Source organism: Stegodyphus dumicola, chromosome 1, assembly GCF_044657685.1.
Source record: "Stegodyphus dumicola isolate Sdum_Otavi_A_Nest chromosome 1, ASM4465768v1".
Lineage (NCBI taxonomy): Eukaryota > Metazoa > Arthropoda > Arachnida > Araneae > Eresidae > Stegodyphus > Stegodyphus dumicola.
The window spans coordinates 79,137,673-79,277,277 of NC_140768.1; the positions used below are offsets into that span (position 1 = coordinate 79,137,673).

The 139,605-nt window shown below is 33.9% G+C and overlaps 2 protein-coding genes across 5 annotated transcripts; both read right to left on the reverse strand.

Annotated features, from left to right (window-relative positions):
- Window positions 1-1,423: 1,423 nt before the first annotated feature.
- Window positions 1,424-54,620, reverse strand: LOC118182029 (myeloid differentiation primary response protein MyD88-like). The gene is made up of 7 exons (XM_035351335.2): window positions 54,468-54,620; window positions 41,199-41,538; window positions 37,100-37,174; window positions 32,160-32,222; window positions 23,840-24,014; window positions 9,150-9,241; window positions 1,424-2,304 (listed from the first exon to the last, which is right to left on the reverse strand). Exons 2-7 carry the CDS (start codon window positions 41,509-41,511, stop codon window positions 2,099-2,101), a joined length of 924 nt encoding a protein of 307 aa, XP_035207226.1. The 5' UTR covers window positions 41,512-41,538; window positions 54,468-54,620; the 3' UTR covers window positions 1,424-2,098.
- A 197-nt stretch (window positions 54,621-54,817) lies between these two features.
- Window positions 54,818-104,044, reverse strand: LOC118181825 (transmembrane protein 231). Of its 4 annotated transcripts, XR_004756973.2 has the most exons (8): window positions 103,798-104,044; window positions 100,893-101,065; window positions 97,866-97,991; window positions 97,591-97,734; window positions 94,403-94,484; window positions 93,717-93,840; window positions 91,352-91,457; window positions 77,812-77,843 (listed from the first exon to the last, which is right to left on the reverse strand). XR_004756973.2 is itself a non-coding variant. In XM_035351154.2 (7 exons), exons 1-6 carry the CDS (start codon window positions 103,934-103,936, stop codon window positions 93,755-93,757), a joined length of 750 nt encoding a protein of 249 aa, XP_035207045.1. In that variant the 5' UTR covers window positions 103,937-104,044; the 3' UTR covers window positions 54,818-55,069; window positions 93,717-93,754. The 4 variants fall into 4 exon arrangements, 3 of the variants coding, with proteins under 3 accessions (XP_035207045.1, XP_035206953.1, XP_035207111.1); XM_035351154.2 differs by lacking the exons at window positions 77,812-77,843; window positions 91,352-91,457 and adding an exon at window positions 54,818-55,069; XM_035351062.2 differs by lacking the exon at window positions 93,717-93,840 and having other exon boundaries at window positions 76,045-77,843.
- Between the last annotated feature and the right edge of the window lie 35,561 nt (window positions 104,045-139,605).

Consider the following 139,605-nt stretch of genomic DNA (forward strand, 5'->3'; position numbering starts at 1 on the left):
TTAGCGATATGCCGTAGACGGAGCGAGAACATTCTAAAAAAAAATCTTACGGTCTTAAAATCTTTTCTCGAGAATGTACTCGAAGGTAGGTCAAAAGCTATATATATCCTGCCTGTACGCCGAGTAGCTTGAGTTCAGTAGTAGTGTTGTAAGTTCAAAGATTAGCTTCACAGCGAGAGCTGTACATTAGTGCTTTGCCGTGAAGCTGTCTTCACCGTTATAGCCTGATAGCCCGAAAGCTGTGTTGCTGATTGTTTCATCGTATTTGTCGTAGTTTTTCGACGACTGTAACGCGTCTTTGGAACTCTCCTATGTAATACTGACAAATAAATTGTGTTTTGATTCTTCCTGTATTCTTTTGAAGTGTTGTTATCAATCACTCCAAATCCACGAACCCGCAGAATGTGAAGAATAAAGATAGCAAACTTTGCTTACCTTTTATTCGTCTGTCCAGCAGCACTGATTAAATCTCCGAAATAAAGCTTGTTCTGAGGGGTGTTTTATCGTGTGCCCATCAATATTAGAAAAGCATATATATTCAGTTTTAACTAAAATAATAAAAAGCGACGGATACTTTAAAGATGCATACAAGCACACAAGAGAGAGTAATAATAAAAAGTAAAGAATAGAACAAACGGATTATGGGATATCATTTTTGGCAATGGTTGGCGCGCGCCTTGCCATCGCTAGGTTTAATAGAAGAAGTAAGTATTTTTCAAATGCTTGATGTATTTACAACAGAACGCAACAGTATGATTGATGAAGGACATTTCCAAAAGTTTCATAAAAAAATTGAGAAGAAATTTATTGATGAAAACAGAAAATGTTACCGAAATTCACGTAAAAATATCCTCGTTGTAGTAAATTATATTTTTTGCCTCGTATAGCGACATCTGTAATATTTTCTGTGACCACGGCAACATTAACACAGTAATTTTTGTTACTGTAAGACACTGTAAAATGAAGCCGATAAGTAATACTTCTATCATAGAAACTTAACAGTGCCAGCTGCTACGCAAATAATAATTCAAGCCTGTCAACTCTCATTTGATCAATGAAAGCATCGTTAAAAATTATTTACGGCATTCAACTTTGACATCGAGACAAAGAAATAAGCCGACATTAATTCAAAAAATAAAGCTTTAGTATTTAGAAATAATGAAATAGCTAATAAAGGAGGAATATGCGGCTAACAATGCAGGAAAAATAACGGAAGAAGATATTTTAATCTTAATTACAGTCTATTTCAACAGGCTATAATTATGCTCAGAATTTCTTGGACAAAATTTCTAACAAAGAAAAAAGGCTGAGGTTATGAACTTGTAATGTTCCTCAGTACTTTGTCTGTGTTAAAATGTCGAAGAACTTAGCGAACTAAGTAGCGGATAGGGTAGAGTTCAAGTAGTTACGACTGAGTCTCGAGGAGAGTTAAAAATACTTTTTATTTACTCAAATAATAATAGACGGCCAGTTCTTGGGCTTACAGGAAAGCCTCTACTTGAGCCCTTAAATAAAATTAAGAAAATAAGCAACTAATCTAATGCTAAATTAAATAGACTTAGCCGAAGTTAGACACAAATATCTAACGTAGTTAGCCCTTAATTTAATCTAGCCGGCGACTGTCAGCGGGCACATCCAATACTGCCAAGTGTAGTAGGTTCAAGAAAGAAGTAGCCAGAAGGTAAACACGCACCACTAAGGACTCCTAAGCGCTTTCTCTCGAAGCAAATTGAACTCTCCTTAAATACTCCATCTAATTCATTTGCATAAAACGTGATACTAAAAACTCATTCTGGTACGGAATTGTAGATTGGAGACGAGAATAGACAGTAAAATATGTTTAAATTCAAAATAATTGTTAGAAACTTAAAGTAACTTCTACAAACTCATCGATATTTCAATGAATAAAAAAAACTTTACTAAACATGATTAGTTAATTTCTTCGAGTTTAGGAGGTAGAAGTAAATTTAAAACACTTAACGTAATATTGAAGGTAGTTTATCAAAAAGTTAAAATGTAATTCAAGACATTTTTAAGCGCGTATGATTATCAGTTATGAGTTCAGGCGGTGTAAGTACAAAATCTTGATTGTTAGTTTTCAGATGGATATTTTAATGCTGCTGGTCGTTGGTTGCTGAGCCTCGGCCGTCGTTTCAGGAACCACTTTCAGGGATGCCACTAACCTGAGATATTCCCAGTCTTGAAATTCTGCTTTCGTATAGTCAATAACGTTGATGCCCTGAAGAATTAAAGGTGTAGCACAAGGCCTTAAACAAAGAGGTATTAATTTACGTTGCACATGTTCTGAAAGAAAAAAGTTGTCTAATTAGTTCAAATAAGCAATGATCTACAGTGTGTCCCGTAAATGTTGCGACAAGCTTCTGGGGGAGGTAGGGCACATCATAAGGATTAAGAATTGCAAAGGAACCTATGCCCAGACATGTCAGGTGTAAGTGGTAGAAGAGATAGAAGATTGGAAAGGAAACAAGAGAGTGATTAATTTGCAACATTTATAGGCCATGAATACAAATGGTGTGCAACAGCTTGAATGATACAACAGATGCTTGACGTTTGCACCATCAGACGCCAAACATGCTTGACACCGATGGACCATTGATTGCCGGATGTGTTCAGACAAACCGGGAGTTTCTTTGATTGTTGCAGCTGCGCAGCCGAGTCTTGCCACGAGATCCATTTCAGACACAGGATCGTGATACACGACACTTTTGATGGCACCCAACAAAAATGAATAAAAGCTCAATAAATCCGCTGAGCCTAAAGGCCAAGGAACCGGTTCACGACGCCCATTCCTTTGATGCGGGAATGATCTGTTCAAATGGCTACGAACATCCAGTCCAAAATGAGTAGGTGCTCCATCATCTTGGAATCACATGTTCACAAGCTCTCCGTTCGTATAGCGTTCCATGCTCTTCGTACGGTGCCTACCGCTCGAATGAGGCAATCCTCACTTTCCACTAGCACTCTTCTGTACAACAGCCCCTAGCGGCGTACAATGATTTTTCTGGGCAAGGGTTCCTATGCAATTCTTAATCCGTATGATGTGCCCTACCTCCCCGAGAAGTTTGTCACAACATTTACGAGACACTATGTATTACTAAAATTCAAAGTACATTTTACAAAGTTTTATTATTTAAACTCAGATCGGATTAAAAGCGACACCTTTCGTTTGTATTCTTAAGTTCATCAAATAATTTGCTAAAAGCGCGTTACATCTGAATCATTCTTTGGATTTATGGATTTAAAATCCTTGCTTTCGGCAGTGGGCCTTAGATTTTAGAAAGGCGTTAGATTTTGCGGCGAGATAGCTTTCCCACAAAGCAGTTTTAGGATTGCTATAAAATGGTAAAAGAAGGCAGGGTTGCCACATTTGACAAGAAATCGCCCATTTGGCGACAAAATTGGCGATATACCATGGACGGATGGAGAACCTTCTGGAACGAATTCTTACCGGTTTAGCCCAGAATGTTCTCGAACATAAGCCGAAAGCTATATAAATCCTATTGGTCTGCACTCAGAGTGTGTGCTTCGTCTAGCGAGCTAATAGTCAGTCATTGAGCGAGTGTCTCGAAGTCTAGCGCCGAGTTGGTCGTCGAGTGCATCGAGAGAGTCTTTTAGTGTATCGCGAATTAGTGCTATACTCTTGTCGAGAGCTATACTCTTGTGTATCGTCGAGTGCATCGCGAGTTGTAGCATGGAGAGTCTGGAGGGTACGTGGAGTTCCGAGAATGACCAAACAGAGTCGGAAGCTTTACTCAGTGCTTTGCAGTGAAGCTGTCTCCACTGTTATTGAATATCAGTGTGAAGGCCGTGTCGCTGAACGTGTCAGCGTGTTTATAACAGTTCGACGACTGTAATAGTGATTTTGGAGTTGTCCTGATTAGTACTGGCTAAATAAAAGTGTGTTTCGATACTTATCAAGTGTCGTCGTTATTCACTCCAAATCTACGAACCCCGTACGAACATGAAGGAAGAAAATAATGTAACAATATCTTCTAGTGGCGCACCCTGGGCAACATTTTTATAAGGACGGAGTTGCCTGTCAATATTTCAGGTTTCGGATATCAGGAAAGACATCCCTCATTTACGAGTGCTACAGTGGAATGTAGGTGGACTAACTTAGAGTAAGAAGACTGCACTTATTAAACTGTTTGATAGTATGAAAGGTTTTTTTTGGGGGGGATGCATGCGAGAGCACATTTTTTTAGACTAAAAAAGATGTGAATTTGCCGAAATTCATGTTACCTATTTTTGACGTTAATATTTTAGAACAATGCAGAAAGTGACAAATGGTATTTCTCTAATATGAAGTCAGAAATACTCTATTATGAAATTTTAAAATAATTAAATAAATCGTTGCTTCCACAGATAAGAGCCACATTGTGAAGGCTAATATCTGGGAAAATAAGACTCTATAAACAATGTATGACCCGTGGGTCACCGAGTGACCCATTTGGTAATTTAAAGTGACCTACTTTAGTTCCGAAAATAAAGATATACAAACATTTTTTTTCTTTTTCCCAAAAATTTTTTGTCGCAAAGTTATGAACGTACCAAATTTGAATCCAGTATAACATACAAAAATATCAGTTAAAGCCCCACCCCCACCTGACTGGATATGGAATCGGCCGATAGTATGCGGAATGCAGCGACATTGTCTGAACAAATTGTACCATTCCTAGAAGAGTGCGTCGTTATCTCAGTTGTATGTCAGTTGTAGTTATAGCACGTGTAGTACAGTAGCACAATAATATTGACCTAGTAACCTAGTGAAATAAATATTATTATTTAAAAAAATTACCATGAACAAACAAAAAGCAAAAAAGAGATTATTTCAAGATGTGTGGACAGAAAAGTATGGGTGTATCGAAAATGCTGACAAATTGATATGTACTTTATGTACAGATATAATTACTTATAATATTGAGCGACACTTTTCTTCAAAACATAAAGATGTGAGTGAAATGGCAAATGAAGATAAATCTGAATACATTGCTAAACGTGTATTAAATTTTGGAAAACAAAATTAATTCTTAAAGAGTTTTGTTACCAGTAACAATCACGCTACGTCTGCCAGCTTTGTTGCAACTCTTAGCATTGGTACCAACGGAAAACCATTTACAGACAGCGAGTTTTTGAAAAACGCATTTGTAAATTGTTCCGAACACATATTTAATGAATAGTATTGGTAGGCTTGCAATAATTATTAGATTTGCATCAATAAATAGCTCGAATGTCAATGAAGAACTATACGTTCTTGCTTCAATGAATGACACCACCAAAGGCACTGATATTTTTCGTCAAGTACAACAGTTTACAAATTTCAAAAATGGGCAAGTATTCGATTTAGAAAGTAAATTGTTTTCCATAACAACTGACAGTGCTCCAAGTATGAGAGGAAAAACTGTTGGATTTGTAAAACTAATGGAAAATGAACTTGGCCGTTCACTTTTATCGTTTCATTGTATGATACATGAAGAAAATTTATTTGCAAAAGCATCTACACAATAACTTAAGGATGTAATGGAAAAGTTGTTAAGATCGTAAACATGATAATAGCGCGATCAGCATTAATACACAGGCGCTTTAAAGCTTTTGTGGAGGAAATTGAATCGAAATATGGAGATTTGTTATTACATTCTGAAATATGATGGTTAAGTCGGGGCAAAGTTCTTAATAAATTTGTAGAGTGTTTTGATGATATACAAATATTTCTTCACGAAATCGGTGAAAATGATCTCGAACTCAATGATAAACAATGGTTTTTAAGACTTTTGTTCTTAACAGACATAATGAACCATTATAATGATTTCAACGTACGATTCCAAGGAAATAACCACACAATTTTGAAAATGGAAACGTTTTACTTCAAAATTGATATTATTTGAAACTGACATAAAAACTAAAAAATTTCATTTCTTTCCCTTGTTAAAAAGGGAACATGAAAAAGAAAATATCGATGAACGCAATCTAAATATGTTCGAAACTTGGATTTCGGTCATTAAAAGTGAATATGAAAGTCGGTTTCAAAGTCTTAAGAAACATGGAGAAATGTTTACATTTATAATAAAGCCCGATGAAATAGAAGAAAATATTATAAATTTGCAGTATTTTGAATATCTAAGAATTGACAATTTTAGTTTAGAAATGATTGATTTTAAAAGTTCAACATTATGTACGGATAAATTCAAGAAATTGCGGAACGATTTGGAAAATACAGAAGCTAATAATTTTCTCATGATATCAACATGTTGGACATCACTTCCTACGAGGTTTTCATCATTAAAAAAATTGCCTTTGCCATTTTGTCCACATTCGGGTCCACTTATAAATGTGAGCAAGTATTTTCACAAATGAAATTCATTTTAAGCAAAAACAGGAGCAGGTTAACTATTGAAAATTCAGATGCTTGTGTTCGACTTAAAACGACTAACTAGTATAAACTAGACTTGACTAAATTGAAGTCACAAGTTCAACATCAGGGGAGCCATTGATATCGTAGAGAAAGTTTATAAATAAAGTTTATTCAACTATGTTTGTAATTATTTTCTTAATAAAATATATCTTATTATTTACTAAAATGCTATTTTAATACGAAAATATCTCTGACACAAACGTCTCTTTAATACTCGCATTTTGGTTGATTTTGACCCGAGGCCAAAAAAGGTTGCCGACTCCCTGCTCTACCTCTTACTGAAATGTTGATATCTTTGAGGATTTCAGTGCTCATTCAAAAAACCGTGGCGCTACTCAGCATTAGATGACTAAACGAGAACTAGTCAAGGCATTCATAGATACATTCAGTGTAGATCTTATTTTCAGCTCACGCGATCTTTTCTCATTTTGCGTTGGCAATGCCCAAAACTCTGATTTGCTTATTTTCCGGCAATCTTATTTTTCCAGCAGAGCTTCTCCTCTTCCGACTTTGCATGTTACATTATATAAAAGATACCGAAATTTCACTAAAATTATTTAAATATATATAAAACTCATAACAACTGTAGATCCCGAGCAGTACAATCTCTAGACAGCAAGCCGTACTTACAACTAAAAGGAATATAAATGCAGTACTAAAATATTCAATAAAAAAACATACAAAATATCAAATACTAAATAAATAAATGAATGAATTTACAAATTTATATAAAAATATGACCATGGTTTTAATATACTATTTATATTATGTACACAAGGGGGACCACGGCTAGACTGTCATAATGAACGATTTTAGGCTTAGAATTTGATGATTTACAGATCCTTACCACGACGTCATTCAGACTGTTTAGGACTCTGTAAGGATCATTCTAGGTAAACTGTAACATGCAAAATTATCCAAAATCATAAAAGGAGAAAGACCTTCCACACCTTGTCACCTTGAATCGGATTCGATACCTGGTCACCTTCTCTAAGTCGACGCGGATTTGCTAAATCCAAATTGCCACCTTATCTGAATCGACGTCCTGCAGCTCTTGTGTCGCACCGGGTCTTCATCTTCTCCGTCGCAAAACTTATTCGCTGTCGTGCGAAACTACGCATCACTTCAAACTATGCCTAGAGATCTTGAATGTACTGCTCAAGCGATGAAGGTGCATCCGGAGGGCCACCAAACAAGACATTAAAAGGCAGACGAAGGATCTGACGAACAGCATCTGGAATGGGAAGTAGCTGCTAGTCTCATAGACAGCATTGCGATAGGTCAGCAAGAATAGAGGTAACTTCTGGCCACAGGCCTGTTGGTTTCTGGAAACAATCAGCGAGTGGTTGTTAAGAATAGTTCGATTAAAACTCTCTACCACTTCGGATGTAAAGGCGCTTGGGTTGTGTCTATGCCGAATAGTTTACAAAGCCGAGATGAAGTTCCCTTTTTGATCGGAATATAGCAAAGAAGCACTCCAAACCTGGAAATCCAATGCTTTTTCATTACCTCTGTTACCGTACCTAGAGATCTTGAATGTACTGCTCAAGCGATGAAGGTGCATACGGAGGCGACCAAACAAATTAGGGATAGGATATATTTGAGGCTACTTTGTAATGTAATCAATGACAATGAGGTTGCATTTGTTGCCATTAGCAGATCGTTGCAGAGCTCCTGTGGTATCCAAGGTGATAAGGTGATACATTCAAAAGGCGCTCCTACAATTAAACGTTGCAGCTTCCCTCAGCTTCGTTTCTTCTGTCCTTTCCGACCCGCAAAAAGATCACAATATTGGCACCATTTTTGAACATCACATATACATTATTTCACTAGAAGCGCTCTCGAACTCTATGCAAGTCATCATTAATCCGAAGTGGCCTCCTGTTGGACTGCTATATAGTTCTTTAAGGACGCCCGGAACGCAGGATCTTAGAAGTAATAGCCTGCTATCGAAATGCTTTTCTAACACCGTTTCCCACTTCCGATACAAGACGCCGTCTCGAATATGCAGTGAGTCTCAGATAGCCCAATATTGTTTTATCGTAAGACTATAGATCAAGCAATGTGACAAGCAGTATGAAAATATACCATACCATATTGTGCAAATGATTTCGTTGGGTTTAAAACTCATTTTGCTGAATTCAGTGATAGAATAGTGGAAACTGGTTAGATTATTTGAATACGGAAAAACACGCGGCGGCTATCTGCATAAGGAAAAAGATGCCCTCGTGGAGGACTTTCTAAAGAAAACCGGCCCTTCACACATGCGAAAAAAAGAGGGAAACCATACATGTATCCAGCTCATTTGCCTATGTTTGAACTCAAGTTGAACTATCAGTATTCATGAGTTTAAAAGTCTCGGCTACTGTTGGGGACACAGCGGAAACTGTGTAGCAGCTTGGTATCTTTAAGATGATTCCACCAACGTAATTGAATGCATCAGATCGAATACGAATTAACTAGATAATGAAAGAGGTTTTAATATAGTCAACAACGGACATAACTGAGACAATGATGACTGTGTTGAAGAACCATCGTGAGAAATAATAGATGAATAATTGTAAAAAATTGTGGAATGCTTCGAATCCTGTCATAGATCCCAATTTTGAACGTAACCTTACAGTTCCCTAAAAGACAAACAGTGCGATTACAGTGCGAAACATTGCGGATATATATTTAATTATAAAAAAATGTGACTGTTTTTATTTATACATACCTATACCTAAATAGTGTGCCCATTTTGTGCAGAATGCACAAACAGAACTTTCCAGGAATTCAGGAGTTAAAACAGCTATCGCTCTTCTACACCTGCAGAAAAAGTTACGTTCTTATTGTCGCTTTTAATGAAAATATTAGTCTACATTCTTTTCAAGTAAATTTTCGTCTTTATTTAAATTTTTAATTTTAAGAAAACAGAAATTCTTGAATAGCATTTTAAATCCAGGAAATAACAATAAAGGAAATGAAATAGCCAAATACAAAAAATTCAGATAAAACACAAGGAAACAATAAGGAATAATTATATTAGTTGCAAATATTAAGGACGGGAACAGGTACACATATGCAACCAGCAATGTTTCATATCAGTACAGAGCATGCCATAGACGAATGTAAAACCGAAGAATTTGGTTAAACCATGAGAAAGGTGAGCTGCACTGGCCAAGAAAGAAATCCAACAGATGCAATGGGTCTTTATTCAAAAGCTTGTGTGGTTTATATTTATTTCAACTAACATTTATTTTAAGTTTAAACTATCTTTCCTGTCAAGCCTTACTTTCCCCTGGAATTGCCAATGCCAGAGTATGTAAATTTTAGTAGAACGCGCAAAGTATTCAAAATAGTCAGCGGAAGTATTCTGAGTCAAATAGAAGGGAAACGAGTTCGAAAGTAAAATAGCCAAATACAAAAAATTCAGATAAAACACAAGGAAACAATAAGGAATAATTATATTAGTTGCAAATATTAAGGACGGGAACAGGTACACATATGCAACCAGCAATGTTTCATATCAGTACAGAGCATGCCATAGACGAATGTAAAACCGAAGAATTTGGTTAAACCATGAGAAAGGTGAGCTGCACTGGCCAAGAAAGAAATCCAACAGATGCAATGGGTCTTTATTCAAAAGCTTGTATGGTTTATATTTATTTCAACTAACATTTATTTTAAGTTTAAACTATCTTTCCTGTCAAGCCTTACTTTCCCCTGGAATTGCCAATGCCAGAGTATGTAAATTTTAGTAGAACGCGCAAAGTATTCAAAATAGTCAGCGGAAGTATTCTGAGTTAAATAGTTCTGAGTTAATTCTGAGTTAATAGAAGGGAAACGAGTTCGAAAGTGTGCTCTCTTGCTTCACGAGCGTGGAGGTGGCTAGGTAGAATTTGAAGAACCACGCGTTTCGGCCTGTGTGCTTGCCTCGGCAGATAGTTAAATCTTTCAACTTAATATTCAGAAGTTTGCTGAATTATCAGCGGTATCTTATAACGCGGTTAGGTTAGTTACGTTTAGAGAGCCTCGTAGGTAGTCATTTGTTATTATTTAATTTTTAGTTTCTTATTTTTATTTTACCGCCGGGTCGGCGTAGTTTGTGAGCGTCAAGAGCACGCATCTGTAATTTCTAAAGTTGAATAAAAAGGGATTTAAACCCTTCTCAAGACTTTGTATACTTTCCAGTTCATAGCAGTCACCACTATTGTTGCGTGCAGGTTGGGGCCGCGCAACATTACATTGGCGCCCGAACACTTGTCGAACTGAAATGGCCGAAAACTGGATGGAAGCTGCTGGACAACAACAAGAAATGGCAAGCAAATTGGAAGGATTTGGATACCTGATCCAGACGATGAGAGCGTCAATCAAGCCAAACGTCAATTTCGACGGAAAACATTCGGTGACGATATTTCTAGAAGGCCTCGAAAATCACTTCCAGCTCTACCCTGTGCCTGAAAGACAAAAAGTTGCCATCGCCACATCCGCACTAAGAGGACAGGCCGCGCTATGGTGGAAGAATATAGGTAAATTTTTATTAGGGGAATTTGGAAGCCAGACATATACATTTGAAAATTTCAAAAAATCGTTAGTAAAGGCCTTCCCCATAGTGAAAGATCGAGCAAAGCTAGAAGCCGAACTATATAGTTTTTATCAACGGAATATAGAAGAGTTGACGGACTTTATTCTGCGAAAAATTAAACTGACGGATATGCTGTATGGAAAGAAACCCGACGCGGAGATTATTGAAATAATCTTACCAAGATTGCTACCTGCTGTTCAAGATTACTTCGAAATTAGAAACCCAAGCGCATTGCAGGAACTCTTCGAATTGGCGGTCAAGTTCCAAAATCGCAGAATAGCGGAGAAAGCTAGAGGGCATCGTATTCTCAAAGTATCTGAAGGCAATCTTCAAATGAGCAAACCAGAAACGCAAATCGCTCTTATGGGGAAAAGAGCTATCAAGCTAACTCATCGAAGCTCGAAGGTCAAGGCCCAAAAAGGAAATTTGAAAACAACCGTCCGCGTACCCAGAAAGCAGAAGTTGAAAGGAAAGCTTTAAACGAGTAGAGGGGCCTGTAAAAGCGAGGGTCCAGACCCCGGAAGTTTCGAAAAAACCCTCAAGAAGATACTTAAATACGGTCGTCGTAAAAAACTCACAATTGCCGATTATACAAGTCCTGGTTGGCGATGTACCAGTAGAAGCCCTCATCGATACAGGAGCAGAACATAATTTTATGAGTGATATTTTTTTTAAGAAGAATTTTAATAGGTTACGATTATTTAAAAATAAAAACACAGAAATCATAGCAGCGCAAGGACAAACTTGTCAATGTATTTGAAAATTATCTTTAAAAATACAGGTTCAAAACGAAGCCTTAAAGTATTAATTTTTGTAGTAAAAAACTTGCAAAGTCCACTTATTTTAGGTATGGAGTTTTTAAAAGCCGCGAAGGCCAAACTGAATTTTCAGGAAAGTTCTATTGTGCTGGAGATGGATCGGAGGGTGGTGGAACCAGTGGAACAACCGCAAGTCGACATTAGCCATTTGAATGACCATGAAAGCCAAGCCATCCAGCAAGCGGTGAGTACTTTTTAAAACTTGTTTTCAGAACGGCCTGGTAGTTTGCAAATTATTACGCATGATATTCAGTTAATTGCCGACAAACACTGTAGGACTAAACCTTACCGCTATGATAAACAGAAAGAACAAAGCATTGAAGAACATATTCAGGAAATGTTAAAGAACCAGATAATAACGCCCATAAATAATGAGTACGCGAGTCCAGTCGTACTATGTAGGAAAAAGAACGAGTTTCCTCCTTCGGATAAAAGGGCTTGGAGGTTTGCTATCGATTACAGGAAACTTAATAGTGTTACTAAATTCCCAAATTACCCTTTGCCGGTTATACAGGAAATTATTAGAAAGATTAAGTCTACGAGATACATGACTACGTTGGACTAAACGTCTGGCTACTATCAAATATCTATGAGACCCGAAGACATACATAAAACTGCGTTTATAACAAAATCGGGCACTTATGCATTTTTACGCATGCCCTTTGGGTTGTGTGGGGATCGTCAACATTCCAGAGAGCTATGGACATTGTTCTAAAGCCTGTCATAGGAAAATCGACTTTAATCTATCTAGATGATATAATTATAACGAGTAGTACGTTGGAACAACATATTAAAGACCTAGAAGAAGTTTTTAAATTATTAAAAGAGGCCGGTCTTACAATTAACGCCTCAAAATGCAAGTTCGCAACTAAAGAACTTAAATATCTGAGTTATAAAATTTCGCAAAAGGGTATAGAAACTCAAGATTCAAAAATAAAAGCTATCAAGAATTTCCCACCTCCCAACACCGCCAAGAAACTTTCTTCTTTCTTTGGGTTATGTTCTTATTATCGGTCATTCATAAAAGATTTTGCTAATATTGTTGAACTCTTGTTAGTAATTAAAAGAAAGAAAAGTAAATTCACGTGGACAGCAGAAGCAAATACCGCATTTGAAAGGTTAAAAGAAGCGCTCATCAATGCCCCTGTTTTGAAATTCCCGGAGGGGGACGAAAACCTGGAAATTGCAGCAGATGCGTCGGACTATGCTGTAGGTGCTGTTCTCATGCAAAATGGCCATCCTTTGGCATTTTTCAGTAAAACGTTGAACCCTACACAAAGGAATTATACAGCTACAGAGAGAGAAACATTAGCCGTATTAATGGCTGTACACAAATTTCGAGTTTATTTCGGCAAAGCGCCAGTAACAGTGTTTTCGGATCATGCTGCTGTTGGTAGACTTTACTCGGGAAAAAACCTAACGCCCAGGTTAATAAGATGGGCTTTAAAACTTTGATAGTTTAAGAAGATACTTAAATACGGTCGTCGTAAAAAACTCACAATTGCCGATTATACAATTATGAGATTATATTCATTAGAATATAATCTCATAATTAAATATAAACCGGGTAAGAAAACAATGTAGCTGACGCACTTTCTCGTATAAAACTGGAAGATGAAGGAAATGAACTCAAATGCGCTGTGTTGACTTCAAAAATTTTAGATTCTAGAGAAACAATTATTGCTGAATTGCAAGCTGATCCTGAATTTGGAAGTATCTATGCATATTTGAAAGACCCCGAAAGCTTTGAGCACACAGATATCGATGCCATAAGAAATAGAGCAGAAAACTATGAAATAATAGTAATTTATTATTTTATACGAAAACAACAAACGAAAATCTCGAGTACAAACCAGTCATCCCAGCCTCGCTTCGATTAAGCATTTTGAAGGAATTACACGACGCGAAACCAGCGGGTCATTTAGGGGTCAGAAAGACTTTAAAAAGGGTACGCGAGGCGGTATATTTCCCGCAATTATACAAAATAGTAACTGCGTATGTCAGGTCCTGCAATCAATGTCAGTAAATAAATGATTTTAATTACAGCCCGGCTGGGTACTTAAATAGCATTCGCGCTACATTTCCGAATGAAATTTTAGGCATACATTTTCTTGGTCCTTTCCCCCAGAGCGAGTTAAATAAAAATCGTTTTCTTTTAGTAATTGCAGATCATTTTTCAAAATGGACAGAAATTGTTCCACTTAAACGCGCGTCGGCCAAAACAGTCGCAGATGCATTCTTACACAGATACATTTTAAAATACGGTTCACCGATAAAAGTCATTAGCGATAACGGTAAACAATTCGTTAGCCAAACATTTGAAAACATTTGCACTGGACTTGGCATACGCCATATCAAAATGGTTCCGTATAGACCACAGGCAAACATAGCAGAAAGAGTTAATAAAAATATTGTAAAAATAATTCGAAATTATGTTAGCACACATCACAAGCGCTGGGATGGCTACATAAATGAGTTAGCTTATGCTTTAAGAACGGCAAATCACGATACTACGGGAAAAACTCCAGCAGAATTATTTTTAGGACGGAAGTTTATTACGCCATTTGATAAATTATTCTTTGTGCAACAAAGAGAGCAAGAATTTAAACAAAAAGATGTGTAAAAACTCATTGACCAGGCGGTTAAAAGCTCGGATACGGCAAGAAATAGACAAAAATTATACTATGATAGAAAACGCCGTGAAGCGGATTTTAAAGTTGGGGATAAAGTGTTTAAGCGGAAATTTTCTTTATCAAGTGCCCCAGACAATTTTACTGGAAAGTTAGCTCCAAAATTTGAAGGCCCCTATGTAATTCAGGAAATCAAGGGAGTCGTATTGTACCTTAAGAACGAGAGAGGGGAAATCTGTAAAGCAAGTCCCGATCAGGTGAAAAAATATTATAATCAAAATGATTTTGAAATCCTTAAAAGTTTCTTGCAGGACTCAAGCGTAAAAGAAGTGGAAGGTCAAGAAGTAACGTCACCCGCTCCACCACCCAAGAAGCAGAGAACTGAAGAGAAACCTAGCCCTTCTACAAGTCATGCGACGGTACCGAAAAGAAGAAATGAAAACGTTCAGACTCCAGCATTTAAGAAATACACGAAAGCAACGCCGCCGCGTAAAGAAGCTTTGGTAAAGACGAAAAGACCAGTTACAACGTATCGCAGTAGAAATTTTGCATCGAGGAAAACTTTTCCAGGGCCAGAGAGAGGTGCAAACAAGGCCGCCGTTCCCGAGAACGAAAAGATAGTAGGAGGAACGAAAAGACCACCACCAACAGAAGAAATTCAGGCACGATTCCAGACCGGAAGACGGCAAGACCAGGAGCAAAACGGAAAAGACAGCAACCCGACGACTACCACTCCAAGAGGCCAGCATACAGAGGGCGAAAAGAAAAAACAACATGGACGAAACTCGAAGGACACAAAGGAGACGACTGACGTCGATGAATTCCATATCGTGGGAGCAGTTCTGCCAGAAGAGGATGTCGGAGTTCCAATCATCGAAAACTCAAAGATAAATTAAAATCTTCTATAAAATTTTTTCCTTTTGTTCCGAAATGTTATGCGTAAATACGAAGTTCTATGTTTTGACGGAAGTCAATTTGTCTCGGTTGAGACTTGGTTTTGTTTTACTTTATTTAGCTAAGGCAAAAGTATTATTTTCTTTAAGTATAAAATCTAAGAACAAGCAGTTTCTGTTGGTCGAAAGACTAATTCTGTTATGTTAAAGCCAAAATTTGGCCGAAGATAAAAATAACTTCGTATTCTTGTATTAATAAGAAATTTAGTTTCAGTGCCGCCAGCTTGGCGAAGAATGCGTGAAGTAAAAATTTATATTTCTCTTATTCATTTTATGGTAAATTGTAAAAATCGTATGTATTAGAATTTTGTAAATATACGTAAATACTTGAAAGTTATGTAAAAGTAGAATTTAGTTTAGAAGCATAAAATTTTAGATGCTAAAAGTGAATACTCGAAAGAAATGAATTAAAGTTTAAGTATTAAACAGCAGATAAAATCATGCTTTAGAGCCAAAGCCTGCATGTCTAAAGATGAATGAGGGGGAATTTAGAATGAATGTGTTTTGTAGGGTTCTCCACCTACACTTCAATTTTAAGAATGTTAAAATAGCTCATCGAGTTTTAGAATGTCGAGTAAGGTGTGTCTATTTGGTCGCTGAATTCTAACAAATCATTGTGGTTAGGGGAAGTGCTGCAATACTAAAACACAAATATTCCCGTTTGACGCCACACATGGTGGAGAGCCAGGGTAAAGTTAAATTCATGTTTGAATACTTGAATGAATGTGAATTAAACAGTAACTAAGGAAAATAAATCGATCAAAAACAAAAACTTATTCAGTGTCAAGAAAGTGTAAATTATAATGGATTTTGGATTTGGATTATTCAGTTATGGCAAAGCACACGAGGGCTATCTGCCTAAGGGGAGGGATGCCTATCGTGGAGGACTTTCTAAGGAAAACTGGCTCGTATACACGTTAAACATGGGGAAAACCACGAAAACGCCCATGCAGCCAGCCCGTTTGCGGGATTCGAACCTCAGACCGAACTACCAGTGTTCAGCGTCTTTACCGCTCGGCCGCTGGTGGGCCGTAAATTATAATGTATTTAGAAAGATACTGATACTTATTCCTTCCAGATGCTGGAAGGAAGAGAACAGATCGATTGCTGAAGTCCAGGAAAGGTTGCTGTAAGAAGAGAGGGTAAAATAATTGTCTACAGAAATTTATTCTAACTTTTGTGAGAAAACAGTTTTTTTTTATGTAAACGAGGCTCTTAAATTTTAGTTCAGAATTGTGGAAACTTTTCAACAGGTCGTTTCTAGGACCTGCTTCCAAGTTTACCAAATTCTGGCAGCCGCAAATGTAGGGTTTATATTTATTTTAACTAACATTTATTTTAAGTTTAAACTATCTTTCCTGTCAAGCCTTACTTTCCCTGGAATTGCCAATGCCAGAGTATATAAATTTTAGTAGAACGCGCAAAGTATTCAAAATAGTCAGCGGAAGTATTCTGAGTTAAATAGTTCTGAGTTAATAGAAGGGAAAGGAGTTCGAAAGTGTGCTCTCTTGCTTCACGAGCGTGGAGGTGGCTAGGTAGAATTTGAAGAACCACGCGTTTCGGCCTGTGTGCTTGCCTCGGCAGATAGTTAAATCTTTCAACTTAATATTCAGAAGTTTGCTGAATTATCAGCGGTATCTTAGAACGCGGTTGGTTAGTTACGTTTAGAGAGCCTCGTAGGTAGTCACTTGTTATTATTCATTTTTAGTTTCTTATTTTTATTTTACCGCCGGGTCGGCGTAGTTTGTGAGCGTCAAGAGCACGCATCTGTAATTTCTAAAGTTGAATAAAAAGGGATTTAAACCCTTCTCAAGACTTTGTGTACTTTCCAGTTCATAGCAGTCACCACTATTGTTGCGTGCAGGTTGGAGCCGCGCAACATTAGAAGCTGATTTCCAGCATAGCAAAACAGAAGACAGAATTATCTTTGCATGACTGCATATCTCCTACTGATGAATACATTTTTTTTTTTTTTTTCATTTTTCTTGCCCGATCGGAGTCAAGGGAAAAATTGCAGTCATCAAAATGAGATATGATTACTTCTGATTGGGATGCAATTTGTGCATGGTTTTCTTCATATTCAGTGCAAGTCCCTGATCTGTGCAGACATAATAATCCACCTCTCTGCTAGTGCAGCTGGCGACATACTACGAGGCTTCTCCCAAGTACATCCAACACATTTTCAACTGGATTTTCACCTCGAGATCATGCAGGCAAATCAAGCAGTCAGCGTTTCCCTTTCCAGTAGCTCAGATATACAAATTCAACCTCTCCAATAACGAATGATAAACGACGAAATATAGCGTTATCGTTCGTGGAAAAGAATTCAAGGTTCCCAGCATCCCATAAATATTTCTGTGAGAAAGGAGAAAGTCGTCGGTATAGTTGCGGTAGTTAGTGACAGAACCTCCACGAACACCAAACATCATGTTTTCATCTATCGCTACAGTCAGTGGAGAGAGAAAACGGACTAAATTTGAATGTTTTGTGGATTTTAGGTAAAGCTTCAAGTCATCCTATAGGTTTCTGTGATTTAAATAAAAGTGCAAATAATTTTTATTCCTGCAAATATGACGTCGTTAATCCAACAAATGGATCTGGGTTTCATTGCAGCAATTGAAGTCTATTATTTGCGCCTCACATTTTCTCAAACCATAAAAGACACACATAATAAAATGTACCTTCTCTAATGGAGTTTTAGAAGAGACACAACATCAGAAACGTTATAGAAAACATAAGCGAAGCATGGCATGAATGAAAGCCAAGCAATGTGACAAGCAGTATGAAAATATACCATACCATATTGTGCAAATGATTTCGTTGGGTTTAAAACTCATTTTGCTGAATTCAGTGATAGCATAGTGGAAACTGGTTAGATTAGATTATTTGAATATGACAAAACACGCGGCGGCTATCTGCATAAGGAAAAAAGATGCCCTCGTGGAGGACTTTCTAAAGAAAACCGGCCCTTCACACATGCGAAAAAAAGAGGAAAACCAAACATGTATCCAGCTCGTTTGCCTATGTTTGAACTCAAGTTGAACTGTCAGTATTCATGAGTTTAAAACTCTCGGCTACTGTTGGGGACACAGCGGAAACTGTGTAGCAGCTTGGTATCTTTAAGATGATTCCACCAACGTAATTGAATGCATCAGATCGAATACGAATTAACTAGATAATGAAAGAGTTATTAATATAGTCAACAACGGACATAACAGGAGGATAACTGAGACAATGATGACTGTGTTGAAGAACCATCGTGAGAAATAATAGATGAATAATTGTAAAAAAATTGTGGAATGCTTCGAACCTTGTCATATATCCCAATTTTGAACGCAACCTTACAATTCCCTGAAAGACAAACAGTGCGATTCGTTGCTACAACGAAATCTATGAAGAGAAAAGGCCAAAGAAGAAAAATATGTACACAGTCGATATTAGAATTTTTGAAGAATAATGAATTACAAAAAACGCACACTTTTTCTAACTTTTCCCAATCTGAGTTTATTAATAACGTTTTATTTATTAAGAAGCAGAGAAAACGTTTTGGAGCGTTTTTTTCCTCTTTATTTATTTATTTAATTTTTGTATGTACGTAATTCCTCGATTACCCCGCTTTTAAACAGCCTGAAATATTTGTGAAACCGATTGTCCAGCCTATGCAAATTATTAGTGTATTAGTGTATTAAATACTTTATAAAAAATTAATGCAGAAGTATTCGTAAAGTTAATTATAGAGAAATGAAGTATTAACTATGGCCATTTCCTTTTCTTTACCAAATGTCTCGGGAAATCTTACTGAAACTGAAGATAAAAATGTATTTAAATTTATTACCGAAAAAATTAAAAAATATATTAAAGCATTACTCAATTAATAATCCAAACGAACAGAGTGTCTAAATAAAATTATACCCAGACTTAATTTCAGTACAACATTGCTTTTATTGGTGTATCTGTAATATTGTCTTACATGTAATATACTCCATTGTGGCATGTGTAATGAAGACTTAGTACAGGAGGTTATTGAAACTGATTTCTTGCTACCAGTAGACAAAATTCAGTTCTTTTTGTGATAGAATCATGTTACTTTTTAACAAATTTGTATATATTAGCCTTGGTTGGGGTAGTAATACGAAATTTAGCTTGAAATTCTTCTTGACTCATTTTAATAGAGACATTCTTCATATTACTCGACAACAAAAATTCTTTGCTCCATTGGTATCACCGTTTTAATGTACTGATCTTCTTCAATGACCCGAAGTTGCATAAATAAAGTCTTTAACTACTGTGATACTACTTTATAATTGACAAAATAAAATTTCAACCAAACATAAAGCAAAATGGTGTGCCTAACAGTATCAATACAAACCGAATCACCATCCTTTTCCATTCGTCTCATTCATGCTTTTATTTGGGACACTCTGTATATGCATGGCCAAAGTTCAGATATACAACAATTTATCTTTACTTCGAATTTTAGTCCACCACTTCCAGATTTGGCCAAGGGAAACTGAGTAAAGTTAGAAATTGTCTTTATTCCGATTTTAAAGACTTTTCACAATATTCATGTTCTTGTTTAATCGTTAACACATAATTAAATATCTATGTGATAATTTATCTGCGCAGCGATAAAATAATATAAAATAAATGTAATAATAAATGTAAAGAATAACAAAAAGATAAGAGTGCGTGTTTATCGAAGTATAAAATTACTTAAAGCAGCTGCATACAAAACCTTCAGTCAATTTATTGCATTGTTCCACACAGCTGATTTATATAATACACAAAAGTCAAACGTGATCAATAAGTATGTCATAGGGTTTGACGTTATTGGCATCCTTCTGTTGTATTTCGTATTAAAAGCTTATGGAAATTGATTGCGCTGCCCTACCGATGAACTATTAATTGACTGTAAACTTGGAAATGACCCTAAATTTCGAAGAAACCAGATGACGGTGACCAACGAGGCACCAGTGCTTAGGTTAATTTAAATTAAAATCTATTTAGATTTACTGCTTTGCCTAAGACTACCAGCGACCTAGAGGTAAAATTGCTAAACACTGATGGTTCGACCTGCGGTTGAATCCCGGTGAGTGGGCTGGCTGCAAGTTTGGTTTTCGTGTTTTTCCTTCTTTCTCGCTATAGGCAGATAGCCCTCGAGGTGCTTTGTTTTAAGCAATTAACTTAACCAAGCCTACTGCTTTGACTAACCGCGGACCAAAAATTTTGACAAGCAATTGTGTCTTTAAATTTAATTTTAATCTAAAAATCTATCTAAATCTATTGTATCGTCTTACACACAATGATCTGTAGGTTGAAAGACAGTAATTGTAAACAATTCAGTTGCTAGTCGCTGTAACTATAGGCTGATTGTTACTATGGCGTGGCAGTGTGGTGAATTTAAATAGCTAGTAAAATTAAAATTAAACTAGAGTACTTTGGTGTCTATCAAGGTTAATCTTCACCAGTGATATACTTGTTGATTAGTACTAGAAGTCGACCGATATTTCCTTGGTGTAGAAAGGTACAATAAATTTAGATGGGTTTTTAGAAGAAAATTAAACCGAAGAGGACCAGTGTCCGTCAAAGTCACCGGTTACAGACGGGATTGATCACCGGTAACTTATGGGTACTGACGGTTGATCATTGGGTTGTAGAGACATTAGGATTTTTTGGAAGCCAGAGAGATGAAAAATTAGCAACCTCCTTTGCCGGGAATCGAACCACGGACCTCTGGAATACCGGCCCAGCGTGCAGAACCACTACACCACGAAGGTCGCTAGGAAAGTGGGAGAAATACCTTATATACTCCCCTTTTTAAAGGGCGACTAGTGTTTTAGGGGACCTAGTCGCCAAATCGTGGGTGTGGAGAATCATCATCCACAGCCCTTTTAGTTCGGGCGCCACTGTAGAGACATTAGGATTTTTTTGGAAGCCAGAGAGATGAAAAATTAGCAACCTCCTTTGCCGGGAATCGAACCACGGACCTCTGGAATACCGGCCCAGCGTGCAGAACCACTACACCACGAAGGTCGCTAGGAAAGTGGGAGAAATACCTTATAGGGTCACCCGCGTGCAGCATTGCAGCAAATTCAAAAAGATTTTAGGAATTATATTAAACCATAGTACACGAGTATTGGAGAGGTTGAACCGGTGACTGCTAACGGTGTCTGTCAGTTCACACTGTTAAACACTGACCGGTGGTCTTTAACGGCGTAAATTGATAGACACCATTGTGAAGCTTGTTGCAGAGTCAACTTCCGTTCAAATATGCGGAAAATAAGTACTGCAGGATTCCCATTAGTTCATTAACCAGTTATTTTAATTTTGGTATCTTTTCTGAATTGTCTTATTTCCCTGTTGCATTTCCTCGCGAGGATGCAAATTAAGTAGGTGAAGAGAGTGTTTAAACGGGTGAAACGAAAAAGTTACATAGAGCGTGATTTAGCTAGAGAAGCGCACTTTTGTTATTTTGTTCTCCAGCTGTTAATCTTAGTAGCGGTTACGCATTCTGGCCGTTTATTTTTAGTCTAAATACTACCGCCGGTGTAGGTTGCTGAGTTAGCTTGTTAGATTAAATTAAATTGTGTCATCTAATACTACGTCTTACCTTTTGAATTTATTGTTAGATTATTTTTAAGTTCTCACCGCAAGTAGTCGGTGCTTTTGTAAACATAAAGTTCGTGCCTTTCTCTTAAAGAGTTGGTGGTAAATAATAAGAGCTTTTTACACCCTTTCACCGTTGCATTCATCTTCACGCCTGTACGAGAATTCGCCGGGTTGAAATTTGAGATCTAGACCAGTGCTCCGCAACCGGTGTGCCGCGGCACACTGGTTTGCCATGAGTAGGATATAGGTGTGCCGCAATCAAATACATGTATTTGACATTTTGCAATTTTTTATCATGTATTTAATACACAATGACAATTTTTTTCCTTAATAATGTCTATTTTAAATGTTTTTATATATTTCACTGTTGTGTGGTTGTGTGTGTGATTGTAAGTGTGTCAGCATTTGAATATTTTCGGCACTTCCTTGATAACTCGGAACTCTTTGGTGTGCCACGAAATTCCAGAAAGATTTTTTGTGCTTCGCAGGTGAGAAAAAGTTGCGGAGCACTGATCTAGACATATTGCATGATAACCTAAGTAAGACAAATGCCATAGTACGTGGTAAGTAAAAGTAACGTAGAATAATGGAGTGCTCCAAAAATTTCAGGAAGTTACCACGTAGTAAAACAAAGGTTCCAATCGGCAATCAATTCAATAAAATAGAAGTTTTTATTTGGCTTTTGATCTGACTAGACCCTTGCACAGTAACTGAAGATATTTTGGACATTAAAATCTTTACTGGCACAATGTAATGAAGAACAACTTTTTGATGATATACCACACATCTTATCTACGCTAAAAACATTGACAAAAATTAAAACAGTTTTACTTATCAGCGCCATCTTTTGGCTAGTGTTTGCATCAGTTAAGACCACTTAATATTTATTTATTTGCTTTAAGGGAAGAAATTTTTACACTTTTGAGAAACACATTCCTCTTCATTTATTTCCTTAATAATTAAGTTTTAATTTATTTCACTGCTTTTCTCTTCTTTCTTTCTTTTTTTTTTTTTTTTTTTTCTTGGGTGTAGTAACCAAAAACAACATAAATTTTTATATACTAAAGATGATACTAGCGATAAGGATACAGCTTATAAAAGTTGAACATTTAAATAGTAATCACAACTTTTATCCGATCAGATAATGATTTTCTATGCCGCTTGATCGATATAGTGGTTAGAATTCTTGTATACTGTATCGGTCGTTGGGTTCAGGTTCAAATCCTGGAGAAGGTTTTGGATGTTTGTAAATATATAGTGTCTGTGTGGCATGGGGCACTCAAAATACACGGCGCGCCGACAGTCTTCTCGAGTGGCTTGGAGGTAGAAAAAGAAGGATCGGAGACCCTCAGACCTGTACTCCTGAGGCGTACATTAAATTTAAGGCGGAGATGGGCAATGTTGTACTGTCACCTATAAGGTTGTCAAAGCCCATTTTAACGACAGACGCAATTTGCGCTTCTTGCCACGATAAAATTCGTGCACTTGGTCTCATTAGGTAAGAGAAGTGAGATAAGTTACAACAATATCAGTTTCTGGATAAACAAAATTATGAACAACCGACCGAAGACCAAAGTAACTGTTAAATTGTTGTATATTTAGGTTTTGGACAGATCGTCTGAACTTTCGGCTTTGACCGGAATACATATGTAAAAAAGAAAGAGAAGCAAGTAACGGAATGTGTACATAATTTAAAAATGCGCGAGTATGAAATAAAATAATATTTGAGTAAAAGTTCGTATTTATCTATATTTAGTAACTGTAATCACCTTTGTATAATTTTATATTAATTTGTCTCCATTTAAAAATTTCTCATATTACTAAAGTACCTTTCTCTGAGCAGACGGGCGTTTGTTTCGTATTCATCAACGCCTCCGAGTGAATTCCTTTTTCGTAAAAAGATCTTCATACCTTCACTTTCTAATTTTCTAGTGAGCTCGATGGCAAAAGTGACATCTTCTGGTGCATCAGAATGTAGCATAAATGCATGATACAAGGTAGGCTCTAAAAGTAAATGAAATTCAAAATTAGTGAAACAAATTATGTTTTATTAAAAATTCTGTGAAAGTGAAAATAAATTTTGCGATTATGTATTTTAATATTTTTTACATACATTCAGTGGCAAAAATAAGCCCTCTCGCCTAAAAAAAGTAATGGATCGTAATGAAACTGGTCAAGGACATGGGAAAATAGATATAGGTAGAAGTGAGAGATCAAACCAGGTGGTCAACAGCTGAAGTCTGTTGTTCACTCATTAACCATCCCCAAGTATTTGTTTAGAACCTGGATGGCCAACCCACGGCACGCGTGCCACAGTATGGCATGGTTTAGTTTTAATAATAGCAGACGAAAACTTATTGAAATATTAAAAAATGTGAAAAAATAATAATGTCTTCAGAAACTTTGTCAAAATCCATAAAAAGTCTACCTATACCCTACTGAAAATAACAATGCTGGAAATCTGCACTGCTTGACACCAGTACAACGATACGGTAAGACAGGGAGGTCATGGGACGAGCCCAATGGTTTCAGTTGTCTTGACATCGTTGCATCTTGACACGGTTGTCCGTTCTCGAGCAAGAGCGACTATTACACTCTAGCTGTCTGGCTCCGTTGATTTTAAACTAAGGTTACGTTCAGACGGCGACGTAAATGTCACAGAGGCATAGTCACAAGGAATAAAATTCCAGAATTCCGTTCACACCTGCGACACAGGGTCTAAGCCTCACCCACTTAGAGAAGCTAATTTTGCGCATGCATGGATGCATCTACAGTTTTCTCGCTCTCGTTTCCCATTCAGGTGTCGCGCGTTCGCTCTCATTGGTCGACGCTTGGCATAAAGTTGAAAACTACAAACTTTATGCCAAGAGCCATAAACCAGATTTTGTGACGTATCACAGACCGGTTGCCTGGCAACGAAGCTCGGCTTAAACCACTTATGCCCTCTATACTGTCGTCTGAATGCAGCTTAAAGAGCAAGACGTTAAGCCTTTTTTCTGAACTGTTTTTAGACGTTAGCCTGGTTATTTAAAAATCGTTATTTTAAAAATGCTTATTTAATTATCTTTATTTTAAAAAATTTGTTTCACTATGTTTATGAGTAAACTTCGACATCGAAAAGAAGATATTGCAATATTCAAAATTAAATCTGGACAGACATTTCCAACAACTGTATAATGATTTCAACAGAAAATATCCGTTCAAATAACACTTGTGAAAGATTTATCAATAAAAATAAAAGAAATCGTTAGCCCGCTAACAATCCTTGTTCCTGAAGAGAAATGGGCCCACCAGCGGCCGAGCGGTAAAGTCGCTGAACAGTGGTAGTTCGGTCCGAGGTTCGAATCCCGCGAACGGGCTGGCTGCATGGGTGTTTTCGTGGTTTTTCCCATGTGTAACGTGTATGCGAGCCAGTTTCTCTTAAAAAATCCTCCACGAAGGCATCCCTCCCCTTAGGCAGATAGCTTTAGTGAGCTTTGCCATAACTAAATACGCAAATACACACCTGGAGAGAAATGACAAAATGGAAACTATGGTGAAGGCTTCTTACGAATTTTCTTTGTTATGCGTGCAAAAGAAAGAACCCTATTCTGCCATAGAGGAGCTAATGTAAAATAGCGTTTTAATATTTGCCCAAAACTTCGGTGATATAAACGTCAAAAATATGGCTGATTTAAAATAGTTTTGTCTAGAAATACCGTTACGCACTGTATAGATGACATGGGTCAGAATGTTGGCATACAGATTCTTCCTGCACTACAATATTGCAAATATTTTTCATTAACGCTGGATGAAAGCTGTGATATCACAGCCAATGCTCACTAAGCATATTTGTGCATTACACGAACAATAATTTTGATATTTTGGAAGAACGTCTTTATTTGGGCCAACTAGTTTTAACTACAGGGGAGGACATTTTCAAAGAAATTAAAAATGTAATTGAAGTTAACAAAGTAGATTGGACAAAATTAGATATTGTTCGCACAGATGAATTTGCATGGTTGGCAGAATAAAAGGTTTTGTTACACGCTTTTGAAAATTATTTGGGAACGAAAGTTCTCATGCGTCATTGCATTCTCCATCAAGTTCTTTGTGCCAAGAACGTAGCCTGCCTTCTGTTGTTAACCCCACAGCGCGCTGTATCAACAAAATACGAAATCGAGCTTTGAAACGATGATGATTTCTTCAGTTTTTTTCCCGGAAGAAAAAGAAAAAGATAGCGGCTTACTCCTTTACTGTAGTGTACGTTAGATTTCCAAAGGAAGTCCACTCTCGGGATTTTGGAATTTGAGGGAATGCGTTTTAAAATATCTGGAAGAAAACAATGAACTGCTCAGTGAATGCTTGCTACTCAAGAATGAAGACTGACTATCGGATTTAGCTTTTTTTTATCGATATTAAATTTCAGTTAACTAATTTAAATTCATGATTTTACAAGGAAGATATTGTATTTTTTCTATCCTGGTTGGTGATATATCTTCTTCTGTAAACAAACGTTTGCTTGTTTTGTCTCGATTTTGGAGAAAAAAGATTAACACATTTCACATTAGGCAAAAGCTAACTATTAAAGTCAATAATGCTCCAAACTATGACAGATTTAAAAATTTAATATCCGTTTTGCAGGATTCATTCAGTGCTAGATTTGATGATTTTCAAGTTGATGAAAAATTGCTGATCTTTTAACTAATCCTTTTTCAGTTTCTCTGCAAAACGTTAATTGTTATCCACCTGAAATATAAACAGGAATTATTGTCCTACAACACCCTACAACACTGAAACTCAAATACGCTTAACTTATTTCAACTGCAAGTGTCCAAATTTTATTGAATTTTGAAAATTTGTACTAAGAAGCAATTTTCCGAATTTATACGATTTGACTGTCGGATATTGTTGTAGGTTTGGATCAACGTATGAACAAATGTGTTGTGGGCAACTGCTTTCTATTATGGATATAATAAAATAAAAATAGAGTTCAAGGTTAACGGACGCACCTAAAGTACCTATTTTTGTTAGAATCTTCAGGTATTAATCCTAATATAGATAACTTGTTAAAAAAAAAAACTAAAAATTCAAAAGCCACATTAATTAAGTACTGACGGTTTAATAATAATTCAATATTTAATGTTTCAAGTTGTTCATTTTTATTTTATACGTAACCTAACTGACTGAACGTTTAAAAATGTTTATCAACAATAAAACCTAAGTTTGTACAATTTTTATTCATTATATTACTTTTTAAATTTCCACTATTAAGACTTACATGACAAAAGTGTGCTATTTGCATAAAAATCCCATAATCAGCCTATAAATAACATTTTTTCACCTTTTTATATTTTTAGTATGTTGGAAAAGTTGAAAGTGACAAGCTTAATTTTTTTTCAGATTGTGGCAATTATCCCAAAAAGGTTGGCTACCCCTGGTTTAGAAGAAGGATCACATTTTGTTTTAAACTCGGTCTAGTGTCTCCTAGTCTTTGGTAACATAAACTAACAATATCTATAAGACTGAGTGAGAAATTATCTTCGGGTTTTAAGTACGGCAGAGTCCAAAGAAGGGTGTAAAGAACCCTTTATTAACTCAATATAAGAACGCAGACGGCCTCACTAGAACGTACATAAAAGCCAAAACTTCTGGCTCAACTCAAACAGGTAATGATGAACTTAAAGTTAAATATAGTAAGTTTAGCCTAACGACTCACAAGACAATTTAACCCGCAGGAAGGCTCTCACTCGTAAAAGTCGGCTTAAGCAAGCTTAATGGCTATAGAAGCACTGAACATCGGAGAAATCTCATTACTAGTAATTCAAGGTAGCAACATGTCCTTCAAGCAGGCATAACATGCACTAAAATCAACTTCAAATCCTTCCCTTAAATACTACTAATTTCTGCCTCATTTGAATACACGCGGGCTAGCTTATTAACATTCTGACAAAGAGAGCGTGGTTTGGAAACTAGAATCAAAGGAACGTTGCTTTAAAACAAAAATTAACTGTTAGATATATTAAATGAATCCTCACAAGATATATAAATCACGTGTACAAAACCTATGACGTTGTTATGAACGATTTTGGAGAGATATGCAGTTAATAAAATAAAATAATAATAATAAAAAAGATTAACTTTTAAAAGTCATATGGAACTATTCGAAACAATTTGTTATCCTAAAGAGATTTAAAGTTTGCTTTATAAACCTAGTTCTAAGTTAAAATTTGCTATTTATATATTTATTAGTCACGGACTAACAAAGTGTTCAGCTATCTTTCTTTTGATAAAAACGGGAAAATGTATTGGAACAGGTATGGTATTACAAGAACGAGAAATTAAATTTCAGATATTCAAAATACTTTTGAAAATAAAGTCATTAAACAGTCATCAGTCATTGATTTAAAGAATTATCTGATACATAGTCATTAAATTGCTAATAATAACACTATAAAATTTCTTGAATAGGTGACTGTTTATGCCACTTCGCAAAGTCCTCTGCCGAGAATTTTTAATTTTTGTGCAATCTTACTTATTCTTTAACAAGTGCGGGAGCTTTATATAATTTCTTAGTGTTAATTTCGTTATTCGGATTATTTTTTAGATAGAATTCACTTATTAGTGGACATACTGATCACTGCCCTGTGAGTCTTTTTCTTATTTTTGACAATACATTGTGGGATTTTTCTTTCGGTACTTGCAATGTCTTATTCTTCTCTCCTGTTTCACAGAAATTTCTTTTAGCTAAGATTTAAAGAAAGAGCGCGACTAAGGGATTTCCAGATGCTTCCTACTTTGATGAGGATAGTATCTTTAGCTAATTTCGTGTATACGAGCCAGTTTCCCTTAGAAAGTCCTCCCCGAAGCCATGCCTCCCTTAAGGCAGATAGCCCTTGAGTGCTTTGCCGTAATCTAATAAAACCAAACCAAACCAAACTTTAGCTAATTTGTTGGCATTTCCATGTTTGCTGATTTTGTTCAATTGTTGTACAGGGAGTGACTTGGATTTTATAAGTGAGAAAGAAGACCATTTCCTCTATTGCTAGTTTAACATGAGGGAGATAGGACAGGAAGAAACAAAAATTTTGTCAATGTCGTCATAGAATTTTGTACAAGTGATTTATATATCTTGTAAGGATTCATTTAATATATCTAAATCTCCAAACTGCTATTTCAATATTAAATGTATGCCGCGAACAGACACCTTTTATGTGATATATTAGAACAACTGCTGTAAGTTTGTTTGCAGTTAAATAGTTCCGATATCAAATATCAAGAATACATCTATACCTGAGAATCTTTTGGATTAAATCTTATATTTTAAGAGAATAATTATCTGGCAGAGGCATATCTATCACCAATATCTGTGTCTGCGGCAATGAAGGGTTGCCCGATCATTATCTTGTGGAATGCCCTTTAACACAGAAATGGCACATTAGTTTCGGTGCTTCTGAGGTCCTTTCTAATAAAGCAACCAACATTTACAATGAAAATAAAATGTATAATGGATAAACTCGAAGCGGTTGGACAAGAGTTGTGTCAAGCAGAATAATGTCTAAGAAGCTCCAAGTAGTGAGCTAAGTTATGTGTAGCTAAATATTCGCTTAGTCAGTCTATATTTACATGCCTGGTAACGCTCCATATATACTGCTTGACGTCCTGTTTTTTGTCTTTTTGTGCTAATTCACAAAATGTCATGTTTTTGTATGCAATGTTGTGTAGGCCATGTAAAGTTGTTAATACTGTACATCAGTACGTTATGATTTGAAATGAATTCGTAGTGTACGTCATGCAGAGAATGCCATATGGCAAAGTGTTTAATAATAATATGCAAATTTGTGTAGGTTATGTAACGCTGTATATTTTTGCTGTTGTAAATACGTTATGTCATGATGTTAAGTTGCCAAGCTATGTCCATGTGCTATGCTATGTCATGTGGCTATGCTATGCAAAGTTATGCATATACTGTGCTATGTTATATCGCTATGCTATGACTATATGCTATGCTATGTTCAATCGCTTTTGTCTACGCTATGCTATGCTTACCTGCTGTTCAAGTTATGTTATGCTGTTTATTTATTTATTTTTTCTTGTTTGTTATAAAAATGTTTTGTCAATATATATGCCTTCATGCTATGTTCATATGCATGAATATTTTGCTGTATATAATATGATATATATAATATGACGCTATGCTATGCTTACCTGCTGTTCAAGTTATGTTATGCTGTTTATTTATTTATTTTTTCTTGTTTGTTATAAAAATGTTTTGTCAATATATATGCCTTCATGCTATGTTCATATGCAAGGCTATGTTCTGTATGGCATGTAGGTTATATGACGCTATGTATTTTATGTTGTAAATCTGTGATGTCAATATGTTATGTCGCAATACTATGTATATTATGTCTATTAGATGCTATGGTATGTCGCTACGCTATGTCCACCTTTCATGTAGTTAAGTTACGTAGCATATTTAATGTTGCAAATATGTAATCCTTATGCTATGCTATGTCATATCATGTTGCAAATTATGTGTCATGTTATGTCTACGCTACGCTATGATATGTCACCATGCAATGTCCACCTGTCGTATAGGTCATGACACACTGCGAATTGTATGTTGTAAATATGTAACCTCAATATGTTATGTCGCTCTGCTATGTCCATATGCCATGCTATGCTATGTTGCAATACTATGCTATGTCTTATCTATGCATAACTATGTTATGTCGCTATACTATGGCCACCTGTCGTGTAAGTTACATTACGTTGTGTATTTAATGTTGTAAATATGTTGTGTCGCTATGCAATGACTATAATCTATACTATGTCACGTATCGAAATGCAATGCCATGTCATGTCTATGCTGAGTTATGTTATGTCGCCATGCAATGTCTACCTGTCGTGTAGGTAACGCAACGCTAGGTATTTTATGTTGTCAACATTTTATGCTCTAGATGGAGCGGGTCCCGGACTATATCCGATTAGTCTTTAAAAGCCGTCAGGGTATCCGGCCCTGCTGTCACCTGTCGTTGGCAAGGTGAAATATAGGTGAAAGTACGAATAGGTGAAATAGGTGAAAGTACGAATTTGCCCAATTCGATTATAGTTTTGAGAGAGAGAACCTCGGTTGCCTTCCAAGGGTCTCCCACCTTCTTCACCTACCAGCAAACCACACGAGAGGACTCTCTAACTCGCCATAAAGTGTGCATCCATGCCTCGAAGACGCTATACATTTATAACGTACACGCTTTCTCCGGAATTCGAACCTGTCCCTTCGTTACGTTATAGTAAAAGAACAGGCATGACAGACTCTCAGATAATTTCTCTTATGTTCTCCATCAAAATTGGAATGGAGCTTTAAGGCGGTTGGGACTATACCTATAAAACCATTGGCAAAATTTTTGTTTCTTCCTGTCCTATCTCCCTCATGTTGAACTAGCAATAGAAGAAATGGTCTTCTTTCTCACTTATAAAATTTAAGTCACTCCCTGTACAACAGTTGAAAAAAATCAGCAAACGTGGAAATGCCAACAAATTAGCTAAAGTTTGGTTTGGTTTGGTTTTATTAGATTACGGCAAAGCACTCGAGGGCTATCTGCCTTAAAGGAGAGATGCCTTCGTGGAGGACTTTCTAAGGGAAACTGGCTCGTATACACGAAATTAGCAAAAGATACTATCCTCATCAATGTAGGAAGCATCTGGAAATCCCTTAGTCGCGCTCTTTCTTTAAATCTTAGCTAAAAAAATTTCTGTGAAACAGGAGAGTAGAATAAGACATTGCAAGTACCGAAAGAAAAATCCCACAATGTATTGTCAAAAATAAGAAAAAGACTCACAGGGCAGTGATCAGTATGTCCACTAATAAGTGAATTCTATCTAAAAAATAATCTGAATAACGAAATTAACACTAAGAAAATATATAAAGCTCCCGCACTTGTTAAAAAATAAGTAAGATTGAACAAAAATTAAGCATTCTCGGCAGAGGACTTTGTGAAGTGGCATAAACAGTCACCTATTCAAGAAATTTTATAGTGTTATTACTAGCAATTTTCGCATTCTTGCCAGCCATATTTACAGTCTCACATACATATGTAAACACATTAAATTCTGGTAATTATAATATACTAACTATAAAAGGGAAAAACAAAAAATAAATCTTACCTCCTGATAAGAAATCATCTACTGTCAGATAAGGAGAGCTGTTCAATGAGTCTCCAGATGTGACTAAAAAATATAAATAGAAATTGTGTCGGAAGTTTCATATTATTTAAAGTATTCAAATAACCTCTCATACCGAACAAATGGTTGTATGCTGCTAAAACTTGGCTTTACTCTGAACACATACCAAAATGAATGGATTTAGTTAGCATTATAAATATCACATTCTTCCGTATAGTTCATGAATAAGTATAAATACTATATAACATTATGCGTTACTTATCTTTCAAAATAAAAGTGATTTTTTTAAACGTTCCTAAAAATTTAAAATAATGTAATGAATCCTCTCAACATGTTTTTTTGAAAGAAAGTTGAAAGAAAAGAAAACATGAAAGAAAGTTTCTGTTCTAAACTAAACTACCAAATTGTGCTGATTCGAAGCAAATCGTAGTTCTGTACTATTGTTCAAAATTAACAGAATTTTCACACTTTAATCGATTATCTTCAAAACTAATAGACATATTAGAAATGAAATTTGGTTCGGATAGTAAGTATATTCGTGCAATACAAAACAATGTACCATACAACAGTTGTGGTACGCATGCATGATCATGCGTAAGGCTGATCAGCGCAAGAAGATCAAAAAAAAAAAATCGAGAGGCAGTTTATGAATATCTATAACAGTCGATCTCACTTCTGAAGCAACGTGTTTTTCAGATTAAGGAATTTTCAGCAGCAGGTCTTCCTGCACAAAGACGTGTCCCTTTCTGGAAGAAATAACCTGTGAAACTCAGCTTCTTGGGCCTACATAAAGGTCAGGAGCAAACTAAATGCTTTGACACTCCTCTTTCGCCTTGCTGAAATAGATAAATATTGTTCTTCATCTGTGGCTGGCCTTTGCTCAGGCTTTCTCTATATCGATTTAGCATCCGTAAACTGCCTTCATAAGTTACCCAGGCCAGGATGTTGGGGATTATATTCAAGTTGTAAGGAATTTTTTCCCTCCCCACCGCTTGCCTTCGTGGCATACTTGGAAGTGCTTTCAGCTAGCCTGGAAGGTCTGAAGTCTGAATTTCGATAAGGGCTGGGCATTTCATCCTGCTTCCTGCTCCAGAAAAATTCCATTAATCTTTATATTTGCGCCCAACTAAAATATGATGGAGGATAATTCGTCACCCCGAGATTTGGGGGACAGGTCCCCTCCTCTGCAGTCGCTTTTTGAATGAAAGAAAACGTAGAGACTTTTCTCGCTCCTCACTGTGCTTATATGTGCTATAATTGGAAGCAAATCCAACTTCAGAAGGTTCGGATCTCGAGTCCCAGCGAGTGCATTGTTGATGTTTCATGTTTCTTGCTCAGATAAAAGCCTAATGGTGCCTAGAAATTTGCAGTTTAGACTACACTGCTTCCTATGTCCCTATGATTCTTTACCTCATTCCATAATTTAAATGTTGCTGGTTATTCATTTGAGCTGCCTGCTTTTGAATTTCATCAAATAGTGAACCCCTTCCCCTAAAAGTAGCCGAGAAGTGAGAGCGAATGAAGCCCAAAAGTTTGCTTTTAATAACTGTTTTCCAAAACATTTCACCCACGCGCATGTGTATTCCAATCTAAAGATTTGCCTTTTTTATTTAGAAGCATAATTTTTACCCTTCGTAATCGCCAAAATATGCATATTCTGTTAGGTTTTGACACCAGTGTAATTATGCAAAATACAGTTGTAGTGGAAGTAATCTGTTGATGCAGTTTCAAACCGGAGTGGATGAATATTAAAGTACTTTATCCTTTAATTTTATTATCACAGAGACAGTTCTTGGTGTTTGGAACTCGTATTCGTCTCGGACATCAAGTATGGTATTACATTTCTCATAACAGGAATATTTTTTACTTAAAATTAGGTATCGTGTCCATAAAAAAGCTTAAATAAAAAATTTAATTATTCAACAGACTTTTAGCATTAAAAAGTAACATTGATGTAAGATACAATATAAAATCATGGGCTCGAATAGAAAATGTTTGATAATTAGAAAATGTGCATTTCAATCAACGCCTACTGACACTTTAAGTAATTTCTAATTCATCATTATATTAATATGAATATGAATTAAGATTATTATTATTATGCTTATGACTGCTACCATATTGTTATTTCAATGCACAATATTTACATAGCCAACTCAGAACAGCAAACTTTCGTTTTCGTGATAGCCACACAAATCTATTATATGCTGTCGTTGCAGTCCAACGTCCATGATCTTGCGTTTTAATCGTAAGGCATGGATGTTTGTAACAGTTTTATATGTGATACTGATACTTAAAATCTATATTCTAAAACTTCTATCATGAGATTTATGGGAAAAGGCGAAAGGCAGATACTGAACAGTGTTTTCTTTGAACCTCTGGTCAGATACTGACATTGTATTCAGTACCTTCAGATGCTGATCAGTGTAATGATCTATTTTCATTTGCACTTTCCCTATGACCTATTTTCATTTGTACTCTTCACTTTTGATATTTATTTCCAACAGCCCTTTATAATCAGTAAAAAGTTATGTTGAAGAACTCAATGGTCCTAAACCTTACATTATCAGGACTTGTGTTCCTCTTTACTTGCTTTGGAAACATGAACTGTCCTGACTCGGAACAGGGAGCTTACTAAAGCTATATTCAATAAATTGTGAAGTAGACAATACACACAGGAAGGGTATACGAAACCCTTTATTTTTCTATCTTTACAGCGATTTCCGGAACTTCAGAATACAGAGACCAACCATTTGTGGTCTGAACGTAAGAATATAAAAATACTAACTAAAAACTCTAACTAAAACTAACTTTGGATTAATATACAAGTGCCTAACTTCAAGATTGGCCGTTATTTAACAAAAATCTGTATGTAGTACAGAGAGCTGCTAAAACTACGATACGTTTAAAATTATCAAGAGGATTAAACCTCTGGCCTTGAAGGCAACCAGCAAACGAGTAAAACTACTATGGCCAGCGGCCTGCTTCTAATAACTCCTTCCTCTCTTTTGCTTGGCAAAAAGCCACAACTTAAGTACTTGGCGTTAGCAAGACAAATTTGCATAAATAAGTTAAAGCTTTTAATTCTGGCCGGAAGTAGAAAATAAGAAGTGATAGTAAAGATTTAAAATAAAATAAACGTTAGTAAAACTTAGGATCCTTACAACATGATAAGCGGAATATAAAGCCTTAATGTCGAAGGCATAATTTAAGGAAATATTTATTAAATAATGCACGATCTTGTACACAAGGATTTCACCTAAAATCTGCATAATTATAGAATAATTATAGCATACTTTAGAAGGAATATGGGAAGTGTCAATGCGCACATCTCGGAAGCAAACAGGGAAAACGAAGATAAACTTCTGGATAGCATACATAATATTTAATTGCATCCGTTTGTAACAATCCCCGATAGTGTGACTGATAATGCACAGTGATGCAGATAAGAAGATTTCAGCTCAAATATAATTTAGAGTAGCGCCGCGTTTTATCTGTATTACGGACTTTTTTTTTTCGGGGGGGGGGGACATGGTTAAAACAGGTGAGTCTAAGATTGCGCTTTTCCTTTATGAGTGTGACGAGGTTTCTATTCGCAATAGTCTTTATAGACATTCCCATCATTCAGTTACAACAGCTAGTACAAACTTCTTAAAAATTCATACATTTCGCAAAGAGTCTCGAGAATCACAATTTAGATATAAACTGAATTGTTAGAGTCTTTGTATCACAGAATTAACATCGTTTTCTTCCCCCCCCCCCGTTTTCGAATTATGTTGTTTCGGAGCAATAATAATTAATCTTAAGTAATTAATCTTAAGAGTTCCAAGAATTTGACTCTATATCACAAATGGAACAATTTATTACAAATATGAGGATATAAACTTGATAAAAGTTTGGTATCTCAAGTTTATATCCTCATATTTTTAATAATAACTGAATTTTCGTTAAATATATCGAAGTTTCATAAGCTAGCAACTATTATTGACTATTTTTATACAGCAAAATCAACCTTTGAGCCATCTGGCTTTGTAGTTAGTTCTAATTCAGTGACTAAAGTTACCTAAGCGCAACCCCTTTTGATAAAAAAATTTGTTCGCGAACTTCCATTTTCTCCAACTTATCATCTCTACATATAAAAAAAGAAAGATGACTCAAGCGAACGCCTGGGAAGTACTGGTTAGGATCTGTACTTAGGCAGTCTCAACCACGGGGGCATAAAAACAGACTTCACACAAGACCTGAGGGCTCTCAGGACAGAGTAAAGCTCGGCAGGGACGTACTGGTGCTGTCTTGTCTGCCCTTGCTCTGTGGGGTCGCCACATTGCAGATTGCGTGAGGCAGATTGAATTTTGTGTGAGTTTAGCATCTCAAATTTATTATTACGTACAACATTATGGATGATTAAAACTATAGATTTTACTGTTTTCTGCGTCTTCAAAAATTCATGAAGATCTTCCTTAGTAGAAAGGGGCAATCCTAAACTAAAATCTTTTTATGTGTGGTTAACATGTGGTGTATCTAGAAGCCGCATTTTTTTACAACTAGACATAATCTCATACACCTGAAAGATATGATAAATTGATGCCTTTTCGGTTTAAAATGTATGAGCTTATTACAAATCTATCATTATTTGGAAAATATTTAAATCTTTCCATTCGAAAAGAAGGAAAGAAACTGGCAGTTGCTATTTTACTTGAACTTTTTCAATGAGAATGTCTGATCCAGATTTCCTAATGCATAAATTGCAACAATTGTGAGATGAAGTGTACGAAATTCTCAACACTGAGTTTGTTAAATGGGTTTAAAGCGAAGTAAACAAACAATTCGTCAGAAATTAAGTTCGTAATTTCTGTATTATTCATTATTTTATGATAAAGATATACATATAACAGCAAACATTAAAAATAAACCCTTTTTACCTTCTGGATCTTGAATAAGATGCTGCCCATTCCTCTGCATAAGTATCCGTCTCTGATATGCTGCGGCATCTTCTTCTGTAAATAAAGAATTTTATTTGATTTATATACTTAAAATTATACCTTCCTTTTGAGAAATGCATTGGAAAGAAAGTACTCAAGAAAGTCAGTTGATCTCATCTCCTTTCTAATATACCATTTAATTTCGCTTTTGATTCAGTCATACCATTAGAAGTTAAAGCTCTCAAAAGTAGAACAAAAAAGAATTGATAAGCCTTTTGGACTTTAATGTTTATTTATATAGTGCTCTATAAGTTTGTGTAGATAAAATATTTAATATTCACTTTACAGCAACTGCATATACAACACTACACGCTCGATAACGGGATAAGAGAGTGGATTGAGTCAAACAAATGTCATCGAACTGCAGAATATTACCAGTAGACGATCAACAAAACTTTCTAATGCAAATTATTTTCGCAATAATGTAATATAACGAAGATAAACTTTAGCGTTTAAAATTTATACTAAGAATCTGAAATTTTGTGCCCTACTTTTGATTACAAGCTTTATTTTTAAGTAAGAGAGCAGCGTTTCTTAATGTTTTTGATAAGTGGAACTGTAATGTCGAATTTTATGGCTGAACCTTAGTTTTTTTCGGTAGCTTGGTTTTAATGCAGCATTCCGTAAATGGATGCAACATTCAAAAAAATAACAATTATTTCAAATAACATTTATTTAATTTTAAAAGTAATTTCAAAATTAACTCAAAAGTTCTTAATATAACTTAACGTCCTCAAACAGGAAATTTAAATTTTAATCAGATAAGGTGTTCTGCTTTATATTATTTCAGATGTACTTAACATTATGTTTCATGAATGAAAGTACATTTTCATGTCAGGTTCGGCATCAAGTCTGTTGCTGTATTTAGGTTTTCTCGACACATAAGAAAAGAACTCTGTTTCGCACATACACGTAGTTGTCAATGTTAAAATCGCCTACATGGCCTTTTATGACATTTGAGGATATTTAGCTTTTAAACTGCATCAGAAATCGTCTAACGGCATTAATTTAAATTTTTCGTATTCTGTTACTAATATGGTATAAGGTTGTGAATTGGCAACAAATGGATTTTAATCCACAGATCATTCTAATATTTAACCCGCTATTCATTTGGAAAATACTGATTAAAAGCGTCATTCTGTCTCTCAGATGCTTAATAATTTCTTCAATAAATGTTTCCTGTAATTCAATGTTTGCACGTAAGGAAAAACAGAAATGCTCTTCTTAAACATTGAAAGGAGATCATTCATGATAGGCGAACTCCATTAATCCTTAAGGACGCTGCGAGTGTACAGAAAGTATATAAGCGATACAAAACCGATCGAATAACTCAGTCTTCAGGCAATAACCAATTTGATTGCAAACTTCACAGCCAAGCACCAGTATAGCTTAGACAGAATATATATGCAGCATGCTAAAAGGAAATCATCTTCTTTTGGAAACAGTATTTTTACATAACTTATTAAGAAAAGTCAGCAAGCGTGCATGTTACTCATATAACCCATATCACGCTTATAATATTTCTCATCACATTCTTTTGAATATTTTCTTGAGCATGTGTATCAATGTCACTTCTATTTTTCATTTATTCTATCAGCATTACTGAGGAATTATTATGCATTGCAATTCTCCTAATAAAGATAAGAATGTCTTTTCGCTAACAGTTATTAAACTTTTAAGATTTTAACCAATGTTCTGGGGCGTATGATTGTTGAACTTTCTTAAAATGTAAGAATATGTAGTTAGCTTTGTTAAATTAAAAAAAAAAATTGGGGGGAGGGGCAAAATTGTAAAGTATTTTCTTCCTTCTTGCAGAGTGCCTTCGTGGTGTAATTGGAAGAGCATCCGGCTGGCAGTCGGGAACTCCACAGTTGGAATCCGGGTTTGCTGATTTTTAATGTTTCCTGCTCCGAAACAAACTTATAGCTGTGTGAAATTAAACTGTTTTTCGGATGTTCTGATGCTTTGTAAAAATACAGTAGGAAATTTATATACAGTGTAGGGATTTATATTTGTTTTAACTACTAATTTAAAGTTTTATTTTAAACTTTCCTAAAAGCCTTCATTTCCCTAATTGTCAGTGCCAGAATAGGTAAATGTTGTAGCGCCCGTGAACGATTGCAAATTTTCTACTTGGAAGGAAGTAGTTAAGAGCCGAGTTTCGGTAGGAGAGAGAGTTAGGCTCTAGCCGCCGTCTCTGCCGTAGGTAGGATTGCTTATTGTTGGTTCAAGTAGCTCAATTGCATTTATCTGCTACCACTAGCTTCGAAGGGGGTTTAAGTTATGGGACTTCGCTGAGACCTGTGATAATGCACAGTGATGCAGATAAGAAGATTTCAGCTGAAATATAATTTAGAGTAGCGCCGCGTTTTATCTGTATTACCGACTTTTTTTGGGGGGGGGGGGAACATCGATCTATCGTTTGTTAATAGGTCTATCGTTTATTATAGGTCTGTCGTTTGTTAATATCTTCAAATTTTAGTTTAATTACGTGATTTTCAGTTACCGCCAAGCAGAGGCGAAGTTTGTTAGCGTTGAGTTGACGCATTGTAAATTTTAAAAAGATTTAATAAAGGGTATTTTAACCCTTTTCTTGTGTAGTTTCCTGATACTCCAGTTTCAAATGGAAGTTCACCCACCTGTACTCTACAACAGAATTAGGAAAAACTGAGCACAGTTTTTTAAAATGCCAATTAACAATTTCATAGTAACATGAGCTATAATGATATCAAAATAGAATTTACCAGTTTTGTACATAACAGTTTAAAATCTTCGTGCAAATATCTCTAGCATATCAGGGAACATTTGCTATGATGCTTAGAGTCTCTGAAATTTTACTCAAAGATTGTTTGGTACTATTCGATTTTGAGGGCCGTAAAAAATCGCCAAACTATTGTTGATGCCAGTGCTGCCAAAATAATCGCGGCAACCCTAACGCAAGAAAGGAAGTATAATAGTAAATAACTATTTAAGATTGATATTTTAATTTAGATGAAAGGTTAATATCATATAATACTTTTTATTATTATAATTTATATAAAAAGGCTAAACATGACTGAATGGAAGCATAAGAGTAAATAACTATTTTAGATCATTATTATAATTTATATAAAAATTCCTATTCGTAACTGAATGGATGCCTGCATCGCTATTTCTGTACTGAGTTATCGCTAAAGCATAGTTTCATCTCGTTGGTTGTTCAAACATACTTTTCTATAATGAATGATGCCTTTTCTTTGAAAAAATTCCCGGTAAAATGCAGAATCGCCCACTTATTTGCTTGCCGCTTTTTACAAGAGTAAAAACAATTGGATTTTTGTCAATTTTTTTTTTATTTTTTTTTTTTTAACTTTTTAAGTGAAAATAGGTCGATAAAAAAGAATTTAAGATCAAAAAAGGATTTAAAAATTAAACTAATATTTCAATGGCGTCTTAAGAAATATAGAACTATATAAAATTACGCAATTTGAAATCAGCGCGTACGCTAAATTTGGCGCTTTTGCGGATACATTTTCCCTGCAATTTTTTTACGGTCTTCAAAACGGAATAGTACCGAAGCTAAATACCCGGAAGTGATTAAAACTACATTATTTTTTCAAATCTAAAATTACTTTTACACGATATGTACTGGAAATATTAATAGTTCGTTTATAAATTGAGAATCTAGTTTAATTTAAGTCTTTAATTTATGCAGGAAATGACAAAAATTAAATAATCGGCTGACCGATAAATTTCAGACTAATATATAGTTTGATTATATTTAGAGTTATTAGGAATATCATCTTAGAGTTGTCAACAAGAATTAGAATTCTAAGTTAGATAAGACGTCAGCAATGTTTTATTAATATCCTAGATTTTGTATTTTGTGTGCCGTATGTGCATTTGATGTTCGTTCTGGTCCATTAAAATGTCCACATGGACACTAAATTAGTTGAGTTTTAAGACGTAGAAACATATATATATATTTAGGTTTATCTTATAATTCTAATGCGTTTCCAAATTCTAGTGGAACATTTTGCAAAATAAATATTTTACTCACCCAATAAAGGTACAACTTCTGCTAAGAGATCATATCTTTGTAGCTCTTGAAGTAGTTCCATTAGTTTACCAAATGTGGTTCCTTGTCGTTTTCCCCAAGTTTCCAATAATTTCATTGTCGGTTCTTCGTATATACCGAAATTTTGAATTTCAATGTATGGAAACTGCATGAGCTCAGCAAGCCCTCTGTAATCTCCTGGTACCTTTTCATGGCTTAAAAGTTCTCTTTGGTGATTCAAAAAAAGAGCTATTTTCATTCGAGTGCTGAGACTAAGCGCTGTGGCAGGGGTTCGATTAAAAGCACCCTCTTCCATTTTTCACAATTATGTCTCAAATTTTCTCTGTTGGAGATAAACATTTTAGAATTATTCTAAAAAGAAAGTAAATAGCCTTTCGTGTAAATTAGAGAGACCTTTCATACCATAAAAATAGCAATCGAATCTTAATGCTATATATTTTAAAATTACTCTAAAATGAAAGTATATTTACTTTCATTTTAGAGCATTTCATTAGCATTTAATGTAAGTAATACAGACCTTTAATGCCAAAAATAGGAATCAAATTTTAATGCACCATTGGGTTTATAGCGTAATTTACTTCTTCAGAAGAAATGTTGGAAGAAATGATATGTTACAGCATTTAGGAAAGATACGTTTAAAGATGTTAAAATAAGTTTCAGATAGAACATCATAATAATACATTGGGAGCGATGCTCTGTTAGTTTGTTCGTTTCTATAAAAAAAGCTGATTACTGATCTGTAGGAAAAACAAAAATTGTAAAATAGATTAAGTTTTAAGCTAAATTAAAATTAATTTTTTTTTTTTTTTTTTAATCTGAAGGCTTTCAGATTATATATTACGCCCAAAAGGGGTGTTTTTTAAGGTTTTGTGTGCTACCTTATAAGGTATTTCTCCCGCTATTTGATCATGCCTTCGTCGTGTATTGGTCAAGAGGTCCGAGTGGTTCGAGTCTCGGCGAGGGCATTGCCCATTTTTCATCTATCCTTCTTTAAAAATAATAATAATAATAATAATATCTCTACAGTGACGCCCGAACTAAAAAGGTGGTTAAACATGATTCTTCACCAGCAGGAATTCTCGATTGGGTCTCCTAAAACCTCAGTCGCCCTTTAAAAGGGGAAGTATATAAGGTATTTCTCCCACCTTCTGAGCATGCCTTCCTGGTGTAGTGGTCAGCACGCTCGACGCGAATTCGAGAGGTCCGTGGTTCGAGTCCCGGCTAGGGCATTGCTCATTTTTCACCTCTCCTGCTTCGAAACAACCTAATATCTCTACAACCTTTATTTATTAAATATCGTGTTCTTCGAACTTAAACTATAAAATTCAATTCTGCAGCAATATCACAAAATATATAAAAGAGCATGTCTTCATAATTTCCGATACACAGTCTCACGTGCTGGAGATAAAAAAAAAAAAATTCTTTTCCGTACAGTATTGCCACTGTTCGCTTTGAAATCGTTGAGTTTGTTGATCAAAAACTCATAAATGCCTTATATAATACCAAATAGATAATAAAACAAATTCCAAGTTTGGGCTTCCAGATGCCTATATTCGGGTGGAGACGTACGTTATTCAAAATTTGATGGCTCTAGGTACCTTTGTTTTATCACAATGCGAGAGCATACATACATTTATGCAGATTTTTCGTTATTTAATTTCTTTAAATATAATACAGGGCTCTAATATTTGGTGGCAAAAGTTTAAAAAGTGATTCGCCGTTTATAGTGAATTAACATAAAATGTCAAAACGAAATTAATAGCCCTTCTGAGCAAATTGCCTCTTTGGGTTAAAAAAAGTTCTACGAAACCTATCATTTCTTACCGCAGATAGTTGGGTTTTCCTTGTATGCATTTCCTCAGCCACCAACATTATTTTTAAAAAATCGCTATTATGATGCAGGAGTATGCAGTGTGTAACTGTATCACATTCGTACAGAACTCTGTATATGCTTTCCACCATGATTATAAAAGCCATGATATAAACAGATGCATCTGTATATGAAACCTTTTAGTGATGCATATAATCAAAGTTTCACTCTGATGAACGGACAATTTTCATCATCATAAGGTTAAATTTTGACAGTAGGAGAATACCTGGAATTCAAGGAATAACGTATCTCGATCCTGTAGCATGGTTGCTAGGAGTAAATTTGTCGACTATAGATGAGATGCTCTTGGCCGCCAGTTTGCCACTTTAATCATGGACCATTGTTCACAATATGTTTTCAAGAATAGAAATCCTTATCCCAGTTATCAGTATGTGCAATCCCTGTACTGATGTATAGATTATAGAAGCAATTCGTGAAATTTTAAACGTTTCTTTTATTAAGATCAATAACATTCATTACTAAGACGCTGACTTTTCGAGAGAAAGAAAGCCCACATTGACAAACAAAAAGGTGGTTAAAAATGAACAATTCAGTGGAGATATGGTGGATATAAAACGTCATATATAACATGCAGTAACAAAACATTTTTATAACTTGCATTCCATTTTAAAAAAATTAAAAATTTATAAATAAGTACGAAATAAAATTTTACACTACCTCTCATTTAATGGTGATAATGATATGAGTTAAATTTAATTATATTTCGAAATTTCAATAAAAGTATTAAGGTTATTTTGTTTAGAAAAAAGCATATATTAGATTGGCGTGATTGGAATTCTGACAGGCATATATTATCTTCAAGTCTAATTAGATGAAATCAACAGTTATTTGGTTTATCAGCCTTAGTGCTAATAGAATTTTGCTATCGCTCTGCTGACGATCTGCTGCCGCTCTGTCAAAGAATATGCTCTGTCGAAGAAAAGAAGTTTTCTGTAGCGATTAGCGATTTTTATTTTCGCTGTCTTCTATCGGAAGCAGAACTGTAGCAGGTGATTGAATATTAGATTAGAATCTTCCAGAAAAACTTTACGTTCGTGATTTCATTTTAAGTAATTGAATATTTAATTCTTCTGATATTATGGGTTCCTTATTTGAAAAAATAAATGATATTAATATAACTGGAGAAAACTTGTAGAGTTGCGCGCCTCCAACTTGCACGCAACCAAGAGGTGACTGTTGAAACTGGAAAAATGACAGAGTCTTGCTAAGGGTTTAAGTCCCTTTTTATTCAACTTAAGAAGTTACAATTGCGTGCTCTTGACGATCACAAACTACGCCGACCCGGCGGTAAAATAAAAATAAGAACCTGAAAAGAAAATAATAACAAAACTATAACTACGAGGCTCTCTAAAAGTAACTACTCTCACCGTGGTTTACAATACCGCTGCGAATTCAGCAAACTTTGAATATCACGTTGAACAATTAACAATTCTCCTAGGCAAGCACACAGGCCGAAACGCGGGGTTCTTCAATTTCTGGCTAACTACCTCCGCGCTCGTGAAGTAAGAACAGCACACCTCGAACTCGTTTCCTTTCTATTTAACTCAGAATACATCCGCTGATAATTTGAATCCTTGCGCGTTCTACTAAAATTTACATACTCTGGCATTGGCAGTTCCAGGGAAAAGTAAGGCTTGACAGGAAAGATAGTTTAAACTTAAAATAAATATAAACCCTACATTTGCCGCTGCCAGAATTTGGAAAACTTGGAAGCAGGTCCTACAAACAACCTGTTGTAAGTTTCTATAATTCTGAACTAACTCTCAAGAGCCTGGTTTACACAAAAAAAAATCTTATGTAACAAATTGTGTACTAAATTTCTGTCGATACTTATAAATCTCTCTTCTTACAGCAACTTTTCCTGGACTTCATCAATCAATCTTGTTCTTTTCCTTCCAGCATCTGGAAGGAATAAGTATCAGTATCTTTCTAAATACATTATAATTTACACTTTCTTGACACTGAATAAATTTTTGTTTTTAAACGATTCGTTTTCCTTAGTTATTGCTTAATTCACATTCATTCAAATTTTCAAACATTTATTTAACTTTACCCTGGCTCTCCACCATGTGTGGTGTCAAACGGGAATATTCGTGTTTTAGTCTTACAACACTTCCCCTAACCACCATGATTTGTTAGAATTCAACGACCAAATAGACACACCTTACTCGACATTCTAAAACTCGATGAGCTATTTTAACATTCTTAAAATTGAAGTGTAGGTGGAGAACCCTACAAAACACATTCATTCTAAATTCCCCCTCATTCATCTTTAGACATGCAGGCTTTGGCTCTAAAGCATGATTTTATCTGCTGTTTAATACTTAAACTTTAATTCATTTCTTTCGAGTATTCACTTTTAGCATCTAAAATTTTATGCTTCTAAACTAAATTCTACTTTTACATAACTTTCAAGTATTTACGTATATTTACAAAATTCTAATACATACGATTTTTACAATTTACCATAAAATGAATAAGAGAAATATAAATTTTTACTTCACGCATTCTTCGCCAAGCTGGCGGCACTGAAACTAAATTTCTTATTAATACAAGAATACGAAGTTATTTTTATCTTCGGCCAAATTTTGGCTTTAACATAACAGAATTAGTCTTTCGACCAACAGAAACTGCTTGTTCTTAGATTTTATACTTAAAGAAAATAATACTTTTGCCTTAGCTAAATAAAGTAAAACAAAACCAAGTCTCAACCGAGACATATTGACTTTCGTCAAAACATAGAACTTCGTACTTATGCATAACATTTCGGAAGAAAAGAAAAAAAAATTTTATAGAAGATTTTAACTTATCTTTGAGTTTTCGATGATTGAAACTCCGTCATTCTTTTCTGGCAAAATTGTTCCCATGTTATAGGTTTCATGGACGTCAATCTTCTCCTTACTGACCTCCGAGTGTCGTCCCCATTAGTTTTTCTTTTGCGTCCTCTGCATGCTGGCCTCTTGGCGGAGTAATCGTCGGGTTGTTGTCGTTTTTGTTTTTCCATTGGACGGCTGGTCTTGACGTCCTCCGGTCTGGAGTCCTTCTTGAATTTCTTCTGTTGTTCCTGGTATTTTCGTTCCTCCTGCTGCCGTTTCAGTTTCCGGAACGGCGGCCTTGCTTGCACCTGACTCTCTGGCCCTGGGAGCGTTCTCCTTGATGTATAATTTCTACTGCGATACGTTGTAGGTGGTGTTTTCCTCTTTACCAAGGTTTCTTTACGCGGTGGATCTGCATTCTTGTTTTTCTTAAATGCTGGAGTTTGAAAGTTTTCATTTTTTCTTTTTGGTACCGTCGTCTGGGTTGTAGAAGGGCTAGGTCTCTCTTTAGTTCTCTGCTTCTTGGGTGGTGGAACAGTTGTTATTTCTGGACCTTCTACTTCTTTTAGACTTGAGTCCTGCAAGAAACTTTTAAGGATTTCAAAATCATTTGGATTATAGTATTTTTTCACCTGGTCGGGACTTGCTTTACAGATCTTCCCTCTCTCGTTCTTAAGGTACAATACGACTCCTTTGATTTCCTGAATTACATACGGGCCTTCAAATTTTGGAGCTAGCTTTGCAGTAAAATTGTCTGGGGCACTTGATAAAGAAAAATTCCGCTTCAATACTTTATCCCCAACTTTAAAATCTGCTTCACGGCGTTTTCTATCGTAATACACTTTTTGCTTATTTCTTGCCGTATCCGAGCTTTTAAGCGCCTGATCAATAAGTTTTTGCACACCTTTCTGTTTAAACTCTTGCTCTCTTTGTTGCACAAAGAATAATTTATCTAAAGGCGTAATTAACTTTCTGCCTAAAAATAATTCTGCTGGGGTTTTTCCCGTAGTATCGTGATTTGTCGTTCTTAAAGCATAAGCTAATTCATTTATGTAACCATTCCAGCGCTTGTGATGTGTGCTAACGTAACTGCGAATTATTTTTACAATGTTTTTATTCACTCTTTCTGCTATGTTTGCCTGTGGTCTATACGGAACCATTTTGATATGGCGTATGCCAAGACCAGTGCATATGTTTTCAAATATTTGACTAATTGTTTAACGTTATTGCTAATGACTTTTATCGGTGCACCGTATTTTAAAATGTATCTGTGTAAGAATGCATCTGCGACTGTTTTGGCTGACGCGCGTTTAAGTGGAACAATTTCCATCCATTTTGAAAAATGATCTACTATTACTAAAAGAAAACGATTTTTATTTAACTCGCTCTGGGGGAAGGGACCAAGAAGATCTATGCCTAAAATTTCATTCGGAAATGTAGCGCGAATGCTATTTAAGTACCCGACCGGGCTGTAATTAATATCATTTATTAACTGACATTGATTGCAGGACCTGACATACGCAGTTACTATTTTGTATAATTGCGGGAAATATACCGCCTCGCGTACCCTTTTTAAAGTCTTTCTGACCCCTAAATGACAAGCTGTTTTCGCGTCGTGTAATTCCTTCAAAATGCTTAATCGAAGCGAGGCTGGGATGACTGGTTTGTACTCGAGATTTTCGTTTGTTGTTTTCATATAAAATAATAAATTATCTATTATTTCATAGTTTTCTGCTCTATTTCTTATCGCATCGATATCTGTGTGCTCAAAGCTTTCGGGGTCTTTCAAATATGCATAGATATTTCCAAATTCAGGATCAGGTTTCAGTTCAGTGATAACCGTATCTCTAGAATCTAAAATTTTTGAAGTCAACACAGCGCATTTAAGTTCATTTCCTTCATCGTCCAGTTTTATACGAGAAAGTGCGTCAGCTACATTGTTTTCCTTACCCGGTTTATATTTTATTCTGAGATTATATTCTTGGAGTTTTAAAGCCCATCTTATTAACCTGTGCGTTAGGTTTTTCCCCGAGTAAAGTCTACCACAGCCGCATGATCCAAAAAGACTGTTACTGGCGCTTTGCCGAAATAAACTCGAAATTTGTGTACAGCCATTAATACGGCTAATGTTTCTCTCTCTGTAGCTGTATAATTCCTTTGTGTAGGGTTCAACGTTTTACTGAAAAATGCCAAAGGATGGCCATTTTGCATGAGAACAGCACCTACAGCATAGTCCGACGTATCTGCTGCAATTTCCAGGTTTTCGTCCCCCTCCGGGAATTTTAAAACAGGGGCATTGATGAGCGCTTCTTTTAATCTTTCAAATGCTGTATTTGCTTCTGCTGTCCACGTAAATTTACTTCTCTTTCTTTTGATTACTAAGAGTGGTTCAACAATAGCGAAATCTTTTATGAAAGACCGATAGTAAGAACATAACCCAAGGAAAGAAGAAAGTTTCTTGGCGGTGTTGGGCGGTGGAAAATTCTTGATTGCTTTTATTTTTGAATCTTGCGTTTCTATACCCTTTTGCGAAATTTTATAACCGAGATATTTAAGTTCTTTAGTTGCGAACTTGCATTTTGAGGCGTTAATTGTAAGACCGGCCTCTTTTAATAATTTAAAAACTTCTTCTAGATCTTTAATGTGTTGTTCCAACGTACTACTCGTTATAATTATATCATCTAGATAGATTAAAGTTGATTTTCCTAGGACAGGCTTTAGAACAATGTCCATAGCTATCTGGAATGTTGATGGGGCCCCACACAACCCAAAGAGAAGCGTAAAAATGCATAAGTACCCGATTTTGTTATAAACGCGGTTTTATGTATGTCTTCGGGTCTCATAGCTATTTGATAGTAGCCAGACGTTAAGTCCAAAGTAGACATGTATCTTGTCGATTTGATCTGTCTAATAATTTCCTCTATAACCAGGAAAGGGTAAACTGGGAATTTAGTAAAACTATTTAGTTTTCTGTAATCGATAGCAAACCTCCAAGCCCTTTTATCCGAAGGAGGAAACTCGTTCTTTTTCCTACATAGTACGACTGGACTCGCGTACTCACTATTTATGGGCGTTATTATTTTATTCTTTAACATCTCCTGAATATGTTCTTCGATGATTACGTCTTTTTGTTTGTCATAACGATAAGGTTTAGTCCTACAAGGTTTTTCGTCATTTAATTGTATCTGATGCGTAACTATTTGGCAACTACAAGGCTTTTCTGAAAACAAGTTAGAAAATTACTCACCACTTGCTGGATGGCTTGACTTTCATGGTCATTCAGATGGCTAAGGTCAACTTGCGGTTTCTCCACAGGTTCCACCACCCTCTGGTCCATCTCCAGCACCACGGAACTGTCTTGAAAATTCAATTTGGCCCTCGCGGCCCTTAAAAACTTCATACCTAAAATAAGAGGATTTTGCAGATTCTTCACTACAAAAATTAATACTTTGAGGCTTTCCTCTTTTACCTGTATGTTTAATGATAATTTCCCGATGCAGTGACAGGTTTTTCCTTGCGCCGCTATAACTTCCGTATTTTTGGTTTTAAATAATCGCACCCTATAAAAATTCTTTTTGAAGAATGTTTCGCTCATAAAATTTCCTTCCGCTCCTGTATCGACGAGGGCTTCTACTGGTACATCGCCAACCAGGACTTGTATAATTGGTAGATGTGAATTTTTTACGATGACCGTATTTAAATGCCTTTTTGAGGGTTTTTTTAAAACTTCCGGGGTCTGGACCCTCGCTTTCACAGGTCCCTCTACTCGTTTAAAGCTTTCCTTTCAATTTGTGCCTTCTGAGTACGCGGATGTTTATTTTCGAATTTTTTTTTTTTTTTTGGCCTTGACCTTCGATGTTCGATGAGTTAGCTTGATAGCTCTTTCCCCCATAAGAGCGATTTGCATTTCTGGTTTGCTCATTTGAAGATTTCCTTCGGGTACTTTGAGAATACAATGCCCCTCTAGCTTTTTCCGCTATTCTGCGATTTTGAAACTTCACGGCCAATTCGAAGAGCTCCTGCAATGTGCTTGGATTTCTAATTTCGAAGTAGTCTTGAACAGCAGGTAACAATCTTGGTAAGGTTATTTCACTAATCTCCGCATCGGGTTTCTTCCCATACAGCATATCCGTCAGCTTAATTTTTCGCAAAATAAAGTCCGTCAACTCTTCTATATCCCGTTGATAGAAACTATATAGTTCGGCTTCTAGCTTTGCTCGATCTTTCACTATGGGGAAGGCCTTTACTAACGATTTTTTGAAATTTTCAAATGTATATGTCTGGCTTCCAAATTCCCCTAATAAAAATTTACCTATATTCTTCCACCATAGCGCGGCCTGTCCTCTTAGTGCGGATGTGGCGATGGCAACTTTTTGTCTTTCAGGCACAGGGTAGAGCTGAAAGTGATTTTCTAGGCCTTCTAGAAATATCGCCACCGAATTTTTTCCGTCGAAATTGACGTTTGGCTTGATTGACGCTCTCAAAGTCTGGACCAGGTATCCAAATCCTTCCAATTGGCTTGCCATTCCTTGGTGTTGTCCCGCGGCTTCCATCCGATTTTCGGCCATTTCAGTTCGATAAGTGTTCGGGCGCCAATGTAGAGTTGCGCACCTCCAACTTGCACGCAACCAAGAGGTGACTGTTGAAACTGGAAAAATGACAGAGTCTTGCTAAGGGTTTAAGTCCCTTTTTATTCAACTTAAGAAGTTACAATTGCGTGCTCTTGACGCTCACAAACTACGCCGACCCGGCGGTAAAATAAAAATAAGAACCTGAAAAGAAAATAATAATAAGACTCTAACTACGAGGCTCTCTAAAAGTAACTACCTTAACCGCGTTTTACAATACCGCTGCTAATTCAGGAAACTTTGAATATCACGTTGAACAATTAACAATTCTCCTAGGCAAGCACACAGGCCGAAACGCGGGGTTCTTCAATTTCTGGCTAACTACCTCCGCGCTCGTGAAGTAAGAACAGCACACCTCGAACTCGTTTCCTTTCTATTTAACTCAGAATACTTCCGCTGATAATTTGAATCCTTGCGCGTTCTACTAAAATTTACATACTCTGGCATTGGCAGTTCCAGGGGAAAGTAAGGCTTGACAGGAAAGATAGTTTAAACTTAAATAAATGTTAGTTAAAATAAATATAAACCCTACAAACTTAAGAAGAATAAAGCTATAAAATATCTTATATTTCGAGACTTTTACTAGTTTTTTTTTCGCATAAAGGAAAAGATATGATTATTTTAGCATTACCGAAAAGTATATTTACAATAGCGATGAAGTGCTTATCGCTAGACACTAGAATTGACAATCGCTGGAATCAAACACAAAATTTACTATAATTGCCTTTAACGAGTTGATGCACATTCATTGAAATTTTCAATGCTTGTAGTTTGATATATCATCAATTTCGGCTTCATTTTCTCATTAAAATACAGAAAATTCTAAATACAAATTCGCATTTATTTTATTATGAATATTTTAAAATAGTATTCAAAACAACTTGGGCGAAGACTCGCGGATTTCATAATATGTATCTCTAAAAATAAAATAAAGCAATTGAATGTATAGTAGGTTTTCTTATCATCAATTTTTAATCGAAAATATACGTTGAAAGTCATTTTTAATGAAACGCCTTGGTATGTTTTATGGCCGCTTTTAGATAGCTTAGTCATCAGAGTTAAACAAAAGGAGTTGGAAATGTTAGCAGCGGTAGATTTAGACATAATGGTACTTATCATTCTACATTTAATGGACTTGAAAAAAGTCCTATACTATCAGAAAAATTGAGTCAATAAATAATTATAAGTTTTTCAACTTATTAACAAAAAAAATTATGTTGTTTGCTACATTTTTTTTTAAATTTTGTTGTTGTTGTAGTAATGCATTTAAAAATAAACAAATATTTTGAGTTTTACAATTTAATAAGCAATAGCATTTAAAAAATATTAATTGTTATAATTTTTTAGTTGTGAAATGCAAACACTTTTAAAAGCAACGATACCGACAGATTATTTTTAACTTTTCGTACAAAGTACAAAATTTATTTTGTAGTAAATTAGACACTTCCTGGCAGAAATTATGACAGTGATAAAAAATCAGAAAATGCTTCGTATTATTAAAATAAAGCTTAGGGTAATCGTTAAAAATGAAATATGAACCAGGTGTTCAATAGTTGAGCCAGCAGAAAAAAATGTGACGGAAATTATTGTGTCCATGTAATGTCTGTCTACGTTTTCATATTCTAATTATATTTTCGCAAAAGTCAAATTTTAGTAATGCTGAACAGAAATGGTAAAAGTAGAAAACTGCGATGCTACATTTTCACATGAATTTTTTGGAAATCCTTCCATACGAATTTGAATTTATATATGTTTAAATACAAATAGTTCAGAGAAATTTGACAATTTAATGAATCTCTTTTAAAAACAATATTGGAAGTTGCAGGACTATACCATTCATCATTACATTTCGGGGGCAAATGGTTAAAATTGATAATAGGAAGCATGTAAGTAATTATTCTGTATCAATATGTATAATATTATCAGAAAAAGATCGTTTACTAATTATAACTTATATTTAATTATTTATAAAAATAATAATTTCCATACATCGTTAATTACATGAAACTGGTGTATTATGAATTACATCGATCAAGAATATTAAGAATTTAAAAAAATAACGCAGCGAAAAATGCATATAGTATTACTTTTCAGTTTACTGAATGTGTTTGTGTACCTTTCATTAAGTGTTCAAATTGTTAGATCTTACACCATGTCGAATATGAAGCTAAGTAACTTGCCAGGCTATGCAGATGCTGAAAATGTTATGCTATGCTGAATGGCAGCATTTGCCAACAACTTGACTTGGAGTTTTTATGATTGAATTAATTTTGCTGGGAGCTAATTATTCCTTGCCTGTCCCAAAATTTAGGCATCAATCTTAATTATTAAACAATACGATGTTTATATGCAATGAAACTCTTATTTTTCGAGAACCAACAAAATAACTTTCTAAAGTTGGTAGTTTAAGTTTCGTTAGGCAATAAACAAGGAAAGGGGAACTATTGACACTACATATGTATGATTATATTGCATAATTGTATGATATGTAAGATTTTTATTGCTAATATAAATACACTGATTTATATCGTATATTTCTTTTACTGTTTCAATCACTTTTAACAAGGGAAAACAATATCTAGTAATCTGAAAATTTTATTGTTAAAAAGCATTGCGTGCAAAACATCCTCTTTTAAGAAAACAGTAAGTTACTAATTATTACAACCTAAAATTCTTATTTTAGATGTACTACAGTGAAGCCTTTATAAGACTTCACCAGATGGATGTACCAGAACCAGATGGATCATCAGGCCAGATGAATGTGCTACAGTGAAGCCTTTATAAGACGATAACCCACAGTTTCAGAGGATTTTGGTATTTGAAAAGGTCATTGTTTAAGAGACGTAATGTTTCATACTAAGGGTAACTTATTACTTTCAGAGATGCTTGCTTATCTTAGGAACGCGGTAGGCATGAGAAGTTTCACCATATTTTCAAATTAACTATCATTAATCACAATAAAATTTAGTGTACTATTTTTGAACAGGGTATTGTGGACTTCTTCAGTTTCCTGACTTCGAAAAATTCTAAAAGATTCTAGAAGTTGTCCCTGAACTAAAATGTGGTGAATGATAATTCATCATCACCAAAATCTGGCGATTGGGTCCGTTAATCCCCAATCACCTTTTAAAAGGGGGAGTATATAAGGCATTTTCTTCCTCCTTTCCGCATGCCTTCGTGTTGTAACTGGAAGCATGCACGATACATATTCGAGAGAACCAGGGTTCGAATCCCACGAAGGGCACTGCACATTTTTTACGTCTCCTTCTTCTAAATAAAAAAGTCCTTATGTTTCTTCAGTAGAATACGAAATAACATATAATTTTAAAATCGAAAGCGTCAAGGTTAGTAAGTCTTTGTTTCAGAAGATTATGAATTCTAGTTAAATTATTTTAGCTCATATTTTAATCAAACCTTAAATTTAGAACCTTTCTGTAAGGCTAATTTTAGCGTATTCATCAAATATATATATATATATATATATATATATATATTATGTTCATATTTCTGTACAATAATCCGAAAATATATTTTGAAGTTTTAGCAAAAATACTTAATTTTCAAATCAGAATGGCCTGTTAAACGCTGATAGGCATACATATAAATATTTTGTTCACAAAGTACATTCATGTCACCTAAAAAATGGCGAAAACATGTATATTAAAATATTAACTTTCATTTTCATAACTAGTTTCTTTTGTGTGTGTGTGTGTGTGTAAAAGCGTTTTCAAAACGTTTCGAGTGATTTTTATAAATACAAGGAATTTGCCCTGTAGATTGACAATGCTTGTTATCTGATACATAAAGAACTCTTAATTGTAATATGTTTAGTCTGCTAGTTATTACATATTATTAAAATAAATGATGAAATAACAATAATTTTGGTAACAAAAATTTACATTTAAAATTTACTTACTTAGAAGAATTATACATAAAATCCAAGCGTCTGCTTCAAGAGATAAATATCGAATCAAATATGGCGAACTTCAGATAGCAGGGAATTGGAAACTAATGCCAGCTATCTCCGATGGACTTAGATTATGTATAGAAGGATTGTATTTTGAAACTCCAAAGCAGATAAAAAATTCGTTACATATTTTTTTGTACTTTGTTAGGAGAATAACTGAATGAAATTCACTTTTATTCCTTTTTATTAGAAGATAAAGATTTTCTAAAACTCTGGAAGGGGAGAAATCATGGAAATATCTAATTTAGAAATATTCTTCTAATATTATTTATGAAGACAAATGAGGGGTAATGGATGGATTTGTTCTTAGTAAAAAGCAACTTTTATTTCTCTTTGATTTCACATGAAAAAGATGTACTTCGGTAGCTTAGGTTTCTCATTTTCGAACAAAATATTTGTAGGCATCTGTCTTATATAATTGTCAGCGCAACTAACTTCCAAGTGATTTACTCAGTTTCAAGGTGCTTTATTCAGTTTTCTAGTGCTCAGTTACTTCAAGGCAATTTGCTAAATGTCTTGCTCCTGAAGAAAAAGATCGCATCTCTTGTTATCTGAAATACATAAAATACTGTTATTTGAAATTAACGCTAGATAAAGAAAAGCTAAATTCTAATATTAAATTTTGCATTCATTTATCATAAACTATCACAGGAACTTCATACTAAATGTTTTCTTCAATGAAACAAAATTCGGTACGCAAACTCGAAATTAATTGGCTTCTAAAAACCGAACACTATGCCGGATAAACGAATAGTTGATTAATAAAAAAAGGCATATAAGACAGCACTCCCCGACTGTAAGTTAGATTAGGAAAGTATACCTATAATAGAACAAATTTTTAATTCAGTGCATATTCTTTTAGGAAGGGCAAGAAAATAATAGTCCGGCAGAGAAAAAATCAAAATAAAGTATACAAAATAAAAACACCGTAGAGCATTGTAGAATGAAAAAGAGAAGTAAAATCTATTTGGGTCACTGAATTTATTGCAAAGTTTTGAGCGTTATTTAGTTCCAGATTTAATATGAACTTATTTACATATTTTAGGTTTCATCATAAATAAACACTGTCCTCCAAAAGTTAAGAAATAGACAATTTCTCCTCTACCTCTACAATATTAAAAAATAAGAGTAAGAAGAACATTAATTATAATAAATAATAAGGCAGTACATTCGAGCCTCTGTTTAACGGACATCCATTTTACGAACATTTCCCATTCATTAATCGACAAATCCTAAATTCTCGGACTATTGGAATAGGGTATCAGAGTGTATCAACTCCCGATAACGGACATTCCACATAGAAGGCAAATGAAAATAAAAAAATTTTCTTAGATCAGCCATTTAGATGTTTCTCAAATGTCCTCTATTGATTAATACTGTTCATTAATTACCGTGACCCGACACTGGATTACTAAAACAAAACTGGGTCCCAGATAAACTTAAATTAATAACCTCATATATGAAACTATATTATGGTTTGTCTATTCATGACGTCGAGATTTAGCAATTTAATATCTTCATAGATGGCACATGATACTGAAACTTATAGCTTATTACATAATATTGAAACTTATCCCTTGTAATTTGTTTCTTAGTTTAGTTCCTATTTTTATATTATCTGTGATGCCACCACAACTTGATGAGGCTTAAATGGAGTACGGTAAAAGACACAACCAACGTTTTATATGAACGTTTTTATATGAGAACATTTATGTATAAAGACGACACCGAATCTAACCTAGAGCTTTTGCGATATTCCAATCAACTTTTGGGAGCAACACAGTTTTATTCACACTCTCGGTGATTATTTGTTAGCTATAAGTTCAGATACTGCGTACTTTTTTTTCTACTAACTTGCTATTAATTATAACAGCATAATCAATTCTAATTTTCAGTGGATAAATTGCTAATAAAACAGAAACAATAAAAATGCTAGTTCCGATCGATAAATGCTCAAATGATATCCAGGCAGGAAGAGTTTATTTGATGACACTAACAATAAACAGTTAGGTGATGTTCAGTTAAGCACGTGTTCCAAGAATGGCACTAACAAACGGCCACATGAGATGCTGGAGAAAAGAAGAAAACATCTTGGATTCGACAGCATCTGACGATTATATAAATTTTGATTTCACGAAAGGTGTCCACGAAGAAAACATTGTGTGCTATTTTTTTATACGATCATACCAAATGAAATCCATGAGACCTTCATAGTTGAAGCGGCACTTAACACATCCGAAATACAATAACAAACTGGTAGATTTATTAATAAACAAGAACAAAAAACGAATAGGTAGCAAACAGACTATATCTTCGAATTTTTCTCAGGTGCTTTGTGTGAAAATCTAGTTATGATTTCTTATGAAATATGCCAATTAATTGCTGAAACTGAATATCCTCATACTGTTGCTTAACAGTTTCTGCAGTGAAAATGCTGACATCTCGTATATGTGGTAAAAATAAAGAAACCAGATTAATATGTTGTCTCTCTCTCTCTTTCCAGTAACACAATGAATGAATGAAATGAAACAGCAATCATGAAATAATGCAAATAGCAAATAATATCGAAGAAACTGTTGTCTCTTAAAACAGGCCTTTTTCTCCTCTTTAAGTCGATGAAAGTACAAACATATCGAATAATGGCAATTTAATGTGTTTTCTGAAATATGATTTTGAAGATATATGCAACGAAAATTCTGTTTTGAAAACCATTGAATACAAGAACAAAATCAGAATTTTTTACTTGATTGATGCTTACATCAGTCGAAATGATATTAATTTGAAAAACTGCGTAAGACTGAGTAGCGATAGTTCTCGCACAATGTCAGGCGTTCGAGTAGGATGTTTTTGAGAAATAAAGACCACAGCACCAGAATGTGTATGGTTGCACTACAACATACACAGTGAAGCCTTGGCTATAAAAACTGTCATTGCTTTTGCAAAGTGCTGTATAAAAACGTATAAAATTTTATAAAACATCGTCCTACGAATTAAAAGTTACTCTGTGCGTTATGTATAAAAAAATACTGGAAGAGATGAACAACGAACATGATCATCTTCATATGCCTTGCGATGTATTGTTGCTATCCAGAGGGAATTTTTTGAAGAGACATTTGGAAATGAGAGTAGAATTTTTAATGTCTGTAAAAAATATCCCCGGAAACTAAAAATGTAAAATTAGAATTTAAACATAATTTTAGCGATGTTAATTGGTAGAAGAAATTATCTTACTTTTGAGACATTTTTGATTTTTGAAATAAATTACATCTTTCGTTATAGGCAACACTGTATGTATATTTTAAGGTGCAAGGAAAAACTGAAACTGTAGAACTGCGATGATAAAGCTCAGTTTGTGGACCTTTCGTATGGAAGCTGAAAATTACAAACCTTTTTTGAAGCTAACTGGTGTGCAAGAAGAATGCAGTATTAGCTCCCTGCCTGATTAAATTTCATTTGCTATCAAGGAACATCTGATAGAATTGTAGACAATTGTGAAAAAAATATTTTCCTCTAATTCATAGCAACAAAACATGGATAAGAACCCTTTTACAATTAATATAGAATCAGAAACGGAATTATTGGATTCAAATACTGTATATAGACCTGTCTTGTGATAGAGCATTGAAAGAAAGCTTCAACAAAATATTATTAGTAGAATTTTGGTTCTTTTGGCGTCAAAAGTGTCCATTTCTGAAACAAAAGGCAATTAAGTTTCTAATTCATTTTGTAAAAACTTACAAATGTGAAACAGCCATCTCGACACTTGTTTTCCTAAAAGAAGAAAAATAGATAAATAAATTAAAACCAGATTTAAAAATAATTTGGTTTTAGTTTATTTATTTATTTTATGTCGATATAGATGATATGATGTCGAACCATATATGATATAGACATCGAACCAAATTTAAAAATAAAGCTGTTTTCTTTTTTGTAGACCTAAAGTTCTAGATAATGACACACAGCATCATACCTCACATTAAAATGTTATATGAATTTGCATTCTTGTATTGTAACGAAATTTGTAAATAATTTTAGTGAAATTATGTGTAAAAGTGTAGTATCTCTTGCGCAATGCAACATGAAGTGCCCCGAAAAGGCGAAGCTCTGCGAGACTGAAAAATAAGGGCTACAGGGACAAATCTATTTGAGGTAAATGGCTATCTCGCTAAATTGGCGACATTTCACCGAATTGGATATAGTTTTGGCAATTAATTTTTGTAGTCAAATTTGGTGAGAAATTGACATAAGTCGCCACACTTATCGCAGTTTCTGTCTAGTTTCTGTATAACTGCAATTCGTAGTGTTATTAAAACCTATACGTAACTGTAACCATGTTCCACCCTTATATGTAACTTTAACCTTAGAGTAATTTCGAGACAGAAGTCCTGCTGCTGTGGCCAAGGAAGTTTACAGCTTGAAAAAATCCACAATGACAACAGCTCACAATTCTAATGTTTTTAAATTCGTACCTATACCGTCTCGACCCTTTCTAAAGCTATTCACATATGATCGAAAGACCTCCTGCCAAGTATATAGGACTCAATTATCTTTGGTGGCAAAAGCAAATGGACAGGATTCCGAAGCCTGTTATCTTGATGCTTTCTGAGAGCAGACGCCTTTTCTGAGTGTTGATTTTTCCCGTTAAATTCTATGTGATATATCTGACTTCAAACCTAAAATTTCTGAAGAACACAAAACCTTGACTAAAACTTTAAGGTTTATTCAACTAGAACTTCAAAAATGATGAAAAACTTAACATCATAAACGAAAACTTAACATCTTAGGTGAAAACATTCAGCATTTCCAGGCAATGCTTTAAACTGTCAGCTATTCCTGCACGGTGAAGAACACTTTCTTTAATAGGACAAAATCCATCTGGCCCTTTCGGCATATATCTCCATTTTAGTTTTGTTAGTTTCGCTGGATTCAGACTTCAGCTCCTACGTGTTTTGGACTTAAACGGCCGTACTGGAACTGGAACAGGACTGGAACCGGAACAAGAAGGGAACCGGAAACTATCATCCCCTGGCTTCTCCTCCGGGCAGGTCTACTCTGGCTCGAACTGAAAATGAACTGCGTCGCTACCAAGGAAAGCACCTCCTTTCATTGACGGCGGTTGCCGTTACTACAGGCGATTATGCAAAATATTTAACACTGTGGATATCCTTCAAACTCTTTCCAAAAACTAGAGACTAGACTTTGAAGCTTTCTCTGGTGCTTGAGCTGCGCTTTGGCGAGAAGTGTTTAAAAGACTATAGCAGCCTCCAGTTACAATATAGTTAACAAAAGACCATGGAAACACTCTAGGAACTCCTCCCAAATGTTGAAAGGCTGTCTCTTCTTTCCTCCTTGGACTGTTCAACAGAAACAAGGAAAATCCAGTTCCTACAGTACTTCATCGATGACATCCGGGATTCTAAGGTACAGAAAGCGCCGCAAATGGCAGATGTTAGGGATTTAAAAATCTTTCCACCTAAGGGAAAAAAAAAGTGAACTTTCGCAACAAAGTAAAACAATGCTAGAGAGCCTTAATATGCCATTCTGTCTGGCGGAGTTACAGTTCTACCAGATCGTGTTACAGGTCTTACAGATTTATCATCTACGCTGAGTTTAAGTTCAGACAACGAATCTTGTTTTACATTCTGCAGCTTCACGGGTACATCATTTTGCGTTACCTCCAAAGGATACAAAGTTCAAACTGCTCTAAGCAAAATTCCATTTCCGGTCTTAACTCGTACAAGCCGATTTATTCCATTAGGTCCTGGAAGTAGTTCTATGACACGACCAAGTTGCCAAAACATTTTTTGTCACTACTACCGATTAAAACAATATCATCCAATTTAATAGTAACTTTTCTTTCAGCTCTTTTTTGCGAAACCTTGAGAATTCCCAAATATTCTTTACGAAACCTATTTTTAAATGTTTCTCGTTCAGTTTGAATACAGTCAAAAGTCTTTAATCCGGACTCATCGGGACTTCGGCGATTCCGGATTATCGATTCTTCCGGATTATAGATCATCAGTTTAAATCTGGTAAGATGGCATGCAGAAATTATAAAATTAAAAAATATGAAACCGTAATTTATGAAATAATGAGCAATTATGATCTAAAGGGTATCAAAATTTACAGAAAAAGAAGCTTAATATTTATTTGTTTACTTTATTAAACATTTCTTTCAACGCGCGCATGCGTAAAGCATACATTACGCATAGCCGAAATTAGAAAATTGCAACCAGAAAACTATTTTATTTGTATTCGTGATATTTATAATGACGAGGAATTTGATTTAAATCATATCAAAGACGGAGTACATCGAGATGAAATACTACATTTAGTAAGGAATTATAAGCCGAATAAAATAAAAACATCTGCCCTGAATTTAAGGATAGTGCTGACAGATCAACTTCCAGTTCATTGCGCGCCGCGACGTTCCCCCCCTCCCCCTCGCAGAGCAGCGTGAAATTGATAAACAGATTTCGGAACGGTTAGATAAACAAAGGATATGCCTTTATCCATTTTTTGTAGTAATTCCACTTTTTGTTTGATGGACATCGAAACATACTTTCGTTTTGTAGATCCTTTGGGAGCTCCAGCATAGGAAATTCTATTTGACATAATCGAAAGTTCAAGCTTACTTTTATAAAATTGCTCTTACAGTCTGCAAAAAATAATAAGCCGGATCCAATTCGAAAATTAAGGAACAACGCAATCATCAACATTAACTGAAATAGATAATTAGACAATTTTAGCTTATACCGTCCGTTATACATTAAACGCGCACGCGAAAGCGTATTCTGCGCTTGCTCAGACGCATATGCGCAGTCGTAAAAGTCTTGCGCACACGCGTAAACGCCTATGCGCATGCATAAACGCGGCGCATGCGCAGAAAGATTTTAGCTTTGAGGTCCGAATTAACGACTTTTGACTGTATACTGAAATATTTTTTGTAAATTACTTGATTTAATACCATATTTTATATCCCTCAAACTGCTAGTTCTAATTTCTTTTAAAAAGTCGGCAGGAGTTAAAGCTTTAAATTCAGGATCGGAAGGAATTACTGTCAACGGTCGGTCATTAAGAATCGCTTCACAGTCACACAATATCGTGTACATTTCTTCATAATTTAAACAAGCATGTTTAAGAACTTTTTTTAAGGACTTGCTTCATCATTCCGATAAGACGTTCCCACCAACCACCCCACCATGGAGCACCAGGGGGAATAAACTTCCATGTTATTCGCTCGTTGGCTGCCTGCCGATTAATTTGTTCAAAATCTATTAATTTGAATGCATTTGAAGCTCCTACAAAATTAGTTCCATTATCTCTGTACGCAGTTGTGGGTTTACCTCTTCGCGACACGAACCGATGAAAAGCCTGAAGAAACACTTCTATAGATAAAGAAGTCAGCAACTCCAAATGGACCGCTCTATAAACGGCGCATGTAAAAACACAAATCCATGCCTTTTCTTTGTTTCTCAACAATAAAGGACCACAAAGGTCTATACCCGTGACTTGAAATACTGCTGAATCATTTCCTCGCTTCTAGTGGCGGTGGGGCTAATATGTGGTCATCAGGTACAGCAGAATATCTCTTGCAAGTAATGCATTTACCCAAAACAGAACGCACAGTTCTTCTGCCACATAACAACCAAAACCTTTCCCTTAAGGTATTCAGTATATATTGTACACCTGCATGTCCTTTCTTTTTATGTTCTTCCATAATTAAATTTCTAACTAGCGGATTTTCTCCTGGTAATATTATAGGTGTTCTAAACTCTAGTTCATCTCTTCATTCTAAACTCGTGTCATCTCTTCGAAACGCACCAGTTTTAATTTAGAATTCCCGCATCATAAAATGGACTAAGGGTTCGTAAGCGTGCGTCTTCTATATCCTGAAACGATTCCGATTGAATCAAGCGAATAACAACCTTTTCTGCAAAATCAATTTCATCAACAGTGAGTTCACCTTTCCTTTTTTTCTTATTTCCGCAATTAAAGAAAAATCGTTGAATCCAACCAACAACTCTAACTGTTTTTCGATAGCTAGAAAATCGCTCACTCAAACTAAACCTTTCAGTAGACACTAGAGATGAAACCACTGCCTTTTTTTTCTCGCTGGCTATTTCCGCTTCATCAGTTATGAATTCGGCACTCGGTCTATTTACTTGGGATTTTAAAAGGCAGCTCGGACCCTCCCACCATTTTGGCCGGGAGAGTTGGCGAACTGAAAACCCTCTACTTGGAAGATCTGCAGGGTTAAGGTGACCAGGTATATGCCTCCAATCCTTCACACGTGTCAAAAGCCTTATTTCCTGTACTCTATTTTGTACAAATGCCCCCCATGGTTCTTCCCTTTTTATCCATGCAAGGACAGTAGTTGAATCTGTCCAGAAAAATGTACTTCTGGCTTCAAAGTCTTTTAGAACGTCTGCAGCAAGACGAGATGCAATAGTTGCTGCTAACAATTCTAATCTTACAATAGTCGTTTCCTTTTTACCACATGGGAAAACTTTAGACCTAGCCTGAAGCAACTGGACTTTAACTGATTGAGGTTCTTCTACAAGAATGAAAACTACTGCCGCATACGCTGCTTGACTGGCGTTACAGAAAACATGTATTGAACACTGTTTTGGCTGATATCGTATCCACCTTGGAATTTTAATGTTTTTCAAAAGAAAAATGTCTTTTACCCATTTCAAAAATTTACTTTTAATTTCAGTGTTAACTTCTTCGTCCCAATTTACTTTTGTTTCCCATGTATGCTGTAATAACATCTTGGGTAATATAAGGACTGGACATGTTATACCGATGGGGTCAAATACTTTATGGGCTATTGCCAAAATACTTCTTTTCGTGACTTTCTCGAAACAAAGATTTTGCAAATTAGCAATATTTATTTGAAGAGTATCGCCTTGTCTTTCCCATAACAAACCTAATACATTCGCAACAGTTTCTGTTTCTAAACTACAGTCGGTATATTCCCAACCCCGTAATTCAAATTTTCGTTCTGCCATAACATCTGAAGATACTTTCATGAAGCGCTGTAATTCATCTTCACTTCCGACACTTGTTACACAGTTATCAACATAGACACTATTCATTAATTTAACAATAATGTCGGAAGGATATTTTACATCTGCATCATTTTTCTCTAAAATTGAATTTAAATGATATTGAATAACAGCTCCAAGTAAAAATGGACTATTGGTTATGACTCGACAATGACGAAAATGCTTCAAGCCATCTTCGCCCTTTATTCAATGAAATCGGAGGAAGTTTCTGTCACTAGAATTCAGGTCAATTTGTAGAAAGGCCTTACGAATATCAGAAATCACCCCTATTTTTTCTTGGCGAAATCTATTCAAGATTGTAGGAATAAATGCAATAAGGTTTAATCCTTTTTCAAGACAATCGTTGAGACTCGGAGAACCCTTTGCTTTAGATGAAGCGTCAAATATTGGCCGTAACTTCGTTGTACTATGTTCCTTAACAACATGTCTATGAGGCAAATAATGATGGGGTAAATCTAATTCATTTACGGGTACTTCCTCTATTATGCTCTCTTTGAGCCATTCTTGGAATATATTTTCATACTCTTGGCGAAGATTATCCAGTTCAAGTTGCCTAATCGTACCGTGCAACCTCTTAAGCGATAACTCAAAATTATCCGACAGGGAAGGGTGCTCTTCCAAACAAGGCAAAGACACTACAAAGCGGTTATCTTCTATTTTTACAGTATCAAGAAAATGTTGCCTGGTAGCCTCATACAATTCGGATGGGTCCGTAATAACTTTTGTTCGGATGGGTCCGTAATACCAAGTGAGTCGAGGGCCCATAAATCAGAAATACAAGTCTCTTTATTCAACATTGAAGTAACTAAGAATGTTGAACCTTCACTATTCAACTCCTCGGTTTTTCCCATAACCGTCCATCCTAACTTTGTCTCAATAGCTACAAGACCGTTTAAAATTTGTTTACGATTTCCCGTTAATAATCGTCCTGCAACATCGGCTCCTATTAAAATTTCTATAGGTCCTTCTAAACGATCTGTTAAACTTATTCCACAGTCAGCAAGCTCTTTAAGCCATATTCCTTGTCCAATAGAAGGTATATTATTACAAATAACAGGCTGACTTAACGTATCAAAACAGCTGTACGATCCAGAAATATTAGATAAATGAATTTTGTAAACTCTATGTTCACACAACTGCTCATTGTATTGCCAAATAATGCGTGGCTAAGGTATTCCTTTACCGTATACCTATAACCCATATCTTGAGCTGTGCTTTGCAGAATATACGACCTTTGAGAACCAGTATCAATTATAGCTCGAGCCGAACGAGGATTTTTATCTCCTTTAATTATTACTCTTATTGTTTGCAGCAAAACTTTAGGAGACCTTGAAGAAATGTTGGCGAGTGTTTCAGCCTGATTTGGAGGTTGTTCCGTTGCTCTTATCTCACTCATTTGTGAACGGCCTTTACATAGAAAAATATGATGCCTTTTACCACATGTAAAATAAACTGTTTTTAATCTACACCTTCTGACAGAATGTCCAGATTTCAGACACAGGTAACAAGAGCGTGTCCTTTGGACCAAAACTACTCTTTCCGACAACGATAAGTTACGCGCCTGAAAACATTCCGCAGAACCATGATTTATACTGGAACAAAATATGCAGCCTTTTCTAGCTTCATGAGAAGAAGTAAACAGTTCAGCTGCCGTAGGTTTTAAGTGACGTTCTCTTATCTTTAAACCTGAATTTCCTTTCTTATTACCGTGAGCCAATCGATCGAAAACATTGAAAGATTTAGCTGCTAAAGAAATTCTTTCCTCACTTTCAACTTCACCGCGCAAGAAACATAAAAAGCGCTCAAGATCAGATTCCCTTTTCCTTAACTCGGCGTTTTCGCCGGTTAAACTTTCTGATCCTTTACGAGAAAATTTAAGTCTCTCCCACGTTTTTAAGACTTCATTCGGCAATGCTGATTCTACCAATGGGTACAATATCGCGTAATATTTGCCTCTATTTATTCCCAATATCTCCAAGGCTCTTAGATTAGATTCAAGTTCATCATATAGTTTCCGTAAAGAGTGTGTACTTTGTTTTTGAATAACAAGGTTAATAAATCACGAATATAAATCTCAGTTAGTAATTCTTTGTTACCAAAACGCGTTTGCAATGCTTCAATTGCGCTCTTGTAACTATCGCCAGTTGGCGAAAAGCTTTTAACTATTTCCTCTGCGGGAGAATTCTTCTCCATAGCCTGTGCTAAAAAAGCAAATTTATCATTATTATCTAATGCAGGATCTTTATCAATCTTTTGGAATTGCCCCCAAAATCCTAGCCATTTCTTCACGTTACCATCAAAGATAGGCAATTTAATCGTCGGATAATGTAACATTTTATTCTGAACAAAAGACGGATCAATTAAAGTTACATTCGGGGTACCAAAAGGGAGATCCTTTAGTTTACTTTCCATAATTCTCCACCTATCAAAATATTATTCAGATTCATCTATTTCCTTAATAAGTAAAGTCTCATCTGTAATTTCTTTAAACATTAGTTCTCGCATTTTCATTTCAGTATCAAGCAAAACTTTAGCTTTCTCGGCAATAACTTTTATTTTAACTAATTTTTCTTCCTGATTAAATTTAGTTTCTTCATTGTCAAATTCATTACACGCTTTACTAAATAATCTTCTATATTGAGTTCGTGCTAACTTTAAGGCTTCCATGATTCAAAAATAAAAACGTCGCTTATTTTGCAGACAATATCCTGTCGTGGATGCCAAATGTTGATTTTTCCCGTTGAATTCTATGTGATATATCTGACTTCGAACCTAAAATTTCTGAAGAACACAAAACCTTATCTAAAACTTAAAGGTTTATTCAACTAGAACTTCAAAAATGATGAAAAACTTAACATCATAAATGAAAACTTAACATCTTAGGTGGAAACATTCAACATTTCCAGGCAATGCTTTAAGCTGTCAACTATTCCGGCACGGTGAAGAACACTTTCTTTAAAAGGACAAAATCCATCTGGCCCTTTCGGCATATATCTCCATTTTAGTTTTGCTGGATTCAGACTTCAGCTCCTACGTGTTTTGGACTTAAACGGCCAGACTGGAACTGGAACAGGACCGGAACAAGACGGGAACCGGAACAGGACGGGGACTGGAAACTATCATCCCCTGGCTTTTCCCCGGGCAGGTCTACTCTGGCTCGAACTGAAAATGAACTGCGCCGCTACCAAGGAAAGCACCTCCTTTTATTGACGGCGGTTGCCATTACTACAGGCGATTATGCAAAATATTTAACACTGTGGATATCCTTCAAACTCTTTCCAAAAACTAGAGACTAGACTTTGAAGCTTTCTCTGGTGCTTGAGCTGCGCTTTGGCGAGAAGTGTTTAAAAGACTATAGCAGCCTCCAGTTAAAATATAGTTAACAAAAGACCATGGAAACACTCTAGGAACTCCTCCCAAATGTTGAAAGGCTGTCTCTTCTTTCCTCCTTGGACTGTTCAACAGAAACAAGGAAAATCCAGTTCCTACAGTACTTCATCGATGACATCCGGGATTCTAAGGTACAGAAAGCGCCGCAAATGGCAGATGTTAGGGATTTAAAAATCATTTTAGCGTACGCCATGAAATTCGAGGCAGCCCACCAAGACACTCGTAGAGACTATGACCCAATCAGGGCCACTTATCTCCAGGAGCTACTGGATCAACTGACTGCTCTTCTAGATGATTTACCAGAAATGTCAAGGCTTTGACGCTGAGTAGGTTTGACAACAAACCGACCCTGATGTGCTGGAACTGAGATGGTGAATGCTTTTTATGACTGAACTGCAGAAGACCCTGAAGGAAAGTTAAGGAAGCTGAAACCACTCCCCAGCAAGGAAGCAGGAAATATATTAGTGGCAATCTCACGGAGAGGACATTGGCAGATATTGAAAAGCCTCGTTTTAAATCATTTCAGATTTCTGAAATGAATGGCAGCAGTAATGGACTGTTCATCATAGGACATATAAATGGAGTTCCTTGCAATGTGACATTCGATACCGGAGCAAATGTTACCATCATCCCGAAAGATTTGAATATATACCAACAACTGGAAGGTAATCTCATCTGGACGCCGCCATGCGTTACCCTCCAGACTGTGTGAATTGAATCATCCTATTTCTCGTCGATAGCTATATATCACAATAAAATAACACCACACACATTACAGAAATAGCACACTCTAACTTTTCAATACATTCATTTTCCATAGTGGCACTCTGGCGATAGGTTTCTTTCTTATAGCGTAACATATGAATCGCAACTTCGAATGTAAAACAAAAATTAATTTTCTCACAGACTATAATTCAGCGCCGATTCTGGTGGCGCATGCGCTATTAGACAAGATTCTCCTCTGTCGCCAAGTATTTCTCAGCTAATACAAAACACTATGTCCGGTGATAAAATCGACCCCGATGGAAAATTAAACCTTAACATTACGTTTGGTTGAGCCGCCTACCATCACACCAAATATGTGGCAGATATTACAGACCCTTGCATACTCGTATTAGACTTTCTAAGAAAACACAATTTTTCCTTGAAATAATGAATTCTATTTTGCCTCTGAAGATATAACGCTATTTAAATTATAGCTGAAGGAATTAAATCTGTCCACTAAATAATAGCTTAAGATGATATCACTGTACCAGCAAAAACAGAAATTTTACTACCTTAACCCATAGCTGAAAACAGAAATTTCCTTAGTTTGCTCATCGTATATCCACAGTAGAATATACTAAGAAATGTAACACCTCGCGTGGAGTACTAGAAACCATGGCACACTCATCTACTTATCAAGGACCGTCATCGAGATAAGAGTTGCCAACATCGGTGATAAAGCGAAGGTCATTAGGAAAGGCGAATTGTCTACAGCATGTACTCCAGTGATCTGCTTTAAACGAACCGGTAATCATTCAGACTCTGTGCCTTCGGAGAGCCTAACATCGGAGTTATTGCCGAATGCGCAAATAAGCGAGTGCTGCCGAACGTGTCATTCAAGAATTTCAAGATGCTTTCTCCAGCGCTTCTTCTGATGTAAGTCGAATCAGTTTGGCACAGCACAGAATTTATACAGGGGATCATCCACAAATCAGAGAATATACAAGGTGTCTACCGATTGCTCAGGAAGAGGTAGGAAAACTTCTAAAGGACATGCAAGAAAGCGAAGTTATTGAGTCTTCAGAAGGTCCCTGGACCTCTCCCATCGTTCTGGTCTAGAAAGAAAAATGTTTGAGCTAGATTCTGCGTTGACTAGTTGACTATCAGCGTTTGAGCAAGGTCACGAAGAGAGACAGCTACCATTTTCCTAGACCTGACGACATTCAGGACACTCTTTCATTTACAACCGGACAAGAAATTTGGCAGTTCAAGGTAATACCGTTTTATGTAATGCGCCGGCAACATTCTAACACGCCCATGGAGACCGTGCTGTCTTCCCTCCTAGAGGGACAAGTCTATTTAAGATTGAAGTGCGTGACTATGTCGCTCCGTACGCATATAACAGTGCGTATTTTTTACTTCCTTGTACGAAGTAAAAAGGAAGTATTGTAATCGCGAAAAGTTTCAGGCAGCATATTTCAACGAAAATATCCATTTTGACCGCTATCGAATGCAATTTAACGATGTTTTTGCGTGATATCTGTAAGGACAGAATAAAATACTCTTTTCCTTCAAAAAAATTATAAAACTGCTTTAAAATTAATTCTGAAGAGCATTTTTCGTGGCGTCTGTACGAACGTATGTACGTGCGTGCGTACGTACGTATCTCGCATAACTCAAAAACGAGTAGCCTCAGAACGTTAAAATTTTGTATATATGACTTTTATAACATGTAGATGTGCACCTCGTATTTTGGTTGCAATCGGCCGCACCAAACGTATATAAATATATTTATATATATATATCCACTCGGCTCGGTAATACCCGGCTCAGTAATCTCAGTTTCTTTACTCTTATATGTTGGTAAATTGTACAATTTTTGCTTTAAAAATGATTGAATTATGTTGTTTTTATCTTCCGGTTAAGGATTTTATGCCTTTAGTAAATCTGTGTGCAATATTTTTAGAATTATCAGCTATTTTAAAGTTGTTTAACTGCCGCTAAGCCTTTTTTAATGGCGGCCATTGATGTTTACATTTGAAACAGGAGACTAGTGGATTTGTTGCCAATCTAGAGAAACTTAGCTTCGCAACAACAAAGATAACGCCTTCATTTATTATTTAAATCATGTTTAATTCTTTCTGGAATTTTTTCGAGGAAATAAGTGTTTAAGATTTACTTCGTAATTTTTAATATAGATAATTTGAGTTTTTATGTATTTTTGCCTTCTCGCGAAGTGAGAACTGAATTAATTAAAAGAGAAATACTCAATCGTCTGTGAAAAACTGTTCTTTTTTGTTTTGTTTGCTTAATTTCTTTTATACATCATTCTAGCTTTATTATAGCATTTGAATAGAACATGTGGCAACGATTAGATAATTATATTCTTTAAATGATATAAATTTGGTGCATTATGAGTTATAATATGAACGAAATATATAAGTTAACTGTTATATAATTATTGGATTATATAACAGTTAACTTAGTTTCCGTTATAAAATTATTATATAAGTTAACTGTTATATAATTATTAATACCGTTAAGTGAATCTAGCGCCAGAGTGTCGCTATGGTAAACAAATACTAGAGTGAATTTTAAAGAATGCATTTATTCTATTGTGGTTTATGCGCTGTCGGCGAAGTAGATTTAATTCAATCCAATAAGTTTAAATGAAATGCAAGAAAAATGCGTATAATTTAATATTCCAATACAAGGAAGTCATGTGGTGTAAACATCAGATTTTTTAATTCACAATATAGAAAAAGAATCTGAACATTAAAATTTATTTAACTTTGCAAGAAAAATATTTTTACAGAGTCTAGAAGGAAATATATTAGAACAGGATCATGAAAACAAAAGTTTGGTAAACTTTTATTTAGGCCAAAGGTAAAAAATAATCAATAATTAAAAGAAATGTCTCCTTCTATAAAGCATGTGTTTTGAAGGTAAAGCGTAGAATTCAAAAGCTAGAAGTTTTAAGAAACATGAAGCGTTTAGAGTAGAATTTCTCAGCCTGACATAGTTCGAAGTATCCTTGAGAATTTGAATCTAAAATTAAAGTGAAATAGGTTATCAAAAGCAAGTTAAATTTCTATTCAAGTAAAACCTATTCCAGTGCTAATTTCGTTCGCGCTTCAAAGATAATATGAGTAGCAAATATCATAGAATACAATTTACTAGAACGGAAATCACTGAAGGGTTTTGTTCGAATAACGTGAGACTTGTGGTTTCACTCTTGGTGAACATAGATGTTTGTTCGATGAGTGGAATAATAATAGAGATCAATAAATTCATCTCGTTCACAAATTATCAGATTTATTTCCTCTTTATATCATAATCTAGTTAATATTCTTGGTGAGAAGAGTTGGAAAATGCATATACTAAAGTGTGCAAATTAATTGCGACAAAGCGATATTTTTCATAATTTATGTACATACATTCATATATGGTGATAATAATAAAATTAACAGGAAATACGTCCTCCTTTAGCAGTAATGACTTCTAAAATGCGCTTAGGCATTGGCTTTCCTACTCTTGTGCATATAGTATATATATATATATATATACATATATATTTACTTCTTTATCGTGGAACTACACTTTTATAGCATTCTTAATGATGCGCTCTTTTGCCGTGCAATCCATTTTGTTAAGATGTGCTTTAAGAAGGTGACACAAGTTTGCGATTAAATTTAAGTCTGGTGAATTTCTAGGCCAATCTAGCTCAATAATTTTATATTTCAACGTGAACCTCTGGCAGATTTTGAATTGTGGTATGGAGCAAAATGATGCTGAAATGTCCTTGCAAAGATTTTCAAGAATGGCACAACCTTATATTTTAAAATATCTATATAGTTCGATGAAATATTTATTTCATCAATGATAACTAAACTTTCAGTGCCATCTACAGTGAAAACATTTGCTTTCGAGAAGATACTGACCACTATTTGCCTCCCCATAACGTATTCAAAGACAGGTCCACAACAAAGGTCCGTCCTGTGTTTGATTCATCCTCCAAACAAACAAAAGGACCTATCTTTGAATGACGGTTTATTAGAGAGGTCTTAATAGTTAGAACAAATTCCTTCAATAAAATTTCGTCAAGAAGAATTTGGATAAAGAAGACCTTTCTCCAAATTTCTGTAGCCAAACAAGATCGTAAATGTTTGAAATTCCTCTGGTGGTTTGAAGATGGGTAGATAAAAGTGTTACAACGCTGTAGAGTTGTTTTCGGTTCAAACTGCATTCCATTTTTGTTTATCGCAGTTTTACAATTCCATTTAGAAAAGGCACGTTCCTTCCTTAAATGGGCATATTTCGCAAGTACAGTTGTTGAAAAGCTCAATACTTCCTTTTATATGGACAACTGCATCATCTCAATTAAAACAAAGGAAGAATTAATACAATTTATAGATATTTCATTGAAGATTATGGCAGAAGCCAAATCTGATTTAAGACGATAGGAGCATATCGATATCAAAAGAATTCTCTGATGATTCATATGTTGATTCCAAGATATCTTCTATAGCGTGGCTTAGCGTGGAGTAGGTCAAAAGATGCGCTTAGTTGTTGCATACCTACCATAGATAAAAATGGAGACACTAACAAGACGCAGCATACTATCTCTCACGGAAAACATTTTTCTTTCAATTGGATATTGTGGCCTAGACACGTTATTACCAAACTTATGCTTCAGGCATGCTTGAAAATCTAAACTGAGCTACGACTCAGGTACCTGAAGACACTAGAAGAAAATTTCTAAAATAGATAGAGAATCTATATGTGCGGCTCTTTGTGGAAAACTCCAGACATGCCTTTCTTTCTGAGCGCTCAGAAGTGAGTCTACACACCTTTCCGAATGCCCGAGGGATTTGTTATGCTGCTGTTGTTTACTTAAGGTGTCATTCCCAAAGGGTTTCTGCACAATTATTGATGTCAAAATCGAGAGTTGCGCTTTTGCAAGAAATATCTATTTTTCTCTTGCTGTTTCGGCTCAGGCTTGGATGAATTTGTGAAAACGAGCCTCAGGCTTTAAAACACCATCGAGTATTTCTGGATAGATTCAACCACAGTTTGACGCTGGGTAATGGAAGATGATACCTGGGGAGTATTTTTACGAAGTATGGTTGATGAAAATCGTAGATCAACAAGAGTGCAAAGCTGAAAATACACTCCCGAACATGTAATTCGGCACATTTAACTTCAAGAGGATGTTCAGAAGTAAAGCTCCTTTTCAGATGGTGGGAGGAACCCCATTTGGTTACGACTTGATGAAAGGAATTGGCCGAAAAAAGAGACGACTCTTGATGAAAGTGAAATCATAAAAGAAAAGAAGATGAAATGTATTACTTTCGTGGCAAATGAATCTAATGTAAATATCAACTTTTTATCTTACTATAGCTATAGATACAATTATTCTGTTTCTGAACAAGACAGCCTCATGGGTCCAACGGCCTTCTCATTCTCTAGTTAGTGGCCCGTGTATTTCGGTAGAGTTTGATAATGGTACACTCTTCTGTCTATCACAATTAGATTTCTCTCACACCTTTTTTGTACAAGATAAAATGTTCCGAGATCTTCTGTATATGGTACATATGACCATTGTTGCGGAATTAAGTTACTAAGCAGCAACAGTAGCTTGAGAGTATCTAATTCCTTAAATTTATTTGTTCCGTCTTTTCGGTAGATAGGTGGCGCTCTTGATGGGCGCCGATGAAATATATTCCACTTGACGCTTGAACTTGAAGAATGACGCATGTCATACTTTTTGATGCTTGATTATGTTTTCATGGCCGCTATAGGCGGAAGTAATATACTATATCATTAAGTTTATCGTTAATAAATGTTATTTCTATGTTCTGTGAAATCTTGAAGTTTTGATTTGAAATTCTAATGCCCTCCCAACCTGTTTCCTGAAAACGAAATCAACTTGAAAAATTATGACTCATGAAGAAACACCATACAACATTATTATTTGTTTTCATGCCCATTGGCTATATAAGTCAGTTGTAGTTCTTCTTAAATTAAGTTTCAGAGAGAAAAATTAAGAGCTCGGCCACACTTGACTCTTTCTGATCTTCCTTATGTGTAACGTAAAATACAAGCCACGTTCTCTAAGGTAGATATCACTCGCGTGCTTTTACGTAATCAGTAAACCAAATTAAACTGTTCATGAGCAGCTTGTATACGGATATTTATAAAATTATACTTATTATTAAATTATGCTAAACAGCGTCTGGGGGTTTGGCATACACTATGTGCGTTAAGTATTATAAAACAGCTATAATTTTGTAGTGCAAGTCTAAATATTCTGTTTGCAGCGTCCTGGAGAAGTACGCTAGCCTTTTAAAGGTGATGCTTATGCACCTAGAACAGAATGGAAAAAATTCCCTATGGGTAATGTAGGTCCCATTAATGATGCTGGAATATGCGTGTGTTCTCTGAAGGTATAAGAGAATTGTTTTTGAAGACCTTAATTCTAATGGTTTGTAATGGCTTCTCAAAGAAAAATGAAATATTTCAAGTAGAAAATCTGTGTTTTAAACGTCTTTTTTTTTAAATAAAATGTACATACCTATTTCGCATCTCATTTTTATTCTATTAAGGCCCTTGTAGATCAATGTCTACAAAGATATCTTACAATAACTCCACATTTCTGATAGGCAATTTATTGCCCTGTTCTCTCCTCAAACGATCAGACTAATAGATATTTGCCGATATATGACTGAATCTATCATATATCATACATTAACATATATCTCGACGCTGAGAGCGTTTCTCAAACTTCTACTGAACCCTCAAGGGAGGAAAGCACCGAACTAAAATTAAACTAACCGTCGTTTTCCTTTAAGTGTGAGATTTATAGCACTTGTATTCCCTTTGAATCGATACTGCTTAAGGAACAGAATAAACGTTTTTCTTCAAATTCATAGAAAATAAGGCTTGAAAACTACACATAAATACCGTGCAAAACAGGCAATGCAGAACTATCGGTTTTTAAATTTTCAAAACTTTAGCAAACTAAAAAAAACTTTAGCACTTCCTTTTGATATTTTTAACTTAGAGACCTGATAACATGTGCAGGCAAAATAAAAATAATGAGGTATTTGTGTAATATTATTAGATTACAATAAATATGTTTCCATTGTATAAATACTTAAGTTCTATTATAAACACGTTAAATGTTCCAAAATTCAAGCAACGCTTTTAGCAATTTGTCAGGAAGGGTGGGACTTCCATATACAAAATTTTTGCCAGATTTAAGTCCTTTATTGGTCTCATTAATAGATCAAGTTTTTGCTTTTGTAAACTAAGGACGTTGAATTTTAAAGACCAAACTATACAAAAAAAAAAGTAACAAAATTTTTTGTCTTAGAAAGAATTGAAAAAAACTCTGCGTATTCCTCTAACATAAGTATACATTTCAGAGCGTGTAGTTGAAAATGCATTCACTGTCATTCAGATACCAATAATATATCCGATTTCAAAATCATCTTTCACTCACTACTAAGAGAAAAGCTAAATGTAGCAAAGATCACATGATTAAATCAGAACGAAAAGGACTCTTTTAACTCACTATAAAACTAAAACTTCCTGCTTACAAACATATACTGGATATTGAAAATTTTATTATTCTCAAATCACTGATTTTCCTTGCTTCATAATTCCTTTTAAAATAAATAAACCAGTTGAAATTTGCATTTATTTTCAGATTCTCAAACAAAAACACTATTTTAAATTGTTGCTGTTCATTATCAGTTAGAATTTGCTATATACATATTTCACTAAAATTATGCATTTCTCTCTGCTCTCTGAATGTCAAACATCCTCTTGTATAAGTTGCACTACATTGAACAAGTTGAATAAATTATGCTGAATTGCATGAGTTGTGCTGAATTAATAAGTTACGCTGATTTTTCATTGTCATTTTGGATTCACGCATCCATATACTTCACTTAAAGTTATCTAGTGTCCGCTGCGCTCTGAATTAAAACATGATTTTGCTTAAGATATACTGAATTGAGGGATATCAGAGCATTAAATATTTGTCCGCGAATAAATGCAGCTCATTTAAATGAAATTTTGGAAAAGTACTTATCCAATAGCTCACAATGTAAGGATTAACATCAAATTTTATTCTTCACAACTTGAGGTTGTATACTTAAATAATACAAAAAACAAGTTATTTAATTTCTTGCTGACAGCTACTCGCTGGAAATCTAGAAGATATTTGCTGGGTTCAAGGCCCATTAAGATGCCAGTAGGTCGTTAGAAAAGCGGAACAAAAATTAATAAATAAAATCCTAATAAAATAGAAATAAGACCGGGGAGACACAGAAATAAGGTTTCACAAAATACAATTCTTACATTATAAAATTAATTTTTATTATAAACATAAAATTAATGATACAAAAATGGCATATAGGCTGGCAGGATAATATGTTTTATATTAATAATAATTATAATTAAAATTCAGTAAAATGTAAAAGTATACACAAAAATTTAACAAATTAAATTATTAATAAGCAGTTAAGTAATAAAATACTGAATCTCAAAATAAAATAAAATACTGGATCCATCTTATTTGGGGCTCCAGCTGGAATTAAAATTTCACTCAAAAACTAAGAAATAGTGAAGTCGGGTCCGGGCTGAATTTAATCGTTGACTATGCAGCATAATATACTATTTCAAAGAATGATAGAAACAAAGACCATCCCTGATACACAGTAATATAAAAAAGGAAAAATGGTTAAAGTGGCACTAACGAAAATACACAGAATATACTCTAGAAACATTGAGTATGCAAGGAATTTTAAAGGAGACGTGTTGGTACGAAGACAAAGAGAGAAGAGTGCAACACTTTCTGACCAACGATTTCCCACCGACATAAGTAGAGCTGTCAAGCAGAAAGGGAAAGAAATTTTCTTCGAATCTGAAGATTGATCTGCAAAAAGAGAACAAGCTTAAGATCCTGTACAAATGACAATTTTCATCCCCGTATTTGGTTATATCGCGCAAAAAAGTCCGCAGATGCTCTTTTTCATCGAAAATCACTGACGTTGGACTGTGCACGACTAGGGTGATCATTTCTAGAACTTCCAGGAACGAAAAGTTTACCCGCTCTTAGAAATTCATTCCACTACCTGGAAATACGTATTTGATATAAGGCTGGTGATTTTTTCCCTTAAAAGCCTCAACCTCCGTTCAAAGGTTTGTTTTCCTGGGAAAGACAGGCATGGATAAAAAAAATTAGAAATGTCTTTTAAGGCTTACTTATTACTAAAATAAAATTTTTGAGATCAAAAACATTTTCTGCTGAAATTGTGGTTCAGTTACATAAAGGGAGTGCACTCCGGTTACAATTACAATTTATCTCGAAAATAAATAAACTACCGGAGTCTGTAAGGTTATGTTACAGTATAAGCTGTGGCTGGGATGCTACGCAAAACTACAACACTAAATGGGGTTGGAAAGAAAAGCACGACTTCACCGTTGCACTTTAAACATTTACCAAACACGACAATGCCAGGCACGCACTTCTACTTGGATGAACTGCTATCTAGGCAAAGAGTAGCACCGGTGGCCAAACTTACAAAAGAAGAACCATATCAGTTATAATTTTCTTCGAACTTAAGCTGCCTGCTATAAAATTTGAATAGACATCTGGACTTATCGAGTACACAACTTAAATCAAATGCCAAAAATGTAATACTGAATGACTTTATTCAAACAATTTCCTAAAAGTTTATAATAAAAATGTAGCAGTCTACGCTGCATTTTTATTGAACGCATATTATTTAGAAGTAAGGTATGTCTGGGCATAATATATAACTTTTATACCATAAATTATATTTTTATTTCAAACATATGCATAAATACAGATACAGAAATAAGGCTCGGAAAAATACATTTTTACATTATAAAATTAATTTTTATTACAAATATAAAACTAAAGATATAAAAATTGCATTACAGGCTGACAGGATGTTATATTTTATATCACAAGTCTCGTTTCAGTGGATGTATGATAATAGATGGTAACAAGTGTTTCTGAAATACATAGCCTTTTAATCGATGAAATACATATGCAAATATTGCAAAGATAGCCACATACTGCACAAAAGCCCATTTGAAAAGCTCCCAGAATCCAACCTTATATCTAAGATAAGTTAAGAGCAAGATAAGTTGAAGGCATATGTATTTAAATTCAGATTGGAAAAGAGAAATAAATTGACAAATGACTCTGATAAAATGGTATATAAATATAATTATTTTCTTTTACTCTCAATTAGATATAAAGAAGTCAAATACATAATTTTTGATTCTTTTATGTACATTATTACATTACATTAGACAAACTTTGAGAAAATAATCGTTTTAAAAATGAAATCTGTTGCATATAATGCATAACGTATATAAACATTGTATTTACTCAAGAGGACAAGAATTACATAAGATCATTCAAAATGATTTATCCAACATCGAATGGGTGCATCTTTGAAGATTTAAAAGTATGTTAAGCCCCTCCCTTAAAAAATCCCAAATTTCGCCTATCCTTGCATAATTACTACATGTGAAATTACATGATACTGTTTGAATTCATTGAATAAGCATTATAGATTATCATTTTAAGCGTTCTAAGATATTATAGATTATCCTTTTTTAAGCGTCCATTCAATGATATACTGTTTCTAGTTTTCGCAGAGCCATCGAAAACCGGTCATACTTGAGTTGTTTTATATGAAAATTGTTCGACAAATAATGTTGACACGACTTTTCTGTATCAGTTTCATCTCGTTTAGAATCAGTACGTTCTATAATAACTTTTCCCATTCATAAAATACATTTTAAAATTTTTCAATTTATTCATAGCGTTAAGGGACTTCACAATGTTTTAATTCTTCAGTAGGCTAAATCTCTTGATACTAAATAAAGATAGATGCCCTTCCATAGCCTTCTTCAAAAAGCCAGCAAATAAACTTTTACTTTAGCCTTTGTATCAGGACTGAACCTGATAGAGTGGGAGAACGTTTCCTTCCAAGCGTCTCGAATTAATTTACACTTTTTCATTGCCGTGCGTTGGCAACACGCTTTGGATTTGTCGTCGGTAGAATTCGGTCGATAGAATGTAGCTGACCTAAAACAGTTCTAACACTTATTTTAAAACTTAACTGTGTTATTGGATTATTACTAGATATTCACTTATGGATATTTCCTTATTATGTGTTTACAGTTTGATTTGAATAAACTGAGAGTAGTTGAATTTACTAATGTTCTTTCGAGGCGAAACTACTCTTTCGATTTCGCGCCATTCGAATAAACAGTCATCATTGTCATATATACAACTGCAGGTGTCTACATAAAGTTTCTGGGCAAGTCTTTTAAAGTTCATTGAAAATATTGATTTGTCAGTATTATTAATACCTTTTTCTCGAGTCGTCTTCCTTATAGAGGGGTGGCGGCGCTGACTTGGATGATTAATTGAACATCCCTCACAGACAAATACCTAATGGAGACTGGTTAAATACTCCTCGTAAATAACGTTGTTAATTTTCTGCATACGTTGCTCGCTAGTTAATTGTTTCATCTACTGGCATTTTGATCGCCGTTTTCTTATTCCTTCCGGTTACACATTTTGAAATAGAGCAATTTGGCTAGTCTGCGTTATTTCAATACATAAACCTAAAAGTTTATCGGTCTGATATGTTCTCAAATGATCAATTCAATGATTCAATTCAAAATGATCTGACACGAGGTGGAAACCATCACAGAGGCTTTAAAATGTTTGTTGAAAAACACATTGTGGGTTTGCGCAAAATACTGCCAATAGATGTTGGCTAGGAAGTTGATTGTTGGCTTCCGAATACTAAGTTTGGTAATTTGCTCATGAAAACATATCACATCGCAGGTGTCAAAGTCACACCCTCAAGAGAAAAAATGCAGTTGAAATTATTCTTTTCTGTAAAGTTCTGTATATTAATTCAAACGTTATTATTTTGACTCACAACGACAGAAAGACGACACGTCCGTTCCAATTACCAACAATTGATCACTTCACCATGATTTCGTGATGACTGATAATACCGAGTCAGCCAATCGTCCTGGGGTATCTCGAGTATCTTCTAAACATGTTTTCTTGTGCAGTCCTTTTATTCATTCATCGTTTTGGAGTTATAGAATTAATGATGTCGTCGTTAATAACCGAAGTCAATTCATCAGACGAACAATTCACTTGCGGTGGTATAATTTTTCTAAGCGTCAAACTTATTCGAATAGTCTTCACTTCGGGCTGGAAAGGGATACGTGTTCCCGGAATACATGTGTAGAGAGTTCGATCACTAGAAGCCATCCGTGTTCCAGACTCAGAATGTGAGTCAAATAATTTTCTCTCGTAAAAATCCATCAACCACGTGGCACCGTAACTCAGTGTGGGAATGCAGCATGAAAGGTCCAGGGAGCTTTCGTCGTCTCTGTGCGCGGAGATCTTGACATCTCCGTCAGAGTATTTGTTGAGCAGAACGTAATTATATTTTTTGGGGTGAGTGTTTCCACTTCACTTTTAATTTGCTGCAGCATAGAAGTCCAGAGCTAGGCGGCGACCTGTATCTCCGTAAAACTGTAGGTGAGTCCATCTTCATCCCCTTAGGCGCAGCAAAATAGAATAGAATGTACTTGTATATTGACTCCCGTACAGTTTCAGTTTCAAGGGCTGGAAAGGATAAGTGCATATTTCCGTAAAGATGGTATCTGCCTTTTCTTTGTCATGAAAATCTTTAAAATACGACAACATTAACTGATCATCAAATATTTCAGGCTTGGTGAGTATTGTAGACAGAGCCAGATTTTGACTTGATAAGGCCCTAAGCTATTTGAGATATGGGGTCCTTTATAAGTCTGTTATAGTATATTTCAATAGTATTTATACTTTATTTTAATTTTGGGGGCCCCCAAGAAAGTGAGGGCCCTAAGCTATAGCTTATGTACCTTATACGCATATCTGGCCCTGATTGTAACTGTTAAGTATAGCTGCTTCGAAGTACAATCCTCTAATATATACAACGAAATGAGAAATCTGCTGAGGTCGGATGTTTTTAAGTATCTTATTTATATACTCATTTACTGATAAATAAGGAACATTCGTATCGTTACGATTTCATTCTTTTAATCGGTATCGCCTTATCTATACCGATAACATCATGTTTCACATGACTATGACAATATAATAATTATTATTAGATACGTGCGTCACCTACCAATGGTATTACACTGATTGGACCCTTCTGTACACCCCCATATCATGCAGGGGAAGGATCGCAGTCAAAATTTCCCACAGGAGCGCAGTTCACCTTGCTACCACCCCGGGGCCCCAATCCGAAGTGGCAGACTTTAAAAGTTTCCTCATGAACCACGGTTACGCCTGGGCGCGCGGGTCACCACTCCCGGCTCTCAGGTTTGGCCGTGGCCGAGCAAATATCGACTTGAAGATTAGACTTAGTCGTTTAAATGCTCTCGCCAGTACTACGCGGGCAGCGCACCACATCAGCACATTACCTAGCAAACTCGGTGCCGTCCATCACCAAGCTATAGAACCATCAGTTCTACGACTTACGCCAATCCTCCGAGGTCAGACCGTATAAACGACCCACCCAATGTGGTTCTGAAACTGCCAGGTTCGTGATTTTATACCCCCGTGGCCGAGATTGCCTAGGTGCAGATCCTACCCAGTAGCTTCGCAGAGTTCTCTACGTCGACCCCTGGGGTGGGAGACTATGGCAATATATCGAACCTTACCAGAATGAATCATTTAAGGTTTATAAGATATTTTTCCCGCCTTCTTAGCATGCCTTTGAGGTGTAGTGGTCAGCACGCTCGACGCGAATTCGAGAGGACCGTGATTCGACTCCCGGCGAGGGCATTGCTCAGTTTTTACATCTGCTGCTTCCAAAAATAACCTAATGACTCTACAGGTTAAACAGATGGGGTAGTTGTAATAGCTTAAATTGCTAAAGAAGCGATTATGGAAATAAAGTCTTGTTTACTATAAACATTACATACATATAACGTACATAAAAATTAATCATTATATACATAGTAAAATAACTGGAATAGGAAGAAAAATACAAAGGCTTAAAAACTGATTAACAAAAGTAATTACTTCCAGAAAATCAATAAAAGATAATTTCCTATCAAATTGTGACGTTATCTTATCAACTAAATTAAGGAATTATAAAACACTCTTCCTTATCTGTTATCTGAGCCTCCGCGTGCAGGCTCATCTGCAATCCGCTTGCCGACTTGCACCGCACTTCGCCTTCTGTTGTTGAACCCCCCGTTTGCATATAAGCAAAATGTACACTGCTAGAACAACGGCTTAAGTTTGGCCAATGACAAACCAGATAAGGATCACCATTAACTCCGCCCACATGAGTGTGTCACATTTCTGACGTTTGTTTACATTCTGTTATTCGGCGTTAGGAAGTGCGTTGATTGAATGAAAAACATTTTTACTTTGCAACGTAAATCTGTTCTAGTGACACTATTTTTTAAATTTTCCTTTAAAGTATTATTTCCTTACTGTTCCAGAAGGAATATAAATTTATGTCTCAAACATTACAAAATTTCTCACTATATGCGTGAGTGTGTATACACTCGCATGCTCACATACATATATTTTCAATATATAATTAATCATATGTGAATTATATCTATCAATATGTGTGTGTTTTATGCATAGAAATATGAGTGTGTGTGTATTCAGTTTTCAGAATGTCAGATTTCTAGCAAATAATCTACAAAGCTTTTTTCTCTTAATTTTTCCCATCTTCACATTCAGTTTTTTAAATAATTAAGATGAATATATTCATACTTAATATTTCTGCACAACTTGATTTATCACTTAAAAATGCATTTATTTAATTTTGGATAACGTGGGATGTTAATTCCAGTAGTATATGGTTTTTAATAGTAGAATAATTTCTCTAAAGAAGCTTTTGTTTGTTTTTATTTTTTAATTCCTTTATAAGAAAATTACGTAATAATATTAGAAATAATTAATCTGTTACTCCTTACACATGTCTGAAATATGTTAACAGAAAATTTTCATTCAATAGCTTTATAAATTTATTTTAAGCAGTATTTTAATTTAATAAAGAACTAGTGTTGATAAGTGAATTTCCATTGCTTTCTTTATACATTTAGTATAGAATTCAGTTTTCAGTGCATGTAATTATTCTCCTTCATGGCCCTCCAGCGGCCGAGCGGTAAAGTCGCTTAAAATTGGTAGTTCGGTTCGAGGTTCGAAGCCCGTGAATGGGCTGGCTGCATGAGTGTTTTCGTGGTTTTCTCCATGTGTAACATGTATACGAGCCAGTTTCCCTTAGAAAGTCCTCCACGAAGGCATCCCTCCCCTTAGGCAGATAGCCCTCGAGGCTTTGCCGTAATTAAATAACCTAACCTAGCCTTCATGGCCCTCCCCACACAGCCCAACAGCGGCTGAGTGGTAAAGTGACTGGAACGCTGATAGTTCGCTCTGAGTTTGATTTCAGTTGGACAGGCTGGCTGCATGAGCACTTACCTGGTTTTCCACATGCGTAACGTGGAGAGTTTTTCCCTTAGAAAATCCTCCACAAAGACATACCTCCCACATACACCTTGTATGCTTTCCATAATCAAACAAACCAAACCAACCCTCCAAGCAAAACAGCTCTTCAAAAGAAATTCTTCATATCTGTCAAGCAAATGACATTCGTTAATGTAACAAACTGTAATCATACATACTAAATCAAACTCAGAAGTTGTTATTAATTATGCTTACAGAAACAAAGTACAGATTTTGTTGATTAATTTGCATTTTTAGAAATAGTTGAATAAATTTCTGACCTTTATTAAATACAGTGAACTCTCTCTAAGATGACCACTAGCAGTTCTACATGATTTTAATTTTGTGTAAAGCTTGTCATTTCAAAAAGATGATGTTCAGTACCAGAATTTGTGTATTGAGGAGAAGTAGTCAGTTTCAGAAGTGATCACAAAGAAAAAGTTTACTGTATTAAAATGATAATCTGTTTCTAACTTTTTTGCAGGGTTTGATTTGGTTTATGTGATTTATAGCAATTTATAGCTCGAGGGCTATCTGCCTAAGCAGAGGGATACCTTCATGGAGGACTTTCTAAGGGAAACTGACTTGTATACACATTACGCATGGGAAAACCATGAAAACGTCCATGCAGCCAGCCTGTTCGAGGGATTCGAACCTCAGACCGAACTACCAGTGTTCAGCGAATTAACCGCTTGATGCTGGTGGGCTTTATCTAAATAGTCCATGTTAAGATTTAATCTAGGAAATGAATAATGTTGAAGCTGAAATTAAAATTACATAAATTTGAATATCATGTAATGTTAATCTCAAATTTTGTTTCCTGTGATTTGATTTTTTTTTTTAATGTAAAGACCAGACTCTGGTATATTGATATATATATATAAACTTTAAATATAGTATGTATGAAGCCTTATATTTGAGTATAATACTGAAAAAGGTTCGACATATGAGAAAATAAATATATGTTTTGTTCACATGTTATGGAATATTCATCCTTGACTTAAGGGAACATGAAGTTACACAGTTTTAAATTTAAAGTTTACAGAAAAATGTATGATAGTCACAAGTTTGACAAAAGATCTTTTGCTCAAGTGATAAAAGGCTTTGGGGAACATAGATTCTAATTAGAAATGTGTGCTAAATACGAGGCAATTGGCATCCACAAAAATCCAGTGTATTAATTTTAATACTGTTTTAGGTTCTTACATATTATCCCTTTGACCGGCCAAGTAGCATGATCGGTTTGGTTTGGTTTATTTAATTATGCAAAGCACTCAAGTGCTATCTGCTTAACAGGAGGGATGCTTTTATGGAAGACTTTTGGAAGAAGAAGGGAAACTGGCTCTTAAACACATTACACTTGAGGAAAACCATGAAAGCGCCCATGCATTCGGCAAAATTGGAACCCTGGGCTAAATATCTAGTATCCAGCGACTTTACCACTCAGGTGCTGGTGGTCTGGCCCTCGATCCTATTAAACTAAAATTCATCTATATTTATAAACGGCTTATCAAAAAAATGCACACACTTTAATAATAAAAGAAAATTCGGTTAATCTTCGGATTATGGTAACTTGTCGAAAATTTGGCGACCAACTCTGTTACAGCAACCTGCTAGTTTTTTTTTTTTTTTTTTTTTTTTTTTGTACGCCATTATGGCATTGTGCACACTCTTGACTTTATCCATGTGCACTGCTAAAGTCCTAGCTAGCAACATTTATCGCCTTACCAAAATGTCGCCAAACTACCTGTTACCATATTCCAAAGATTAGCCAAAAATTCTTGTGCTTTAGTATTGAACTTAATTATAATTAAATCATACATATCAGAGGCTATGCTAGGATTAATAAAAATATTTATGAATATGTACCTGTACAGTTACTTAGATTGCTCAGTCACAGCGGTAGCCATTAACAGCTAGAGTTATAGCACAATACTGAGCAGCTATTTGAACAATGTTTAGTCGATGTGTCTGAGGCGACTGCTGCACATTCTGCCATAATTTTTTGATGAAGGACCTCTAGCCTAACCAATTTCTTATACTACACAACATCCCTCAGAGTCCCTCAAATCCATTTTGGTTCACTGTCATGTATTACATATATGTGAGAGTACACATGTTAAGGAAATATCATATTACATATTATAAAGGTAATTCAACTTAGAAACCAATATATAGATATCATCTATTAAAGTTTCTATGTATTTTTCTGACAGATCCTGTATGTGAAGTTGTACGTTTCATTAGTTTCACCTATTAATTAACTTAGGGTTTTATTGTACAGGATATCTATGAAACTGAACTGATAAATTTTCATATCTGTTCATTTGTTTGCTTTTCATATATTTTTTTAATAGTTTTATTTTTTATGTTGCTTTACATGACGTCAATTTAAACATAAGAAAGCAGAGAACAAAAGAAATTCACACTGAAACTAAATTTAAAATCAGTCTGAAGATTACTGATATAAAATAGTGTCTAATTTATCAAAATTACATAAGAGGGCAAATAAATAATTAGCATATTCAGATATTTATTATAAGCAAAACTTTTATATTCTTAACAGTAAAAATGCACATATTACAATGCAATTAATTTATTACTTGCAACCACCTCAGTAGAAGTCTTCAAATTTTTAAAATGTGCCTAACTCTAGCAACCATGCTCATAACAATCCTTTAATAGAACAATGTCGCCATTTTTGTATAGTACATTCTTTATGTTGTATTTCAAGTTTCAACATTTTTTATGAACAAATTGTGATATTTTTTGCCTTAATTTTAAAATATGCTCTTTGGAATTTATCAACAATGGAAAAAACTACAGTGGAAACTCTACAGCAATACAAAATTTCTAAAAGATAGAAAAAGGAAATGCATTTGGTAGATAGCTGATGCTGCTGAAGTTTGTGTGATGCCGAGTCTCTGAAATTATTTAATTTTTTTTTTCAAGAAAAACAAACCACTTACAGAAAGATTTGGAGATGAACGTGCTTTATTTCCTTATTTAATAATTAAAATTTATATTTCAAATTCTAAAGTATGTTTTCTTTTCATAATTTGATAATCTTAGCCAACTTATGATAGATATCAATAATTTGGGTATCTATTTAAGAAAAGTTGTGAAAACCATCAATTTGCACCCAATGAATAATTTTTACATATTCATATGTTAAATCCAAGTTGAGCTAAGGTGGTTGTGTTAATCTGTAAGTATTATTAATTTTACAGGCAAAACACTGTATTATTTTATATACTGTAATATTGAGTTTGTGCTGAAATTATGTAGTGGCAATAATTTTACTTAAGAGAGAAATTTTTCAATATTACAAGTTTACATTTTGGTTAATTTTTTTATGTGATAAAAAGCAGAATGTTAAAAGTTGTAGTTCTTAAATTTTGTAATAGTACTAAGTATTATATTTTAAATTACTCAATAACTAATCCAGAAATAAATAATTTAATTCTGTATACTCGAAGAAAATCATTTCTGACTGGCATAAAAATCAGAATTTTGAAACAGTAGTAGAAAAATCATTAAAAATACTTAGTTTTAAAACTTGAATGCAATAAAAACAGGTTAGCATGAAATGTCTGAGTAAAAGATAACTTGTTATCATTATGTATATGTTACCGTGAAAGACCGAAAAATGAGAATGTCGACTTTCAATGGAGAATGTCAACATTCACCAAATGCGTTGGTGAAAGATCGGATATTGCACTACATTCTTGTACATTCGGATCCTCACCAGTGTATGTCGACAATCACAGATATGCTCTGGTGTAGGTCAAAAAGAGAGGAGTATATGTACACGCTGTCATTGCAAAAGGAAGTGTTCCACAAATAAATGCAGTCGTAAAAGCAAGGACCTCTTGTGCAATTCAAAGAGTAATAATAGTTTAGGTTGTTGCAATAAATAAGATTGAATCACATAATTTATTAAGTTTTTAACTTCTATTATTTTCCTTTCTCATTTTGAATGTACTGTGTGTTTTAAGTTCTTATGTTCTTATTTTAAGTCTCAAGTGTGTTTTTTTGAGACTGAATTACAGAGAAGAAAATATAATATTCTTATATGTTCAACATTCACCATTGGCACATGGTGAATGTCGACATTTACCGGTGTAAGTCAGAAATAAAAGTATTTGGAAAATATTTCAGACATACACCAAGCGACTATGTGAATGTTGACATTCTCCAGATTTCGGTGTTTCATCGTAACATATATACAGTCATTCTTATGTAAAATAAATGTTACACGCTTTCTTAGACCTCTGCTTTTCAAACTCTATCTATTAATCTGAGAATTTGATTATTTCAGTGTAGTAAATAAATAAGTTTTAATAAATGTATTATAGATGTCAATATGTTTGTTTTTTGTAACATATACTTTGAACATTTTAATTAAATAATTTTGCATCAATAATGTGTGCATATATTTTACTTATGATGAAGAGAAATTAACATTTAAAAAAGGAATTATAGACTGAAAGTATTTTGTAAAAGAAGATATTGGAAAAGGAAATTATTGCAATTCATAGAACTTGTAAATGAATAAATGTAATAATTAGTATCATATTGTTCTTATTTATTAAGAATGGATATTAAATTATTGATAATAGAATGGACTTCTAAATGTGAAGCACTTATGCGAACAATAATACTAATTCATAACATTCTGATCTTGATTTTCAGTACTTAATGTAAAGCATTAGTGACAGCTTAGTGGAACTTATATTAAATAGTTGCAGTGTAATCTTAAGTCCAATGTATTTATTACAAGATAATGAAATTATAGTCTGGATTTTAATTCAAAACTCTTTTCACATATCTTTAAAAGCCCAATTTTAACCGGTACTTTTCTGTTCTCGGGACAGGATTCAGACATGTAATGTATGTAGCCACGAGTGGTTTGGGTTTCATTTTAGTTTAGTATGGCAAAGTACACTAGGTCTATCTGCCTGTGGGAAGGGATGCCTTTGTGGAGGACTTTCTAAAGGAAACTGGCTGGTATACACTTTACAAATGGGGAAAACCACGAAAATGCCCATGAAGCCAAAGAATTTGCCTGGATTCGAATTCAGTGTTAAAAGATTTTACCACTCTGCCACAGGTAGGCCTATGCACGTGTGTATAAGTGTGTGTGCATACACACACGTAACATGAATACATCCATCCATCCATACAAAATCTGGTTCCGAAAATAGAATAGTACCTTTTAACCATATATCTTACATTTTTGATTAATTTTATGTACTGTCATCAATAATACATCTTATTAGATATATCAATGCATCTTATTATCATTAATTTCTTACTAACAATTCAATTTCAATTGCCATGAGTTGATGCATGATTCGTACATATATAATACATAAGTTGTTTCAATATAAAGATCAGAATATAAGTTACATAGCATATTTACAATAATTATTTATTACTCATACATATAATGTATAAAATCAGGCAGTAATTGTAAAAAAATACTTTTAATGAAATTGGAAATAAATGAAAATATAATAATCTGCATGTCATTACAATTTTTAAATGCACAAACTTCACAGTTAAAAATACATACTAATGTAAGAAAATCAATATTAAATGCTTTTTCTCAAAAGAAAAAAAAAAAAAAAAAAAAAATTGCCTGTTCAAGACATATTTTATCAAGTCCAACCATCAGTGGAAACCCAGGTAATTAGTCTTTAATACGACAAAATGTAAAATTTGAAATACAACTTTAAGTTATTTTTTTTAATCCATTCAGTTTTGGCTTATGTAAGTTTCACTGTATTTAACTAGATGTAAAGAACTATAAACACACATTCACATAATTCACTTGAAGGTATGTTTCCAGGAAATAAAAGTATACTTATTGGATTCAATTCAACATTACACCTTAGAACATGTAATGATACCTCATTGTTAGACATTTCCGATAGTCTTGAAATAGCATAACTGGTAAAATATCTTTCTAAATTCAGTTCTTGTTAAATTATGTTCAGCATCATTTAGCATTTGCAGTTTTATAACTAAATTAGATTTCAGTAGGTCTATTAACTAAGCACTTACAGTTATTCACTATTATTTTCTTAACATTTCAACAAAACAATGAACTTCCTTTCTGAGAATGCATACTGAACAATGAAAATTCCAAATATTATATATGCTTTATCAGAACTATAATGTCAGTTAATAGTGGTTTTTTTAAATTGAATTTGATTAATTCAAGCAATTCACTTGAAGGTATGTTTCCTGGAAATAAAAGTATACTTATTCAATTCAGTGTTACACCTTAGAACAGGTAATGATACCTCATTGTTAGGCATTTTCAATAGTCTTGAAATATCATTACTGGTAACATATCTTACTAAATTCAGTTCTTGCTAAATTTTGTTCAGCATCATTTAGCATTTGCAGTTTTATAGCTAAATTAGATTTCAGTAGGTCTATTACACTAAGCACTTACAGTTATTCAGTATTATTTTTTTTACATTTCAGAAAAACAATGAACTTCCTTTCTACGATTCCAAATATGATATATGCTTTACCAGAACCATAATTTGTCAGTTAATAGTGATTTAATCTTCATAGATAAGCATATCCAACAGTCTTGAAATATCAGAGCTGGTACATCTTAAATATATTCAGTTCTTATTAAATAACATGTTCATCATTTAACTTCAGTAGTTTCACAGCTAAATTACATTCCAATATGTTCATTAGAGTGGACATACTTTTTCATCTTTTATACTCTTTACGTTCAATAATGAAATGAGGTTTATTTCTAAGAAAGCATATTGAATCCTGTAAAGCATATTGATTTCTTAATCAAAGCACAATTAATGTTGTAAATATTCAGATAGATATATATGAAATGTATTTTAAGGATTTCTTGACACACACTATGTCAATTCACTGCAATAGTTACTGGTGGCATTTTGATTCAAAATATTTACTGCATTAATTACTGACACAAAATAGCACTTGGATTCACTAACTTAATATTAACTTCACTTTGTTTAATTCCCGCAGGTACATTTTATATAGTAGATGATTTAAGTCATTATCGCTTAAAAGTTTCTGATTATCAATATGCAGAATAATTTGTAAATCACACTTTACATATAGTATCTTCCAGCCATCAGTTACTTCTATCTGACTAGATCTAATTTTGTATTGGAACAGTAGAATAATCCTTAATATTCCGAAACAAACATTAAATCGTTATATACAGATATATACGCATATATATACACTTTTATTCCGAAAAACTAAATGTACATTCAAAAAACGCACTTCGTAACTTCCGAACAGTAGAATGTAAACAAACGTCAGAAATATGACGTCACTCATGTGGGCGGAGTTAATGGGACCCTCATCTGGACTGTCATTGGCCAAATTCAAGCCGTTGTCCTAGCAGTGTACATTTTGCTTATATGCCCCCCGTTTCCTACTACTCCAGTTCCTCTAAACTATAGGATGTTACTTCTCTTTTCGCCAATTCATTTTCCAACTTATGCATGGTTTTAGTAACAGATGCAAGCAAGATGACGCATTTTTTCTTAAATTTATTTATCTCAGTAGACATGTTTTTTATACGCAAAATAAATTATTCTAATCATATTAATTTATATCTAATTATTCAGAGTTAAACAGTAATAGCCTTCTTGTTCCATCAGGGATGCCATGTTAATTAAAATTGAACTAAAGTTATAGATTGACATAACTTGCCTTGTTTAACACTAGTTTTATAGAAAAATTCACAGTCGGATATTGTTTCTTCAAAAGACCTATGTCAGATTCTATAATGAATAAAAACTTTACACATAATTGCCAATGCAAACTAATTTTTTTCTGACTTTAAAGGTTACAAAATCTTAGTAAAATTAACTGCACCCCCTTTTATTTAACGTCATACCATCACTTACTCTTTTTTATAAATATTATAAATAAAATTTAGCCATTTGGCTTGAACTGTATTAATATTTCCTGGCCAAATGCACTATTTTCGAAGGAAAATTTATGGAGAATTGAGTAAATAAATTCATAAATAAACTTCAGAAGGATACAAGATTGTCTGCTCGGGATAATTAATCACAAGATTGATTTTAAAAGACTGATTCGTTGCTCTTCCAGCTATCCAATCAGGATATACATTTTGAAGTATAGCTGTGACTGAAGAATAAAGTTTGAATTTAGAATAAAATTCAAGATTATAAATAAGCTTTTAAAAAACTGAAATATATATAAACACATATATGATTTCTGAATGAATGAAAAAATTCATTGAACTCTCAAGGCCGCTACCTTTTATTTATTTATTTATTTTCTTGGCTAACAGAGACGTTAGTTTCTGCACACACAACAAAATTTATAAAAGAAAAGTATTTTTAGGTTCAGGTAAACAGTGAAGTGTTTGTCATACCCTTTAATGATACCTAGCATGTCTCCAGTTTCTGTAGCAGTAATGTTAATTCTGGTGGCAAGATCTTCAGGCAAGTCAGTCTGTGTACCACAAATGAGACCTCTCGTCATTGTTATACATATACTGCAGCTGGTGGTTACTCATTTGAACAATTCTTATAAATATCAAATATTATTTCTTATAATTATTTGTGATTAGAAACTGATATTTTTTCCCTCGGTGTTCTTCATACTTACTTTGTTTCTGCATTCACATTTCACCACTCATTTCACTGTGCAAATTGACAGTTTTGTGATGTCCACACACACACACACATATATATATATATATACTATAACAGATCACATAAATTATACAATTAAACTTATCCGGGTATGAATAAACAATGCATAAAATTTCTACCAAATTTTATCACATAAAATGACTTTTTACAGGTATACCAACAATATCTTATTTTATTCTCTTTTAAAAACTTTCTCATACAGTACTCAGAATTTTGTACTATGGAGAGATAAGCAATCTTGTAAATTAAACATAGAATATTAAATTATTTACTTAACTTTTGTTTTATATATACTAGATAACAAAAAAATACTAAATTTAAATTCATATTACATAAAAACAGCAAAGTAGAACAAAAACGAACAAACCTGCAAACAAAACCACCGTAAAAAACTCAGAACAGTAATATACAAACATGAAAAATTTTGCAAAAATCAAAGAATCAAAGTATCATAAAAGTTACAAAAAGCTAATTTGCATTTCATGTGACATCTTCATATGGGTTTTAACGCCCCAAAAAATGTAGATATTATTATCTATGTGTGTTTAAATACTTGAAAATTAATAATTTTTAACTTTGTAACTTGATTAAAAATGTTAAAAAGTTATATCAGACCTAATTACTGGTTTCATTTTCAAATAATCTAAATACAGAATTGCTTTTTTTTTAGTAGTCATATTCATAAACCCAGCAATGTAGTAAATACATTTAAGCAGAACTGCGTCTGGCTAATCTTTAAATGATCTTTATGTATGAATTTCATCAGATATTTTGCTAGGATAGAATACTGAGTATGAACATATATGAAAATGACTACACATGAAAATTTAATACTATTAAATTATTTATACTTTTATCCTTTTTGAACAATGAAATTAAAGAACATTTAGAAAAAAAATAATATTAGTATTATAATGCAATTATTCAAAATATATATAAAATATATATTCATTAATACCCAAGAAAAAAGGCTTCCCTTGCCCCTAAAACTATTCAAATTTAATGTAAAAATATGATAGTGTCCATTATATGACAACACACACTAATCAGTTTTCAGTTAATCCAGTTAAATAAAATAAGATTTCAGCCTCATATTATTAACTTCTTAATACACTCAACCAGGTACACAAAATTATTTCTGTGCACCCTGAGCAAATAAGTTCAAGATTTGTTTTAGATGTGAATACAACATAATATTTCTGCTACAGTTTTAAGTTAAATAAAGGAAGAAGTTTAAAGAGGTTGAGTTAAAATAAAAAATTAACAAACTGGAAGAAAAAAAAAACACTTTCAAAAATTTTATTCGTGCATTAAGGGGCTAAGGGAAGAATATATATATATGCTATTAATTCACACTCGGCATGGACTCTGTCACCATCAAGCTGTCCCATATAAAATGGATAAGAAAGTAGAATATTTTCCTAAACTGAATTTAATTGGGTTATTAAAGAGTTCTTGTGGTTATTGAAGATTATAATGAGAAATTTTTACTTTCTTAAAGGTCATTTTCATTCATCTATGGATAATTTTTATCTTCAGATTAATCCTACTCTCAATCAGAGAATGCCACATAATGTGCCATAGTCATAAATTGAAGGCTTAAACAGCATGATAATGAGTTTGTTATGCTTATGAGGCATGATAATGAGTTTGTTATTTATATAACTTTCATACTCTTTAGATTTGAATGCTAAGTAATAATTTACATACTAAATATTTTACTTACTAAATTATATCAAGCACTTAACCTCTTCAGTGGAAATTTCACCAGTGCCTTAATATAGAAATCTCCCAGGATAATTCGTTTTGGGCGATAAGGGCTGTACAACCTAAGAGGTTAAAGGCTAATGCTGAAAAGGAAAGATGAAACTGTAGAGAAGTTTCTTATACAAACTGGGTCATACTTAAACTGCACATAGGAAAAATCATGAGCAACCAGCTTTTCAGCTATCGGTAATCGAACCTGGGAAATAACAAAAGCATTTAACAGTTTAACCACTTGGCCATTGGAACAAAGTGTAGAGATATAAAGAGCCTTGATGCCATCTGAAAAACTCAGGTCTTTAAAATATTTCTATAATTACAAAAGAGGCTATATAAAGAAGCTATAAACCATTATATTATTCTGCATTTTATATATATTCTGTAACAAGTTGTTTTTGTGACAGTACAATAGCATCTGATCATTGTGCAATTTGTATAATTAATCACCTTTTCAAAGTAAAGGTAAATAATGCCCTAAACCAATCACAAATTTATGCAGCTAGCATTACACCAGAAATGCTTTTACTAATCAGATATTAGTCCACAAAGATTAATATGAAGCCATTCACTATATGATATACTTGCAAAATAACCTCTAGAATAAGATAAAATAGAGAAAATCCAACCAAATACTTTAACATAACTTACCATTGCGTCTAGAATATTCTAAGAAAATATTTTTTAAATTGGTGGAGGAGAAATCGTCCTTTTTGTCATCAATAACGGGAATCTGAATTTTAAAAAAATTTAAATGATTAAAAATTATAATACTCTTATTATTTTGATTTTTAAATAAATAGCACTATAATTTTTACTTTAGAATTGCTTTCTTATGCATACATTAATAAAAAAATATAAAGATGAGTAAAGAAAATACTTAAAATATTCTCAAGTACAATTCTAAAATCATTATTTATTAGAATTATTAAATTCATAGTACTTAATAATATTTATGTCATCACATAATGAGTTTAACTACAGTTCCTACTATAAATATTATATAGGAAAATACACATTCCAACCCTTTAACCAGAAGCAATAATTTACAGAAAGTAATGTTAAATCTGTTTTTCAAAAGGCATATGTACCTCTAAAAAGGCAGGTTTTTCCTTCTTTAGAAGATGAAGCATTAAAATTAAAACATTATAATAAATCCTTAATAAATCATTATTATCTTTTTATCCAATAAACAATAATGAAGGCTGAAAATCAGTTTTCAGAAGGGAAAATAATATTTCAAAATGTATTTTTTTTTATTCTGATAAACAGTGCACATAGTTTTTCTGTTTAACTCTTTCAGCCCTTATATTTTTTGAAATGTGAAAAAACTCCACAAAATATTTATCATAAGTGTTAGAACTTCTTTGCAACATGCGACTCAACAAGTTCCTACTTGAATTGTTCCTATTACCAGATTATTCAAACAACATTCAAAAGCAAATATTCACAAGATGAGTGGAAAAACATACGTGGACAAAATACCAGATGAAACCTCTGGCAATGAATACTAAAAGAGTTTTTACTACAGATAAAATAGATCTCTACATATAAAGATGGAAAACTTAACCAGCAGAGCCGAGAAGGAAAATATAACACTGTTATTTACACATCTTTTAACATAATTACATTAAATTTTACTTTCTGGATTTTAAGCAAAAAAAATTAAATATTAAATATTAAATTAAAATTTTGTTACAGATCCAAGAAAATTAGGAAATTACTTCAAATTTATTCAATACTTCCAAATTTCATTATTTGATCCCTACATTTACCTAAGTATGAAAATTTTTCTTTTCTGCATTTCCCACAGTGTAATCAGACAAGCAGTTACATGCTTCTGGGAAAGATAATTGCATTTGCAAAGAAGAGGCTGTAGATTTTACTTTAAGCTGAACTATCGAAGCAGCATATTTTTAAAAATAAAATAAGTTGCAATCTTAAATTTTTTAAAAAGTATCAGCTCTGAGTAGCATATGATAAATATTAGATTATTCGAGTTTAATAATGCATCAATGAAGTAAAAAGGCCCACCCGCGGCCGAGCGGTAAAAGCCGCTGACACTGGTAGTTTGGTACGGGGTTCGAGTCCCGCTGAACAGGGTGGCTGCATGGCCGTTTTCATGGTTTTCCCCATGTGAAATGTGGATAAGAGCCAGTTCCCCTTAAAAAAACCTCCACGGGGCATCCCTCCCTTTCCGTGTAGTGCCCAAGGGTAGAGCACATAATAAGCAACAACAACAAAAAAAAAAAAATGAAGTAAAAAAATATTTACTACAGTTTATAATTTTCAAGTAAAGGAATAAATATCAATAACCATTTACAAAATACTTAATTTCATATAAAATATTAAATTCTTAGTTTTGTTAAACTCATTCCTAGATTTATTGTAGAAAACATAAAATATCATGTTCCAAGACAAAAAAATTTTTAAAATGAATAAAGAGAATTAAAAAATTCTTTACCTTTTTCTGCATAGAAAAAATTATAATCAAAATGAGTAAATAAAATATTCTTATTAATTATTTTAATCAAAAATCAAGTTTAATTATTCAGAAGATTGCTTTTATTTTATTTTCATTCAGCAGACATATAAATTTGGTTATACATTAAGCTTGGTTAGGTGTCATTTAGAATGTATCTTCATTGCATAAATTGTTGATACTCTATGGAAAATTCTTGGGACAAATATTTGTTGGTCTCATGTTAATTTTTACTGCTATTTCTTATTTGCATTTACTTAGATGTGCTGAGAAGTGAAACAGAGAAAATCCATTATTTCCAGGCACATTTTATTTGCAATAAATAAATAAAAATAAAGAAGTCATGCATGTTCCAATTCTCACACAATGAAACTATGTAAGATGGAAAATAACTATGAAATATAATACCAACAACATCTGATAGAATGCTGAAGTAGGAACTGGCATGTGTCTTCTTGTAGAAATATAGGAAGGCATAGACAGCTGCAGAGAATATCAGTCTAATGTGACTGCCAAACAAGACCCTATCACCAGAAATCAAAAAGCTCGTTTCATTAATCTGCTAATGCTGAACACATGTTTCAATGCCAAAAGGTGGCAATAAATGGTTGGCAGTGTGTCATATATTAGGGCGTGTACTGCTTGTCTATATATCTGAAACATCATAGTTGTTACTTTTCATTTTGACAATAAATTTGAACAAAAAGAATAGAAAAGATTATTTTTCTAATAGTGTGGGACAAAATGTGAGCAAAACTAGCTTAAACTCTCAGAGAAACATGTTACTGCATTTTAGTTTCACCTCAATATTTAATGAGTGTGTAGAGTGGGGGAAGCATATAGCCCAAAATTGATTAACCAAACACTGAAGAGACAGAAACTTTGAATAATAAAAAATTGAAGTTAATGAGGTTTTCTGCAAATTACACCTAACACAACAAATGGTATACTAAGTAGATTTGCATACAAAATAATTCACAAAAATGAGTTAAAAATTATTTCCTATATTAATGATTTTTTTTTTTTTTTTTTTTTCAATATACAAGAGTTGTTGAAACAAAGTTAAAAAATCAAGAAATTAATTTTTTAAGCATATAAATATCACATTAGACAAATCTTATCGACAGCAGCATGAAATCATGTGATTCTGTCGCAGAATCAGTGAAATATATTAAAATTTAGTCTCACATAAAATACTCAGACAAATAACTCAATAGTCATATATTGATTAATAAATATTTGTATTTTGCATTTTATTGAAAATAAATTGCTAATAAAATTTCTATATAATCTTAATTGAATATATTTTATAACCTTAGTTTTTAACCTTTTCATTAAAAAAAAATTATAATCTTACATTATATCTTTCATCTTCCCCTGTGTGTTTTAAAGGTTGCTTTTGTATGAACATTAGATCACCAACAACACTCAATGCTGAACCTGGTAATGCCGAACTGCAGTATATAAAAGCAGCACATTCCATTTGGAAATAAGAATAAAGCTAAAATTAAAAATTCTATAGTATATATTAAAACTTCATTATAAGTACATATTCAAACTTCAATATAGTATATATTCAAACTTCTCTTCGTAATATCTCAATAAAAATTTTTAATCTCAAACTCCACTTACATAAAGTTTATAATCAAAAATAAGAATAAGTTTGACTGAATAAATTTCTTGATCTGTTAGTGGAATATCAATGGACATCTGAATTTCATCCTTTTTCCCATCCCTATTGGCATCAACTTCTCTATGCTGAAAATAAATAAAAAAAATAATAAAGCTAAAAAATTGAAAATTTTAATAGCCATATTTGCTACCAATAACAGAAACATACTGTTGAAAATAGACAATAAATAACATTGATTTACAGAAATTTGTCAAAACAGTATCATTGAAGTAAAATTGCACTGAACATATTTTCGATTGGTCCACACACATAGGTAAGCGAAAATTAGTTTAACAAGTACACACTTCAATTACATTTTGAAATGTAATGAAAACTTTTCCTTCAGAATGAAATCTTCTTTCTGCATGTTTTGAAAAACTGAATATAAAACTTGATAGTAGTCTAAGAGAAAATATGCATACTGTGATTTATTGATCATTCACCTTTTTCAGGGTGTTAAAACTATTGATACTTTCTGCACCCCCACTGAAAAGTCACCAAAAGTATTAATGAGATGAAACAGTAAATAGCCCAAATAGTTATGTGGCAAGCAATGATCCTATAAATATTTATCTGGCAATGCAAGTATGCACTTAACATATGTCTGTTTTGGCTGGTGTGCATGAATTGCATGGATGCTGAGTTTCTGCAAATTTCTGATAATTTTTTAAACTAAGAGATAATTATTCTATATATGGCAAGAACAGCAGTGCAAAAGGATTTCTCAAAAAAAGGTAAGTATCTTGTTATTAATGCATCTTGCTTTTTTTATTTGATTGATTGCTTGGTTTTGTACGGAATTATTAGCTTTTAAAAATAGTCCCATTTTGAAAATGGCTATTGATTTCTGCAAGGTTAACTGGCCAAAACATTTAGTAGCTAATGAGTTCATGAATTTTTGACAAGAATGCAGATAATCAGAAAGCATCAAAATATTTTACAGAAGTTAATTTAAGAGAAATGAATCAGTTTAATAAAGACAATGAACATTTATGACTCCAAACAAATTAATTATCATTTAAACAAGCTTCAGTAAGACATAAAAGAAATTACTTTGCAGATATGAAAATACTTTGTAGATATGATATATGGTACTTAGATATAAACTGATACCTGTAATTTGAATGTTTCACGGCTTATCAATAGTTGCATTTTTATGTGATTAATAGCATAAATTTCAAAGAAATATTTGACTAGCTGTTGCAATGATATGCAATTATAATCATATTTTGATGAGCGAGTACATAAAATTTCATATTTATGCATTATGTTTCCTTTATAATTGCATTTTACCATGTAAAGGAAACAAAAGTCATCCATTTCCTTCGAGACTGCAGAACAATAATCAAACACTGTGAATGATGAAACGGACAGTTTCCCTTCTTATGATCGATTTTTGATTAAGAAACAGAGCTCCAAAGCATTTTCATTTCTACATACAAAGATGATTTATTAAATAGGTGCAGAATCAAAAATGAATAAGTAAATCAAATATTAATTAAAAAAATGAATCTGCATTGGCTTCATTCAACAACAGATCCAACAGATAACTTTTGACTCAATAAAATGTCCACTTGCTTTGCAAGTGTGAAGACAGTTAAGAAAAATCTTAAATTCAATTCAAAAGCTTATACTCAATTTCTAAAAGTTATATATTTCAGTTAAAACACCGCTAGTCATAAACATATACCAAAGCACTAAGTGTGATAACTTTTTACTTTATCTTACGAGTAGCTATGTAATGACATCATTATGAATAAGCAGGAAGCATAAATATCAATCCAGTGATTTTTTCCCTTCAACATTACTACTTGCCATTTTGTTGAACAAATGACTTTTTTTTTTAAAGAAAGAACAGTATGGATTATGCAATTTGGTGGCCCTTTTTTATTATGCACCTGCTGTATATTTTGGCATGTGTCTGTGCGTGTACATGTGCATAAAGAAAAAATACTATGTATATGTGTGCTATCTGTATAATCTATATCTATATAATCTATCTATAAGCTATTCTTATAACTATAAACTGTTTGCAATTAAAAATCCAGCCAAAATGCATATCAGGTACAGAATGGAAAAGTATCATTGTTTGTTTCATGTAGATAGTCAGCATAGTTTTGTTGAGCTTTTTTGGGGTGGGAAGGAGAGCTGCAAGTGGGAGATTTTTCAAATAATCTGTACCCTGAATCCTGCTGATATTGTATGAATTTTCAGGCTAATCTATTCTACCGAACTGAGATAAATTTATCTGTAATTTTAATACAGTTGTTACATTGTCAATGGCTGTGCTATAAAATTCATATGCATCTTGAATATATATATATCAAAAATGCATACTGCCATTTTTTAACCATCCAATTGTCAGTCATAAAACAGAATACGTATATCATTATGTGGTGAGATATAAGAACATGCAGCTAATTCTAATATATGATCACATGGCAAAGTATAAGAACACACAGCCAGATACTGCCGAGATATCTCGGTTAATTAGAGATTCAGTGTTAGGTGCCTCTACAACAAAGAAGTTTTAAAAAAAAATAGTATATAAAACTTAATAAATATAATTTTTGTGCTCAAAAAGAAAAATAAAGACTAAAACATACTGGAATATATTGAAACAAAGAGGATAAACAGAGAAATTTAGTAGAATTATATTTAACCACTTCACTATTTGACCCAAAACAAACTCCTTGATTGGGAAAATAATCATCAGCAGCTTTGAATGATTTTAATAATTAAAATAATATCAAAAAACCAATGGCCATCTTAAATATCCAAATAATTCTGTAAATTATGTGCATATATATATGTGTGTGTGTGTGTTGTATTATTGTTCAAGGCTATTGATGACACTTTTAAATCGACAAGTCTCTCTCAGGGCAAATGGTGAAGTGATTAAGCTATATTATTTATAATTGCAAGAACAAAACAGCAAAATTATGCAGAAAATTATTTGAAATATTTATATAAAGATGAGTATTAACTTCAATCTCTGGTATTAGCTGCAATGTCCTGCTGCTCATCATTTGGTTTAATTTCTTGTAACTACTCCAGAAAATTAATTGCTCTGGAAATTTTGTTTCTAAGATAAGAAGCATTTTATGTTTGAAAGAAACATCAGGTTGCTCTCTATAGGTTCCTGTCCTCTTTAAAAAACCTAAAAATATATTTTAACATTGAAATGTGTATTTCTACAAATATACAAAAATAAATTATAAATAAGTTTTTTGAATCCCATATATAAAATCAATTTTGAAATAATCTAATATTTTCATTTGTTTAAGTTCCAATCTAAATGCTTATTTATGTAAAAGGCAGTTACCAATATTTTTAGCTCTTGAAAATCTTTTTTCATTTTTCAATCTGCATTTCAACTGAAAATTATTTAGCTGTTAACTAAAATGGATATTTAAATTGGACACAGATGATAAATCATTAAATATGGGCTTATGAGTTCACAACAAACCAAATATCAACAACTTAATAACTCTACCAAAACAAAAACAAATGTATTTAATGTTATAAACTGTGAATAGGGATTTGCTTCACGTAAAACATTTTTTTTAATTTAATGATGGTAAACGATATTCATTAACATATTTACAGAGGATCATATCATCAGAATTGTGGGCCCCTTGACATTTTTTATTTTATTATTTTTAAAAAGTTAATGGTACTGATTGACTATCCATATTCCCACCAAAAGTTGCAAACTTGTTGCTGACTTTGGACAGTATTCATGAATTTATTGGAAACTTTCAAAAGAAACACTTTTTCACTTTTTTTGCTTATCTTTCTGTCTATTTCAGTTATGCATTCAAAGCTGTCTATTGTTTTACATTCTTCTTTTTCCATACAAGGCATACACACTGCACACTTTTTTTTTTTTTTTTTTTTGTGTGTGTGTGTGCTGTTGTTCTTTTACAGCAATCTGTTTTTTGTTCTTTTTTTTTTAATCAGAGAATTGCACAAAATTGGAATCCTAAAATTAGAAGGAAGGAGATGCATGATGCCTAAAAGTGAGCCACATAAAGCAAGGTGAAATGCATGAAAAAATTATGACCAAGTTAAAAAATGGCAGTATGTGGCCTACTGCTATGTTTAAATTTTCAAATTCCCATAAGAAGTGAACCTACAGCCATTAGGGTACTGTTACACTGATACCTTGGACGTCACATAATATTTTTTGGCAGCATCATCGTTAGCCCCGTAAATACATTTTGGTGACATCATATGTTCCCTCATCAATACTTTTTTAAGGTTTCCTGGTATAAGGGCAGATAATCAGAAAGTACCAAACTAATTGTCTTCATAAATCCTATATTTTATAATTTACAAGCATAACAAAATGATTTTGTGCCTGGCTAATACATACATAGCCTCAAAAGTAACAGATGAAATGCATTAAATTCTGTTTTGCCAAAACACTTTTCAAATGAGATTAATTGATAAGAAAAAATTCAAGAACTGGATTACATTAAATCCTTCTCTCTATAATTCTTAGATTATAAACCGTCTAAAAAAAAATAGATACTTTTTTCCGCTTACACTGGTCAGTTTTCGGCACCAAATAAAACAAACATTGTCAAGTCTAAAAACAATATTTGTTTAATCAAGAAGACATTCACATAAATTATTTTGGCCATTTTTTACTGCATTTTATTCTGTTGGTGCTACTTTGGTAGTGATTAAAAGAATTGTTTCTTCTCATGGAAATATTTTAAATATTTGGAATTCAATTACATTCTGCACTCGTTGAAATATAAATATGAAAATATGGATTTGCTTATGCTTTTCATACAAAACAATTTTAAGATAAATCTTAAAAATATTTGAATTATCAACTTCAATAAACTGATTTGCTTATAAAACTTGTTAAAGCTTTTGTTATACTAACTACTGTTTTCACTAAATAGCATGTATTTCTTAATAAGATTTGTTTTTAAGATTATTAAGATTTATATTCTATTATAAATTAATTATTGACATGCAAAATTATAAATTATACCAAAATTGAAAAAAAAAAAAAAAATATCAGATAAGATGATGACATTAACTGAGAAGTATTAATAGAATATAATTATTTGCAGTATTTTAGGCACACAATATAAACATATAATTTTTGTATTTAATAAAATAATGGAATAAAGATTTGGAAGAAACATTAAATATGTGTTAGAACAACTATTTAACATCGGTAATAAATCAAAACAAAAAACTAATAATGATATATGCAAACCCGATACTTCATTATTTAAGCAACTTCTTAAATAATCACCAGAATTTGTAAACTTAATCATTAAATTTTTGCATTTAATTTATGAGATTTTCAGACCCAAAGCCTATGTGGTGCCACCTATAAGAATGCATCAGTAAAATAGTAAAATGCTGTTAACTAGATTGCAATATTTTTTGAATAATTGCAGATATAAGTAAATATTGTTATTTCTGAATTCTAAAAATATTATTAAAATGTTATTTTTACATGACATAATTATTTATGTTTTACTATTAACTGCAGTCTCAAAAATTTACATTTTAAGATTCTAGCAATATGTTTTTACAGTATAAATCTAACATTTAACTAAAAATTTACTTTTTCCAATGCATATATGAAGGATGGGAAAAAAAGTTACTTCCGAACAATCCTATCCCTGTAAATGCTGCGAAGCAGCGGTTTAGCACCAAAGATTTTTCCTTTTCTTTCTTGTAAATGAAAAAAAAAAAAATAATCATTCATATTCTTTTGTTTGTTCAGTTGAGATAGGGTGATTAAAATTTTGAATTTACCTTTAATAGAAAAACGCCACATTACACTTGCATTAGAAAAATTATTTTTCACTAATATTATACATTTAAAGCATTAAAATAAATATCAAAGTATAAAACCTTGAGTATAATAGGCAACAAGTATAGGAAATATAAATTGCAGTGCAGTTGCCAAAATATAAAAGAGAGAAGTCTTTGAACAGAGAGTAGTTTTGTGTTTAATCTTAACAGAATGTGAAAACACTTCATATAACGCCATGCTTTTAGACAGAAGAAATGCAAATATTTCCAACAATAACACGAAAACAAATATCACTGCCGTAAGCAAATAATATCGTAGCGTCACTAAAAATTACATGACGGTAACCATGGCAACAACCAAGTTGAGGAATTCAGGGATTTCATATATTTTCGCTTATATGGGACTCAAAGAATATTGTAAAAATTGACACAGAGTGAGGATGAAAAAATTCTGAACACTGAAATTTCATGAACGATATACAGTTTTTGGCAGGTTAACTGTTTTAGTAATTAAAATGTACAAAAAAATAATCCTTTAAAAAAATATTTATGTATAATTTCTATTGAGTGGCATCAATGTGTTTTGGTATTCTGCTTTCGAAAGATCCTTAGCATCTTAAATTTGCATTTAATAAAAGTGTTTGGGGTTGAATTCTTTGCTGCGGATTTAGATATTTATGTAAGTTAAATGAAAAAAAATTGATCCATTAAATATTAATGGCCATTCTAGACTATTTTATTCAATATCTTTTATTTCAGGTGTATATTTCCATTAATTGAATAAGAATATCTTTTGGAGCACTTTTATCGCTAAAGTAAGTCTATCGATTTTTCCTAGTTTCCTTCTAATTAATTATTAATTGGCGCTCTTCCTCTGTATAAGTATAATTAAATTAAAAAATTATATTCAGATACAACAAGTAGAACCAAAACGAAACTCGTACAAAACAGTGAAAACGGTTATTGCAATAAATTGATATAAGTGAGCACTTTTTTTAATTAAACAGTTAAATCAGTCAATGTTATTAAGTAATATATATAACATGTTTTGCTTTGAATTTTTAATTTTAAATTTACAAAATTACAGCAACTTTCAGGGTGTGATTTAGCTTCCTGTTTATTGGAATTTATTGTTTACTATTTTAATTTTAATTTATATACATATTCTTCCTACTTTGGCATGTGATTAATTGTATTGAATTCTGCCATTCCCGTGATTACGAACGAATTCATTTCATCCGAGATTTTAAGCTTATTGACTTAGTAGCTTTATTGTAGCTATTTGTTAGTAATTTTAGCTTTTTTGTAGTTTTTATAGCTGCCTTTTAGATTCTTTTTTTAAATTAATATTTATTAGTATCGTTCTTCCTTTTATATATTTTTGAATTCTTGTTTATGGTAAGTACAATTAATAAATGGAAAGTTAAAAGTGTGTGTATTACTCTTAAATAATGAATAAAAGAAATTAAGTATGAACTAAATCAGGGCATCTTAAACTTTTTTCGGTTGCGACCCTTTTTTATCACTGAGATTTTTTTCATTACTCCTGGACCCCATAATATATTTACAAAAATATTGTGAAACCCCATAAGCATTGTGCAAATCTGACATGCATGAGTGAAACCGTAAATTTTTTTCACTTGTACTGTAATATACTATTGCAGCTTTAGATCATTAACTTTAATTTCTAATTTTAAGACATTGAACAATGTGAAAATTTTAAATAAGTAACAAACAAAATACAGCATCACATGCAAAGCAAGTAAAATGAACATTTATATTATAAAAAGACTGTCGAAATGTTTTCGTTTTTTTCTTTGTCTGTATTGTCTTATCTTTATCTATTTTCAGATATACATTGTGTAAAAATATTTGTAACTGTAAAATTATTATAAGTTAAAGAAATATCAGTACTGTTAAAATTTTTGGTGACCCACCGTTTAAGAAACTCTGAACTAAACAACACCGTAAAATTCTTAAAATAAAGTGTAACAATTATTTCTTGGTTTGGATTATTTTCACATGAAACGCTTGAGCCCTTGAATGCCCTGCTGAACTATACTGGTGTGCAAAAATTAAGGACAAGACGGTTTTTTCAATATAACTTTGTACAAAAGCTTTCCAAATCAACATATTTAATACCGTAAGATCCCCAATACATAAGGACATTAGTAATGTAAGCAACACTTACTAAAAGAGAAATCAGAGGGATAAAAAGAAGCTTTATTGAAAAAGTAGCATGGAGCGCAATGCGACTGAAGGCCGAAACATCCCTGTGATGGGTGTCAAGCAAGAAACATCCGGTCTTTAATAAGGGATACGATCTCCCCTGACTGCTAGGCAGGTTTCACAGCGTCTGCCCATTCTGAGAATGAGGGTGTCAATGAGTTGTTGAGGCATTGCTGCCCATTCGTCTTGCAGCACCAATCGAAGCTCCGGAATCGTTACTGGTGGTAAGGTACGAGCTGCCAAGCGTCTGCCTAGAAAATCTCATACATGCTCGATGGGATTGAGATCCGGAAATTGTGCCGGCCAATCCAGATGTTCAATATCCTCACTCTCTAAGAGCTGTTCGGCAGCTACTGTGCGATGACATGGTGCATTGTCGTCCATGAAAAAGAACTGCGGACCCATAGCGCCTCTAAAAAGACGCACATATGGAAGAAGAATCTCGTTACAATAACGGGTCCCGTTGACTGAACCTGCGTCGGAGATGTGAAGGTCTGTACGACTACCAAGCATGATGCCTCCCCAAACGAGAACACCGCCACCTCCATACCTGTCCCTTTCAATGATGTTCGAGGGATGATTGCGGCTTTCCCGCTCTCTCCAGATGAGTATGCGATGAGAATCGCTACTCAGACTGAATCTGCTCTCATCTGTAAAGAGTACTCGTCCCCATTCATTGTCTCTCCAATTCCGGTGTTCCCGGCACCACAGAGAACGGCTTCTCCGATGGGCAGGCGTTAGAGGTACACACCGTACAGGGTGTCGTGCAAACAGACCACCACCGTGCAGTCTCCTGGCCACGGTAAAACGCGAATGGGTCGTCCAGTCGCCTGTGTCGTGTGTCTAGCGATTTCTCCCGCTGTCTGCCGCCTGTTTCTTCTGGCCTGTAAGCCAATATACCAGTCATCTGCGGGTGAGGTTCCTCGTGGACGACCACTACTAAACCCCCGGATAGCTGTTCCTGTAGTTTGAAATTGTCTCCAAAGTCGTGAAACGATGCTGTGAGCAATTCCAAATTCTGCAGCCACACTTATCACACTGCGGCCTTCCTCCAACTTCCCAATGATTCGACCTCGGGTAAAAGCATCCAGATGTCGTCTAACAGATTGATTATTCGCCATTTCTCGCTGAGGCAGCAACTCGGTGTGATTTTAACTGCTATACGGCATGCAATCTCTTTGCCAGAAATCATGATCTTACACCGACAACATGCTTTATACTACTCAGACACTTCCCCATTACATCTACCTGCATATCTGCGCATGTGCTACCGTACATCACCTTACTTAATCTCCTGATTGGTCTTTCTGTCCGCTCTGCCTCTTCGTTTAGCTGATATGCTAATTTTTCGACTTCGTCTTTAATTTTTGCACACCAGTGTACATTTATATGTTTAAAAGAAGACAGATATGTATATAATAGAATACGTCTTCTTTTCAGTTTTTAAGGGCCTCCTATCTGCCTCGTTATATATATATATAATTAATTTGTGTTAAGATAAAAAAATATGTAAATCAGCTTTTTAATTTAGTAATAGCCTCTTAATTCCTTATTTTTAATTTGGGTATTTTCTCTCTCTATTCTAAAAATTATAACTTTTCCACACTGTGCCATTTCTAGATTAATGTATGTCACATGGCTTGAATAATGCTGATGACATAGCTAATTCGGAACATGAACTTAAAATTTCGAGATTGAAAACCTTTTCTTGATGAGCCTCCATATTGAATAATTGTGTGCTTTAGCTTTTACCTCTGTGCCATTTGGACGCTATTTTTCTGTGCTCTCTTTCTATCGCAATAGTATCAAAATGTAAATGTTCATAACTAAGCACAATAATGCCAAGTAAATTGTGGCATCGAATGTCAATTGAAAAAGTTAATCTGCAGACAATGAACAGTTAATCCTACTCGGCTGCCAAGTTTCCTGGTCATTACTGATTCAATATTTTAGCATTTTACTCAATCAGAATTCTTCATGTTCAGTATGAATCTATATTTTAAGCTATCTATGTGCTACACCATCAACATTGCTACAACCTTTTTCTCTTTTCCTATTATATATAATCAAGTTTTAACGAAAGTTTCCCACCACTGCAAATATCGTCTGCACAAATAGTTTGCTTTCCCGTGTGTAATCATATTTTATCAAACGATTTTTGGCATTTCAAAGAATAAGACTTTCTTTATAACACTGTGTTGTAAAATTTGTAAAAATATATCATTAAGGTGTCTGAAGTGGAACTATCGTACTACCAGATTAGAACCATCATTTATTTCCAGTTCTGTTGCAAAAAGTCAGCTACAGAATGTCACCAAATCGTATGTATAGCTTTAGGTATTAATGTTGTATCGTACGATACTATGAAAGTTTGGTACCGAAAGTTCAAAAACAAAGACTATGACATTCAAGAAGTAGAGTGCTCTGGCTGGCCTATTGACGTTCATGAGGCCCACCTGCGATAACTTGTGGAAAAAATTCAGTATGCAACCATTCAAGAGCTTGCTAAGGATTTAGACGTTAGTGCCATGCCCATTAGTTGTGCTATGCTTCGCATAAACTTACTGTATAAGTTCAATCGCTAGGTGCAGCATGAGCTGACTCGAGCAGATAAGGACAGAGGTCAGACCGGCACTAATCTGTTCAAATATTTCGGCAGCCGAGTGAAAACTATATAAGACCGAAGAGATCATCTGCTCTCAATTGTACTTGTTAGTGAGAATTGTTAGTTCAGAGTGACTTCGGTGTTGAGAGCTTTACCTTTTAGATGTGCTTTGCATTGCATTATGTTTAATATTCATAGTAATTTGAAGTGTAACTACTGATTTTACTCTGATTCTGTGAACACTTGTACAAGTATTTCTGTGAAAAGGTCCAAAATTCCGAAGTGTTTCTGTCAATGAAATAAATTTTATCAACCTATCATTAAACCTGTGTGCATTCAATCTATTATGTAACTGTACGCATGCAGCAGTGCGGTTTCATAAATTCCTTTTCGTTTTTCCTCAACAGTGGAATGTTAGGCTTAGGGTAGAAAACTTCCAGTGTGTTTTGCATAATTCACTTGCTCTCTAGAACTCTGCACTAATACTGGCCTCCAAAAGATGCAAAATGCAATAAGTCAAGTGTGTTTGTGCTCCGGGGATTTTGAACTTCGATACCCGGAAATTCCGGGGATTGTCGTTCAATTGGAAGTAGGAATAATAATGAATTAGGTACTTTTCCGTTTCGCCGGCGCAAATCTCGCCAAGCAGACTTTATTGGCGACAACATACAGTATACACATAAAAAATATTAGTTCTAAGAATTCTTTTAAAAAAAGAAGGCGTAAACATTTTAATATCGCTTAAAATTTTATAAAAAGCCAATAAATAAAGAAAATAAATTTGTAAAAAGACATTAATTTAAGAATTTACTATGCTTTCATGGTTCAACATTCGCCGGTTCATATCATGTGACCCCAAGCGATCTCATCTCACGTAAACTACTCTACAAAAATCTAATGCTCTCAGTAATTATCTACATTCATTTCAAGTTAAATCTTAATTTGGAACACAAGTTTAAATGCAAGAAATATTTCAATTCGTACGAATAGCTTACTCAGAAATTATGTAAAACTGCAGTGCTTTACTTCGCTAATGCATTCTCATTAGAATGAATGAATTTAACCCTTGACTTTACCTTTTCTATATTTTCGGCTTCGGATAAGCGCTGTGATTGCATTCCAATTGACTTAATTACCGAAAATGGCCTTAGACATAAACTGAACTATCTGACAAAAATTCTATGTATTCTATATGCCAGTATTGTAAGAAACAACCAGTCTGATAAGAAAAAGCTGCGACTTGTTTTGAAAATGATGTGTAAAAGGTTACCAGCGAGAATATTCTGTTTGGCATCAGTTGTACCGTTATTGGCGACTTTATTGCTTGCGCCGGCAAAACGGAAAAGTACCATGAATTATTTATTTTGATCTGGGTAATTTTGTTTGCTTAACGCAAGGTCAGTGTGTATGGTGAAAACTTTTTCTTTCTTTCTCCAAAGGCAGTGATAATGCGTGAAAAGGGGGAAAAACTTCTTTTTTTGTTCTTTCCTTATTGCAAGTTAGGACTCATTCCCCCGGTTCTCGGACATTCTCTTCTGGATTCTTTTCGGCAAGTAGGCGCGGCAGAAAAAAAAGGGAGAGATTTCGCTCGACCAGATGTGCGATCACGTGACTCTGGGTTTAAAGGTCTTATCTCTCCTGGCCTGGCGCCAATAAGTAGATAAGGGGGATTTTTCGCCATATTAGCTATTTGTCATTGGTCGCTTCTCAACGTTTTTTCCTTCGCTGTGTAAAATTTTCGTTTCGTTTATTGATGCACGTATAAATTTTTCGTTTTGTTTATTGAAATATTTTTTTATTTATGTACGCAAGAGAATTTCACTATGAAATTTCTCGATATAAATAGTGATATTATACAATTAGAAGAAGGTGTCTGGAATGCATTTAGGTGGAATTGGATTGAACGGAGAGATGGTAATGGGGATACCATCGGCACATGGTGCAAGAAAATAAATGTTGCTGGACAAGCATATGGTGTTTTTTGTAACTCACTGCTGAAGTATGGTGGGGAAGGATTCAAGGCTTTCACAAATCATTCTAAAACTGTGACGCACATAAAATATTCAAAGTGCATTAGACATTCAATGACTTTAAGTAATTATGCTAATTCAAAAAATACTGATGACTTACTTGAGACTGATGCTCGGCCATTGGATATAGTGACAAGAAAAGCATGCCAAGAGGTATTAATAACTTCGTTTATCGCTGAGAATTCTCTTTCTTTCAATGTAGCTCCTAATTTAATTGAACTCTGCAAACAGTTGAGCCGCGATCAGACGGCACTAAACTCGTTGGAAATGTCCAGGACTACTGCATGTTATAAGATGAAATATGGGCTCGCAAAAACTATTAAGGAAAATATCATTAAAACTTTAAAGGCGACTCCATTTTCTCTAAATTTGGATGAAAGTACTAGCAATGCTCAAGAAAGTATACTGGCAATGTTGGTGCAGTTTTATGACAACAATCAAAATGAAGTTGCAGTTCATCATTTTGCATCTCTAAAGATGGAATCTTGCAATTCAGAAACTGTTTTTAAAGCAGTTATTAATACTATTGAAGATAATAATATTCCATGGGCAAACTTAATTAGTGTATTAATGGACTCATGTAACTCCATGCGTGGAAAAAAAAAGGGTGTTGAAACCAGACTACGATCAAACAAAGCACCCCACTTATTAGATATTGATGGTGACACATGTCACACAGCTAATAACTGTGCAAAAAAATATTTGCTTCATGTTTTGAGGTACTTACGTATTATCGCAACCAGGTTGGCGCGATTTGTAAGTTTGAGTAAAAAAGTATGAATAGAAAGAAAATGTACATTTATTAATTACAGATAATTTTTAATACAGTTTTTTTATATTATTTTGTTTTAAAATATAAAATAGCAATTAAACCTTTCCGGTTTCAAATTTGAATAAGTTGCAGAATTATTTTTTCGGCGGAAATCTTTTGGCTATTGCTTTTAGCACTGATTGAAAACCGTCTTCGCCATTAACAGCTTGAGCTTGGCGCCATATAAATTCGATAAGGTATGAGTCAAGATGATGACGGGCTGTTCCTCTCTGTTTTTTGTTGCGCCATTTGGCTGAGCCCCACATGCACTCTACATGTTGTGTGTGAACGCCCGTGTTGGGTTCCACAAAGTTATACAGTCAAAAGTTGTTAATCTGGACTCGTCGGGACTTCGGCGATTCCGAATTATAGATCATCAGTTTAAATCTCGTAAGATGGCATGCACAAATTCTAAAATTAAAAATATGAAACCATAATTTATGAAATAAAGAACAATTATGATCTAAAGGGTATCAAAATTTACAAAAAAAAAAAAAAAAAAAGCTTAGTATTTATTTGTTTACTTTATTAAACATTTCTTTCAATGTAATTTGTTTAAGTCGCTTCGTTTTATGTGATAATACTTTCTCTTTAATTCTATAAACAGACATAATTTCTTGTTCAGTTACAAAGTTCCGCTGTTCAAGTCCCGTTAATTGCTGTGCCGAGAATACCGATTAATAACTTGTCAATTGAAATTTTTTCATTTTCACTAACCTCTCTGTCACATTCTTCATGTCTTTATCCATTTTTGCAGCAATTCCACTTTTTGTTTGTTGGACATCGAAACGTACTTTCGTTTTGTAGATCCTTTGGAAGTTCCAGCTTTGGAAATTCTATTTGACATAATCGAAAGTTCAAGTTTACTTTTATAAAGTTGCTCTTACAGTCTGCAAAAAATAATAAGCGGGATCCAATTCGAAGATTAAGGAATAAAGCAATCATTAACATTAACTGAAATAGATAATTAGATAATTTTAGCTTACACTGTTCGTTATACATTAAACGCGCAGGCGAAAACGTATTCTGCACTTGCGCACATGCATATGCACAGTAGTCAAGGTCTTACGCGCATGCGTAAAATGCCTGTGTGCATGTGCCAAAGCGGCGCATGCGCAGAAAGTTTTTAGCTTTGAGGTCCGGATTATGGGTGTCCGAATTAACGACTTTTGACGGTATTTGTGATTAACAGTTCCATGCGGAAATCCAGCATTTTCGAACTCACTTGTATTGTATCCTTTCCAGCAATCCGAATAAATGATGCTTTCTTCTTTGATATTTTCGCAAATTTTTTCCATGAGGGTAACGGCGCTTCTGTTAGGTACAGTAACCAAAAAAGTCTCTTTCTTTTCTCGTCAAATTCCGCCGAAAACCCATTGCTGTGGTAGTACACACCCAGTGTTATTTTTTCTTTTTACAAATAAATTCTTTTTACAAAACTACGTATAACACGTAGGGTTGCCGTAAGTAGGATCGCCAAATTTGGCGAATTTTGGCCTGGGTGCGTTAATACGTAAGTACCTGTTTTGATAGATACTTAGAAGATTTGTTTGATGACATCTATTTTGATATGAAAAGCTGCAGTAAAAGAAAAAATTTTTTCAAAATCTGTGAATCCCTTGCCATTAAAAAACTTAAGCCCTTGAAGAGACCAGACCATAGGTGGGTGTACATTTTATGTGTTTTAGAAAGAATCAAAGATCTGTGGGATGCTCTTATTGCATTTTATTTTCACTACTTGGATAAAACTGTAAAGGGGATTATTTTCCTTATGTTGAAACTGTATACAATAAAAGAAATATTTCTGCAGCTCAGAAAAAAATTGTTGAAGGGGTGTATTCTTGCTTGCATTCCCAAGAACTCACAAAGGATGCTTTAGCTCGGAAAAAAAGAACACTAAATGGGTTATTTGTTATGCAAAACAAAACTTTATTGCATGTGGCATTATATTCAGCAGTATTACCATAGTTCAACACATTTATTAAATTATTTGAAACAAAAAAACCAATGCTTCATTTAATACATTCCAGTATTTATAAATTGATGGCAAAATGTTTGTCTTTTTTTATGAAGCCAGAAAATATAGAGTGCACATCTTATAATGATTTATTAAAGGTTGATGTCACAAATCCAGAATTCTATCTACCTAGCAAAGTAATATTTACTGGTGCAGAAGCTTCCACTCTCCTGAAGAAATTATCAAAAAATCATCCAATAGCAAAAGAATTCCAAATTTCTATGATGAAAGCTTATACTAATACAGCACAGCATATGAAACAGAAATTACCCCTTAAAAATTCATATCTAATTAGTTTTACAGCATTAGATCCAGAGCTAAGAGGTAAAACCAGTACAATATTAGCTTTTGAAAAATTATCATCTTTTATGTCCCATATTTTTAGTGATAATGAAAAGTCAAAAGTAGAAGCCGAAATATGGTTACACCAGAGTGATATCGATATCACCAAAGAAATGCTCTACTCATCTGATGAAAGTGGAAATCAAGTCAAGTGTACAATTGATAAATATTGGTCTAAAGTTTTTAATTTAAAAGATGATTTCACAAATGATTATAAGTATCCTACATTGGCTAAATTGGTCAAAGCATGCCTTAGCTGCTTCCATGGCCCATTAGTGGAAAGTGCATTCAACTTAATGGATACACTTGTCACTGACTATAGAACCTCTCTTAAGATTGATTCCCTAGATGCAGTGCAGACTATTAAATATGATTTAATGGCTTCTAAAGAAACCTCATGTGAAAAATATGGCTCAAAAAATCCAATGACTGATCCAATTCACAAAGATCTCTTACTGAATATGAACAGAAGTTGGAAAACATATCAAGAGGACTTAAAAACATGTATTTCAGATGAATCACCTATAAAAGTCTCTGAAAAACCTTCTACATTAGCAGAAAAGCAAACTGCTTCTACCTCTGCATATGCAGTTCTTGAGGAAATTTCTTCAACTGTAAATGAGGAAAATAAAAGTCAACCTTCCTGCAATTATGAAATTTACCACAAAAGAAAGACAAGCCCACAAACATCAGAAAATAAAAAAAAGCAACAGAAATTAGATGATTTTTTTAAAGGATTAATTCAGGTAATTTAAAATATTTACATAAAATGTAGTAGTTTATATGTTTGAAAATTTATGGTTATTAATTTTGCAAAAAAAGTAATTCATTGAACTTTTATAATTAGGTCATTCAATACTTCATAATTGTAATTTTTCATTTCTCCCCCCCCCCTTCTCGAAACTCCAAAATGTCGGTAGTAACTCCGTAAAAGTTTCAGGGGATTATTTGGGGTCCCACAAACACTCCTGATAAGTAGAATGAAAATATTATCAAAAAAAATATTTTTTATCTAAAAATAATACTAAAAAGTGCACACACATTTAAAGAGAAAAAAAGGTATCATAAAAAAATGCGAGATAGAAAAATTAACAGTTATATAGTTTTGAATGATGAAATATTGGCTACAATATAAAGGAATGGTTATTGGCTACAATGTAAAGGAATGGTTATTGGCTACACTAAATAAAGGCCATTTGTTTAATGTTAAATTGACTTGCCTTTGTATTGTTATTTTTCTGGCAGAGCAATTTTTCTCGTAAGCTGTATATTTAATATTATATAGAAAGATACAATTTCACGTATAATTTGGCTAACATTATGTATGTATGTACAAAATTTTTAACAATACATTAGGGGTGTATACAGTGCTATATGCATACACTACAAAGTCTAAGATCTGGAACTGTTGGGTGATTCTGAGTTTCGGAAATTTCTAGATTTCAGATTATCAGTTTAAATCCGATAAGATAAAATATAGGCATGGCATGATTGGGGCTTATTGTTTAGATCAGGCAGAAGAATGCTAACCCTTTAATGGAGCCAGCATCAGAGCCAATGTGGCCACATCGGGCAGCAGAATTTAGATGAGCACTGAGCTGCAAAAATTAGGGATGGCAAAATTTTAAAAATTTAGAAGCACTGAGCAGCAGAATTAAAGGACAGCAAAATTTTTAGAATTTAGGAAGTACCAGCAAGCAGAATTGAGGACGTGCAGAGATTGCACTATCAAATGCATAATGCATCCTGCCTCCTCTCACAACCACTCAAGGGCTGAAAGTGTAATCCTGACTGCTATCAATATGGCATCAATCAGTATATTGTTACTGATTCAGTGTATTGTTAAACTATAGCCAGTATTGTGTATTGTTGCACTGTAGCCAGTAACAAATCAGTATATTGTTACTGGCTACATGCAGGAATTTCAGTCCAGAAAAAAATTAAATTTTTGGCACACTTGCTTACTTTTGTTGAGTATTATATTCTCGATTCCTAGATTTTGCAAGGCAAATGGGGTATTTTCTTTGTTTTTTAATTCATTATTTTGGCTGGTGTTCTGGACATTCAGATTTCAGACTCTGAACTGTATATACACACACAAACACTCTGAACTGTATATACACACAAACACGCACACACTTACATATATAAATTCTTATTTTGTTTCTTTAAAAAAATGTGGCCTGTGAGCTGCTTTCAAATTGTACATTCAGCCCATATGCAGTTTTAGTCCCTTGCTGTAAGAGACATCCACTTATTTTACCTGAAATGAAAAAAAAACTACTGCTTTATTCATTGAATCAAACTTAATGATAAAAAAATTATTTTTAAAGTTTTTGTCATGAGTATAAAATTGTAAATTTCAAAACTTGTTAGACTAAATATAGTGTATGACTATTCATAATAATATGAAAAGTAACATAGAATTATATATATTTATTTCTATTAGTATATTCGTGTTTGGTATATATTAAAATGGCCCTCGTTGTACTTTGTTTACTAGGCATAAATTGTGAAAGCTTAGAATATTAATATAATTAATATATATGCATAAGTTTCTGGTATGTTTTCATTATCAGACTTAGTATTGCTAAAATTAAGAAAGTGAATATACAATAGTTCAGTTTTTTATATAAATTTTGTGTTTCAGGCTATCTGAAGCTTACAGTTCAAGAGTTTCTAACAATGGCTATACAGAAGGCATTGTCACGACTCTTGACTTTTTTCTTTAGCCTAGCATGGGAATCTCGAATAAGGCTACCAGTTTTGCTGACAGTCTGCTTCATGGTTCTAGATGTCCGTATGCAGCTGGAAATTAATGTAAATATAGGACCATAGACTTCACTCACATACATTATGCATCAGAAATTGCCATAATGGCTTTATTTGTTGCATAAAATTTTCTTTTACTTGAAAACGTCTTTTTTTTTTTTTTTTTTTTTTTTTTTTTTCCATACAAATCTGTAATCCACTGCAATATTATTCATTATGCTTACATAATGTACAATAGAAATTCTCATTTACTTTTAAATTGCCAAATTTAAGGGAAATAATTGTCCTTTATCAGGAGCTAATTTTTTGAGGTCAAAGTGTATAGTAAGGATTCTTTTATGTATTTAAATATTTGTATGGTAATTGATTTTTTATTTTATTATTTTTGTGACTTTCATTAAATAACATAGCCTAATATTTTATTAATCTATCAAACCTTTGGCAGAGCAAACTAGGTCAGATTAATTTATTGTGATTGATTTTAATTTATCTGATAATACATAATCACTGCTTGGTTGATAAATATGTGCATAATTAATTTAGAATTTTTTCTTGTATTACAATATAAATTACTTAAATTGTGCAGTATATACTATTTGGTTCTCTTAAGACATATTAATAAGCACGGATGCACTAAATCCATTTAATTGCTTAGAAAAAGTAAAAATATATTCAGCATCAGTTGCCACTATAATTAAAATCACTGCTGTATATAAGTTTTGCTTACTACAATTTTATCATGGTTAATGTATTTTTTCTTTTAAATTATTTTGAAAAACTAACAGAATTTAACTAAAATTATGAAAGCAAACATTGAAGAATTAAAATATTTAAAATAAATAATTAAAATAGGTCATAAAAAATTTATACAGTCTTTAAGAAATTATAAATGGGAAATAAGTTTAGCATTATTTATAATACTTGAAATGCTAAATATCATATGGATTACTGTAGATTTCCTGGAACTTTTACCCTTGAAGATAAAAGACAGCAACCACATTCTGATAATTATTAAATTGAATAAATAAATAACTTATTTTGTCAGTGTCTGAAACATGTTATATATTTTACAGTAAATGTAATGAACTGGTGATTATTCACAATTACCACAAATCTTGGTAAATATGATAAATTATTGAATATTTATCAAATGTGCTGGCCCAACTCATAATATAGTAAATTCAGATTATTTTATCGAATAATGAAGTCTTAATTCCAAAAAATGAATGTTTCAAATAACACGAAAAAATTCATCATTAAGAATTAAAAGATTGCCATGATAGCTATTAAAACTTCCTAATAATGTTTTAATTTAAAAAATTAAATAAAAGTGGCACTTCTATACTCTACTTTCATTAGGTATATTAGATAATAGCATAAGTTATATATGCCATAAAAAGTAGTAAAAAATACAAAATGAAAAACTGTTAAAAATAAAATAAAGCCAAACTTATTATTTCAGTAAATACTTCATTTTGTCTAAACAAAACAGAACTTTCAATTAAAAAATGACTAGTATTTCTAAATAGCTTTTATGTCATGTCAAATAAAAGACCTGGATAAAGAAAACAATTTTATTTTTAGAATTTATATAAAACAATTCCATATCAAAAAACAAACTAAGCCCATATTCTAGAGAACAAGCATTTACTTACATTTACTTGTAAGTTACTTATTTAGACACATTAGACTTATGAAATTTAGAATTACAGCCCGATTTTTTGCATTTGCTGTTATCAGACTTAACCCCTTGCAAGCACATAATTCATATCCCTAACCTTCGAAATGAGATAATTTTGTAATGCATTCTCGAAGTGATATTGGTAGATCTGTGAAGCAAAATTAATTTTGCTTCACCAATTTTGAACTTATTTCTAGTAGACTCTGAAAATTTTCCTTGTTTTGTTCCTATAAAATAAAACTGTCTCTGTCTTGAACTTTTAATATCAACACTAATGAATTTTGTAGATCACTTTTTGCTCTGTCTTCATCTGATATTCGTAGTTTCACTATCTTATCAACATTAGTAGAAAAAAATTTAAGATCTGAAACTTTTAACATCTTTTTTGCCTGTGATTCTAAACTTTCTTTAGCACTCATTCTATCTATGTTTTTTTACTTGTTCTTATCTGCTTAACATATCTGTTTGGATAAAATGGACTGCTACTTCATCTTCTTTTTGAATCACAAAATTAACTGTAAGTGGAGAGTCATTTAGCAATTGATCTTTAATTTCCATATACTAAATCATCTATTTTGTTGTTTGTGTTAGCAAACGTGTTATTAACTGTCTCGATTAAGAGCTTCAGATCTAGAATGTTTGAAAGTCATTCGGGAAAGAGGACACTTTCAAACCTATTTTTACAGCCATTCGAAACATTGCTTCATAAAGAGTGCACTTGATACTTTCATAAATGCCCTGTTTTTCATAAGTTGTACAAAGCAAAAATCTTTGGACCATTTACTAGTTTTACTGCTTTCCAACCTTGGCATATTTTCAACATCCTGGTTTGCATGCTCAACCGAACCTTGAATCTGGATGAGCCTAGGTTTTCTGTGCACAAAATTCATATCCAGCCACATTACACAAGCTTCTTCCACAATTTGATTACTGAACTCACGAACATTGTCACTTTGAAGTACACTGAAGACTCCAAATATAGTAAAAATATCAATGATATGCAACTTCTTCTGCACATTTGCTTTTTAAAGCACAGAACTGTACGAACTTCATTAAGTAGTCATGATAGACAAATATAAATTTGAAAAATATAAATTGCATCTGCATGTAAAGTAGGTCTATCTGGCATCTTGACTTCATCCCTTGAATAGCTTAACAAGTCTTTTCTTGAGTACCTATGATTTCTTTTGAACACTTTCACCCAAATTTAATTCATCACTGCTTCGGTATATTTTTGTAAGTTATTTTTAATATTCTGTTTCTACCACCATGGCCTACTGATAAATGTGCCTCATAAATTATGGTAAAAAGTTCTTCAGAATACATGTAAAATCTAAAATTCGAGCTGTCTTCACTTGTGGGAAAGATAAGTTTTTCAACATTGCATACTTTCCTTACATCATATTGTTTTAGTCTTTGATAATCTTCTGGTTTTTCCCCTCTACTTTTACTATTATTCACTTCTATTAACAAGTCATCATATCTCTCTTTTGTTAGAAAGCTGCTGTATGCTTTTTGAGTTTTCATATTATTAACTAATTTGGAATTAAAATGCTTAAGTATATCGGCTATTATTCAGTATTTTATAAAATACAAGAGCATAGTGAAAAAGTCTAGTCAGCACGAAATTAGAAATATTACTGAAATCACAAGCCTATCTATACCATCAATCCATGCACGGACTAGCACATCCAACATCGACAGAGACCGCCAATAATGAACAGTCTGTGAACCCGCATTGCCTAGCAATGACATGCATCATGACAGAAGCCATGCAGCATATGGACTTTATTATATTCCCCATTTACAAATTGGAGATTTTATAAATTAACCACTAAATTTGATAAATATTCAATAATTTATCATATTTACCAAATTATATATTATATTACCAAAAATATTAATTATAAATAATCACCAGATTGATCACATTTACCATAACATATACTTATTTGATCTAGTATATCATGAAAATAATAAAAAAATCAATATGTTTCATTAATTTTTTATAATAATGTATTTCCCAGACTATTCTGAGAAGTATTATTTAATTATTATTATAATTGTCACCTACTGATTTCCATGAAGTCTTTTATCCAGTGCTAACTAGATAAATGCAATATGTAATTCGTTACATGGGTCACAAGATGAAAAGATTTTCAAAATCGACCTAACTAAATGTAATTAAATTTTTTTGCAGTACTCTGCTGTATGGTTCAGATGTCAGGTACCACTAAATTTTGATGCAATTGCTATCCACTTAACAGTAAGTCCACTGTGTATGCAGTGGCATAGCTATATAGATTTCAGCACCCGGGGACAATTGAAGAATTAACGCCAGTTTCCTGTGTGCCAAGAACGGAAAAGATTTCATTAAAAAATTCTGTAGCATCAATTTGGGGCCTCCTGGATGCTATGTCCGGGGACAGATGTCTCACCTTGCCTCACCCTAGCTACGTGTGTATGCCCATTTGCTATTGGCTTCAGTTTTTAAATTACTGATTAAAACAGAATATCATAATTGTAACTCCACTTAATATTTCAGTTTATTATAATTCTGAGTTACCTGAATCAAATCCAGACATGATTCCAAATGTTTCTCATTTTGATCATTTCTGTTCTATGTTTTAGCATATTAAAATGAATGAAAAATTATTTAAGAAAGGAATAATTATACAGACTTTGCATGTTTTTCTTTCAATATAATACTGCTAAAGCCATTAATCCTGGGTTTATTTTGATAATCTGCAAAATAGCTGAAAGGAAAACTAAGAAAAAGCAATTAAAAATAATTATAATTATTCTTTGTTATTTAGTTCAAATTCACTTGACACTATTTAATATAAATTCTCTTGAATAACACTACATAATTCTTATCTAGCTTAAAAATTCATTACATACGAATTGCTACATCTTATTTGTTTTATTACCATTCACTTTTTCCAAAATTAAAATTTTACACAGCACACATGTAAAACTAGTTATGTCATATTTTCCCCGAATAATTTATATTCTTTTTTTTTTTAGATTGAAATAGCAAAGACTAAGTGATGTAAGAGTATTTTTTGCAATAATAAAACTTTAAAATTGCACTGGGCATGTAATTTAATGATAAAGTAACTCGTATATCTCAGGACATTTTTTAAATAGCTGTCAGTAGAGTTGTGATGGGGAGTTGAGCATTTTTTTAAATTTCTAGGCTTGTGTGATTTTCGATTGATATATATATATATCCAAATTTAATTAAGGGTTAAATTTAGTGCTGTTGTCAGGAGATATGATAATTAATTTTAAAGTTATTTATGAAAAATAGAAAAGCTTATGTTTTCAAAAGAAGGTAAAAAGTGTTTTAACCCTTCAAGATCAAATGCTACACAAGATAGAACGAGGGAAAGTTCTATTTTTATTATTATTTATTTGTATGAAATTAATTATTGCAAATGAATGTTGAAATGTATATTTTTCTGAAAATCATGTAAAGCTACAAAATCTTATGTGTGGATTTTTTAAAATTAATTTATATTATGAATTTATAATAAAGTCAATGTTTATAAAGCTACTTCATATTCCATTAAGATTAAATTATGATATAATTATTACATTTGAAATGTGCTGCATATATTATAGCATGTAAAAATATTTTGATACATTGTTAAACCTTAATATTCAATTGTATATTGGAATGAAATTAAATGATTTATTATGATTTTCTTTCATGAAAAGACTATTAGCAGTCAATACACAAATTATTTATACATGTGGATTTTCAATGTTATTGTTTGTTAGTAAATTTCATAATATGAATTGATGCAATGACAAATTTTTTTGTTCCTAAACATAATCCTAGGATATTTATAAACTCGATCGGTTTCTAATAAAATTCTTGTTTTATTACAGTTTGTTTGAAGGAAACAGATGAAGCCTTCTTTCTCAAATGTAAAACTATTTGCTTATTATTTCATTTTTTGAGCATAAAAAATTATGTAGATTGAAAAATAAAATTTAAATTTCCTCTTAATTACCCATTAACATGAATCCCTAAGAAGTATGAATTTATTACAAATTATGTAAATATTAAAAATTGAAAAAATTATTTTCATTGACACCACCAAAATTTATAAAATACATTTAAATATAGAAATATTTTTTTTATTATATTGCGTGAAAAAAATGTGTGGTAAAATTAATAGTCATGGGTTTATTATATGAGCAGTTTCTCACATCTTTATATATATAAGCGTCTTAAGTGTTTGTCGCCGATAGTTTATTGTTGCTACTCAGAAAAATGAGTGCAGAAATTAATGTTTCCGCAGTTTTTAATTAATATTTCGGCCGATTAAAGTTGTATGAAGATGAGAACGCTATTGATGGATTCAGAGAATTTTTTGGAATCCGAGGACACGCGTCTCGAATTTCAACTCGGTGCCATACTGTAGACATTCGAGGAAAAAGAATTTGGCACGTAGCCAAATCCCTCTAATAGGGAAAACCCAAGAAAGTGGGAAACGTAGGGGAAAATTAGTTTTTAATTAATATATCCTCTAATTAAAGTCCCATGAAGACGCGAATGGTCAAAATGGCGTACCACGGACCTGCATAATCATACGGTGTGCTTTGCTAAGCCCGGGAGCCAGCCGTTTTGGAGGAGATTATGTTACTTCACCCCATATATATATATATATATGCGACTTAAGTGTCTGTTTGTTGCTAGTAGTTTATTGGTTGCATGCATAACTGTACTAGCCAATGGGGTGAAGTTGCCACGGCACAGGGTTGCCGTTTCAATTCAGACGTAGACAATTTCCTGTAAACCTTGCCTTTGCTATGACCATCAATAAGTCTCAGGGCCAAACATTTAAGCATGTTGGCATTTTTTTACCTGAGCGTGCATTTGGACACGGCCAACTTTATGTTGCCTGTTCAAGAGTTTGGGAAAGAACGGACGTAAAATTAAAAAAAATTGATGGTCCTCTGCAAGGCGAGCTTAAAAATGATGGAAAGGTTTACACAAGAAATGTTGTGTACAAAGAGATCTTTGACTTGTGAATTAACATTTTATTATTTAAATCACCTTTATGTATAGAGCTAGCGGTGGCTCTTAAGAAGTGTGCCGCCAGTAGTTTCCTTCATTGCACTCCACTTTAAGAATTAAGGAAGTAGAAGCGGCAGTAAGCAAAGGGACGTCGTTGACACTTGCCCTTGGTGATTCAGTTTGAATTAGCAGACACCTTTGCACAAATCATTTTAATTACAATTTATAATATCTAGAACAGTGGTCATTTCGTATGACCACTGGGCTTTCTAGTTATAAAATATGTAAATATTTAGATAATGAGATGACTTTTAAAAATTTTGAATTATAGATAAAGATGGTGGAACATTTAAATCTAGGAAGATATTCAAGTTCTTTTTTACTGAAATTTTTAAATAATACTTAAAAAAAAAAAAAAAAAAAAAAAAAAAAACTTATTCCCTTTCAGAAATGTTCAGAGAAAGTCAAGTACTATTTAAAGTATTTCGCTAATTCCTAATAATTCTCTAATTTAAAATCAACCGAATAGAGCATTAATTATAAATTGACTTACATTTTTCGATTTAAAAGATGCCTCAGAAGCCAAAAAATCATGTCATATTTAAGAAAGTATTTTAGGAAGAAGCTCTATAAATAGAAAAGAAATAATGCATAATTTTAATATTAATAATACAATAAACTTTGATCTTAATTTTTGTACCTTAACCGAATAAAATCGAATTACCTTAATTTTTTTTTCTAATGTAATTAACGAAAACTTGTGAAAATATTTCATTCAAATTAAACCATTCTGAGAAAACTGTCCTGTGAAAAGTATAGCATTTAATTCCGTTCAGAATGAAATGTTGTTTAAAAATATGTTGTTTTCACATACTTAGGACTCTGAAGTGTTGTAGAAAAAGAAAATATATACATTTATATGTATATTTACGACGTAATTACAAAATATTTACATCCGAACGCGCCAAATCCCATTGAACTCATTGGTAAATGACCCAATGTTTTGGTCATCACGTAGGGATCGCCGGTGCTTCAGAGCAGGGTACGGGAGAAACTTGTTTAGGGCGACTCCATCTTACTTCCTACCTCCATGCTTGGACCTTCTAACTTCTTGGTCAGGCACGGCTATTACCGCAGGTGTTTTCTCTCTTTTCTTTCTCCATCCTGGTCCTCCTTGGGCCTCCCTTGTAGTTGCTGCCGCTGGAAACTGTGGTTTACGTCTCGTAGCTTCCACCCATCGTTGAAATTTCTCCTTGACTGGAACCTTGTCTGCAGGCCTCACTCTCTTAGTCGGTGTTACCGGTGTTTTCCCAGAATCCTCGGTTCTGGCTCGTTGATCCGTCGGTGCTAACTTCCTCCGTTTTCGTCCGCCTGTAGCATTACCGGATTAAATCCGCCTGGTCGAAGTTTGCTCGATCTGCTTTCTTTTTTGTGTTGGGGACCCCTGCTGTGCTTTTGAACTGGCGGGCTTCTATCCTCCCTTTCAGGATCCTGTAATAAATCCTGCAGTATTTTAATGTCAGTGCAGCTGTAATAAGGCTTTAACTTCTCGATATTTGCAACCAGTTGTTGGCCATTTTCGGCCTTTAAATAAAACAAAAGGCTTCCCTTATTCTTTCGACTATGTAAGGTCCTTCAAACCTGGGCTCAAACTTCGCAACTCTGTTTTTGAGTGCAGATGATAAAGAATGTTTTAATTTTAAGACTTTCTGTTCTACTTTATACTCGAACTGTTTTCTATTTCTATCGTAATATAATTTCTGTTTTTCCCTTGCTACATCCGAATTATGAACTGCTTCATCTATAATTTTCTGAATGTCTTTTAACTTGAATTCTTCTTGTCTCTGCTGTACAAAGAACAGCCTATCCAAAGGCGTTATGATTTTTCTTCCTAAAAATACCTCCGCGGGGTCTTCTGCGTAGTATCATGCTTTGCTGTTCTCAAGGCAAAACCTAACTCATTGGCACAGCTGTCCCAGTGGTCATGAAAAGTTTTCACATATCCCCTGATAATTTTTACAGTATTCTTATTTACATGTTCCGCTATATTCGATTGCGGTGTATATGATACCAATTTTAGATGGCGTATGCCAAGTCCTGTGCACAAATTTTTAAATATACTGCTAACAAACTGTTTTCCGTTATCTGATATTACTTTTAGTGGGGCCCCGTATTTTAAAATATATTTATTTCAAAACGAATCTGCGACTATTTTAGCTGAAGCTCTTTTAAGGGGGACTATTTCTACACATTTTGAAAAATCGTTAACAATTGTTAATAAGTATCTATTTTTATTTATTTTTGTCTTAGGGTTGGGTCCAAGCAAATCTATGCTAACTACGAGTATTTCATTTGGGAAAGTGGTCTTTATGTTTTTTAAATACCCGGCCGGGCTGTAATTAACATCGTTTATTAACTGGCACATATGACACGACTTAACATACGCCGTAATAACTCTTTGTAACTGCGGAAAATAAACCGCTTTGCGTACCCTCTGTAGTATTTTTCGTATTCCGAAATGTCCAGCGGACGGTAGATTATGCAACTCCTCTAAGCTACTTAAACGTAGACTCGCTGGGATCACTGGTCGGTATTCCTGATTATCATTTGTTACCTTTGTATAAAATAACAGTTTGTCGATTATTTCGTAATGCTGTGCCCTATTGCGAATAGCCGTTAAATCTGTGTACTCAAAACTTTTCAGGGTCTTCCAGGTATACGTAAATATCTTTAAATTCTGGGTCCTTTCTCAATTCTTCAACTATTGTATCACGAGACTCAATAACTCTTGAGGTGAGCATAGCACACTTAATTGTGTTTCCCTCTTCATCAATTTTTATTCTTGAAAGGGCATCGGCAACTACATTTTCTTTTCCGGGCGTGCGTTTTATAGTTAAATTGAATTCCTGTAATTTTAAAGTCCACCGTATCAGGCGAGGCGATAATTTTTTTCCTGAATACAAGCGACCCGCTGCCGCATGATTTGAGTAGACTGTTATCGGTGAACTTCCGAAGTAGACACGAAACTTCTGAACCGCTAATAAGACAGCGAGCGTTTCTCGCTCTATGGCGGAATAGTTCCTCTGGGTAGAATTCAAAGTTTTCGAAAAGAAGGTTATAGGTTGTCCATTCTGAGAAAGCACCGCTCCAACTGCATAATCGGATGCATCTGCTGAAATCTCTAGACCTTGTTCACCTTCTGGGAATTTAAGGACTGTGGCATTAATTAGGGCATTCTTTAGTTGTTCAAAAGCGGTGTTCGCCTTGGCTGTTCAAGAAAATCTACTTTTCTTTCTTTTTAGCACTATAAGAGGCTCAACTATTTTCGCAAAATCCTTTATAAACATTCTATAATAGGAACACAAGCCCAAAAATGAAGACAATTTTTAGCCGTATTTGGGGGAGGATAATTTGTAATTGATTTTATTTTAGTCATCAGTCTCTATCCCCTTATTAGAAATTTTGTATCCAAGGTATCGCAATTCCTTTACCGCGAAATTGCATTTTCTCTCATTTATTTTGAAACCGGCCTCGTTAAGTAAGGAAAAAACTTCTTCCAAATGTTTCAAATGTTCTTCTAAGGTTTCACTGGTAATTATGATATCGTCAAGATAAATAATTGTACTTTTACCTAAAACTGGCTTTAAGACTATGCCCATTGCTTTTTGAAACGTAGCTGGCGCTCCGCTTAAACCAAAGAGCATTCTTAAGAACGCATAGACGCCTGATTTTGTAATAAACGCGGTCTTTTAGTCATCTTCCGGTTTTACGGCGATTTGGAATTAACCCGAAGTTAAGTCTAAAGTTGTCATAAACATCGTTGACCGAATTTTTCTAATTATTTCATCTATTATTGATAAGGGATACGTGGAATATTTTGTTCTGTTGTTAAGTTTATGATAATCAACTGGAAACCTATAGCCGTCTGGATGTTCAGGCGGTAGCCCATTCTTCTTTCTGCAAAGGACCACCAGACTTGCGTAAGGACTAGTGCTTGGCACAATAATTTTGTCTTCTAGCATCTTTTCAATATGTTTTTCGATAATTTGTTCCTTTATTTTATCATACCGGTAAGGTTTTGACCGGACTGGAGCGGCATTTCCAGTATCGATAGCATGATTCACTACCTGACAAAAGCCATGTTTGTCGTTAAACAAAGAATTAAATTTTCTTACCAAGTTTTCAATCTTCTCTTTCTCTTCAAGCTTCAGATGGTTAGTTAGTTCTAAGCACTGGCCTCCAGCCCACCTAGCAAGCGAAACCTGCCATATGGCTATGAGGGGACAGGCCAAGCCACAAAGGCATAACAAAGAAACAAAAACGGAAAAAAAAAAAAAAAAAACGTAAAGTAGATACATACATTACATACATTCCAAGCACTCGCGGTGAATTAGTATATAGATGCGTCGTTTCCATTTCTGTCTTTTCCTGAAGTTTAAAATCTTTATAAGTTTTACTTTCAGTTAGTTATTATTATTCAAATCTTCTTTATATTATCAAAATTCATCTTAAATTTATGAGTTACCTCAATTACTACTTCTGTTTTCAGTATGATTTTCTGCTTTGTTATAGCTCGATACCAATATTCTTCTTATTCTCATTCACCGTGTGCATAATATCTCTTGCAAATTTTCTAAACAATTTATAATTACTAAATAAATCCTCAACCTTCGCAAATTTTTCTCACACACTTCCAGTCAGGCAACAGTCCTCGACGAAATGCTTTGAATCGCCGAATTTATTACAAACTTTACATATATCATTTCCCTGGAGGTGGAATCTTTTTAAGTAAGCAGGGAACCTTCCATGTGCAGTGAGAATTTGATTAACATCTGCATCTCCTAAAATTCCCATTTTTTTGCTAACATTTTAGATAGTTTTTGTTTCTTTCAGAGAGATTCCATAAATTTTTCCAGTCTCTAATAAGCTTTTCATATATACATGTCTTCTTTTTCAAATCTTGAATAAAAACCCTTTCGGTCCCAACCCCCAGGGAGGCTTCTTTCGCTAGAGCATCCGCTCTGTCATTCCCATAATGACCAGCGTGAGCTTTGATCCAATGTAAATTCAAAATATGCTTCTTTCGTTGTTCTAAATATATATGCTTAATTTCATTAACAATATTATTCTTTTGAAAGGGGCGAGAGAGCGCCATAAAAGCAGATAAGGCATCTGAGTATAAATTACTGTAATACCCCATGGATAATTTCTTGATCCAGGATAAAGCCATTTTAATTGCCAACAATTCTGCTTGATAAACTGAATTTCTTGGTTTTAAAGTAAAAGTTTTGTAAAGTAAACGTTTTGCTTCAGATGGTCTAAGCCCAATTCCGGCAAAGACCCTTCTTCTACAGAGTCCATGTGCACTTGAAACGTAGAATTCTGGAAATTAAGATTTGCGCCGGATGCGCGTAAAAAATCGACCCCCAATATGACGGATGTGAGTAAAGTTTTCACGACTAGAAAATTAACTTTTGACACCTCATTTTTAATTTGAACATACAGTGCGGTTTTTCCCAAACATACGCACTGTTTGCCTTAGGCGCCAATTACTTTTTGCCCCGTGACTTTAAACAGTCTGTAACGACGAAAATGTTTCCTGTAAAAATCTTCTGAGAGGAATCAACATTGATCCCCTGTGTCCAGGAGTGCAGTGGTTGGTATATTATTTAACAGAATCTGTATCTCTGGTATAGCTAGATTTTGTACCACCACTGTATTTAAATGGATTTCTGAGGGGTCTTCCTTCCCACTCGGTGAGGCCCACCAGCGGCCGAGCGGTAAAGACCCGCATAACACTGGCAGTTCGGTCCGAGGTTCGAATCCTACGAACGGGCTGGCTGCATGGGCGTTTTCGTGGTTTTTCCCTGTGTAACATGTATACGAGCCAGTTCCCCTTAGAAAGTCCTCCATGAAGACATCCATCCCTGTAGACAGATAGCCCTCGTGTGCTTTGCCATAATTAAATAATCCAATCCTACTCGGTGACCGTTGCCCTTCTCGATCACCGGTTTGCGTTTAAATTCTGGTTACTCGCCGCCTCTTTACGCTGACTTTCCTTTCCGCCACCCTTCGATTTATCTGCGCTCTCGTTATTGAACTTTTCACTTTTTCCCGTATGCCGATACGCATTGTACTGAACTTGCGGTTTCTTTTGAGGAGTAAATATTGAGTGTTGGCCAAATTGGTTCGCACGTGCTTTCTCCGAATTCCTTCTGCTTTGGAACTTCACCGCAAGCTGAAATAGATCTTCTAGCGTTTGCGGGTTACGGACTTCGAGGAAATCTTGAGCTGACGGTAATAGACGCGGTAGAATTTTTCAATAAATTTATTATCGGGCTTTTTCCCGTATAATAAATTAATTTTTTTATTTTTCGTAGAATAAATTCCGTCAACTCATCGAAATTGCTTTGATATTTACTGTACAATTCTGATTCTAGCTTCGCACGATCCTTAACAACTGGAAATGCTTTCACTAACGCCGACTTAAAGTTATCCCAATTGTACAATTCTGATCCTGGGTCCTCCAACAAGAATTTTCCTATGCCTTTATACCAGCTGAGTGCTTGACCTTTCAAGGCTGTAGTAGCGATTTTCACTTTCTACAGCTGGTTCACAAAATGCAAGGTGAAATGTAGGTCCAGTTGCTCTAAGAATGTCAGAACTGAGCCTTTGCCGTCAAATTTGCGGCTGGCTTCATCGCTTCACGCAACGTTTCCACGAGGAATCCAAACCCTTCTACTGGATTTGTGGACGTCTGAGGGACCCGAAAGGTCGAGGGGTCAACGTGAATTCCCCGGACTCTAACGACATGATCCGTTATCAATTTTTCGGGCGCCAAATGTAAGACTCTCACTAGTGTATTTCTCAGTTACTGTAGAAAGTTACGAATCTTAAGAACTAGTTAGCGAATAATCGCTTAAGTTCGTGTAACAAGAAACAACAAGCTGGAAGGGTAACTAACCCTTCCAGCTTGTTCTTTCTTGGAATATTTTATTATTCCAGTAAGATTTAACAAAATTCCGTCTTGGAGTGTACAATAAAAGCCGACACTTTGGCTTGAACTTAAGGGACTAAGAAATAAACTAAGGTTAACTATAAAGGTATAGCCGTAGCTATCAAGATTCTAATCGAGTTGGCCCCTTAACTCTATTTGACTACGAAGCTTATCAAGGGCCTGAGTACGGCCGAGCGTAATAACAGCTTTAAAAGAGAGTAGCCAAAAGGCAGACGCGCACCAATCAAAAACTCTGATTCTCTCTAACTCAGCACGTAGAACTTCGCGGTTTAAATCAAGGAGGTTAGAATAGAAGGAGGGAAGGTTCAACTCAAACGATGAAGCTTGGCGGCCATGTTACTGTTATCACTGTGACTTGTGCAAGGAAGTCTGTAATTGTAACATTTTTCCCCCTTTTCTTTTTGAAGCATGTCAGCTTATATTGCATATGGATGCACAAATAGATTTTCAAAAAATATTCCTGGGATTACTGTTCACTCGTAAGTATTGATTTTCTTTTGTGTGTGTGTGTGTGTAATTTCATAAATATGTTAAAAAATATCACAATGTCATGTTGTTTTCTTTCCAGATGTGAAAAAAAAGACTTAATAATAATCGAAACATGTAAAATACATTTTAATGTTTTTGCTTACTGCTGGTATCTTCGTTCCTTAACATACAATGATATGTGCTAGTAATTAAACTGTATGATTTGAACGCTTAGGTAAATAGTTTTATAATTTTCATGAAAAGTAAGAAATCAATTGTTACTATTTTTATGAATTGTAAAAGTGTTAAATAAAGCAGCGCTTTCTTTATGCATTAATTATTGTTCATTTTTAAGTTTTGTGAACTGTTACGAATATAATTTGTGCATTTGATCGAGATAAACTGTTCAGTTGTTAAAATGTTTTTGCATAAGCTTACAAATTTCTGGGCAGTATTGCGATAAACGTAAGTAAAATAGTTACACAATTGAACATGTGGAAAGATATATCCAAAAATTTATATAGGTACATTTCTGTAATTCAGCTTAATTCAATGTAATTTCTTTGAGATTTATAAATATGAAACGCGCATAAACTGAAATCATTGAATTCACATAAATCTGGTTTATTTTATTAATATTTATTTGCTTGTTGATATAAGGTTGTTGGTTGTGAAAAAAATCTATTTAAAACATTCATTTAAAAAAAAGCAACATGTTACCATTTTTTTAGATAATTATCTGCTATTAATTTCAGGTAAAAATTATTCTAAGTGATTCTTTAATAAATTGTAATAATATTGCGAATAAATCAGAAATATCACTTCTTAAAGAAACAATTGGAAAGTATACCCAACAAGTTGATAATAAAACCTATACAAATTCTTGAAGTTATGCAGAAACATCATTTAGATTCCGAACTATTTCTTAATGATTTTCTGTACTTAGTAAATTACGGATATCATCTTTATAACTTTAAAACAAAAACTAACAATAGCGAAGCATTTCATTATAAATTTAAGATATTTTTACTGGAAAATCCCTGCATTTAACAGCTGAGAAACACGTACGTTTCACTACCGTATGGCAAATGTTTTGAAGTTACAAACATGGACGCCGCTTGTTCCGTGGAGCTTCATTCCCCGATAGTGGAGGAAACTGCGAACCCTCCCTCCTTCTGTTCTAACCTCCTTGGTTTAAATACCGCTCCTCCTCATTAAGTATTCAGAGTGATTCCAAAACTACGTTCTGGCCGGAACTAGTAAGTTGAAGTTAAGACTTTGACAAGAAAGGAACTTCAACTTAAAATTTAACTGTTAATAAAATTAACAAATCCTTACATAATCCTTTTGTATTTAAGGGTAATTGACTGCAAAATGGTAACTGTTATTATTATTTAAAATTTCTTTCAGGTACTACATTCAGTTAAGATGAAAAAACATATATTTCTATATATTTGGAATAAAAATTGTCTTACAATTTTTAAATACAATTCCATATATTTATTGAGAATAATTTGAAAACTCTCAATACAATTATGCAATTGCATATTATTATTATTATACCTATATTTTGCACCTGCGTGAAGAAATAGCATTTAATCCAGATTCATTTAATTATTTAGGATTAAATATACTACTTAAAATATTATGAATGCTGTTATTTTGCAAAGAAAAAAAAAACTATGCAACAAATAAAAGAAAAATAAATGCAAATTAAAAATGTTATTAATATTTAAGCAGAATTATAGCTGTACTAAAAGGTACGAACATTTTGAAAATAGAATTTTATTTTAATTAGAGTTACTCATGGTTTATCAAATTTAGTTTGATGTTGTGAATATTATTTCAAACTGAAAAGAACTTGAAATACATATCCGTAGATCCAAATATGGTTTCTCAGTGCTGTTTAAGAATTTCATTCGAGCTGCTGCAGTTGCATAATGTTATTTAAAACTTTACTTTTGTAAGTAAAGTTCTTCTGTATTAATTTCTATTAAATGATTTTAATTTGACATTAAACTACCTTTTAAAACGGTACACATTATGTATATATTTACATACATGCATCTTAAAAATTATACTGCCTAGAATGAAAACTACAGTCTAACTGACTTTCAGATTACTAAGGTAAAAATTGCGATACTACTGTCATATTAAATTTGCCATGGTATGTTAAATTTCAATTTTAATAACTGTTCACTTTTAAATGCATCGTCTACACAAGAAATACTCCTCAAACAGATTGAACTTATCTTATTTACAAAGAATATATTTAATTTATTTACACATAATTTTCAATGTTACGATAGATATAATCAGGTCGCACAGATCATATATTTTGAATCTTACACACTTTCGAAATCAAAAGAATGCAAGCAGTGAAATAAAAAAGTACTAGATTCATTGCAACACTTCCAGTCCTTCTCAGCTCAATAGAAAATTATACGTATACGCTTGAATTCTCTTAATCCACAGGTGTTAGTAAATGCATAATATTCGACGCTAGTTGTATCTTGAGTCATTTTCTCGATGTAAAGAGCGATAATATACCGCGAATATCAATGAGTGATAAGAATAGCGAGAATGAAATATCAGCGATTAAATAAACTCATAAAGCGAAAGCACTGCGAGAATTTCTTCTATTACGCCCTACATTTATAACTGAAAAACAAATGCAAATTAAAACGTAAACAACATACGCTCATATGCCCAGTTTCAAAGTTCACAAGAGCAATAGAAGCTGATTGGTCCATTTTCGAAAACCCTCCGTCTGGCTACGCTGATGTGTATTTGTGAATTATGCGCACGAATAGTAGAGGGCTTTCCGGCAGCGGCGTCGAATTATCCGAAAGCAATCGTCCAGCTTCGGGAGAGGTTTGGAAGAGAAGACTTACTTATACAGATATACGTAAGAGATCTTCTAAGCATGGTTATGCGTAGTGCAAGCAGTGGACGTAGGGTGACAAATCTTCCTACTCTTTACGATGATTTAGAAACGAAGATTAGAGCTTTAGAAAATCTTGAAAGAACGCAAGAAAAGTATGGTGTTTTCTTGACGTCTTTAGTTGAATTCTGCCTGCCCGAAGAAATATTAATTCCTTCGAGAAACGGAAATTTAAAAGAAGCACCTCAACCTCATGATCCATGCCTTGAAAATTTGATGAATTTTCTGAAACAAGAAGTGAAAGGAGAAGAAATTGTCGTGTTAGCCCGCACTGAGTTTGGTTCCAATTATATTTCTAAGAAAAAGGATACACTAAATAAAAAGATAGAATCCGCCACCGCAGCTGCGTTAGTAAGTACATCAAATTCTAAGAGCCCAGGTAAATGCAATTTTAGCTGTCTCTTTTGTGAAAAACGGCACCCAACTAAAGAATGCTTTTCTGCTAGAAATATGACATTAGAAGCTAAGAAAACTATATTGTTACGTTTTTTTTTTCTTCCTTCACGTTTGTACGGGGTTCGTAGATTTGGAGTGAATAACGACGACACTTGATGAAGTATCGAAACACACTTTATTTACCAATATTTAAATAAGATAGCTCCAGTCGACAAACTGTTATAAACACGTTCAGCGACACAGCCTTCACACTGTCAGGCAATAACGGTGGAGACAGCTTCACTGCAAAGCACCAGAGTACAGCTTCCGACTCTGCTTGGTCGTTCTCGGAACTCCACGTACTCTCGAGACTCTCCACGCTACAACTCGAGATGCACTCGACGATACACAAGTGTATAGCTCTCGACCAGTCTAAGACAAAACTCGACGATTTACTAATTCGCGATACACTAAAAGACTCTCTCGATGCACTCGACGACAGACTTCGAGACACTCCGTCAATGACTGACTATCAGCTCGCTAGACGAGGCACACACTAACTGACTGCGGACCAGCAGGGTTTATATAGCTTTCAGCTTGTGTTCGAGAACATTCTGGGCTAAACCGGTAAGAATTCGTTCCAGAAGACGGGCGTCTAAAACCCGCCGGGAACTGAAAAAATTCCCGGAACAATTTGGCTTCCGGCCTGAACTCCACGGTACACCAGTTACTCCGTGTAGTGGAATTCATTCACGAGGGCTTTCGTAAGCGAGAGAAAACTGGAATTGTCTATCTTGACATTGCCAAGGCCTTTGACAGGACTTGGCATGACGGGCTTATTTACAAGTTCATGCGACTTGATTTTTCGGCACAACTCATTAAAACTATCAACTCGTACCTGACGAGTAGATCCTTTCAGGTGCGAGTTCGCCATGAATACTCAACTCCCCGCCCGATCTGTGCTGGGGTCCCACAAGGAAGTTTGTTCGGACCTCAAATGTTCAACATCTACGTAAATGACATACCTAAGTCACCTAATGTCGATTTAGCTTTATATGCGGACGATACATGAACCAACATTTCAACACCTCCACGGTAATTTCTGCACTGCAGAATTATCTTTCAAGCCTAGAGCTCTGGCTCGAATTGTGAAAGATCAAAACTAAGTGTCGCTAAATGTGCTGCCACTTTATTTATCCGAAGTAATTTCCCAAATTTACTTAACTTGCAGTTCTTCGGAGAACCAATTCCCTGGGTTCCTACCTATAAGTATCTAGGAGTGATACTTGATTCAAAATTAACTTGGCAACCTCACATTTAAAAAACAATTTCCTGTGCGAAGGTTGACAAACCCGAATTACTGCCTTTCTTCGCTAGAAATAGTGACCTGTCCACGAAAAACAGGATTTTGCTCTATAAATCAATGATAAGGCCAATTCTGACATATGCTAGCCCGGTTTGGGGCGCAGCAGCAATTACTAACAAGAAACACATCCAAATTTTTCAGAACATTATGCTACGGCAAATTTATAAAGCTCCTTGGTTTGTTACGAACGAGAACATTCATAATGCAGCCAAAATTCTCCCCTTAAATCGCTTTATACAACGACTTTCGGCTAATATTTTTCAAAAGATTCCTTCGATCGGAAACCCCGTACTCCACAGCCTCCTTGATTATCATCCGGGAATTGCATCGGCAAAAAGAGACCCAGAGCTATTCTGGAGAACGCATATAATGCGCTTCCTTTTCCCAAGAGGCTTTGCTATGGAGACCAGGCGCCTCGAAGGTTTCAATACGTTCGTTCGCTTCTCCCCCCGCCTGAGTGAATTGGCTAATCTTTCAGCTTCCCTCAGGGTCACTCTCGCTTTGTCCCGTAATCGGGCAATCTTACTTCTTTTAACCGTAAGCGGTTGTTATCAGGCTCTAAGCACATCTTTGATCCCTTCTTAAAAGGGCTCTAGTGCAAGGATTACTTAATTTAAATTTAATCTCTGCAAGAGAACTTAATGCTTTTTCATTAGTTATCATAGCACTTAAAGTTAATGCGATCTTATTATATATATATATAAAAGTTTCTCCTCAGAGGCATTCCTGGCCGTGTCTCTTTAATTCAAACTCGCCTAACGAATTCCCGCTTTTTTTCCTCCCCAGACCCGAAGCACTTGCGACATGAAGCTTTTCGCGAGTGTTTCCGCTCTCATGTTGCTAACACCACATGACCATTGATAAAGGAAACAGATGCTTTTCAAAATTCATGATGTAATCCCTCCAAATTGATTCTGGCCCTTATTCGACACCAAAATTACTAAATTAAGTCCTTCAGTGATTTTACCTTTTTTCACTGTGGAAGGCAGTTACTCTTTTTGTTAAATTTACATTTTGGCACTAAATTTACCTCCTTGCAGAACCCTCTTTTTGGCGTTAAAGACAATTCTTTGACGAGGTGGGGATAAAGGCTACATGCCTAAGAGCCCCGTAATAGAACCCTTCCTTGGTCCTTGAAGAAATTCAACCAATCAGAGAGGACCGTTGCGCCAGGAACTTTTGGCATCATTTCCCTTTCGCCAAACGCAATTTTAGTGGAAAACTGGTATACCAGAAAGTGCTTCTTAATGTTATGGTAACTTGTTCGTTCTTCTTTCGTAGAAGTAGTTCATTTGTTTCGCTTATTATTTTGGGGCAGCTGATGTAATTTAATATGTAATTTACTGTAGAGGCGATAAGTAATGTACAATATTTATTGTGATTAATTTTAATTTAAATTTCTAAAACAAATACAACTATAAATTCTACTCAACTTGCTATCAAGATACCGAATAACTTTTTGATCTTCTAATATCCTTTTGAATAAAGTAATAATTGATAAACATTACTGTATTGTAAAATTTCTTGGCTCTTTGTGTATTTGAAAATGTTTTGTGATATTTAGGTTTTTTATTATTTCATGTATTTAGGTTTTTTATTATTTCATGTATTTAGGGTTTTTTATTATTTCATGTATTTAGGGTTTTTTATTATTTCATGTCAAAATTCAATAAAGAAAAATATTTTAACAATTGAAATATATAAAATGGAGTGATTATTCAGAGAATTTACGTATTAAAATGGTGTGGGATAGCTCATAAAATTTCAGCTGACCCAGTAACTCTCAAAAGTAAAAAATAATTGAGAAATCAACATGAAATGTTTTATGTATTATTCTGTATCTAAATAATTCTATTTAATTTCATTGTGTTACATTAAAATAAAGATGTAATTTTTTTAAGTCTTGCAAAAATGCAGCATTAGCACAATCAAGTAAGTTTTACAGAGACTGTTAGCACATTTTTTAGACGATTTTGGTAAGCGGTAATAAAAAATCGTTTCCTGCAAAAGAAGTAATTGCAATTGTACTATGTTTTTAAAAATCAAAATTATCGTCTGTGGCTTGAAAGTTTTGTTTTTATTCAAAATGGCGAATTTAACAAAGCAGTGGTTCGAAGGCTACATTTACGCTCTTTCCGAAGAGAAATATGCTTACTCCGTTATCCAAAAATGATGTGAGAGTCATGGTTTTGTGATATCTTAAGCGTCGATAGGTAATATCATCAAGGGGAAAAAAAACGTCAAATTAGAGCCTCAAGTGGGACAAAAATTCCAAACAAGTATCCAAGGAAAAAACGGACATCTTCGACTATTGCAAAGGTACGTTGTTTAATGTTAAAAGAAAATCCCCCTAGTCAAAAGACAGTTGCAGAATCATTAAAATGCTCGATGTCCACTGTAAACAGATTGGGACTCTTACATGTACTGTAATAAAAAAACACCATTCTTTAAGGTGTCCAATCTCCAAGAAAAAAGCGCAAGTGGAAAGCAAGTGAAAGCAGTGACGTAACTGAAACCAGTACATTAACTAATACCTGTAGAATAGAAAATATTTAATGACTCTAATAGTTAAAATTAAATTTAAGAAGAACATTGAGCTTAAATTACGCACAATACTGGACACAGCATCTCAGATTCGTATGTCAGTAAAACATTTGTAGAGAATTTACATTTAAAACCATTAAGACAAATTAAATTGAAGCATTCGCTATTCAGGGGGAAGAGAAACGCAAGCGCAGATTCACGATGTTTATGATTCGTCCATTTCGGCATTCGGTCGCGGACACTTAGCCGACACCAGTTAGCCGACAAGACATTTAGCCGACAGGGACATTTAGCCGACAAGGACATTTAGCCGACAGGACATTTAGCCGACAGAACATTTAACCGACACGGACACTTAGCCGACAAGACATTTAGCCGACACGGACACTTAACCGACAGGTCATTTAGCCGACACGGACAGTTAGCCGACAGGACACTTAGCCGAAAAGTACACTTAGCCGACAGGACATTTAGCCGACAGGACATTTTGCTGACACAGAGAGTTAGCCGTCAAGACATTTAACTACGGGACACTTAACTATCAACACATTTATTCGACAGGACACAAAGCCGACAGTAACGTTTAGCTGGCACGTACCCAATAATTGCTCAAACTTACTATCAATTACAAATTTCTCGACTTCTTCGTAAGTTCAATATTTAAGTTATTTTTTCACTATCAATAAAATTCATTTTTCGATTCTTAAAGATCTCATATATACTTTTAATTACTGTGTTAATTTAGCATTGTTTGATATGTATCCATGGACCTTATAAGAAATAGACCAACCCAAATGGGTTTTCTCCCTTGCCTTGGCGTATTGCCGGCTATCACCTTGACCACATCCGGAGGAGTAGGGACGACTAGCAGAAACTTAACTATAGTTGGCTATTGCAGCGCGTATAATTTTCAAGAAAAAGCTGGTGATACCACCTCATTTCACAAATTAGTATTTTTAGATATTTTTATTTTTGAAACTGACATTGATTTTTAAAAATTTAGCATGTTTATCAAGCGTAATTAATGTTCTAAATAATTATAAAGCTGTTACATGCTTTCAGGTCTGGATATTTTTTAGCTTTTCCTATGCTGTAAGGAAATTTGTATCTCCTTCTTGTAAAAAATAATATTTTAAATCTGAACTAATAGAAAATTCAAACAAACAATTTTCTCTTACAATTTTTATACTTTTTATTTTTATGCTTTTTTATGCATTTTTATGTAAATAAGTAAAAAATACTAAAATCGAAAAAAATGGATCTTTGAAAGTTTTTGCTTAAAATTCTTATTTGTACTGCTTTTTTTTTAAAGTATATCTGAATATTATAGCATAATATTCTACAAATAAGTTTTATTTCAATAATATTTCATAATATATCATAGTGATTAACACTTTAATAATTTTTATGCATTTATTCTAATGTTAAAAATTGTATTTAACTGTAATAATTAATCGTGCTAGTATTTTATAGTGATTATTTTTTTAATTTATGTCTAGTTCTGCATAAGTTTTCTTATTTATTGCTAATTTATTTTATTAACCCAAAGGGGTGGCAGCTCAGAAAGGCTATTAGTTTCGAAACGGCATTTCGCTTTGTTTCACAATAAATGTCCGTTTCACTTTGCAAACTGTTGCCACCAAATATTATCGCCCTGTATTAAATTTAAAGAA

Excerpts from the sequence above, each read along its gene's own strand:
- LOC118182029 (XM_035351335.2), bottom strand. The coding sequence starts at position 41,511 with ATGGAAGAGGGTGCTTTTAATCGAACCCCTGCCACAGCGCTTAGTCTC. Across the intron at positions 37,175-41,198 it reads AGAAGTTGTACCTTTATTGG|AAGAAGATGCCGCAGCATAT; the intron begins GTGAGTAAAATA and ends CTTTATTTACAG. Across the intron at positions 32,223-37,099 it reads TCTTATTCAAGATCCAGAAG|TCACATCTGGAGACTCATTG; the intron begins GTAAAAAGGGTT and ends TATATTTTTTAG.
- LOC118181825 (XM_035351062.2), bottom strand. The coding sequence starts at position 103,936 with ATGGCGTTATATGAAGTGTTTTCACATTCTGTTAAGATTAAACACAAA. Across the intron at positions 97,992-100,892 it reads AGCTAATACCAGAGATTGAA|CATAGAGAAGTTGATGCCAA; the intron begins GTTAATACTCAT and ends ATTTATTTTCAG. Across the intron at positions 97,735-97,865 it reads TTTTTGATTATAAACTTTAT|CTTTATTCTTATTTCCAAAT; the intron begins GTAAGTGGAGTT and ends TTTTAATTTTAG.